The following is a 115,318-nucleotide window of genomic DNA, read 5'->3' as shown; positions in this document are numbered from 1 at the left end:
GTTCTTTTTATACAGTTAGAATAGAGAAACTGTATTAGTCCCAGCCTATCTTTTGCTACTTTAATAGCAAAATTATGGGTTCAACTAAGTTTCAAATTGATTTACAGATGAGATAAAAAGCAATATTGTTACTGCAGCAACCTGAAACATAAAGCCTATACCATCACCACCACCACCACCACCACCTTGTATTCTATGGCATATATTTATTCAAGCCCTATGAAAAGAAGTTGTAATAGCATCAAATGTCTTTTAGCAGAAAACACTGTATTTCCAACTAAGGCCAGAGAGTGGCAGAATGCTAACAGTAAAACAGTTTATCCAACTCTTAAAAACATTGATTCCTTTCTGTAATATATTCTGAATTCTACAGTGCTTTAAGTTCTGAAAAATAAATAAAAGATATGACTAATGAAGATTGCTTTAGTGATGATCAGAGCTATCTGCAGAAACTGAGCTGTTCAGTAGAAGTAACTTATTCCAGGTATTTTCAAGTACACCACTATTCACAAGATGTTCTTTCAAATAGTCTTGTACTCCATCTCTCTGTCTTTCAGCTCCAGCCAGAGTGGACTCAGATCTTCTCAGATGTGGAAGCCCTGTCTCTGTGTTCAGGTGAAATCCAGATTTAGAAAGTCAGGGCAGTAGAGGGTAGTTCCATGAAATCCTTAGTATTAGACCCTGAGATATCAATCTACTTGCCACAACTCTTATACAGTAAACATACAGAAAAAAAGCCCAAAGTTAAGTAAAGTTCAAGGAAAATATTTCAGTTTTATTTACAAAATAAAGATTGCCATCAATATGCTATATGGTACTATGGTCACAGCTGTAGATGTGCATGTGTATGTGTCTGTATTTATAAATTGCTGAACATTTTTATAAAACAGATTATTGTTAATAAGTTGTATATAAATAAAATTGTTAAAAGTTTTTTAAAAGTCATACTATGAAGAGTATATAATTAAAGCAAAAACATCAAGTATGCATATGTAGAAACATACTAAAATCAGAGGTAAGCTATTAATGATGAACAAGAGAACATTCTGCATGTGCATGTGTGCACACACACACATACACACTTAGCATCAGACTTGACAGAGTTCCATTTTGGTTTGTTTGCGAAAAATATTGCAGGACTTACCTTTCCTCCATGACAGATGAAAAGTACAATACCAGAGCTGTGTTATTAAAGTTATTAAACTGGAACAAAGTAAGTACACATCTGTGTTTCAGTATTACTGGGAGCTAAGTGCTTTTTAATATTGTGTGGTGCCATCTAACTTTCAGTTTCTGATACCAAATTCTGCCAATTAAACTTTTGTGTATAGGCTCTCCCAGAGGATTGATGGTAAATTATAACATATTTTGCACTGGAAAAGGAAGATATAAACCTCTAACATTGTCTATGGCATCATTAGATCTTAAAATAGTCTTTCTGTTATATTGATATCATTAATTTAATTATAATTTTAATATATTAATATGTAATATAATGTAATATATACTATATATACTATATAATAATAATAATAATAATAATAATAATAATAATAATAATAATAATAATAATAATAAATTATAAGCCAGTTTGGTCTAGGGACGCGGTGGCGCTGCGGGTTAAACCGCTGAGCTGCCAATCAGAAGGTCGGCGGTTCGAAACCGCGCAGCGGGGTGAGCTCCCGTTGCTAGTCCCAGCTCCTGCTCACCTAGCAGTTCGAAAACATGCAAATGTGAGTAGATCAATAGGTACCGCTTCGGCGGGAAGGTAACGGCGTTCCGTGTCCTCATGCTGGCCACATGACCCGGAAGTGTCTACGGACAACGCCGGCTCTAAGGCTTAGAAACGGAGATGAGCACCGCCCCCTAGAGTCGGACACGACTGGACTTTACGTCAAGGGAAACCTTTACCTTTACCTTGGTCTAGTGGTTAAGGCACCAGGCTAGAAACCAGGAGACTGTGAGTTCTAGTCCTGCCTTAGGCATGAAAGCCAGTCACTCTCTCTCAGCCCAACTCACCTCACAGGGTTGGTGTTGTGGGGAAAATAGGAGGAGGAAGGAGTATTTAGGTATGTTCCCCTCCATGAGTTATTTATAAAAATAATAAAGGCAGGATAATAAACAAACAAACTTGAGTCCTCTGGCTTCCCAATTTAAATTTACAAAAATCCCACAAGGTCTTGCATTAGAGTGATGAAATCTCACAAACTACACGCAGAAACTAAGCAAGAAAAACACTAAGCAATTTCATAACTGAAGGTGTCATGGCTCAGTTATTGACAAGGACCCATCAATGATCTATGTAAGACAAGATGAAATCCAAGTATCTCTTCCTGTCATGCGCTGCCTACCTCTGAATAACGTTCAGACGCTGGTTTGCAAATCAGGTTCTGGTTTATTTCAGGGCAGGTACAACGTTGGTAGAAAAAAGCTGAGAGTGACAGGAGCGCGCCGGTGCGGGGTTTAAATACCCCGCGCCGGTCAGCGCCCCCTCGCTCACGGTCACGTCACCCCCCTTTGTCCCATGCGTTGCCCTGCCGTTGGTTGAGGGTTTCCAGGATCGCCCATCCTCAGGTTTCCATTCTTCTGCTGATTGCTTTCAGCTGGGCGATCCCCGTTGTATTGCCGCTGATGGCTTGGGTGGCTCCGTGATTCGTTTAGCTATTGTTTGTTAGCCGTTAGTCGTTGTGGGTTGATGGCTACTTAACTTGTGCCCCTTCACTTATTTCCTTGTCATTGTCATGTGTGCCATTGCGCTGATGACTTTAGCTCAACGGCACTCATGACATACTGCCCCCTTTTCGAATAGTGTTCTCCCCCGGTTTTCTTGGTTTTCCCCGTGGAGCTGTCAAAACGCCACATTTTTTTTTTTTTTTTTTTTTCAAAGTTCCCGCCGGAGTAGTTGTCGCCCCTCCCTTTGCTCCTCCCTCTACCACGTGCCTTCCCAGGGTGTGTCCATGGTGCGCATGCTCGGGTTCTGACCTGGCGTGCGCATGCTCCAACCACACCCTGTTTGTTTGGCTCAGTTCGTCGAGGCGAGAGGCGTGGCTGGTCGGGTGCTGCTCAGCTCCAGGTAGGGCCCTTCTTTTCTTATTTAGAGTGCGTCGCCTTTGTTGTGTCTCCTGGGCGTTGCCCCCAGGTTGCCCTATTGACTTGCTTGCCACTCCCCCGCGGCCGGGGGGCGGGGGGAGGGTGCTGGCGATCGTTTGTCACCACCCCGTGGGCCCGGGGCGGGGGGAGTGAGTCCCGGGGGGGGGAAGGTCCACCCAAGTCGCGGGCTTGGGGGGGGCCCTTTCCCTTGGGGCACGGGAGGCGGGGGGGCCTGCGGGGGGGGGGTTGGTTTTGCTGACCTTGGTTGCGGTTTGTCGGGGTATGCCCGGTGAAATGCCTTGGTCAGGTCAGGCGCGTTAACGTTGTGCGCCGCCACCCATTCCGGGTGGGGGAAGTGTTTCCACCTGACCAGATAGTGTAGAGTTCCTCGTTGCTTGCGGGAGTCGAGGATGTCCCTGATCTCGAAGTGGTGTTGCCCGTCGATCATTAGCGGTGCGGGCTGTGGCGTGCTTGGGTGCCATCGGGAGGTGGTTGCCGGTTTTAGGAGGCTGGTATGGAACACCGGGTGGAGTCTCCGGAGGTTGTGTGGCAGGTCCAGGCGTATTGCTACCGGGTTCACTATTTGCGTGACTCGGAACGGCCCGATGTACTTAGGCCCCAGTTTTTTCGAGGGTTGGGTTGACTTTAGGAACTTGGTGGAGAGATAGGCCATATCCCCCGCCTGGAACGTCGGTTGTTGGCGCCGGTGCTTGTCGGCCTGCTCTTTGTAAGCAGCCTGTGCCTCCTTCAGCGCCGCCGTGATTACTGGCCATGCTTCCGCGATCTTCCGTCCCCAGTCGCTGGCGTCCACCTGGGGTTCCGGGGGTTGAGGTAGCTCCGGTATGGGGACGAAGTCGCGCCCCGAGACTACTTCGAACGGGGTTTTCCCCGTGCTCGTGTGGACGGCGTTGTTGTATGCGACTTCGGCGAACGGGAGCAGTTCAGCCCAGTCGTCTTGGTGGTAGTTCGTATATGATCGTATAAATTGCTCTAAGGTGGCATTAAGAACCTCAGTGGCTCCGTCCGTCTGCGGATGCCAAGCCGTAGATAGGGCCTGTTGGGTCCCCGTCAGCTTCAGGAAGGCCCGCCAGAATTTGGAGGTGAACTGTGTGCCCCTGTCGGTCACCACACGTGCGGGACATCCGTGTAGCCTGTACACGTGGATGAGGAAGAGTTTGGCTAGTTGTTGTGAGGATGGGACCGACGTGCAGGGGATGAAGTGGGCCTGCTTTGAGAAGTAGTCCTTCACCACCCAAATGGCCGTTTTCTTCTGGCTGGGTGGGAGGTCCACTATAAAATCCATAGAGATTTCCTCCCATGGGCGGGAGGGTTCTGCCACCCGTTGCAATAGCCCCGCGGGTTTGCCTGGTGCCCGTTTGGCCCTAGCGCACGTTGGGCAGGACGCCACGTAGGTTTTTACGTCTCGCCTGAGCGCGGGCCACCAGAATTGGCGCCGTGTTAGGTGTAGGGTCTTGAGGAACCCAAAGTGTCCCGCTTGCTTGGCGTCGTGTGACCTATGCAAGATCGCCTGGCGTTGCGAGTCCGGGACGTAGATTCTGCCTTCCCCCCATGCCAGGTCTTGCGCCATCGTTACCTTGTCGGGGTTTGCCAGGAACCAGGGGTCGGTTTTGAGGGCGGCGGCGAGGTCCGTGCGCATTCCCCCTGGTAGTTGCGGTTGGCTTCTTTCCGTCGCCGGTTGTCCCGCCGTCGGCTGCGCCGTAGCGTCGAGCTGCCTCCGTGCGCCGCTTCGGGTGGTCACGGCCATCCCCAGTTGCGAGGCGGATAGGACCGTCCCAATGGTGTCTGGGGCGGGCTCTTCGTCTTGGGGCAGCCGGGAGAGGGCGTCGGCCAGGAAGTTCTTCTTGCCCGGCATGAACTTCAGCTGGAAATCAAAGCGGCTGAAGAATTGGGCCCATCGGACCTGTTTTGGGCTAAGGCGTCTAGGCGTTCGTAGGGCCTCGAGGTTCCGGTGGTCCGTCCAGACCTCGAATGGTTGGGTGGCTCCCTCGAGTAGGTGACGCCATGTCTCTAGTGCCGATTTCACCGCGAAGGCTTCTTTCTCCCAGACGTGCCATCGCCTCTCTGTCTCGGAGAACTTCCTTGACAGGTAGGCGCATGGTTTCAGGAGCCCCGTGGAGTCTTTTTGTAGCAGGATGGCTCCCAGGGAGAAGTCTGAGGCATCGGCTTGGACCACGAACGGCCGTTCTGGGTCCGGGTGCGCGAGGATTGGCTCCGTCGTGAACAGCGCTTTCAGCTTGTCGAATGCGGTCTGGCACGCGGGAGTCCAATTCAGCACTGTGCCTGGGTTCTTGGCGCGTCGGGTGTCCCCCACCCCTTTGGTTTTGAGGAGGTCCGTTAAGGGGAGGGCTATCTCAGCGAACCCCCGGGCGAAGGACCTGTAGAAATTCGCGAATCCCAGGAAGCTCTGTAGTTGCCGTCTGTTGCGGGGCCGCTCCCAGTTTAGCACCGCTTCGACTTTTGCGGGGTCCATTTCGATGCCGTCCCCGGAGATTCGATACCCCAAATAGTCTAGGCGCTCTTTGTGAAACTCGCACTTTGTAGGCTTTGCATAGAGCTGCGCCCTTCTGAGCTTGTCGAGGACTTGCCTGACTAAGGTTACGTGTTCCTCGTGTGTTTTTGTGTAAATGAGGACGTCGTCGATGTAGACCAGGACCCCTTTAAACAGATGTTCATGCAGTACCTCATTGATGAGCTGCATGAACACCCCAGGGGCCCCCGCGAGTCCGAAGGGCAGTACCTTGTACTGGAAAGCGCCTAGGGGGCAGTTAAACGCCGTCTTCCATTCGTCCCCCTCCCTGATTCGGATGCGATAGTACGCCTCGCGAAGGTCCAATTTGGAAAAGACTTTGCCCGTGGACAGGTGGGCGAGCATGTCCTTCACCAGGGGTAAGGGGTATTTGTTGGACAGGGAAGCCGCGTTTAGGCCCCGGTAGTCGGTGCAGAGCCGTAGGGTCCCGTCTTTCTTCTCCCGGAATAAGACGGGGGCTCCGACCGGTGAGCATGCTGGCTCTATGAATCCCCTGTCTAGGTTTTTATCGATGAACTCCCGGAGGGTTGCCATCTCCTTCGGGGTCATCGAATAGATCTTTGGTCTAGGTAGGGGGACGTCGGGCAGTAGGTCGATCCGGCAATCCGTCTTGCGGTGGGGGGGTAGTTGGTCTGCCTCTGCCTCTCCGAAGACCTCGGAGAAGTCGGCGTATTGTTCTGGTAGGTCTGCTGTGGTAGCGGCGTTGTCTTGTGTGGTCGCCTCCGCTCGTCCTACCGTGGGGTTGCTTTTGCCAGCTGGTACTGGTGCTCGATACTCGCCGTCGCCGAATGTGAAGGTGCGGGTCGCCCAGTTGATCCGCGGGTTGTTTTTCGCGAGCCATGGCATCCCCAGGACTGCAATGGGCCGTCCGATGGGCGTGACTACGAACGATGTGCGCTCGGTGTGAGTGCCCATTTGCAGGGTGACCGGCTCGGTTTGTAGCGTGGCTGGTTTCCCTCCCGCTGTAGAGCCGTCCAGCTGGTGGAATGCCAGCGGCGTGGGGAGGGGGAAGCAGCGGAGGTCGAGTTTGGCGACTAGGTCGGGGTGGATGAGGTTTTTTGAGCACCCCGAGTCCACTAGTGCCGCGGCCGTGGTGGCTCCGTTGCCGGCAGAGAGTTGAATTGCTGCCAATATTACGGAGCTTTTGTCGTTTCGTTGAGGTGGTCCGCGTTGCTGTCCCACCGCCTGCCTCGCCACGCGTCTCAGAGCAAGCGGGGAGCATTTCCCGCCGGCTGGTCGGGGTCGGTATTGTCCTCTTCCCCCCAGTAAGCGTCCCAGCCCTCTTCCGGTGTCGCTGTGGCCACGGTCATTCGGGGGGCGGCCCCGGGTTGGGTGGTTTGGGGCTAATTTTCGGGGCGGGCTTGGGCGCGCTGGTCGGCGGTCGGTTGGCGAAGCAATCCGCCGTCTTGTGCCCTAATTTGCCACACCTCCCGCAGGGCTCCCGGTTGAACTTCTTCTTTGGGTATATGGGGCCGGCCATCCCCCCGTGTGGTGCGGGTACCTTTTTCCCGACATAGTTTGTGTCTTCCGTGGTTGTCATAAGGAAGGTGCGGTGCGCGTGTTCGGCTTTCCCCGCGAGGTGGATCCACCCGTGTAACGTTTCTGGGTCGTCGCGGTAGAGGGCCCATTGGAGAACGTCGCGGTTGAGCCCCCTTTTGAAGATTTCCAGCAGGGTGGTCTCAGACCAGTCGCAGACCTTTCCCGCGAGGGCTTTGAACTCCAGGGCGTAGTCAGGGACCGTGCGTGTGCCCTGTTTAAGTCTCTGGAGTGCGCTTTTCGCCCGTACTTTAGCTAGGGGGTCTTCGAAGTAGTTTTTCATCTCTTTGATGAAAGCAGGGAAGGTGGCGAGGGCGGGGGAGCTGGACTCGTACAGTTGGACGTACCAGTCCGCCGCCCTGTCTTGGAGTTTGATCGCCACGGCGGCGATCTTGTCGGCCTCGGAGTCATAGGAGTGTCCGTGCCTCCCCATGAACTCCCTAGCGTTGGTCACGAAAAACGAGAGTTTTGAGGGGGTCCCATCGAAGAAGATGGGGAAGTCCTTTGGGGCCCGGGCGTTTTGTGCGGCCCCGCCTCTCGCTTCCCGGGGTGTGGTGTCGGCCGCCTGTGCCGTCTGCTGGCTCTCCGCTGGCCCGTGTGGGTTCGGTGCTTCGCTCGGGGTGTGGGCTTGTGCGGGGACGTCGTTGGGTGGCGCGGGGGCCATAAGCGCCTGGAGCATGGTCCGGAGTTCCGTCAGCTGAGCCCGCATGGCCGCGAGTTCAGCTCGTGCCTCCTCGTCCACAGCCCGCGCCGCCGCTGGGGCCGGTTCCGTTGGCGCGTCCTCGGGGGTGGGTTGCCGGTGGGGTTCATCGTCCCTCCGCCGCGGGTCCGCTTCCTCCTCCGTCTGATGGGTGTCTCCGTCGTCCTCCTCCGTGTTGAGCACCGTGGGGCTGTCGCTCCACGCCCGTTGCTGGGGTGCGATGTGGGGCGCGGGGTCCTCCGCTGGTTTCGGAAGTCGTGCTGCTCCCTCCCGCGGTCGGGTTGCCTCCGTCGCCATCTCCCCTTGGGGTTGGAGCTGAGGCTCGGGTCGGGTGGGGTGGGCGTCCATGGCTCCGGGAGTCCGCGGTGCCTCTGGCCTCGGTCGGTCCTCCTCTGTCTCTTGCCGCGCGGCTCGCCCTCCTTGCCCGCGCCGTTCCGGCCTCATCTTGCTGGTCTTCTCGCCGTCTACTCCTCCCGCGGCTCGTTGTCGTCCGGTGGGGCTCGGCGAGGCTGAGTTTATGACTCTCAGCTTTATGTCATGCGCTGCCTACCTCTGAATAACGTTCAGACGCTGGTTTGCAAATCAGGTTCTGGTTTATTTCAGGGCAGGTACAACGTTGGTAGAAAAAAGCTGAGAGTGACAGGAGCGCGCCGGTGCGGGGTTTAAATACCCCGCGCCGGTCAGCGCCCCCTCGCTCACGGTCACGTCACCCCCCTTTGTCCCATGCGTTGCCCTGCCGTTGGTTGAGGGTTTCCAGGATCGCCCATCCTCAGGTTTCCATTCTTCTGCTGATTGCTTTCAGCTGGGCGATCCCCGTTGTATTGCCGCTGATGGCTTGGGTGGCTCCGTGATTCGTTTAGCTATTGTTTGTTAGCCGTTAGTCGTTGTGGGTTGATGGCTACTTAACTTGTGCCCCTTCACTTATTTCCTTGTCATTGTCATGTGTGCCATTGCGCTGATGACTTTAGCTCAACGGCACTCATGACACTTCCTTTATAATATAGTAATTTTATTAATTATTGAACATTACAATTAAAAAGATAAGAACCAATACAAACCAAAAAAAGAATAAAAAGAAAAAAGTGCAGAAAAGGAAACAAGGAAAAAAAATAAATTAAATCAATTTATATAGACACCCATCTCACAAACAAGCAAGTCTGGGTGGCGTACAACAAAGCTAAAAATAAATCCTTTAAAATGTATAAAAACCAAACTAAAAGAATAATAAACAAAGGTATGTTAAAATAATGGTATTTATTTACATAAATTAATATATATAAATTACATAAATAACAATTTTGGTAACTTATCACCTTCTCTTATAATGCAAAAAATAATCTTCCCGTATCTCCATCTGTTTTCTGTAAACAAACCTTTAAAGCCTTTAAAATCCTAATCAGCAAAAGTCCATTAAGGGTTAGCTTTATAACAACATATTTATTTTAGCTTTGATCAAATAAACCAACTTTGTATTCTTTCCTTTTACTTTTAACTATCTTAATCTTTTTATATTCCTTCCCTTTATCTTTAACAATCCTTTATCCCCTCATGTCCTAGAACTTTACTTCTCATTTTTTCTTTGTCCCTTCTCACAAAATTCTTCAAAACTTTAACAAATCTCTTTTGTAAATCCAATATAAGAAAGTTATCCAGGTTATTCTTTTGGTTTAGTAAGAGATCAACTGGCTTCATTTGTATATCCAGTGTAGCATTTCCTTCCCTATCATTCCCATAGGCCATCGTTTTTAGATCCACTTTCAAACCCAACTCAGTCCTATCCGGTAAAGCTTGCTCCTTTTCCATATTGTCTTCCAAAAACAGTCTATAATGTGGAAATGACAGACATTTTTAAAATTCACTTCTGGGTCCATTGTTCACAAATACCTTTCAATATGTCTAATGTTAAAGTTTTTTGCTCCATTCTGTATTAGTAAGTCAAATTTAGGTGCTCCCATCCTTTTAACTGTAATTTTTAATTCCTTCTGGTTCCCTCTAGTGTCCAACCTTCAAAATCCCATCTTATCATATATTTTTATTAAGTATTCAAAACAACAACATTTTCTCACAGAAAAGATTCTTATAATTGGTTTCAAAATCTTATTTCAAATCCATCTGGACCCTTAGTCGGTTTATAACTTTCCAAAATCAACGTTCTAATAACCCTTTTGCTGTTTATTCCAAAAAGAAAAATTTAAGTCCTTAAACGTGTATAAAACCTTTTTCGCTAAGGATTGAAAGGAACTCACCCAGTGTAGTAACCCTTGCCATTATGAAAGTTCTATTTAAGCTATTAAGCTAACAAGCAATTTCCAAAAGTGATTAAGAAAGGAAACGTGAGAACCCTGTGTCCTTTTTAAAGGTGCCAAACCACAGTTTGGGCTACAATGGTATTCCCTTGTCTCCCAGAGTCCACTGGAGACCGCTATTTTGTGGTCTCCTTGCACAGAGCAACTGTCTGGAGCACTTGTGAGTGATCCCAGTCCTTTCCTTGTCCAGAGAGACTGTGGTGGAATGCCTCCTTGAGGAGCAGGGAGAGAGCGCATTCCAGGCTGACAAATGTTCTTGCAGTTTGCTTTCCTTAGAGAAGGGGGAAGGGCCAAGGAAGAAAGTTAGACTCGCCCCGCCTTAGATTCACAAGAGCATTTTCCCCTTCAGCTCTGTCAAAGGATCTTTGGTATGGCAAGATTCTGTATATGGTAGAGAATAATAAAAAAACTATAGTCTGCATCTGACTCAGCATGGTTCTCTTCGCCATTTTCCCTGACAGAGGCTTTGCAAAGAGTCGGTTCTTTCATCAGTTCATTCTACCATGGTCAGCGGCTCTATGAGTCTTCAGTTTGCCATTCTGTTCCTGGAAGTCCCCAAGTATCTCTTCCAAGTGGGCAAGTCTGCAAAAGAATGTGAATGATTTTAGATTTGACCAGTTATTACTGCTGAACTACCTAGACTGAGTGGCTGTGTTGTTTGGTGCCCTGGGGTTGGGACATTACCATCATTGGTCTTGGATGGAGCAGCATTTCCCAATTCAAGACTGATGTGCAACTTGGGGGCCCTTCCGGACTCACAGCTCCTGTCTGAACAGGAGATGGCAGGTATGGCCAGAAGGGCCTTTGCATGGGTTCATCTTGCAAAGATGAACTAGTTGCACCCTTTCCTCAAATCAGAGGCCCTTCAGACAGTTACTCATGCCCTGGTCACCTCATGACTGGATTATTGCAAGGCACTTTACATGGGGCTTCCCTTGAAGACCACTCAGAAGCTACAGTTGTATAAAATGCAGCAGTGTAAGCAGTAATGGGCACTTTTCATGTTCATGTGTCACCACTGCTGTATGAATTGCATTGTTTGCCAGTTGCCTTCCCAGTGCAATTCAAGGGGCTGGTTGTTACCTATAAAACTGCATGGCATAGGACCTAGATATCTGAGGGGCCATCTGTCTCCAATTGTCTCTACCTGCATGGTACGTTCCAGTAGATCGGGATTGAGGAAGCATGTCTTCTCCGTCGTTGCCCATGCCATCTGGAACACCATTCCCCCAGAGATACAAACAGCACCCCTTCTCCTGGAGTTCCAGAAACCCCTTAAAATCTCGCTTTGGTCCAGGCCTGTATGTATTTGCGGAAGGGAGGGGGTTCTTGTGGTTTCTTCTTGTTCTTATGATTGTTTTAGTCTGAGCTGTGTGGTTTTGTTTTTGTTTGTAATTTCTTTTACTGTTTTTTTGGTTTTGTACGCTTCCCAGAATCCATTGGAATTAGACAGCTATAACTAATTGAAATTAATAATACCGAGTTAGAGTCTATGGTTGAATCATGTTTGAATTTTGTGAAGAAATAAATTTTTATTCATAAACTGTCATTTCCTTGAATGCAATGAAGATAGAGTTTGTTTTGTTGTCTTTGCCTCTGTGGGAGCTTGACAGCTTCTCCACTGCTGCTAAAAACCTGCGTGGATGTGCCTCTGTAGACATCAAGAGGCATGCTTGATTTGACAGCACCTTATCTTTACGAAAGCATTTAAAGAGATACAGTAAAGGTCTAGGAAAGGCTCCCAATACTTGCCATGACAGCATGGCAAAATAATTAGCACTGAGTTTGCTGCAAGATTGGCTCATGTATTTATAGTTGTTACACAGTATAGTATAGTCTTGTTGCTAATAAGGAACTGTGTTTTTCTTGTTGTGGGGAGCAGTTTTTGTATCTGTAAAGGAATATAGATTTTCTCAGACACACAGGCTGGGTTTACACATCATATTAAGCCATAATGTGATTTGGTTGTTAGCAGCCAAACTATTACATAATTTTTTAAAAAATGGTTGCAAATAATGGCTTCGTGGGATGTTTGATCCCACTCATTGCACTACAGGTACTCCTTGCTTAACGACCATTCATTCAGCGACCATTCAACTGCACTGAACAAACGGTAGTTACAACCAGCCCTTGATGGCTCTTTCAGTGCCCCCACTGTCTTGGCAAGTGGCCTGAATTTACAACCACAGCACGCGCTTCAATCCCCCCGACATGCCAATCTCCCCCCATCGCAGCCCCTTTGGCCGCCCTGCACTCTGCCACCTACCCCTGCTGATCCCCACTGACATTTGAAATCTTCTTTCTCCTGCTACTGGCCTGGGATCCAGGTACTGGGTGAGGGTGCAGTGCCAGGATGTGTGCAGCAAGTGTGGCAGGGTTGCAGAGCCTTGTCTGCCAAAGGGAGCTTGCTGGGCTTGGCTGGGGAGAAGGCAGTGGGGCGGAGCTAGCAGTTTGCACAGGGCAGGAGAAGTGTGAGATCCTCACCTAATGACCACAACTGGGACTACTGGAACTGCCACTGCTAAGCAGCGCAGTCACATGATGTTTCACCTAATCACTGCTTTGCTTAGTGATGGAAATTCCAGTCCCAATTAGGGTTGTTAAACAAGAACTATCTGTATACAGGTCATTTGCAGTCAACTTGCTGAACTTCAGATCCTTTGAAGTTTTGATCCTGGAGTGACAGAACAAGTCAGCTATTCTACTGGAAAAAATTCAGACTGTCAAAAAATATATAAAGGTGTAATAAATCCCAAATTATAAAATTAAAGTTATAATCCTATGGCATATAGCTGTAACATACAACAATGCAATTCCCAATAGAATTAATGTTGTTGCTTGTGTGACTGTATAATTGATATAAGATGGAACAGTTATAGCCAAAGCAGTCAAGGTGCGTATCAGCTATTAGATTATGATGCCAAATTTGAACTTCTCCAGTCCTCAGAAATGCGGGTGTCTGTATATCTGCATGTGCATTGGATCTGATGTGCTGGAAATGATAACACTATCCTCAGCTGGACCTAACTTTGACCTCTCTTTAGATATTACATTTTTTTAACTTAGACTGTACCCACAGTCACAAGGAATAGCCATTTGTCCTGTGAATCTGATTTTATGCTGCACAAATGTACAGTATGTTGGGACAGTGCTGAAGTTAAACTCATTAAAACAAAACAAAGGGAAACATAAGGATGTTGGATAAGAGAAACAGTGTTTAAGTATGAATGATCATGGTCATCGATCCTACAGGAGTTCTGCATTAATAAGCATTAATTCTCAGTATTCTACAAATCACTTCAGCTCATGCACTTGCTAGCAAGACACATTTCTGTTCATCTTAACTTTCTCTGGGATCTTCAGATATAATTACAGTGAATTAGTTTGTAGGTTTATGGATTGCTCTAATTTTTGTCTTCCATTCATGTTAGATAGTGAAAACAAATGTTTACTCTAAAGAGCTTTTTAGAAAAAAAAATCCATCCTTTCAACTTTACTTCAGATGAGATATTCCACCAAATGTCCTCCTTTGCTGTCATTTACACTCTCATGTTTATGCCTACAATGATATTTTTTTTAAAAATCTGTTCAATCGTGTCTGATTCTTGGAGACTGCCTGGACAAGCCCCTGCAGTTTTCTTGGCAAGGTTTTTCAGAAGCGGTTTGCCATTGCCTCCTTCCTTCCTAGGGAAGAAAGTGACTGGGTCAAGATCACCCAGCTGGCTTTGTGCCTAAGGTAGGACTAGAACTCATGGTCTCCTGGTTTCTAGCCTTAACCACTACACCAAACTGGCTCTATGGTGATAATGTACAATAGCACAAATTTTCTGCTACTTTAATAATTGTAACACATTTAATTTTTTTAAATTTATTTGTTAACATTATATCCTGCTTCTCCTCCAGGAGTTCAAGACCGTTTATATGGAGGCTCCTTTCATTTTATCTCCACAAAAACAATCCTGTGAGGTAGAAAGGTTTATTTGTTTAAATCAATTTACATAGCTGCCCATCTCACAAAGATGACTCTGGGTGGCTGACAACGATTAAAAAATACAATGTAAATACAATATAAAAATACATTTCACAACCAGGTAAAACACAAAGTGGCTGCCAACTACACCATATAGCAAGTTACTCTCAATTATTCTCCCAACTCGCATGCCTGGGAAAACAACCAGGTCTTTGAGGCTTTCTGAAAAGCAAGCAGAATCAGGCCAACCTAACCTCTGGAGGGATGGTGTCCAGAGGGCAGGCGCAGCTACAGAAAAGATGTGGGCTAAGAAAGAGTGAGGACCGCAAAGTCACCCAGTGAGACTCCACGGTTGAGGGTAGACTTGTCCCTAGTTAACTACCAAACATACATTAAATATATTTAGAGTTCTGAGATGTCCATCTATGGAACAGCTGGATTGTTGCTGAAAATATCAAAAACTCATGAGAAATGTACACTTTATTCCATGCCATTTTAAGATGGTAACTATTCAGATAAGAGTTGAAAAGACATATACTATATTTATCTCCAATAAATTGAATAATTATTATTTCTGCTTGATGACAGATGAGTCAAATTTGGAAAAATGATACTCCTCTGAAATAATTATAAACTAGTTGACCCACTTGCATAATTTCTAACAACATATTTAATAGAAATAGAACTGGAGTGTTTTTTTAAATTTATAAAAAGTTTTTATTTCTGGTGTTTAATCCTGTTTCTAACCACCAAAATCATTTCTTCCAGCCTGTTTTCTCTATCAAGTGGGAAAGGCTCAGGAACTGTATGGTTGTTGCTAACAGCGAGAAACTTGAGCATTAAAGCATTCTCAAAGTAGTATGAAAAATGTACAGTAGCATCACAGTACATTGAATAAATGTGGTGCTTTTGTCAAAAAAAAAAAAAATTCTTCCCATGTGGGAAGAATTACATGCCAGCATGTATCCTTGAATCTTGCATTTTTAAAAATTGCATTTCATAAAGATTAGGTGAATGGTATTCAGCTTTCTCAAAAACAGACTTACTTTCTAAGCAGAAAAAAAATACAATCAGGCTTTCTGTAGGACTTTCAGGGTACAGAAGCCTGATTTACAGAAATTAGGAGGTATGTGTTTGTATTACGCACACACCCGGAAGCCAGTGTGGCAGGGGTTAAGGTGTTGTAGTAGAACCAGGGAGACTCAGATTGAAGTACACCCTCAGCCATGGAAGTTCAGTGAGTGATTTTAGACCAGTCACTCTTCCACCCAACCTATCTCACAAGGTTGTTGCTCTGCTAAAACTGGAGGACAAAGGGCCATCTCCATGGCCTTAAGCTCCGGAGTAGCCTGACTTTCCTTAGCTCCCCGACCCAAGCAACGGCTACCACCTGTTGAAGTAAAGCAAAAATACTGAAGATTTTAAGAGTTACTGTGATTGTACATGAATTGTTACGAACATTCTAGGCACAAGCAAGGCAGGACTACTCATTAAAAAAAAATCTTCCTCTCTTGAAGCAGCGCATCTTTGAGATTTGGTGAACAAAACCAACAAAAACTAAATGGGGCAAGTGTAGTTATGGGTATTAGAAGCGCCTCTAGTTGCCTGGCACCCGAGGAAAGGTTTGCACGGAATCTCGGACAATTAAGCTGCTTTCTACAGCAAGAAGCCAGGAAGGTGGAACTCCAGCGAGCAAAGGAGGCGTCCATATTTAATGGCGAAAAATTGACAGGTCGAACGTTGTTTATTCAATAGCCCCATAAAGTCGAAATGGATTTTTGTCCCGGCAAGAGCACAGGGTGAACTGCGGCGTCAAGATACCACACAAACGGCAGACTCCAGCTCTTCCTCCTTCCCAAATCCCGGCTGCTACAGAGCGCTGCTTCCCTTCCTCCCCGGTATAGTACGGCACGAGTAAGTCCACCACGTGGTTGCCTTAACTCCTCCTGGAGAATCCAGGAGCCGAGAACCCAAGAACCGCTCCGGCTCCCCGCCCTTCCTTTCAGCGCCTGGAGGATTATGGCTCAAAGCGGACTGCTGACGCTCCAGCAGGCACAGGGAGGGACTTACCTGCTGCTGCTGAGAGCAACGCTTCTCCCGCCTGCCTCCTCTCTGTTTCCCCAAAGGCCGCTCAGAATTGCGCGTCGTGGAATCCACGTAAGCGACCCAATCGAGCGGGCTGCTTTTTCCTCTCGAAAGGAAAACTTTCAGCTCTCCAAACACGAGGGCATTATCACGCCAGCTGCGATCTCCATCGAGGGTGGGGTCTGGTGGCGGCGACACCACGGAAGGAAGTCTCCGCGGAAGAGCAGCGTTGCTTTAAACCGTCAGGTATCCCCTTTGATCTGTCCAGGGCTAATGGGTGGGAGCGAGCGCACTCGTCGCTCTGCACGACCACGTGGTTCCTGAGGGAAGATTCCCTCTTAGGCGAGAAGTGCATGCTCTGTAAGGGGCTGTCAGGTATATGGAGGGGAGGGGAGAAAGGAGCGTGGCAACCGTCCGATGGAGGAGGGCTCGTCACGCTACAAAGACGGCTGTGTCCCAACCGGGCGACAGTTCTCTGACCCGACTCAGCGGGCTGGGCCTAGAAAGAGCCGGACTTTCTTTCGCCTTTTTCTTTCATCCGAAAGGTGATGAACCAGCTGGAGTATTCAGTGTTTATTCAGAAGTGAAGGGCGTGGCAGTTGAAAAGCTTTCGAAATAGGTCAGATATATAAGAAGGGAAAGCTTTGACGCGCTGGATTTAAAATATTTGTGAGCTTTGTCTGGGCCTTCCGTGGTCCGAGCGTCCTCTCCCTCTACCCAAGTGCCATAAAGTATTTCTGAGACTTGTTGCTTAACCAGAAGTACTGCCCCCCGCCCCCCCTTTGTTAATTGTCGGCATACTTGGGGAGCAGAGGCGTGAACGCAACGCGTTACAATTGGGTTGGGTGTTGCCCCTTGCCTGCGTTTGGGACAGCATCGGCGACAGCTGATTCAAAGCGAAGTCTGCGCTGCTTTCCTTTCCTTCCTCTCAGCGTGCGCCTCATTCTCCCGAAACAAGTCCGGAAAACAATAAGCTTAATCCGCGCTCAGTTGGAGACGGATGGCGTTGTCTTGCTGGAAAAGAGGCGAACGCGGAAATTAGCTCCTCCTTAGTTATGGAGACAGCAACATGTTAAAGCTAGCCTGGTTTATACAAGTTGCTACTAATAATTAATGTACTGTAATTACTTTCAAATATATTAGGATTGACTTCCCATTGCTCTTGAAAAGCATTAGGATGGGCTGAGCTATTGCCGTTCCATCCATAGGAAGCTCAGTGGCATACACCCGTAACTGCTCGATTCATACCATTATTTAGGTCACCAGCTAATAATTCTAATGTCAGGTTGTTTATCTTTTTAACTAAAGAGAGAAAAGAATTTCCTCTTATACTGGTGCCTGCCTTTTTCTTATCAAGACTATATTTGGAATGACACTTAATTTTTTTTTAATCTGTGTATCATTCAAAAATACGTATTGGTAGACTTCACATTCTTGAAGCATGATATATTAAACTATGAACTAGCCAAAGCTATTTTAATATAGCAGTTGTGCAAATCTAGCCCATACAGCTAGCTTGTGGCATGTTGTGCAGGCCTGGAAGATTAAGCAAAATATATAAAACAATTTTGTGTGAATGTGTTGTATGCACATATTCAATATCTGATGCATTTTTTTCTAAATTCATAATACTTATTTAAAATGAATGAAAAGGATAATTATCTCTGATTCTGGAAAAAAATTATGTAACAGCCACCTCACATTTTGTTGGGTAAAATACATGCAAAGACATGAATTTTCTTCAATTACAGAAATACTATCTTTTGGTAGATAATAAGAGTACAAATAGTGGGAAAGTTGGTCCTGAAATACGTAATATTGGGCTCCTGAGATGGGCACAGTTTGCATCTTCTCCATCTGATTTTATAATTTTTAAGATACTTTTAATTACGTTTTCAGTTACTTTTACCTGCTTTGGAGCTTTTTGATGTAGGCTTTTGTTACTTGAATTTTTCTTTTTATTTTGTAAGGAAAAAAGTCTTTGCAAACCGCACATTTACTCCTGTTTCCTCTGACATGGTGCTTATTAGATAGCATTGTTACGTTTTTTTCTAAATGCAGTTAAAGAGTATAAATGCATATCTTTCATTTTGGTCGTAGGCCAGTATAAAATAATGTCCTTAAGAATTACAACCATTTCAGTAATAATGGTGAAATCTGTGAGATATAAAATACCTGAAAGCTAGCACACCAACACAGTACTATAATGTTAAAACAAAAGGCTTCTTGTTCTTTTGGCTAAGATCAAGTGTAATTAAAGAATATAAAAGTATTATGCCTGTCTGTTGGGGATCTTGGAGGAAATAGGAAAGGGATTATAAGATTTGTGGTTGTCACTATTCTAGCAAGCTGCTTCGTCATGCTTTGCTGCCTACCCTTCAGCCTACTTTGTAGTAGTGAAGTTCTGGATAGGAAGTATCTGTGTCCTGTGGATTCTGAGAGAATAAGTGTTGTTCCCTTCCACTTGTTGGTAGCATCAACGTTTAGCAAGTTCCTTGCTGAAAAAAATGGATGTATAATACACTGCCATATGATTTAGCATTTTGTACTGTCTTGTAACCCAAGCTGAAATCTCTTACACAGCAGTTAGTCACACTGAAATTGGCAGGACGCTTGAGTGAACATTCATGCTTTGTATTTTAAATTAATCTCTCTTGTGGCTGGGGTAACAGTGGGTGGGTGAAGCAGTTTTTAGGCTTCCTGTTTACTCCTCTGGGCATGTATTGTCTTGCATCATCTATTTATGCTAGCTTAGTTTTGTGGTAGGTAAGTACTGCCAAGTCTTGTTGGAGGAGCACATGAATGAAGCACACCCTTCTTCCCTTGTATTCCAGTTCTTGTCCAGCTTCTTTTATCTGTCATACTACAATAACCTTATTCAATATGGTGCTCACTAGATGGGCTTGCTCAAAACTTATCACTCTATGCCTGTAGACCAAGACTTCTGGAAGGCACAGAGCAAGTGAACAATGCCTTATGATATACCACACTGTGTAATATTATTATGATGCCACGACTGTCCTAACTGCCAGGAAGCACGCTGAGACAAGGAACTGGTCTCTAATGTTTTATTGCTTGTACATAACAGGAATCCTAACAAACTGAAGAAGCGTGGGAAAAACCCAGCTATATAAACCCCAAAGGTTAAGGCGGTCCCGATCTGTGTCTCTTTGAATGGCTACCTAATTCCTCAGTGCTACGCATGCGCTTAACAGTCTGGATGGGAGCCCCCTGCTCGCTATCCTTACTCATGACGACTTTGGCATTGTACTATTGCAACTTGGAACAGCAACAATATAAATGATTTATTGCAGTGCTGTCTTCTGTCAAGCAGCTATTATTAAAGGGTAGAATTTCACTGTTATCTATTGAAATTGAACACAAAGGTTGATACTTGAATACAGAAAAGATTTAAGATGAATACATTTAAAAGTTAGATTGTTAGGTATATTAACTAATATATTTAGCATACTTCCTTTATCCTAAACCTCTTACATTTAATGTTTGCGTTAAGTGCCTACTCTGCTATGTTGCTTGCCCTGTGGGACAGCCTCCACCCCTGAAGTTTCAATGGCCCTGGCCCTGTTGGAAAGCCTTAAAAACCTGACTCTTTCCATAGGCTTTAAAGGTAGGAGGTTAATGGAGCTTTGGTTGAGGAGTTGATTACTACATGGTGTCTTTTATTGTTCTTTTTACTGCTTTATATGTATGTATTTGGTTTTATGCCTTGTTAGCTTCCCAGAGTTACTTGATTAAGATGGTCAGCTATATAAATTTTCAGAATATATAAGTGCTAGATAGAAGTTACTTAAAACTCCAGGATAAATCAAGCACAGGTACAGTCTGCTTCTTGTCTTGATATGAAGCATAAATGTGGAGTTAAGACTGTTCAACATCTGTTCTACTTAAATTTCTTATAATTAGGTCAGACCTAATGGGAATATTACTTCATGTACTTACTGGGCCTAAACAACAGCATTTTATTATCCGTAGCTACGAAGCATTTAAGATACTTCATTGCTAGCAAACTTAATTGTGGTTTAGTTCTTAAAGGATTTCTGATATAACACTGGAGAGTTTTTAAAGTTATTTTTATAACAAAATAAAACTAATGGGGTTTCCTCTATGTACATGAGGTTTAACTCCTGAGATGTATATGCATGGTTCTGTCCGCCATGGAACATAAAGGTAACCTTAGGCATCATTAATTCTATAGTTTGGTCTGATATATGATCCTAGGCCATAATGTGGTTTGATTTTAGCACAACACAATGTGTATGAAACTGATGACTTCAACAAACCATAGCTGTCTTATTGGAAACCTAGCTACTATTAGCAGTATATATTGTTTCACACCCTCTTGACAGGTATATAAACATGGAGAAGTTTGCGAAGACAACCCCCCCACAAAAGTCACCTATGCTGGTTGGTAAGTAGGAATGTCAAGAGATTTGATAGTTGTCTTATGTGTCAGTGCTACAGTTGGATTCCTAGATACATGTGTTTTAATAGCCATTGGTATCTAGCAGACAGGAGACAGCTGGACGACTGCTAATTCTCTTTTCAAACAGATGTCAGTCCTTGAAGGTAGACCAGACTAGGTCAGTACTACTTATAGTGTAAAACTATAGTAATAGAATCTTGCAAGTCTGAATGTGCTTTTCCTCTCCTTCCCTTTTTCTTTGTGTGAACTAATTTGTCTGAGAAGATTACTCAAGTTACTTGGTTGGGCTCAGGCCCCTTTTGTACGATTGTTGCTTTGGTAGCAGCTCTTCCTCCCGTCCTTCAAGACCATTCCTCTTCCCTCTACAATAAGGAGATCTCCACAGTTTCTAGTTAGCCATATTAAGGGTCATTCAGTTCAACTATTATTTTTTAATATCGCATAAATTGTGGTAAGACATAATAAAAATGTTCCCTAAACTGAATTCATGGCTTAGATCTGGTTTCAATCTGAGTTCTGCCGTGAACTGTTTGGGTGGTTCTTCATAGCTAAGATTGCTCTGATTATCACTGATAATTTATAACATGAAAGAGAGAAGGAAGTAAAATCTTGATGATATTTCTAGTTATCACAGTGCCCTTTGATACTCTTGTTAACAGTATCTTGTTTGAGTGCTTTCTGGAACTTGGATCTTTTGGGAATTATTTTGCAGGGTCCTGTTCTATGTTTTGTCTAGTGTTTTTTTTTTTAATATCTATATGAAGCTGTTGGAAAGGATCATTCATATGTTTAGAGACAGTTGTTATCAATAAGCTGATAATACTTAGCTGTATTTTTCCTTTTCTATGAGTTTGAGATTTGGATGTCTCCAAGCTTCTAGACCAGTGTTTCTCAAATTGTTGTAGCAGCAGCATGGATGCTGCAAGGAACCTGTTTTGAGACCACTTTACTGATTGCCATTTGCCTTCCAAATTGAATTCAAGATGTTCACAATGGTAGATGGCTTAGGCCCAAGTTATTTACAGGACCACCTACCTCTATATTATGCACTCCCCACTTCAAGTCATCAGTGGGACATGCTTTTGCAGATCCCATTAAGGATGCACTTAACATCAATAACAAATTCTGTGTGTGTGTGTGTGTGTGTGTTTTTATGGCGGGGTCCATGATACAGAACAAATGATGCTGAAGTTGAAGCAATCCATCCATCTCCTTATTATAGTTTAGGAAGGAGCTAACAACATACTTACTCACTTAGGGCTTCTAATATTTTACTATTGCATTGTTAAGTTTTAGTATTTACAGTTCTTATTTTAATGCTATTTTATTAATGATTTTATTGTACTTTTGTAAGCTGCTGAGAGCCATGCAGGGAATTAGGGTAACACTCTAATATTCCAAATAAATGAAATGTTACACTAAAAAACTTGAAAATCCAAAAGAGATTTAAGAGGCAAGTATCTGTCAAATGTATAAGTCATTTTATACCAAGTATATTTTACCCAAGTAAACTTCATTGGACATATAGCCCTTCATATAGATTGCATTGCAAAACAAAATAAACAAAACCCCCAGTCCTGTGGAAAGTAGCAGGTTTAAGTTAGTTGGAGATGGTTGCATTATTCAATAGCGTTCCAGGATGTACCCAAGCTGCAAAGTTTACCTGTCATCACAACAGTTTCTGAAAGGCAGGAATAGATGTCATTGTCCTCTACTCATCCCCAGCCCACCACAGGTGCAACTCTGAGGTTTCCTGCTCTGTGTTTAATACAATGTTTTTGGACTTTGGGCAATTGATGCCTGATTTGCCTGCTGCTTTTTGATTGGCTACTCTGCCCAGTGGCAGGAATATCCTCTCACCTTGGTCAATAGTTGCTGCCCTGAAGAGCCATTGAAAAAAATCTACTGTGTCTTTCCAGTTTGGCTCACTAATCTCTCAGTGGTGTACTACTTAGAACATTTACCTGTTACCCAGAGAGTTACTGCTTTAAAACATGACAGAAACAGGGTTCTTTGATTACTATTTTTCTTTCTTGAGCTATCCATTTTTCCACTGGGCTTTTTTTTTTTAAATTAGTTCACACTTATACAACAAAGTAGTTGACTGGATTGACCCAGAGCATATATTGGCAAACAAGCGGGCTTCAGGATCAGACATTTTATCTATGGACATGCCCTTACACTTCAACACATGGCTGAAAAATACATATCTAAAACAGGTTCAATATTATATCCTACATTTATTGATTTTAGGTCCACATTTGATCTAGTTCCCAGAGCAAGGCTGTGGACTAAGCTTATGAATACAGGTAGTCCTTGACTTACTACTGCAATTGGGACCGGAATTTACATTGTCAACTGAATCCCATGGTCATTAGGCGAGGCAACTTCTTGCTGGCTTGCTACAACCAAAGTCAGTGGGAAGCCAGCAAGAAGTTGCAAGTCCCAGGCCTGCAGGCAGGTAAGTGGCTGTTGCCGGGTGGGGGAGGGTGCAAGAGAGTGTGTTGGGGGAAGGTCAGGGAGGATGCACGAGAGGTGCAGCATGGCACAGGGAGAGTGCACGAGGGTGTAAGAGGGTATGCAAGACGCACCATGTGGGTTGGGACTGCATGAGAGTTGCTGTGTGGGTTGCGGAGGGTTTAAGTTATTTCCTTATTGAGGACAACTACAAATCACTGTGGTTCAGGACAATCGCACAAAAAATTCAACATCTCACCTTCTCCAGGGAGGTGTTCCTGATGATGGGTTATGAGCATGCACTCAGCGCATTTAAGTAATGTATCAAAGACCTGGAAGCCCAACAGGACCGATCTGCTCTACCTAAGAACGTTTTTCTGAGAAGTCAGGCCCCTTTTTACAACCTGGGAAGATACTTACACCATATAACTTTCCAAATTCTGAAGAGCGCTAGCATGCTTCAAAACTCTCCCCAGCAGTTTTGGAGGGCCAATACAAAAAAGTCCCCTATAAGCTGAGATTGTGCCTCTGTGGACAAGGGGCCGTTGAAACTACAGGTCATGTCATGCTATTCTGTACCCTCCATAAGGACTCACCTTATAACTCCTTACCTGGTAAAACACTTTGGAAATTCTAATCTTTTTTATGTACAGCTCTAGTTATCAGATCAGTATGATTCAGTCTCCTTGAACATAACTAAATTTTGTTAAACTGCCTGTAAAATTAGGCAGACTTTGATTATCCACTGACAAACCCACCACCAATTGTAATATTTTATCTTGGTTTTTTTTTGTATTTTTATTTTTAATGTGTTTTGTTTGCAATTCTGGTCAGTGACCATAATAAAAATATTCACACTAGCAAACTTGTTAAAAATTGATAGTTCATAGAAATAAATAAATAAATAACAATACTAACAGTTTTCTGCCAGGCTTTGAACTCTGCACTCTAGGCAAATTTTATAACCACCATACTCTTGAGAGAGTCCTATGATATCTGCAACTGAGATTGTTGAGCCAAATCTGAGAAAATATAAGTAGATAACTTTATTTAAACCTGATTGTTGTTCCTGCATATTTGTGCAGTTTGATGCGTGCTCTTTCTCTCTCTCTCACACACATGTTTTTGTATGCTCATATTTTTATATGCTTATACATATATACAATGAAGGGTCATTGTAGCAGCATTGTTTTCGAAATACTGGGCAAGTCACTGCTGAAGCATCTCAATCTGGATGTTTTCTTAAGCTTGCTTAAAACCCAACCAGCATCAGCATGAGACAGGAGCAGCTTAAAGATGCAGTGCAGATATGTCCAGAGGTATGACTAGTAGGGAAGGCAGAATAGTAAGAAACCAGCTGAGATACAGCTTCCATCACGGTCAGTTGGATGTGCTCCTTGAGAGTAATGGGAATTATTGATTAATACATATGGAGAGCATCTGGATAGGAAAGGCTACTCTACCTAGTGTATATAATTTCTGATGACTGCGCCAAAAGCTGTGATACCAAATATTCATGGTTTTCTGGATGAAAATGTTGGTGATAGAACTAATTATAGAAATTGAGTTGCTTTTTATACGGATGCTAAATTAATAATTTGCAGTGATACTAAAATAAAGTATCACCAGCAAAAATGTTATTTCACAGAAGATAATAAAACATAGCTACAGAATCTGGACTGTGTTACTCTGCCATTTGCCCTCAAGCTACTTAACCTTTCACAGCTGGATTGCTACTTTTTCACCTCTGTGTTTGTGTTGTTTCCTCAGGCAGTTGTTGTTATTAACTCATTTGGCTTAAAGTCAGAAATCTTTAAATTAAAAGGGTCATGGTGGACCATTTAAAAAATTAATCTTGGATTTCTAACATTCTGAATTAAAATGACCATCTGATATTGGGTTTTTTGTGTGTTTTTTTTAATTATAAGACTCTCCCTGGTTTAGATTTAAAGGAAACATGAAGTTGGTCTGTGCTAAATTTCTGGAATTAGTATCAGAGATGGTAATAATCATAGTTCGTTGTGTCTATTCTACATATCTGTAGAAAAAAAGAATTTTTGTTCTTTGGGGACACTTTATAATGTGTGAAATTGCCTAAAGTCTTATGCTATAACCAGATTAGTAGGTTGCACTGGAAAGAATTAGCTATTTTCATTAGTTTTTATTATTTAAGGATGTGAATATAACTGCGAAAAAGAAGACAGATGTCATGAGTAAGGATGGCGAGCAGGGGGCTCCCATCCAGACTGTCAAGCGCATGCGTAGCACTGAGGAATTGTTCAGCCATTCAAAGAGACACAGATCGGGACCGCCTTAACCCTTGGGGGTTATATGTCTGGGTTTTTCCCACGCTTCTTCAGTTTGTTAGGATTCCTGTTAAGTACTAGCAATAAATATTAGAGACCAGTTCATTGTCTCAGTGTGTTTCCTGGTTGTTAGGACAACAGCTCAGTTTTTCATTAAAGTTACATGAAATTCAAAGTGCATTAAGCATTGTATTGTATTTCCTAATGAACAGTGGCTTATATTAAGCTAATTATAACATGTACAATCATTTATGATACCAGGGTGCAATATCATCAATAAACTTAAGACACTCAACTTTGTATCACCACTTCAGACTACAGTATAGGGGAGATGCTGTCAGTGAGCTGTTCCAGGGCTTGAAGGCTGTAAGGGTCTGGTTGAGAGATAAGAGATTAAATCTGAGCCCTAATAAGATGAGTTACTGTTTATATGCTGGGGTTCTCTGTCAACCTCATATCATCTCTGGATGGGCAGGTACTACCCTTGAAAGAGCAGACTTGCTGGGGCATCCTGTTGAACTCACAGCTCCTCCTCAAACAGCAGATGGAAGCCAAGGCCAGAGGGGCCTTTGCCTAGTTTCATCTGGTGCACCTTGTATGGGAAGGCCTAGTTATAGTGATTCATGCCCTCAGCATCACATGATTAGATTACCATAACCTGCTTTACATGACTTTCCTTTGAAGAATATTTGGAAATTACAACTGATCCGGAATGTGGCTCACTTACTTACCATCTCCTGACATTGGAAACATATAACACCAATTCTGTGGACCCTGCATTGATTGCCAGTAAATTCCTAGTACAATTCAAGGTGTTGGTATTGATCTATAAAGCCCTTCATGGCTTGGCTCTTGGATATCTATAGGACTGCCTTCTTTCAACTACATCAACCCTATTTATCAGATTGTTGTTTATTCGTTTAGTCGCTTCCAACTCTTCGTGACTTCATGGACCAGCCCATGCCAGAGCTTCCTGTCGGTCGTCAACACCCCCAGCTCCCCCAGGGATGAGTCCGTCACCTCTAGAATATCATCCATCCACCTTGCCCTTGGTCGGCCCCTCTTCCTTTTGCCATCCACTCTCCCTAGCATCAGCATCTTCTCCAGGGTGTCCTGTCTTCTCATTATGTGGCCAAAGTATTTCAGTTTTGCCTTAAATACCATTCCCTCAAGTGAGCAGTCTGGCTTTATTTCCTGGAGGATGGACTGGTTGGATCTTCTTGCAGTCCAAGGCACTCTCAGAATTTTCCTCCAACACCACAGTTCAAAAGCATCGATCTTCCTTCTCTCAGCCTTCCTTATGGTCCAGCTCTCGCAGCCATATGTTACTACGGGGAACACCATTGCTTTAACTATGTGGGCCTTTGTTGTCAGTGTGATGTCTCTGCTCTTAACTATTTTATCGAGATTTGTCATTGCTCTTCTCCCAAGGATTAAGCGTCTTCTGATTTCCTGACTGCAGTCAGCATCTGCAGTAATCTTTGCACCTAGGAATACAAAGTCTTTCACTGCTTCTACATTTTCTCCCTCTATTTGCCAGTTATCAATCAAGCTGGTTGCCATAATCTTGGTTTTTTTGAGGTTTAGCTGCAAACCAGCTTTTGCACTTTCTTCTTTCACCTTCATCATAAGGCTCCTCAGTTCCTCTTCACTTTCAGCCATCAAAGTGGTATCATCTGCATATCTGAGATTGTTAATGTTTCTTCCAGAGATTTTAACACCAGCCTTGGATTCCTCAGATAGTGTAAGGAATAAGTACTAGTCATTCCACACTTCCAAGTGGTGAGGGGAGCCGAGGCTGATGGTGTTCGTTCTCTATAGCAGTGTTGTGGGTTTGGAATGGCTTCTCAGTGGAGATCAGACTCACATTTCCCTTAGTAACCTTTAGAAAGCTATTAAAAGCTGAATTATTCTGGAGAGAATTATCATAATTTTGCTAACTTAATTTCTTGCACTACTTTCATTGTTTTGCTCTCTTTTTTATTGTCATTTATGTTGGTATTCTACATAGTTCAAATTATCATTTTGTTGTAATTGCAAGCTACTGAGAGTCAAGTGACTACATTGGGGTATAATTCCGATAGATAGATAGACAGACAGACAGACAGACAGACAGGAATGTATAATAGACTCAGGTTGGCATTAGTTTTGTTAAATATAGGTTTGGAAATAGCTTGCAAGATTTGACAGTGCAAATATTTTAGCTCCATTTTAAGTTTTCAAGGATCACAGTATTTTCAGATAGAACTATAATGCTGAAAGAGGCTGTAGCTTAGCAGTAAAGCACAAGCTTTGCATATAGATATTTATGTTTTTTTCCCCCTGAAACCCTGGAAAGCCATTGTGCTTGGGTTCATGCAACATATTAAACCACAATGTAGTTTACTTAGTGTAGGGTGTAGCTCATTTAGTTCTGCTTTTATTTATCTAGAATATTTTTCTGAATTAGTCTTGATATGTCATTTTCTTAAAACAACTAAAGATGATTAGATTTTTTAATTAAAAAATCTTTAGAAATAACTTCAATTACATTTTTTTTCTCTGGAACTCCTCCATACTAATTTGTGAAGACCTTCAGTGTAAATATAACCCAATAATGCATACCCTGGCCAGCAAATGTAGATATTATTTATTGAAACTTTCAAACTTCCTTTATACGCAAGACATTGTCCACTTTTTGAGCTGTTGAACACATTTGGAATGTTATGAGGCATTTGTAGAAGATGAAGCTGATGACCATTTGAGGCTAAAAATTCACTTTGAAACCCTGTAAAGAGAAAATCTTCAATTTTAGAACAGCTTGGGAAGCACCAAAGGTGGTGTTTTTGATGCTCTGGTGCTTATTGGGACTGTGTAGTTGACCCCAGTATAGGTTCTTCCTAGTACTACAGTGCACCTCTCTTCAAACCATTCAACCACTATAACTTCTGCAAGGATATTGTGGTTGCTGTGAAAACTATTTGTTGTCAGATACATGTGTGTGTCTTATAAACAGTACAGCCTTTCAAACTTGAAAAGAAGTCCTTTGTTTTTGTTCCAGCACATTGTGAAGCATTTGTCTCAAATGTTTTGTAAATTCTAGTTCATATCATATATGATGCTTTTAATGAAAGAAAGATCTTAAGATAGTGACATAGCATTATGTTACAGTTATAAGGCAGAAAATAGTACAAGCAATGTTATTTAACAGTTTTTATTTTCTCTTTTTCTACTTTAATTTAGATATATGGGTTAGCATGGATCAAAAAAAAGTACTTGAAACAGTCAAATGGGAAACAGATTTTTGACATTCTTTCTTGAAGCTGTGTGATACTTTGGTGTTTTCATTTAGCTGGATGTTAGTTTAGAGAGATACTTGCATAAGAAAATATAACATTGGGATAGTTTTCTAGCATAATTAATATTCTGTTGTGGCACTTAATTTGCTTTTTATAACTGGTTGCAAATTTTATTGATGAAATGTTATGCACAGTGGTAAAACTGTCAAAATAGTTCTCTGATTTGTAATTGTAAATGGTTTACAGACAGTGTCCTCAAAAAGGTTATGTTTCTCAGTTTTATTATAAATACACAGGTAATAAAAAAAATCATGTGTTAAGATATGTTTTTTATTGTGTATGATTTATGGCTGAAAAATAGAACTTAGTTAGGGCCTATCTGCACATTGGTCGATTTGCCTTGTAGAGAATTTGTGCATAATTCTCTTCTCTCATACTTACTGCCAGTTTGTTTGCAGAAAATGTATGCCATCTGGGAAGATGAACTAGATACCCTCCTGCTTTTTATATCTATGAGATGGCAACAATTATCTTCCCTAGTAATTCAAGTTGTTCTGGCTCCTGAAATCCATTAATGTCAAATTTGTTTGAAAGTACCCTTTTGCATTTTTGTATTCTTATTACCTTGCTTTTCCACGAAAATCTACATATTTGGAATTACGCACTTGATTAAAAATTAGACCTTTTTTAAAACAAGTCTGTTTTTGCACATGATCAGATAGGATATCATATTGTCTGAAAATTCTTTTCTTTCCACTCTGATTGTTAATTCAAGTTCTTTTACAAATTGAGTTGCATATGAAAATGTATTTCTAAGATATGAAACATGAATTGATATAATTAAGAGTGGCAGAGAATGAATTCTAAGATGACTGCAGTTTCTTGAAACAATTGATAAGAAAGAGCTTTTTGCACATTTCAGTGTGCATAGTAAGGTAGAATTGTTAGCAGAGGCCAGAGACAAGCAGTTAGAAATTTTGTGGGTGTGAGAAAAGTGGCCTTCACTTCTGCCTGTTGTAAACTTTAGAAAAGATATATGCAAGTGGATTCAGCTAGATTATTGCATGTATTCTGAGCATACAATATTGCTGTTACTACATACACTATATGCCTGTTATACTATTCCCTTTTGGGGCAAGGAATGCTACACATAGTACAGAAAAAGACTAAGAAGTAGTAAGCCAAATAAATTAAGAGTATGAGATAAGAAAAAGAAACATGGCTGAAACTATTCTTGCTGTTAGACCTGGGCCTTCTGCTACCATGATTTTTTTCATACATCAGTCAGTGGAGAAGACTTAGGTTTCTCAATTTCTGATCCCTTGCCTCTGGATTCAAATTCAAAATCCTTAAATTGATCTCCCAATTGAAATATGGTAAAGCAGCAGGAGGGGACTTGACTCCCCTGGAATTCTTGAAAATAAATCCCATTTGGTGGCCCTCTGGGCTAGTTCCCCTACTTACAACTATAAACTACTCCTTATTGCTACCTAAAGATTAGAGCTATTCCATCATGCTCTATTCCATCATATTCTATCATGCTTCATCATGCTTAAGAAAGGTGATAAAAGTAACTAGTAAATTATTGCCCAGTTAGTCTGATATGTATAATTAGCAACCTAACATCTTTGTTGTAAACTCAATGACCAAATGGTCCAGGAGAACATCATGGCCACAGAACAAGCAGGTTGTCTTGACTGTTGATCACTGTACCTGTCTTACACCATTTGGCTGAGAAATATTCAGGTTCTCGGCTTCTGGTGGGAATATGGCTGACGGAACAGCTGTCTGCGAGCTCCGCTGACAGAACTGACAGCAGAGGCTTTTCTTTTTGGGCACAGGCAGGTTCTTCCTGAAGCCCAAGAGCTGTTTCATGACAAAGAAAATGCCTGGAATCATCCCATTTGTTCTCTAGGACACCGTCTTGTAGCCAGAGAATTGCAAACAGCATTCACGACGATCCGGTAAGAGGCGGGGACATCATTTCCAAGCTCCGCTGCAGCCTTAAAGGGACACTAGGTTGAGCCACCCCCATTTCTAAACCACCCAATTTATATTTGTATTAAGCTTATGTACCCTAAGAGAGGCTTTCTACAAGAAGAAGCAAAATCTCTTCGTGCTAATCATTATTTCTGGATTAATTTCAAAATATTTTTAAAACTATGGCTTATTTCCCATTTAAACATTAAGGAGGACTGAGAATAAATAATCATCTCCCCACTATTATTTTTTTTATCTAATTTGAAGGATTTAACATTTTCCTGCAAGTTGAAGGTGCCATTTTGAGCCTTCAGTTTTCTGTTCAATTTCCTTGGGAGCCTTAGCTGCTGGATAACATACTTTCCTTTTCATCAATTACTTTCCCAAGCCTTTCATTAACCCATTAGCTCCTACCTAGGATACTCCTAGCTAAGTATCCAGGGGGCGCTAAAATCTACTGCCTGAAAAATGGAGGAGTTCAAGGAGATTTTCTCAGAGCTTCGTTCTGAGCTTCATTGTGATTTTAAACAGATTTTCCATGACACACTTCAACTTATTCTGCAAGATATTCGTGATATTGTAAAAAATATCAGTTTTAAAATCTGTCAGTGGGCTGAGAATGTTCTGGGGGAAGAAGAAGAGTTCATTACCAACAGCGAGATTGGACTCTTTGAAGAAATGTCAGGCAATGAATGCACCCTGGTGATGGGTTAAGACAGTTCGACTTGCAAGATACTGACTGGCTTGTTTTTCCATAGGGATTGTTTTGGGAATGAAATGGCTCTGTTCTGTGGAGGCTTTCTGCTGAGAAGTCTGACTTATTAAGGGGGGCAGTTGGGCTGTTCGATTTTTTAAAATGAAAAACGCCTTATGTGTAATATGGAGACAAATGTTCTGGTATATTTTCATGTGGGATAAAAATATGTTTTTTGGTTTGATTATTAAGGCTTATATGATTCCATTTTTCTTCAGTGATTTGACTGGATTTTTTTAAAGGTTTGTTTGATCTATAAGATTCATAAGGTATTTATAAAGCATAATAATAATTGGGTTTTTTAGGTTTAACAGGGCTAAGTTGTAGTATTATTAGTTATAAAAGTAGACAATTTATATGTTTTTATAATTTGATTTTTATTATAGTGGACAAATATATAGAATACTGGTAGGAAGGAAATAATTAAATAAATGTTTCTCAGGGGGAGGGAAGTTGATGTAGAGATTTATTATTTCTTTTTTTCTGTAAGGGGAAACAGCAATTGTATTAGTGATCTGTATATGTGCTAATGGAAGGATTTATAGAAATGATGTGATTTTGGTTTGATATAGCGTAAGGGATTGAATATGGAAATTGCTGTATATTCTTGTGGTTGAAAGTCAGAAGTCACTTTATGTGATCTCCAAAACTCTTTTTTCTTGCGTTTTGCATTTTTTAAGTTTTTTTCTTTTTTTAGTTTTTTCTTTTTGTTTTTCTTTTAGTTTTTTTCTTTCTTTGAAACTTAATAAAATTCTTACTGAAAAAAATAAAAAAAGAAATATTCAAGCTCCCCAAAAGGCTCTCAATTTGAGGGGAGTTTTCAATTCAGTTCCTCAGAAGAGAGTGTGGAGAAAGTTAATTGCTTCTTCCATTGACAATTGGAAGATTCTCAGGCTGATAATGCTGCTGCATGAGAGTACCTTTATGCAAATCAGATGTAAAAACAAAGGGAAATTATCTGCCCCCACTTCCGTCTCAAAAGGAGTTAATCAGACTTGCATTCTGGCTTTCCTACTATTCAACTTCTGTATTGATATTTTTAGTCCTCATTAAATCCCATCCCCAGCCCCTACCCATCAGTCCATATCTATTCTACTTTATGTAGATGATACCGCTGTTCTATCAATATTCCAAATTTGCAAAAGCCCAGGGAAGAAGAGTCCTTTTGTTTTAGGGAAAACCTAGAAATTGATTATTTTAAAACAAAAGTCCTAGTTTACACTAGTATGCATTTTAACCTTTCCTATGCTTGGAAACCAATTCTAAACCCGTTAAGCAAGACAAGGACTTTAAAAATGTAGGTATTCATTTGACCTCTTAGAGTCATCAGATAAGCAGGTTCTCATGAGGACACAAAAAGCCTACAACAAGATTATCAGATTTGCAAGCCAGAAAAGCAATAACTACATTTGCTATATTCAGAGCAAAAGTCTTAAGTTTGCGCCTATATGGTTTGCACCTCTGCATGTACAAGGGTACTTCTACCTGGAAGTAATTCAATTCAACTTGTTAAAGCCATTGTGCATGTCCCTCAATCAACTGTAAACATAGTCTTTCAGCTGGAACTTACCTGCATTTCTCTTGAGGACTCCCTGAAACTTTGCCAACTTGAATTCTAACTAAAGCAAACATTCTTCAGTGAATTCTTGGCCCATCTTACATTTTGGATAGTTATGCCAAATGCTTGGATTTGTCTTTGTCTTATTGTGGACTGTTCCCCCACCTGTATGATGTATGGATCCAGATAAACCTTTGGCAGAGCTCAAGTGGAAAGTCTTGGATCTTGACATCCAAAAAAGATAGATTAAAAAAAATATATAACTTTGCTATCATGATCTCATGAGTACTTTTTTCCCTCATACCTCATGCCCCACAAAGAAGGACTTTTACATTGGCATAATTTTATGCTCTGCCTTCGGTGGTTACTATAGGTAGCTTTTGTGACATTCCTTACCATGACTGCCTTTGCAAGTGCTCAGACAAGGTTGAATTTGTAGCACATGCATTATTAGACTGTTCCCTATATCACAGCTGGAGCTTTGATCTCACTGAATCACCTAGCACCTTTTCCCATCTATCATAGTTGGTGATTATGGATCTGCTGCTGCAAGATCAATGTCATGAAACATTTATGAAGATTGCAAAGTTCTTAGCAGTAACTATGGACATTAAATATCTCTAGGTTTGCTCTACAATCAGCAAAGACCATGTTTTTGCTTTTCCATCCACTCACTTTTCCATTTGTTGGCTGTCTGATCTATGTATAGAATATTCACACCCTCTCTAACGTTCTTTATTCTCTGCCAAGTTTACCTATATCATGTTGGCTTTTGCTATGCGCTAAACACTGTCACTTGTACTTTTTTTCTTTAATTACAGTATAATTTCACTTCTTTTGTTGTTGTTGCTTTTGACTATGGTTGTTAATTAATTAAACAAGTGGTGTTCAGTTCCTCCCTGCCCATCAAGGTTGAATTTGAGGTTTGTTTGTGATATGTTTTGCCCTATTAAAATAACCAGAAAATATTTGTTAAATATTTTTTTTAAAAAACCTGCAATTTGTAAATTTGTATTCTCTTTTCTGTGGGAATTGATATTATGGGTGAAAGTTGCAAAGCTTACTAAACTGGATTTATAACTCAAAAGTCCTGACCCTAAATTGTATACCAGCATATGGAAAAAAAATAGGTTTATTAGTTTGCTTCTAAATAAAATAAAAGGGCTAGTGGAAAAGTGAGGCAATCACTGTCAGCCCTACAAAGTAGACCAGATTAAGAAACAATACCAAATAGGTGGGGACTACTTTTATTTTAAGAGCTATAGTAACAGAATCTTGCAAGTCTGAATGTGCTTCTCCCTCCCTCATTTTATCTTCATGTAAACTAGGGTGGGACTTGTCTGAAACATTTTATTTTATCAAGCTATCTTCACTGGGCTCGAGACCGACTTATCTGACCATTGCCTTGGTAGGGGCTCATCCTTCTGCCCTTCAAGGCTATTCCCTATTCCCTCTGTAGTCACTGACAGGGTTGTATACCATGTATTTTTAACTACTTTTGTCTGAGGTTCTACTCTCTAAGCAGAGTTGTGGTATTTATTTTATGGTATGATTCAGATTTAATTATTCAACCCTAGCTATTCTTGCATTTCCTCTTAAGAACACTATAAGTTACTAATCTTTACTGAGATAAGTCAAAGAGCATTTCGTGGTGTTGACTAATTTTTAGTAATCTGCTGGTTGATACCTTGTGTTAACTATGGTTTGTAGACAAACCAAAATTGGTTTGGTTCACACATCACTCTTAAGTATGATCAGTAAATGTTAACTGTTTAGTGTTTTGTGTAAACCCTATATTAAAGGTTCTAAATACAGTTTTATTGATATTTCAAGGGAAGGATAAACTCTGATTTCACAGCATATCCAGCATGAATGCTGCTGTTTTGGGAGTATAGCCAAATTGAAATTTGGGAACTTGATTACAATTATGTATAAGAAAGGAAAGAAAAACATTGTTATAATCTTCCAAAGAGAAGTGAACAGTATTTTAAGTGAGCCATTCTAATTGGGTAGAAAATGTCAAAAAGCAGAAATCACTGCAAATTGATATGCTGTCACATGGGGGCATTTGGTTAATAGTTCCCAATTGTGGTAAAGAATGATACACTAAAAGTCCATAAATCATTTTAAAGTTTCATCAGCTGTATGTGCAGAAGTGCAGTACTGATAAATACAGGAGCAGTTTAGAAAAATTGTCATATGACTACGGGAGCAGATAGAAGTTTTGCAATGACCCTGAGGATTAGCTTAAAATACTACATTCTGGCTTTTCTTATGATATCTTTTTGGGGAAACTTGCCTTCTCCCTTTCCTTCCTGGCTTTAAGTTTTAAGATAGTCATCTTATTCTGACCTTTTATGGTTGTTTTTATTATGCATGCATAATTTAAGAGATATGACTGCTATGGAAATGTTTATTGATAGATGCTATACAAAATTAACAACTATAAATCCTATATTTTATTTCTAAGGATAACATTATTTTGTTCTAGGATTGCTCTTTCAGGCTTTCCCTGAACCATGAAAAAGATTTGTTGCAATTTGGATGCTACTGTTTATATTTTTAAGGCAGTATCTCAGTGATTGTATAAAATGATATAGATGACATCAAAAATTGGCATGGTTCATAGTTAAAAAATTATACACAGGATGATTCGGTATATGCTTCTTTACCCTGCTGGCACAGGGTTGCATATTTTGTTTTCCAAAAGCTAAGCAGTTCATGAGATTTAAACCATCTGTACACTAGATTAAATTGTCCAAGGCTTATGGGAATATTTGCAGATGTGCTATAAAAACTATAAACCAGAACGGATAATTCTGTACATAGGAAGGAGAAAAATGATCAGATTTACTAATCTTTATTATATAAAGAAATGTATCAGTAAAGTATTTATATGATAATTTTTGAGTGATAAATTCCCATTTTATCCTTCAGCTAGAATTCTTGCTTGATATCTGTATTATATTCTTCTTTATATAGCATGAAGGAGATCCGCACTTATAATTTATGACTTGAAAATTGGGTCAATAATTACTGGTGCTTACGGGTTACCATGGGCAAATAATATGCAGCAAATCTTTCTTGTTCTCCTTTTAATGGTCACAAAACAACTTTACCATAACAGTCCTTTCCTAACCATAATAACACCAAAATAATGAAGTATATATGGCTATGACATGAACTAATGTCCTTCCTTTCATAATTGCATCGTAACGGGAAGCATACCTTCTCTGTTGTGGTGCCTGTTTTGTGGAACAGCCTCTTCCCAAGATAAAGAATCCCTGATCCTGCTGGCCTTCTAGAAGGACGTGACCTGGCTTTTCCCCAGGACCTGGGGCCATGATGTTAATGGAGCTCTAGTGTGGGTGTGGATGTGCCTGGATACATCAGCATGGAGATTTAGGGTCTTGATCTAATTTCTCTTAATTGCTTGTACATTTGGATTTTTTTATATATTTGTTTGCTGCTCAGAGTCCCTCTGGTAGAGGGTGGCTATATATATTTCTTTAACAAATCAATAAAAATAAAAATCATTACACAAAAATGTAGGTGGATGGGACTTCTATCACAACGTGTATTTAGTCACTTATTCCTCTTGCCCTCCAGGGACAACTATGATTAGTGTGCAGCTAAAAGTATCTTTAGTCTGTATATGAACTCTGATATACAGATGAATATAGTATTTTATTATACAGATGTTCATTTTCAAACAAGGAAAAAAGAACAGCTCTTGCAAAAAGCTGAGCTATTCCAGTGTTTTTTCTCATACTGGATTCACTAACTAAAATTAGCAGATTCCTCCTGTATCACTTTCCAGTCAGTGATAAAGAAATTGGGATGAAACTTCTTAGGAAAGTTATTACTTGCTAGGATAGAATTTGTTTGTATTAAAAAAAACAAATATTTTTTCTGCTTGTTGGTTAAAAGTAAAATAGTTTATACAAAATGTCCTTTTAAATGTAAAGAAATGAACTAGAGTGATGCCTAAAGAAAATTCATGTTCAAGCAATATTGGTATATAGATCAATAGGCACCAAATTATGGGTAGCCTTTTGAGATCTGCAGCTTGATGAGAATAGATTTAACAGAAAGGGAAGTGAATAGGGTAAAAATGGTGGAATTGAAATCAGTATATTAACATGAAATTAGGTTATGTTGCTGTTCATGATTCATGTTAATTCTTTGTTGAAGCACACAGGTTCTTTCTCAACAGGAAAAAAAAGTCAAAAATTATCAGTGTTTAAAACTTGAGATTTATTTTGCATTACAAATCGAAGTATGGATTAAAAACAAATTCTTAATAGTAGCCAAATTGGCTGGTTTTACATGTAGTTGGATGGAAAGTATTATGTAAAATCTTATTTTCCAATGACCTATACTAAACTTCCTTCAGTAATAGAATCTCACTCCTGGAAAGATAAGGTATTTTCTAAGTTATGTGGAAAACAATGCAAACTATGTGACCCATTAAAAAATTACAACACAATACCTTTCACAGTCCACAAGATCTTGTACAAAAGCATGCTGAGGCATAACATTTCATTTTGATTAGAGAAACACTTGTCTTTTGTTAATTCAAATTGATTTGGATTCTGCTACCACTTTAACATCTGTTTGTAATGGTAGAATGTAAAGAACATGAAAGACATTATTTCTGGGAAAGTAACAGTCCAGATACTAATTCTAGAAAAGTTATATGTTATCGCCTTTGCAGTCAAGATAGCTAATTAAATAAGGGCTTTTCTTTTTCTGCGTTTCTCTGCATATAAATGATCTTTGTTTTGTTAGAGGACTTTGATATTAAATTTGCATGGCGATAGTATAAACAGCTGAGCAAAGATTAACAACTTTTGTGGCAAAGGTTGATGCCTTTGAGTCAAAATTCCTGTTGACTTCATGGGCAGGTCCACGTCCATGCAGTTTGCATGATAACATTGCAGAAACAACTTCCCCTTTATTTTTTATTTCCGGGTCTAGGGCTGACAGACAGTGACTGACCCAAATTACCCAGCTGGCTTCCATGCATAAGGACGGACTAGAATCCAAGTCTCCTTGCTCCTAGTCCAGCATGTTAACCAGTAGACGACACTACCTCTCTAAACAAACAGAACATAAGAATTAATAAAGAAATAGGAGGAACGTAGGAAGTTATTTTCAATTTTCCAAGTCGTAAAAAACTTCCCAAGCTTTGTTTTATATAACCTTTAATGGGTGGTGCAAGGTCTTGAAACATTAGGATCTAATGCATGTTCTAGAATAACAATTAGGGATCTTCCTTAAGGATAGAAGAAAAGTAGCTGGGAGAAGCTGGGTAAGGAAAGGTTTGCAGATTTGGGGAAAGGGATTTGGTTTCTTCAAGTGAAAAACTTGTATTTAGTTACTCTTATTTGGAATGCATATAGAATGATGGCTGGAAAACGAACTATGAATGTTGTATGAAAAGGTATTAGCAGATAAATTAATATCCCAAAAGAATTAATGGAAGGTGAATGTAATGAAAGAGAATGGGTATGCTGTTTGACACAAAATGAAAACAATTACATTATAGACTGCCATAGACTGTTAAGTTATAAAAATGGATGCTTGGTAGAACGATGAGAAAGAGGCTATGGACAAGGGAAAATGCATATAAGAAAATTATTGTTGAAAGAAAGAAGATGAGAGATAAGTTGTATAAAGTGTATAGGGAGAGAAAGGTAATAGCAAAAATGAAGGAGAAATTGCAATGAATAGTTAATTAAAAGAGGCGGAAAACATAATTTTGATGAAAATTTAAAAATGTTATGGAAATTGAGGAAGTTAAGTAAAGAAGAAACATCTAGCAAACTAAAGATAAATGTGTGAAATGATTTTGAATAAGCTAAAGTGAGTGTTTGCTGGAAGAGAGCTTAGACATTTGTATTGGGACATGTTAGAGTAGGGTTGGAACAGATGCTACAAGTAATATAAGGGACCCTAAGAAAAATTATGAAAAGGAAGAAATATATACTATGACAATGTTGAAAAAATGGCTGAGCTGCAAATGTAGGTGGTATAACTGGAGAATTGTTAAAATATAGGTGTGGTTTGCTTATAGAGCAGCTGTGCAACTTGTTTAACGAACACTGAATAAGGCATATGTGTAAGAGTTGTTCCTCAGAATTCAAGCAGTCATTATATAAATAACCCACAGCATAGACTCAGAAAGTCCCCAAACTAATGTGTGCATAGATGTTAGCTCTAAATGGAAAAAGATTTATTTATTGGAATTCTTATATCACTTTTACTCTCATTTGAATAAATCTTGCTAAAGAAAATTATTTAAGAGTCATGCTTGGGGAAAAAACCACGATCTACTAATGCTGGTAAAATTGATTTTCCTAGGCTTCAAACTACTTTTTTTTGAGGGGGGGAGGGAATGCATTGAAAGTATTCCAAGTCCATTTCTTATTCCAATTTTCCTGGTTAGCATAAGAACGGGAATGGAGAATGCCTGGTTACACAACGTTATAGTTTGCTTTGAAATATGTGTAACGTGCCAGTAAGCAAGCATGTCCTTATGTCTTAATGGGAATTTTGATTTCAGGAGTCCAGCCAGCCAACTAACTGACCCCTGTATCCAGTTCTGCTTTCCCATTTTTCTTTTCACATTCAACATTTAGGAGGTCATGTTGCAACTTCCATACCCGCTGGACTTCTTTTTTTTCAGTGCATGTTTTTAGCTTAACTGCAATGTGTATCTGCATAACTTGATTTCCTGAGGCTAAATTTCAGAATTGCTCTGTATGACATTTCTCCCCTGAATATGCTGTTAAAAAGAATGATCATAGGTTTTTAAAGGACTTGTTCTACTTTTGATGTGTGTTAGCAAAAATGCTGGGGGGCTTTGGTAATTTTTAGAACTATTGGGTAAGTGCAAAAGGGATTACAAGTTTTGAATATTTTAACATAGTTTATATTACTGTTTTTTCCATTCAAACTCTATATATATTGCTTAGAATTATCATTGCAACTTTGGTCCCCACTCTTTTTTTTTAATAAATAGCAGTCAATCTAGATGACATGTTTACCATTTTCATTGCAGAGGTTCTATTAATGAATGTGATCGTTTACACAGTGTCACTGTAGTATTGGCATGTTGAATAATTTAGAAGACTGTGGCAGGTAGATAGCTGTGTAGTGTCCTTGTTACTATGGCAATCTATTTGCTTAATGCAAATATAAGTCATTCTGACTATGTGGATCTCTAGACCCAGGAAACTTATCAGTAAGAATGCAGAATTCTGCCTGAAGCAGTTAGTTTTCCATGCCCGTATAGTGATTGGTTTGATCCTTATGGGCTGAATTTGTTTAATACCCACAAGGCACACAATTAGACTGTATGTGGCTTATTTTCCCTAACCTTTTGATGCTTCTATTAGTCCTTTTTCTGAAGTATTTTGTTAGATAGTTGACGGCATTTGAGATAGCATAAAATGTTGGAGATTTTTATAGCTATCATTTTTCTTTTTATTATAAAGGGCACTATTAACAGGCTTGTTAACTAATGGGCTCTGAAATGGATTGGGATTTTGTTACAAACTGCCTTCTGAGGACTCTGCAGTAATGGATACCTAAGATAGGCTGCTACTAGTCAAACTGAACCTGCTGACATTTATTTATTTAGGAAGGAAGGAAGGAAGGAAGGAAGGAATGACAGTTATATGGCCAGTCAACTCACTTGTGGTGACTACAGGCAGCTTACAGAGTGCCCTGCACTCTGCTGACTACCTCTGCGGCCCCCAGCTGACCTTCGCCGTCTCCTTCTTCGCACTACTGAGAGGCATGCCTGGCCGAGGCAGCTGCTGGCAGCAGATCCAGCAATGGGAGGAAGAAGATGGTGAAGGTCAGCTGGGAATGGCGGGGGGCAGCAGGAGTATGCAGAGGCAGAGTACAGGGCGGCCAAAAGGACAGAATGGGGGAAGATGGGTGGTGGGGAGATGAAGCTCACACTGTGGTCATAAATGTGAGCAGGCTGCCAAGCACCAGAATTTTGATCACATGACCATGGGGGCATTGCAATGGCCATAAGTTCGAGGACTAGCCGTAACTACCATTTGTTAGCACCATCGTAGCTTTGCATGATCACTGAAGAATAGTTGTTAAGTGAGGACTCCCTGTATTAGCATGTTGTGCAAACTCAATGTATCCATATTTCATAGAGTTAGTATTAAAGCATAATAAAGCTTCCAATGTATTATTGCAAAATAATAACGAATGTCCTCAAACTAAAGCTTTGAATATTTTCATAGTATATTTTGTATGTTCCTTATAAAATAAAAATTGCAAGTTCCCTTCTATGCATAATCTCAACACAGTTTTTGAAGTAAAAAGCTATTTGACCTATTATAATTGTATAAATTATTCTCAAAACAGTAATAATCTCAAAGTAGGCATGTTTCTAATGTACTGTTCGCTTGATACAGTTTAATGTTATGCTTTGGAATTTTCTTTCAGGCATTATAAATTGTGCTTATACTAAAGGACAGTATGATTTAATTTAACATTAAAACTGAGGCAATTGCATAGTTGAAGAAAATACACATGCAGATTTAACCAGTGTAATGATTATAAGTTTCACTCACTAGTTCTTAATGGGGTCATAAATACTGCAGAAAAGGTCCAGTAATGTGCTGTTACTGCCTTTTGGCATGGTAAACAAAATATTGCTTTAGCAAAAGTTATCCTTCATGTTTATTACCACAGTGTTTTTCAAACAGGTTAGAAAAGGCAAAGTTCCATTCTAAACTATGGGGAAATCTTCCCATTATTTCTGCTCTTGTCCATAACCTTAACAAAAAAAGAGAAAACTCTTCTCTCTCAAACCCTCTCTGCTGCCAGAGAATGCAAATGAGAAGCTTGGTGGCAGTCACAAATACTGGTTTGAATAACAAGCATTTACTGAATCCTGAATTTAGGATTTGCGGGAGGTTGGTCGACTTAAGTTGTAAATACTGCATTGGAAAAGAAGGGTTAAAGTAATATGAATAAATAAGCAGGTGCAGAAGAGAAAGAGATGCAGCCTCTGTTAGTTCATGTTCCAGAACCCAGAATTCAGGTTTCACAGAAGTTCCTTAAAATGTTTTGTCCATATTATCATAAAAGTGGTCTTCAGTTTTGATTTGGAAAAACAGTTTGCCAAAGCAATTTGATGACTGCAGATTACACTGTCGTTTTCACATTACTGCACAGCATTGCAAAATTGATCAAGGAGTATCATAACATTATCCAAACTACTTTTCATTCTTAGAAAGACCCCCCAAAAAAATAAATTAAGGCCATCATTCCTGAAGAGAACTAAACATCTTACGAGTAGGTAAAGACAGTACAAATAAGTATCCTCCTGGAGTCTATATTTAGCATAAGAATTGTGAAATGATTTGAGAAATAACAGATATGTGCATGGGGAACATTGTAGAGAAAGGAATAGGGGGTAGATGGGCGGTGATAAAATTTCACAAATAAATAAATATATCTGATACACCTTCATGTTAATCTCAGACTTGATGAATGACTTGTTATAAATAGGTTAATCTCCCAAGAATGGATTTTCCGGCAGAAACTAACATTTGTGCTTTCTTAATAGGCAGCCTCATATTAAATAATTATCTTTGAATTGCATTCAGATTGTGTTCTGAAGTCCTTCTTATATCATTTACGACAGCCTACTGCTCATATCTTCCATTTTTCAATGTGTATGCTCAGGCTCACTTCCTAGTACACCACAGAGATCATTGGTCTGTAACATGTTAAAGATGCTAGGGTGAAGCAGCATATTTTTGTGGTTTAGGGTTATATAACAAGGCAGTTTTGAATGTGTTACAGTGCAGTTAGAATTCTTTTGAAGGCAATGGAAATGAAAAAGTTTCTTTTAATAGTGTGCCTTTCTTTTACATTTTCTAACCAGCATGCCATTGTTGTAATATTGTAAGCATGATTTGCACAAATAAGTTCCAAAGAAATAATAGTTTACAAACCCTTTTACTTCAGCTGAATTTACATATAATACCAAGTCAGTTGTATGGTAAACCTTAGATAATGGTTCAGTTGTAATGGCTTAGTCATTAAAATATGGTTTGTACAATACTGAGCCATAAACCATGATTTAAAAATCATATACAACTGAGTTTATTCATGTGTAGCACGCTTGTAGTTCGATGAAAAGAGATAATTGACATGCTGTTTATAAAGTTTCCCTTGCTGTGGCCTAGATGGCCTATGACTTAGAGAAGATCCTATTTCTGCTTAAATGCTAGGTATAGAGGTGGTGTGCCCAGAGTTCCCAGGTACTTTGTGATTAGGTTGCACTTGTTCAATTCTTCTGAGTATTTTTGGTTCTGTGCAGAATTATTGGCAATAATTTGAATTCGTGTATCATGTCCAGTATATTGATTATGTGCTGTCAAGTTGATGCTGTCTGTGAGCAAACATAGATTTTTCTCCAGGACAGATCAAATATATATAAGTAGTCTGCATTGGGATCAATTGTACAACATTATATAATGTTGCTTACTTTATAATGTTGGATATTTTTATTAAAATTGTTGCTATTAAATGTAAATGGCTAGTTACAGAACATACAATGATTTTTCCATTTTATTTTGACTTTGTAGAGATAGGCATGATCTCTTCTGTGGTATGAAAAGAAAATTGTTCTGTAGAAGCATTACAGAAATAATAGTAAAAGATCATTGCAGGGTGTCATAAATTCCAAACACTGTCACTGTTAGATCATAATTATATCTTTAATGAATCTGTCAAACAAAGAAAAGGAAGAAAAAGTAAACTCCTTCTAAGATCTAGTTGTTATACAGATAACAGAAATAGGAAAGGGAAGATTACACCTTGGTAGCCCATACTTGTTATAATAATACAGTTCTATCTGGCAAATATATATTTATAATGCAGGATTCAAGTTGCTGTGTAACAAGAAACATACTGTTCCTTGGACTTTAGTGCTTGGGAATCTAGCTAGAGTGCCACTGTGTTCCCTGTACGGTGCCTGGATATTCAGACACAGCAATTACAAATGATCCTATGTTGTATACTACAAAGCAATTAGCACATGCTAGTAAATATTTACTGTTTATTTTTGATAAACATGCCAATCTATTTTCATCTCTCTCAATGTTAATACATACTTCCTTATAATAGGGCCAGGACTGAAGGAGTTTTTTTCACAATTCTAAGTTAGGAACTCTTATTTTCCCTTACCTTGCTACTCTGAAATTCCTGCATGTATTTAAGTATTTCCTTCATCTAACAAGTACCTAAGGGAAATTGAAAATGAGTTGCCTGCCGTATCATGTAGGTTTGAGCTGAATTGCTCTGATTCTTGGGGATTTTAATTATCAGATAATCCTTGAGTCTCATTTCCAAGGATTAATGGAACCAAAAACATGCATACATACATACAAACGATTATACTGTTGATGTATCTTATAAAGTAAGGTGGGGGGGCAGGAAGGAAACTGTTTTCTCTTGTGGAAAAGATAGAAAGGAAAATCACTTTTTTTCAGTTAACCATAGCAGTTAGGGTTGCTCAGTGATCTGTATTCAAAGGGCAAAATGTAATTTGGAGTACATATGGGTATGGATATAGCACCTGCTAGAAACACATTAAACCAAATGCTTACTTACCTGGGATCATGTCCCAACTGATTTATGGTTTTCTCACAAGTCCTACTTTCATACTATACACACAAATGGTTCAAATCACATTTTGCCCTTTGAATACAGATCTTTGCAAATATTAATAGCAATACCATAAAAACAGTAAAAACTAAGACCATTTTTTAAAATAAAAGGACAAGTACATAAAACCAATCCAAAACAACTTGAAAAGACCACATTCACAAGCCATTTTAATAATTGCTTATATTATCCATTCAGTTTGTTAACATTTATAGTGTAGTTTTCAGCAAAGAGGATTTTTGTGTTCCCTTGTACAGAGAACAGATGACTAATATTGCTGATAATATTCAGGACAATAAACATTTGTATGGGATACATTACTTTTGCTATCAGACTTTTGCAAACAAGATAATTTAACAGCTTAAAAAATCAGTTTTGGGGGGCTCATTCGTTTTTTCATGGGAGTGCATTTTTCCTCATTGCTGCTGTTAATATTTTTTAAAGGAATTCATGCAGTTTTTCATCCATCTCGGAGATGCTATTTTTTAAAGATCTGCTTGTTCCTGCTGCTGTTAAAAACTATTGCTGATTGATTTATGATTGATTTTACAATATTTATAGCCTGTTCCAGTCAACAAGGACTCTGGGCTGGGTACAACAAAGTCATAAAGGAGAAAGAAAGAAGTTTAGATTAGTGTGAGCATGTTTCATTAGTGTAGAAAAGTAATGGGTAGTGTGTAATCTGTTGTAAGGAAAGTTAAGAGAAACAAAGCTTGAATGCAGTGGGAACAGAAACGTGTTTGATAAAATAGGAAGCCATAGGGTCCAGGATGAATGAGTGTTGAAAGAATGGTGATTGAATACAAAAATAAATGGCCAGGATGTTGATGTGAAAAGAGACAGGTGAGAAATTTGAAGCATTAAAAGCAGTATATGGAGTAATATATGGAGCGCTGGAAGCAAGGATGGTTTGAAAAGTTAGGAAGTTATGGACAGATACTGTATAGTGAATGGTAGCTGTCTTTTCATCTCCCCATCACCCTTATTTCATGTTTTTAATTTCTTTGGCTTACTATTTTTTACTTGCTTCTGCACTTTGCATAATGTTGCTTTCAGAAAAGGAAAAGCATGTGTTTATATATGATCTCCTGTTCTGTTTGATTGATTTTGCAACAAACCTGCAACAAACCTATCCTACCATTCTGAAAGTAGGCAAGACCACCCTCTTGGCTGTTTGCACTCTATCCCCTGTTTTGTTCCATAGACATCCCCCAACAGGAAAATGTTACCAAAATTATGTGAAAAATGGCAAATTATGGCAGTGACATTTTTTTCACAAATAAACAGTAATAAACAGTGTTAAACGTCTGATATTCTTAATGTAAGGAGGATTAATGCAGATATATTACTGAAACCTTCAAATCCTTCCCTCCCAAAAAAGATAGGTGGAGGGGAACTGAATATTCTGGCTTTGCCTCTCTGGTGATGTCACTGCGTTACCCCTGCAACTATGGCCCATTTGGCCCTTAGAAGCTGAAATCTGGTTATAGAGAGAGTAATGCTCCACTTTAAAATGTACACCTTTGAAAACTGGAAAAGCCATACAAAAGCTCAGAATTTTAAGTTTTCATCAGATAGCAAATTAAACATTATATTTGGTGGCAATGTTTGGAGGGTATCTGGAGGCCATGTCCAAGGTTTATAGACCTACAGTTTATGTATAACAGAAACATGGAATTAGTTACAATAAGATTTTATTGTGTGTGACCACCGAATGATTGCTAATGCTTCTCTAAAAAGTTAATTTGTAAGGTTAGTAGAATGAGTGTGCATATTTACTTGGGTGTAGTGGAAAAAAACTGTTCTCCATAAGGTTAGATCAACATATTATGTCTTAGTTACCGTACTTGTCAAGCAGCATAGTAATTAAGATGGTCTAGTATCAAGGTGGCTTACCAAAGACTATATATGAAGCAAGGTTCATAATAGTTAAGATTTGAATAGCAAGGCATTCTTCCTTTTCCATTAATTTGACTGAGGACATAGGGTGGTTGCAAGAATGGCAACATTTCACAGCTGGAACAGCATCAGAGAAAATCCTCTCAAGTCTGAATCATTGCAGAGGCACAGCTTGTCAGCAGTCAAGTTTCCAGGCCATGGCAAGGTAATGTGTGTTAGATCTATCTTGTATCCACGATAGAATGGCCGTGGGAGAACTGAGGAGCTATGGATTTGGAGGAATATTGGAGGAGGGTGGATGAGCCCTGATAAACCAGGGAAGACATGACCCAGCCTAATAAGACTTAACATGACAGCTTCAGAAGGAACAGGCCTCAGTTAGAGCTGGTCTTCCTGCATAAAACCTGGGCTCCAGCCCTATCCCTCTCAAACAGGGTAGAACTTGATTCTCCAGAGCTGAGTTATATGCAATACTAAAGTGATTTATGGGGAGCAGAGGTCGTTCCAGAGTAAACTGGAAGAAAGGGGAACTAGTCAACTATTTCTAGATGTCCATTAAGCAAATCCTACTCTTTACCATTTTCTGCTTACTTGAGGTCCTCTTTATACTCACAGAAAAATGATATAAAAATGTGGGACATCCAAAAAGGTGTGAAGAGACAAAATGGAAAAAGGAAACTGATTACTTCCCCAGCAGTGTCTGATACAAGGAGAGTAAGAGGGGGCTGCTGTCTCTTGCTTGAAATCCTCAAAGAGCCATGAAGACATGTCTGAAGCCCATTTTAGTAGAGTTCAGGTCAAGGAAGAGCTCATATTTCAGATAATGACTGTCCATAGCGTGCAGTTCTACTTCAGAGGTTGTTTAATGTTGTCTTTTTTCCAGTATAAATAAATCAGCAAAGGCTCTTAATCTGGAGCTAAGCTCCAGCAACCCTATAGTAAGTGCCTGCAAGGTATCATAAGGTTATGCTGGGATGTTCCATATAGGCTCCAACTTAGGATGCTATTTCCAGACTTCTTCAAAGATACAAGCAAGAAGGAATGGGCAGAACCAACCAAAACTAGGCAGCCTCTGTACTGGCAAGAAGCTGTATTTTTTTAGACAAGATCATGCAATGGCTGGCTACATTTAGCATTGATGAGTCAGTATTAGTTTTGATTTCCCCTAAGCTATTATTCCAAGACTGGGAGGAGAGGTACTTACTGATCCTATGTGGCTTAGATTGGACACACTTGTGAAGCAGAAGTATTGGAGATCATCTGGGCTGCAGCTTTCTCCTCTGTCATTGTCAGAGCTCAGTGATGTGGACATCTGACCTTCTAGAAGTTCTGGCAGAAACCAAATATTATATGAAGAAGATATCAACAAACTATTCAGAGCAGCAGAAGCCATGGCAGACATGTCTATGGATTACTTACATATGTATCCAGATCTGTGGTTTCTGGACTATCACATGGTGCGGCCTGTTACTCAAACACTGGAAGGTGAAACACCAATCAAGAGCCAACCTCATGGTTATGCCTTTCACAGAGAAGAAGCTAATTGAGGAGTTGACTCCGTCCTTTTGAAAACAAAGATAAAAAGAAATCCTTCTCCTCAGCCCTGAAGAATGATAAGAGCTGATATGAGGGAAAACCATCTTTACCATTTGATTCCAAAGACCATACCCCAATTTTTTTGGAGGAAAAAAGAGAAAAAGCCACTGTAGTTACCAGACCTGCCAACACAGATAGCCCTAACCAGCAAGGTAGAAGAGGCAAGAACCCAGGAGAAAGCCCCTCACATCGATGCCACTGTCAGGTGGCAAAAATTTTGGTGCAACTGGGAGCACACATACAAAGCCAGATGTGTTTTGGAAACAGAGGAGGATATGTTTCTGTAACAAGAAAACCAAGTGACAAATTCCTATCATCAGGCCATATCCCAAAACAAAGAGAAGCAGCTCACGATGAAGGAAACAAGTTTCTTAAAGGTCACTAAGTTTCTCAGATTTGAATATCTATTTCAGATGGGCCTCAACCCCAGGGAGACAGCAGTGGGGATGTTCATAACCAAAGCCTACCAAGGTGAATCCAGAACAAAGAGTTTTTATAAAAAACCTACACAGCTAATGATATGGATGGAGAAATTATTAGCAGTATCAGCAGAGAACACAGAAAGAGCAGTGAGCATCACAGCCAACTGACTAAGATGCAAAGCTTGCCCCAGGAAAGAATGAATCATCTGGATATTCCTGAATGTCAGCAAGATGGGTAGTTCCTTTGGTCAAACTGTGACAGTGGACAGTTATATGAAGTACTTCTCCCAATTTTTGAACAACAGAGCAGAGGGGATTGATGACTTTCCGTAGTTGGAAGGACTGCTGTACAGTATGCTTTCTACCAATGCTAGTACTATCCAAACTGATAAGTGAAGATGCTAAGGGAACAGTTTACTTCAATTGTCCACTTCTGGCTCAGAAGATTCTAGTTCTTCAACTGAGTGGAGAAAACTGAGGTGCTCCTACGGTGTATCCCAAGGTGCCTTGACTGGCTACAACCTTGCAACCTTGCTGGAAATTGAATGGGAACATCTCTTGAGTCCCTTGCCTGTAAAAGGGTTTTCGTCATGCATTCAGTAAAGAACATAAGCTGCGCTTAGGTGGAGTCGGTATATGTGACGGAACAAAGGATTTCCTCCAAGTGACAGTAAGAAATGTTAATCCTTCTTAAGTCTTTTAATTAGAAAGTGTAGAGTTAACCCTTTCCTGTAGAGTCTGCCTTTGATTGTTGGAGAGATCCTTTACAGAGACATCCTTTCCAGCCAGCATTTATAATCACTAAAAAGGATTTTTTTTCTCTTTCCTTTCCTTCCCTGTCTTTCCCTTTGTACGTTTCCACCCAGTTTTCTTTCCTTCCTTTCTCAGTACAACTGTTGTACCTCTTCCCCTTACCTCCAACCTGTTTTGCTCCTCCATATTTATTCTTGTCCTGTGTGAGAAAGAATAGTAAGTACAAGCAGAGAGCAATTGGTGAGTGCTTGGACAAGTCCATCCAGTTTTCTTGGAAATGTTTCCAGAAGTGGTTTGTCATTGTTTTCTTCCCAGGGCTGGGAGAGAAGGACTACTGCAAAGTCAACCAACTGGCTTCATGCTTAAGACTGGACTAGAACTCACAGTCTCCCGTTTCTAGCCTAGTACCTAATTCAAATGATATTTATTTTTATCTTGTCCCTGATTAAAAATGTGACTTCTTCACCCACCATAAATATATGCACATGGCACACTTGTGTGCACACACACACAAATACACGAACACGTACAAGTGTGTCATGTACATACATTTATGGTGAGATAAAGAAAACTTCAGGATTGATTTCAGCTGCAGTCAGCAACCCTATTTTAAATGAGTTGTATAATGCATGTCTGGGGGTGAAAATGTGGGAATTGAACATACATCAAGGTACCAAGTTCTTGATGATTCTTTGAGAGAGTAGTACTTTATACTGCTGCTTGAATCTTCATTATATGAAAGAGATAATACTTTGTTTTTTGTTTATGTATATAAACAAAATAGTATTCAAGCATATAAATTTATAATAAACTAAATTGAATTCAGAATACCACTTCATTGAATCCAAGGTTTTGTTTGTCTAGAGTAGTTTTCTATCCCCTTCTCTCTTGCAGCTCTTCAAAAGGAAAACTGTCCTGAGTAGCAATAGCTTCTAGTGGCAAGTAGGAACCATTCGAACTTTAATGAATACAGCTTGTACAAATGTGGAAAGAAGGAAGGGTTGGGAAATATGCTTGTATAAATAGATTTATGCAAACCTTGACGCTAATATATTATGTCCGTAACATATTACATTTATCTGAACATACATGGATACTTCAATTACACACAAGAACTTCTTTCTGCTTTTATAACAACATTTCTCATCAGTACATAATGCTTTCATCCTGAGTAATTTAATATGCTGTAATTTCACACATTTTGTCACTACTGACAAGAAAAATCAAGTATTTCTAAATCAGTAGTTGTTTTGGCCAGAAATTCTTTTCATATTTGGATATATTTGATCTCATTATCTAAATAAACAATATTGTCTTACAGTGAAAAGAAGAGAGATTGTGTACCAAAGTTAACTTTTGTTCCATTTTATATTCTTCCAGTTAATAGATTCTTCAGAGGTTTATGAAAAGCACTTATCTCTTTGAATCAGGAACTCAAATCTACTACATCCATATGAAAGTATTTTTCATTTGAGAATGATTGATGACTTTTCCTGTAACATCTTCCCGACTGTAGTTCACTGCAAAGGGATTGTAGAGTTATATAGCATCCACAGTGTCAAGCATTGCACAATATATGAGAAAATACAGTCTTGTTTATAGAAGCAGAGCCATTATGGAAGGTTACAGTGTTCCAAGCATTTTTGAGATCCATTTATGTTTCTTGTTTTTGTCTTCATGTTATAGTCCATGTGCTTTATCTGGATTATTCTGAATTCTTTGCAGATCAGAGATGTCTACCCACATCTTATGCAGTGATTTGCTACACATGTTGCAAAGGAAATTTAATATGACCTAGTAGAGTTGACCGTTGAAGAGTTTATGATGTCCACAGGTGCAAGTGGGAAAAAATCCCATCAGGCTGTAAGCCTAGAAGGAGTTGACCCAGAAACCTGCATGATAGTGTTTAAAACCCACTGGGCACAGGTAATGGCGCTCAGAGAGCTTTTCTTCTTTTACTGATCTTTAATGTTGATTCATTGTCAGGAATCCATTTAAACCATTAGAAAATAGCTTGTATTGTCAGAGTACAAGCCAGTCCCATATTGTACAATATTAACTGACACCGAAATAAATCTTTATTGACTTGAAAAACTGTAAAATCTGCTACTTTATTTTTTTTAATCATTGTATATTAGGGATATAAAAATCAGTTGAATAAACTCAGGTTCTGATTAAGATTGCTAGGCTCTAGTGCAAGAAATAAAGCCCTTTATATATAATTCTTGCATTTTGAATCTTCCTGGAAGTTCAGTTCTTTGCCTGGTTATGCCGGTTAAATCCTATCAAAGCACTATTTATGCTGATAGGCTGCATTAACATATTTAGAACATGCAATTTATTATTTCTGAATTGTGTATGGTTTAATTTTAATCAGTTGTCTGCACTGATTGCAGAGGCCCACATACATTTGCCAAATGAGACCCTTCCAGTGTGGGTATTAGTATCAATGTAGTATTTTAACACCTTATATTTAAGCTACTGAACCTCTTTAAATGTGCTTGCCCGTAAGTGAGCTAAGAGGATATTGGGTATTTAAGTTCAGGTGACCAAGAACATTCTCAGTTGCTCAACTTTAATGGCTATATGTTGGTGTCATATGCTGAACCATGTGCTGTTGCTCTTAAGTAGCACAATTGGTTGGATTAGCCATTTTGGCAGAGATATTGCAAATAAGTAATGCATAAGCCATTTCCACTCATTAATCCATAGCTTCTCTGTTACGATCCATTTGGAATGTTCAGAATTATTATGAAGATATTTGTTCATAGATAGTTTTTTATATATTCAAGATTGTAAGAATGACTCCATATTTTAATGCCTATTGTATTATCAAATATGTGTTATTTCATTTTTCCATAGGTTGTGAAAATCTTAGAGAAGCATGACCCCTTAAAAAATATTCAAGCAAAATATGGGACAATTTCTCCAGATGAGGCCAGCACTGTTCAGAACTATGTAGAGCACATGCTCTTCCTTTTAATTGAAGAACAGGTAAAAGATGCAGCAATGGGACCTATCTTGGAGTCTGTGGTTACAGAGAATATCATGGAAAAGCTCTTTCTTTGGAGTCTCAGGAGGGAATTCACTGATGAGATGAAAATTGAGCAACTGAAAATGTATGAAATGCTTGTCACACAGTCTCATCAGCAGCTGCTGCATCACAAACCCATCCTAAAACCATTAATGATGTTGCTGAGTTCTTGCTCAGGAACTACCACACCAGCTGTTGAAGTTGAGCTGGTTTTTCTTCTCAACCAACTATGCTCAATCCTAGCCAAAGATCCATCCATTTTGGAACTTTTTTTCCATACCAGTGAGGACCAAGGAGCTGCAAACTTTCTAATTTTTTCTCTCTTGATTCCTTTTATCCATCGAGAAGGGACTGTTGGCCAACAGGCTCGTGATGCACTACTTTTTATAATGTCTCTTTCTTCAGAAAGTTGTGTGGTTGCTCATCACATAGTAGAAAATACTTTTTTTTGTCCGGTAAGTTTTTTCTAGCTATTCATTCTGCCTTCCAAAAATGGATTCCTTTCTTAATGAATGTTCAAGTTAAGATTTTGCATAAAGGAGAATTAAATTTACTTATGAATTGTAATTTTATTATCGCTATGTAGAAATTCTAAATGGTATAACTGGGGAAAACTGAACTTGTTCAGAAAGCCTGTCATTGAACTAGGAAGTTAATTTGTCTTAACTTAAACATTAAACTTAATATTGGATGTTCTAAGAATAATGCATATCAAAAGCTAAGCTTGTGTATTAAATTGTGTTATACTGAAATTTGATTTGTCAGCAGAAGATGAAAAGACCGGCCAATTAATTTATTGCATACCCAGTGCTTGTGATTTACTGAAGATAATATAAATATGTGATATTTATCTTACTATTATTTACTCTGGCAATTTGCAAATGTCTACTTAGAAGTATGCCCTTTGAGTTCAGTGGAACTTACTAGCAGGTATTATGGCCCCATTGAATGTCAAATATTTTGTCAGAACTGCCTTTTTTTCCCAGTTCTGCATCCAGAATTTTGGTTGAGTTTTCCTTTATAGGAGATTCATCTGAGTTTTTTCCTAGAAATACGAGACAGACAGCTTAATTGTACTGAATTCCCGGGGACCAAACACTAGTTACTTTCTGCATCTCAACTCATCACAACAATAACCGTGATGTTTCAGCGCAACTTTGCATTAACTTGTTGTATTTCTTCATACTAATTCCTGGCCAATTGCTGTAAATGTCTTCATTTTGTTTTCAGATTTAAGTAATTATTTATTTTGTATAACAAATATTATACAGATAAACATCTCTCAAAGCAATTAATATTAGTAAATAAATATGAGATATAAGCCCTTTTTGTAAGCTTACAAGTTTATAAGAAAGGACAATGAAGGAAGAGGGATGAAGGGAAAAGAAGTGGAGAAATAAGTTTGATAATGCCAGAACAAAACATTACATTGAAATATATCCAGTTCACTCTGGCAAGTTCTTGCAGGTAATCTAGATCTCCCTGGTAAGCTTACTTTGATAGAGGTAATACAATTCTGTGATGGCTTTTCACCTTTGATTTTGTGAGGATTGAGGTTGCTTCAGAGGAGGAGGAGGAAGAAGAGCCATTAGAAGAGCCATTACTGGAAAGAGTGGGGAAAGAGAAGGGCGTGAAAATCAAGGGAGGAGATGAGTTGCCCACTGGCAACAATCCAGGGTGGGATTTACCACTGCCTATGAGTGCTCGGGAATGAAGGGCTGAAAAATGCACCAGGGAAAAAGCAGCTGGATTGGGCTCTGCTGGGAAATGGCGCAGAAAAAATTGAACAAAAGGGAGAGAGCCAGCAGCACGGGTTGTCAGAGACAACCGCTCTACAAGAGTCCTGACTTTGCCCCCAGACTCAGCGCTTGACCTTTCCCTGGAGCCTTGCCTTGCATCCCTTACGGACCCTGCACCCGCCGCTACGCACCCTGCACCCGCTGATACGGAACCTGCACCCCACACACCTGACTCAGGTGCCACATCAGAACCTGCATCTGACCTGTTCCTTGCGGTTGCCTCTGCCTCTGTTCCAGCCGTCGGCCTGCTCCCTCCTGCTGCTGACCATCTTGCTGCTTCCGCCCCTGCTCCCACTGTTGACCTGCTCCTCGCTGCTGCTGTCACCAATCCTGTTACTGCCGCTGATCGACTCAGTCTCCCTGCCGCCACTCCAGCCACTGGTGTGCATTCCACCGCTGGTGACTCTGGAGTCCCTACTGCTGATTGCCACGCCACCGTTGCTGGCCTTGAATCTGCTGGCAAGTGAAGTTCTGCACCTGAGTCTGCTGGCTTCCATGCTGGTCCTAAAGCCTGCCTGGTATCCAGAAGTGGTTGTCAAGCCTGATCTGTAGTCAATGTGAATCTGGTCCTACCTTGCTTTATTTCCAAGTGGGTTTAACAAGCCTTATCTGTAACCAATGTGAATCTGGTCACACCTTGTCTTCTATCCAAAGTGGGGTTACCAAGCCTTGTCAGTAACTCATGTGAATCTGGTCACCATTGTCTTGTATTCAGAGTGAATCTGTCAAGCCTTGTTTGCAACCAGTGTAAACCTTGCAACACCAAGCCTTGCTAATGACCATGTGAATCTTGTCAGCCTGCCTTGTAACCAGAGTGATTGTTGTTAGTTCCTGCCTTGTATAAGGGTACTCATTAATTCAAGTCCTGTTGTGCTACTAGGGACCCTTAAGGTCCAGACACGTCTTGTTGGCAAGTTGTGAATCCTGGAACTCATTTGTTGAATCTGTTTCATCACTTGACATAAATAATCAATAAAATTATACCTTTCTGTGTCAAGCCTTGACCCAAACATGACAGATTTGTGACAAAAGTTCTGTGTGCTCTCCTTCACTTTTACAGGCTCAGAGTATTTACTAAAGATTTATTTCCAGTAGGGATGACAGTGACTGATATTCTTAGCATGAGGTAATGTTCTTCCTGAAGAACAAAGTGGATCTTACAGAACAAAGATGATAGATATTAGGCATGAATTATGTTCTCTGTTTTAATATTTTGGGGACTAACACAGAGTTGTACTCAAATTAGGACATTTGGAGTGGTCATCTCCCGTTTCCATGGATATTATTTCAGATAATATACAGTAAATAGGTCCAAATTCAGGATATATTATATATTATCTTGATGTCAGCACATCAACATGTCTTTTATCTTCCCATATATATTTCTCTGCGGAACAATAAAATCGAGTAAGCTGAAAATAATTTTCTTTAACAGATGTCATAATCGTAAACATTGGTGTAATGTTGACTTTTCATGTAATCATAGAATTAGAAGGGCCATTTAGACATTGATCCTAACCTCAAGCTAAGTGCAAAAATCCAAGTTCAACCATCACCGACAGATGGCTGCCTATTCTCTGCTTGAACCAATGGGAGACCACCACCTCTTCAGGAAATTGGTTTCACTGTCAGATTGTTCTTAGTGGTAGAAGTTTTCTTCTTGCAGCAACCAAATCTGCCTTCGTGTAACAAATTAATTATTTCATGTCTTGCCCTCTGAGATGATGGAGAACAGGTCTTCATTGCCTTCTGTGTTGCCTTCTTTTAGATATTTGAAGAGTACTATCCTAATCCCCCTCAGTCTTCTTAAAGTTAAGCATGCCCAATTCATTCAGGCATAGGACTTAGTTTCCAGTACCCCATACATATTTTCTTTCCTTTCTCTGACCCTGTTCCAGTATGTTATAATCAATTCAGAATAAAATGGAACCATTATCTGTCCCACCCCAATGTCATTTTCTTTAAAGATATTTCTAGCACAAAGAAGTCTTGTTGGCTTAATTTAAATGAATGCATATAAAAAGCACTTATTTTTTAAAAAAATGTATTTCCAAGGTAGATTTATTTATCAAATTTTATCACCACCCATCTACCTCGCAAGGAGGGACTCTGCTGGCAAATGAAGTTCCACGCCTGATACATTTGTTATATCCATGCTGTAATGTACACAGTTACATTTGCCAATTAATTTTTAGGAAGTCTTTTTACTCAGAAGATTAAAGCAAAGTTTGTTAACCTTCAAACAGTAGGAGCTGTTATTGACAAAATATATTCCCAGTTAGAATAATTGTCTTAGTATGTTGGAGTGAGACAAGCAATAAAGGCAGCAAACCCCAGGCTGTAATAAAAAGAACACAGTCCATTCCTGAAGGTTGTTCAGTTGTTAAATATCTGTAACATGTAGCCTTTGTAAGAATCAGCTTTCCTGTTTTGGGAACTTTGGTCTCCCTTAGAGAAAATTTAGAATGATGCCTTAGGTTTCTAGTTGATATCAAACATTTATTCAAGCAAAAATGCTAAAAGGAAAAAGGGTTTCTTACTGTTATTTCCCAATGGATGCAACAGAATAATCTCATTCTGATTAAAGTGAATTAATTCCATTTGAATATTATACTATATATAACATTTCTTCCCTTATGATTAAAATAAAATATAGAATGCAGCAAAGCATTCCTGACTGTATCCTTCAAATTGAATGTATGCTGTTCTCTTTAAGATAACATTGTTTTTTGGTCAGATTTATTTACAACATACATTCCATTTTAGAAGTTGAAGACCTTCTTCTCAAAACAGGCATACAATTTAAAAAAATTACATTGTTGATACTTGCAGACCAATAAAATAATTTGATTTTGAAGTGGTGGTTTATGTGAATCCAATTACTGTGATTTATACACCATGGTTTATGGCTTAGCATATTGTATGAACCCAGACAATTGTGATTCATTTAATAAACTGTGGTTAATCACACTAGACATAGCACAGTGTTTGAATTCTGTCAATAATGTTTCTATGGGAGTTACTTCTATTTGGCAAACATTTCATGCCCTGGCTATAATGTTCTCTGACTTCATAAATATGTTCTGCCTCTGGAAGCAGCTAGCAGTTATGAAGATCCATGCTCACATTATATAAGAAGCTTTGCTAGATATTATAATTAGGGTTTAGAGAGCTGACCTTGGAAATGTCATCCCACAAGGAAGTTTAAAACACTAAATCATCCTCCTACAAGCATAGGTTATAGCTGTGATTTGCATGCAAAATACCTCCCAAATCTATTTTGCTGCTGGCAAGGTTAAACAGTACTGGTGTCAATAGATGAATTGGGAATTGCCTCCAGTGGGTTGGGAGCAAAGCGTGGCCAGTATCAAAGGCAGTAGATTCAGGGTTTTAATTAAAGCAGATCAGTTTAATACACAGGGTCTGAACATAGTAGTACTTTAAGTAGTAAACAATAGCATTAAGTTATTTTGGTACACGTTGGCAGATTTTCCGAACAATACAGTAGTACCGTAGTTTCTTCTGTGCAAAATTGTTGTGCCCCACGTTATCATATTATTAAAATTATATTTTTTCACCATGGGTCTTTATCAGCTGTTTATTTTTGCTTTGTTTCTAAAATTGTGTGTGGATGGATAGATGGACGGATACCACTTTTTCTGTCTCTCTTTTACCTGCATAGATGTGTGTCTGTGTGTCTGTGTGTTTAATTAAACAGTAATTATTTTCACTTTTGCTGTCAAGATTGTTTAATTTAAATATGCATTTGGAAATCTTAGAACTCTGTATGGTATTTTATGAAGCTTTGCTTGCATTGGTGCAAAGTGTAAATCATTTCAGAGTAATTTAGTTCTAAACCTATAAATACGCATTTAAGAAGAATTTAATCTATGGCTTGTCTTTCATAGGTTTTATTTTTTTGGCTACTACAAAGATGTCATCTCTGTGATGTAGGCAGACCATTGTATGAGTGAATGCCATTTTTTGAGACCCATAGCCTATATTTAGAAATAGAGATGTAAAGATGCAAATTGTGGGAGAAAATGCCAAAATTTAGAAAAAAAGGGATTTTCAAATTCTACACTTTCCATATCTAAAACTTAACTGAAATGCTATGTATACGTAACCTTCCTGGATATTAAAGCTGAACACTGAGAAATATCAAATAAACATACATTTGTAAGTTTGTGCACTGCAGGGAGCACATCATAGTAACCTTGCATGTTTTCCCCATATGCCTAGATAGTAGAGATAAGTGTTTCCCTTTCCTATTTAAATGTTTAATGCAGTTAACAAAGCTATGGAAATGTGGCAACATGAAAGATACAGCTACCCAACACCACTGCTTGAAACAGAGCCTTACCACTTCTTCGTTTTCTTTAAAAAGCTACAAGTTGTTGGTTATATTTTGCAAATATTTCAATTGGGAAAGTTCTCTTTGCATTAATTTGTTTGGAAATACTTTTCATGTGGTAACATTAGGTGCATACAAATCTGCCCTTAGCCTAAATTCAGATGCTGTTCAACAGCATAACAGCAATTATTGGAAGGAAATAATTTAGATTCCTGAAATTAATCTGCAAACCAAAAGAACGTTTTTATCCTTATGATAAAATGATGCAGATGCTATTTAAAAAAAACACCTTTATATTTGTTTTCTTTCTCTTTCATCTTGCAGGTGCTAGCAACAGGCTTAAGTGGTCTATATTCATCTTTGCCTCCGAAGCTGGAAGATAAAGGAGAAGAATGGCACTGTCTCCTAAAAGATGATTGTTTTATTTCTCCAGCTCTTGTACAATTTATGAATTCTTTTGAATTCTGCAATGCAGTAATTCAGGTACTGGACCAGAGAAAAGTCCTACAAATTTAAGTATTTTAAAATCATAGTATACAATTTGTGGTTATTTAGGAAAAGGATTTGGATTGTTTATTTCATGTGTGTGATATCCCAAGTTTTTTAAATGAACAAATATTAACATAAGTTGCATTTTGTTAATATATAAGTGAAATACAAGTTTATTATTACAAGAATTAACAATTTACATGTATTTGTAGGGCAACTTTTATAAATGGCAAAATCAAATATTTAGTTTTGGGGAAAATACTGTGCTTCTTTGTGGTAGTTACTTTTTACTTTGTGATAACAGAATATACCTGACTAACTGAATAATTGGTAATTGTATTTGAATTGTTCAGTATTTAAAATTTGTCTGGTTTCCCATATTCTTTGTTCTGGAAACATTTTTAATTAGGGTTTTTTTTCCATTTTGATTCTTGTTCCTCACCAGTCTAATAATAATATTAGATTTTATAGTATTTTCATGCTGTACTCAGAAATTTATTCCATCTACATCTTTGATTTGTGCAGGCTTTATTAGTAGCAGCCAAACAGTACTGTTTCCAGAATACAATACTTTGTATGAGTGTTTTTTGCCAGTTACGTTTTTAAAAGGTGGTGTCCTAACAGCCAGCAACCACGCTGAGACAAGGAATAGATCTCTAGTGTTTTATTACTGCTACATAACAGAATCCTAACAAACTGAAGAAGCATGGGAAAAACCCAGACATATAAACCCCAAAGACTAAGGTGGGCCCGATCTGTGTCTCTTTGAATGGCCACCTAATTCCTCAGTACTACGCATGCGCTTTACAGCCTGGATGGGAGCCCCCTACTCGCCATCCTCACTCATGACATCACCCTCCCCTCCAGATTCACATTCCATTTCAGCCCCCTCCCTTCCAGAGGCTGGATAAGATTCGACGTCTCCTTCTAAGGTCCCATGGGAACTGGGCAATGATGGAAAGTCTTCAAAGGAAAACTCCTCCAAGGACGAATCAGTGCTGCTCTCCAGGTCTGATAACGCGTCTGGCCCAGGTGGCCACTGCTGGAAAATAGCTAGATAATTAGAAGAGTCGTCCCCCCTCCCCCCTGGGAAATGCACGCCTGATGTGGAGGGCTGTGGGGCCCCCCCTCCTCTGTAACTGGAGTCAAGGCTTCAGGCGGGGGTGGAAGGTGCAAACTTACAAATTCCTCTGCCTGCTCATCCAAGTGAGGAATCTCTGGTAGAGTGCGAGGCTTGGGTTTGTGAGGGAAAAGCTGATGGAATCGATGAACCAGTGCTGGAGCATGTACATCTCTGGCATTCTCCCACATGCGCTCTTCCTCAGGGTACCCTTTCCAGTGTATGAAATATTGGATGCCCCTTCCCCTCCTCCTAGAGTCCAGAATTTCCTCGACTTTGTATTCCTCCTCCCCCTCCACAATTACTGGAGGTGGGGGGGGCAGTTGCGATCGTAAGGCACTTGGGGGAGGGTCTTTGGCTAGCAATGATCTGTGAAACACTGAATGGACTTTCATGGATGCTGTAAACGATAAGCCACTGGATTTATCTGCTGTACCACAGTGAAAGGGCCCACAAACTTAGAGTCCAATTTCTTGGAGGGTCTGGTAGAGTTCAAAAACTTGGTAGAGAGCCACACTCTGTCTCCTACTGCAATCGCTGGCCCCTCTTGTCTGTGAGCATCTGCAGCTCTCTTGTAAGCACTCTTTCCCCTGTTCAGCTGCTCCTTTAACAACTCCTGTGCGGCTTGTTGCTCTTTAAGAAAATCAGCCGCAGCTGGAACAGCTCCCTGCTGGGAGGAGGTGGGCAACACCTGAGGGTTAACCCCGTAGAGTGCCTGGAAGGGGGACATCTTGGTCGAGGATTGCACAGAGTTGTTATAAGTAAATTCTGCCATGGGGAGCAGGGCTGGCCAATTGTCTTGCTGATAAGTGGTGTAACACCTGAGATACTGCTGTAACCATTGGTTAATTTTCTTGGCTTGCCCGTTACTAGCAGGATGATGCGCTGATGACAGGTGGATCTGGACCCCTAATGACGGAAAAGGCCCTCCAGAACCTGGAAGTGAACTATGGGCCTCTGTCACTCACCAAGTGATTCACCATGCCTCTATACCTAAAAACATGGTCCATGAACAACTGTGCTGTGGCTTGTGCAGATGGGAGGCCCTTGCAAGGAATAAAATGCGCCATTTTTGTGAAAAGGTCCACCACCACTAGTATGGAAGTCAGCCCCTGGACCGGGGGTAAATCAGTGATGAAATCCATGGAGATTGTATCCCAAAGCCTACTGGGGGTGGGTAGGGGTTGCAAGAGTCCTGTGGGCTTCCCTGGGAGAGGCTTGGCTCGTCTGCAGGTGTGACAAGAAGCAACATAACCCTTTATGTCTGCAGTCATCTTAGGCCACCAGTAGTCTCTCAGAGCTCTATGGAGAGTTTTGAAAACGCCTCCGTGGCCTGCTGTTTGATGGTCATGGCAAAGTCTCAGTACTTCTTCCCTCAATGAAGGGGGGATATATAATTGCCCACTATGCCAAAGGATTCCTGCCTCCACATTGAATGGGGGGGCAGTGTCTTGCGGGGCCCTCTGGAGATCATCCATCCTGGCCCTGGCATACAGGTCCTGTTGCTGCTGAGCTCTGACTCTTGTAAATAGGTCCTCTGCTTGTCTGCCTGCTGCTAAAATCTCTGTTTGGTTCCCCCTCATAGACTGATCAAAGTTGTGAGGTTGTAATATAGTAGCCTGTACCTCCTGGTGAGTGGCGGGGGTTGCCTGAAAGGATCGAGACAGGGCGTCTGCCAAGCAGTTTTGCGCCCCGGGCACATAAGAAATAACAAAATTGAAACGGGAGAAAAACTGACTCCATCCGATTTGGCGTGGGGTGAGGGATCTGGTGTTTTGTAGAAGCTGTAAATTCTTGTGATCGGTGCAAACTTTCACAGGAAAGGTTGCACCTTCTAGCCAGTGCCTCCACTCTTGGAATGCTGCTTTAATTGCCAGCAACTCCTTGTTAAAAACATCATAGTTTCTCTCTGCTGGTGAGAGCATGCATGAAAAAAAGGCACACGGAAGCAATGTATTCTCGGTTTTGTTTGTATATTGCAATAACACCGCCCCAATGGCAATATCGGAAGCATCTGAATGCATTATGAATTGCTTCGTGGGATCAGGGTGTCTTAACAGCGGCTGGAATGCAAAGCGTTGCTTAAATTCTTGGAAGGCTGCTTGCTCTCTCTCCCCCCAAATGAATTTTGATCCTTTCTTCAAAAGCTGTGTGAGGGGCTTAGCCCTGTCACTAAAGTTTTTTATGAACCGCCTGTAGAAATTGCAAAATCCTAGATATCTTTGTACTTCTTTAACATTTCGGGGAGGTGGCCAAGAGAGAATTGCCTGGACCTTAGAAGGATCCATGGATATGCCTTCTGTTGATACATTATAGCCCAGGAAATGTAATTCAGTTAAATCAAAGGCACACTTCTCTAGCTTGGCGAACAGCTTATTCTCTCTCAGTCTTTGTAAGACATTACGTACATGGGTTACATGAGTTGTAGCATCCTCAGAGAAAATATGTCATCTAGATAAATGACCAGATACTTATCTAGTAAATCAGAGAAAATTTGATTCATAAATCTGGAAAATATGGCTCCTGCATTAGACAAGCCAAAGGGCAAAACAAGGTACTCAAATTTACCAAACCTGGTGTCGCAGTCAGATATTCGTGCCCCTCTTTCATCCGGATCAGATTGTACGCATTCCTGAGATCCAACCTGATAAAACTGCGTGCTTTCTGTAAGCGATCCAGCAGATCAGAGATTAGAGGCAGTGGGTAAGTTTCTTTTTTTGTGAGTTTATTTAAAAAACTGAAATCGTGGACCACTCTCATGGGTGTCTCCTGGGTTGCAGGTGCCAATGGGTCAGGCTTCTTTGGTATGAAGAAGGTAGGAGCAGAGGCTGGGGAAGTAGATGGTCGGATGAACCCCTTTTGGAGATTAGAATCCAAGTAATCCTTTAAGGTGGCTAGTTCCTTGGGAGACATGAGATATTGTTTCCTTGCTGGAATCCTGGCTCCTGGTATCAACTCAATGGTGCAATCGCAGTCCCTACGGGGGGGTAGTGCTGTGGCCTCTTGTTCGCTGAAAACGTCTGCGAAATCTGCATACTTGGCTGGCAACTGGACCCCCCCTGCTTCCGTGACTGTGTTGGTTGCTGGAGAGAGGAGAGCGGCTTGAATCTTGTGCTGGCATTCCTTAGCTGGGAAGGAGATTGCTCCCGTAGTCCAGTTCAGCAATGGGTTGTGGATCCTTAGCCAAGGCGTGCCTAGGATTACCGGCACATTTAGCGATGCAGTAACATAAAGCTGGATCCACTCAGTGTGGTCTCCCGTTGTCAGTTGCACCGGTTCTGTGAACCTTCTAATCGGCCCTGCTTTGAGGGGCTGGCCGTCAATGGTCTCCACTTCTATGGGACATGGCAATTCTATGGTCGGGATGTTGAAGTCTTGTACGGTCCACACATCAATAAAATTGGTTGAAGCTCCGGAATCCACGATGGCCTCTAGCTTGACCTGGTGCTCTGGGTTGACGTGCATTATGACTGGTAAGTAGTAAAAGGATTGCCTGGAATCCTCGGAATGAGCCCTCCTTAATAGATTGTTGGTCTCCCTGCTGAGCTCTGTGGAGGGAGACCAATGGAGTTTCCCTGGTTGGAAGCAGAGGCAGAGATGGCTCTCGTTTCAGCTGCTTGCCCTGGGGGTCTTACTGAAGTTGCTTGGCTTCTCTCTGGGCAAGCTCTCACCATGTGCCCCTGGGCTCCGCAGTAAAAACAGAGGGCTCTCTCTCTCCTTCTCTGTGTCTCAGCCTCGGAAATAAGCCGCCTGCTCGCCCAGATCTGCATCAGCTCCTCTGGTCCTGAGTGAGTGGATGCCACGGAGAGAGCTGGAAATCCTGCAAGTGCTCTGAGGGCCCTGTTTCTCCCCGGCTGCATCTGTCTGAGCTCTTCTAGCCTGGCATCTATGACCACAGACAACTGATATAAGGCTTCTAGGTTAGCTGGTGTTCCATGGCGCACTAATTCATTCTTAATTTCTTCATCCAGCCCCTGTTTGAATTGGTCTTTTAATGCACTCTCATTCCAGTCCAGATCTCCTGCTAACAACTTGAAATCAGCAATGTAGATTCCCACCCTCTTGTTACTTTGCTTGAGCTTCCAAATTTCCCGGCTGGCAGTGACCTCTCTGATCGGGTCGTCAAAGTGTGCTCGGAAACTTGCCAAAAAGTTCTGGTAGTCGTTGAGAATCGGGTCATTGTTCTCCACCATGGGAATAGCCCATTTGGCTGCTGGTCCCTTTAGCAGACTTAGGGTGAAGGTGACTCTGGTTCTGTCTGTGGGAAACTCTGCCAGTCTGCTGTCGAAAAACATAGTGCACTGTGTGAGAAAGGTTCTCAACTGTCCTGCTTCTCCTCCAAACTTCTCTGGTAGACTGCCCTGGGATCTCAAGACTACTGACGGAGCTGCTGCTGCTGCTGCTGGCACCGGTTGTGGGTTAATCGGAGCTGGTTGTTGTAACTGCTGTAGCATGGCAGCTTGTAATGTGTTGACCTGTAGATCTACCTGTTGTTTGTGTTGTTGCAGGGCTGCTGCCAATTGTTGGATGGCAAGCCGAATTTCTTGGTTTTCTGAAGACATTTCCAAATGTCTCCCCCTTAAATTCTTTGTTCCTCCCTCTTTCGATGGGAGTAGGAGTTTGTTAGGATTGATGTCCTAACAGCCAGGAACCACTCTGAGACAAGGAATAGATCTCTAGTGTTTTATTACTGCTACATAACAGAATCCTAACAAACTGAAGAAGCGTGGGAAAAACCCAGACATATAACCCCCAAAGACTAAGGCGGTCCTGATCTGTGTCTCTTTGAATGGCTGAACAATTCATCAGTGCTACGCATGCGCTTTACAGCCTGGATGGGAGCCCCCTGCTCGCCATTCTCACTCATGACAGGTGGTGTATTTATTTTGTATAGATGTTGTTGTTTATTCGTTTAGTCGCTTCCGACTCTTCGTGACTTCATGGACCAGCCCACGCCAGAGCTTCCTGTCGGTCGTCAACACCCCCAGCTCCCCCAGGGACAAGTCCATCACCTGTAGAATATCATCCATCCATCTTGCCCTTGGTCAGCCCCTCTTCCTTTTGCCTTCCACTCTCCCTAGCATCAGCATCTTCTCCAGGGTATCCTGTCTTCTCATTATGTGGCCAAAGTATTTCAGTTTTGCCTTTAATATCATTCCCTCAAGTGAGCAGTCTGGCTTTATTTCCTGGAGGATGGACTGGTTTGAACTTCTTGCAGTCCAAGGCACTCCCAGAATTTTCCTCCAACACCACAGTTCAAAAGCATCGATCTTCCTTCTCTCAGCCTTCCTTATGGTCCAGCTCTCGCAGCCATATGTTACTATGGGGAACACCATTGATTTAACTATGTGGACCTTTATTGTCAGTGTGATGTCTCTGCTCTTAACTATTTTATTGAGATTTGTCATTGCTCTTCTCCCAAGGATTAAGTGTCTTCTAATTTCCTGACTGCAGTCAGCATCCGCAATAATCTTCGCACCTAGAAATACAAAGTCTTTCACTGCTTCTACATTTTCTCCCTCTATTTGCCAGTTATCAATCAAGCTGATTGCCATAATCTTGGTTTTTTTGAGGTTTAGCTGCAAGCCAGCTTTTGCACTTTCTTCTTTCACCTTCATCATAAGGCTCCTCAGTTCCTCTTCGCTTTCAGCCATCATTTGTATAGATACACATTCTAAATATAGAACAATTTCTCAATGTGAGGGCAGTTTTTCTGAAGCATTGGCTATACTTTCCTTTAAGTGGTGCACTATTAAAAATAGGTAGGTCCATTCATTCACATTTCAATTGTAAAACATGTTGTTACTACTTTCAAGTCATGTATTAAATGCTGTTTGCTGTTTAAAAAATATAATTAGGTAAAAAGTGTTGTGGGTCTCTGGAGATCATATCCAAGATTGTATGTCAACATGTTGACACTAAGGCTTAAAGTTGTATACTTCTGGCTTACCTAGGCCAGCACTCGTGTGAAATGGCCAAAGCAGAATAAATAAAATGATGCTCTCCAGGTCATGGTTCTGGTAATTGGTATTTGAAGGCATAGTGCGGTAGACAATACTGGTAAACTACAGACATAATGACTAGCAGTAATTAATAACTGTTTCATGAACTGTTTCATGAAGCATGGAGCACCAGAAGCCTTCATAGCTTGGCCCAAATTGTAGCTCTTGATGGCACAGCACAAGAAAGTACTAAATGACTAGGGATTAATTTATTCAACTTTAAACTTAATACAGTTAAATTCATTTCTTATTTGACCTCCGATGACTTCTGAAGAAGTCTCTTCCTTGGTTTAGAAAAGTTCTACATTCTTGCTTTAAACTTCCCAGTTATTATCTTGTGGCAGTAAATTCCATTGTTTATGTTTGGTGAGAAAAAAAATGGATCTTTTATTGTTAGAATTCATTAGATCTTCTGGGTTCTAATATTATGGAAGAACGTGTTTTCCTATTTATTTTATTCATAGCACACACAGTTTTATACATCTCTGTTCCATCTTATCTACCTTTTTCATAGCTAAAATGTGTTGATTTTTTAAAACAATTTTGATATTCAAAGTTGATTTACTTTTTAACTTTTGTGATGAATTCAGAGATACAGAAAAATATAATATTTATTACATAGCGTATACAGTTCATTATCAGTAAAATACTAAATCCAGGCTTCCAGTGGGGGACATGGCCAACTGAACAGCTGTGTCTGCAAGCTCCGCAGACATAACTGACAAAGCGACAGTTTTTTGGTCGCAGGCAGCCTTTTTCCTGAAGCCCGGAGCATTTTCACAGATAAAATGCTTGGAATCTGCCACCTGCCATCTTGAAATCTCCCATCTGCCCTCCAGAATGGCAGATGGCTCTGCCATTGAATTGCAGCCAGAGAATTGCAAACAGCATCTGCGTCAATCTGGTAAGAGCCACCAGGAGGCTAGGACATCACCATTTCCAAACCGCACTGTAGCCTTAAAGGGATACTAGGTCGAGCCACCCCATTTCTAAATCAACCAATTTATATATATATTTAAAGTTATGTACCCTAAGAGAGACTTTCTACAGCAAGGAGAAGCAATCTCTCTTGGTGCTTGTCAATTTTGGGGGGATTAATTTTCAAAAATCTTTTTAAGCTTTGGCTTGTTTTCCCATTTGGATATTGACGAAGATTGAGAATAAATAATTGCCTCCCTGTTAATATTTTTGTATTAAATTTGAAGGATTTAATATTTTCCTACACGTTGAATCTGCTGTTTTGAATCTTCAGTTTTCTGTTCATTTTCCTTGGAGCTGCTTGTTAGCACCTTTCTTTTATGTCAACTTTCAGAGATTCTCCATTAACTCATTATCATCCTACTCTCGCTAGTACAAGTATCTAGGGGGCACTATAATCTACTGCCTGAAACATGGAGGATTTCAAGGAGACTTTCTCAGAGTTCCGTTATGAGCTTCGCTGTGAGTTTACACAGATGTTTCATGATACTTGTCAAGCTGTTTTGCAAGATATTAGGGACAATGCAGAAAATCTGAGCTTTAAAATGTGTCATCTCACTGACGACGTCGTGGAAGAAGATAAAGATTTTACCAAAGATAGAATTGTTTCCACTGACAGTGAGATTGAACCTTTTGTTGAAATGCCAGGCAACAAATACATTTTGATAGTGAAAAGGTTAAAGAGTCAGTCTGACTTGCAAATTACAAATAGGGTTTTTTTTTGATGGAATGTTACGGGAAAGAAACAGGTCTGATCTGTGGGAGGTTTTTTGCTGAGAAGTCTGAGTTTTTAAGGGGGGCAGTTTGGGCTGTTTGATTTCTGTATGAAAAATGCCCTGTGTGTAATACGGAGATATGTAAATGTTTTGGTATATTTTGAGGTGGCGTAAAAAATTAAGAATTTTTTTTTTTTGGATTGATATTAAGGCTTGTACAATTCCATTTTTCTTTAATGATTTGGATTTAGATTTACTGGATTGCCTTTAAGGTTTGTTTGCTTTTTAAGATTTATAAGTTATAATAATAATTGCTTGGTTTTAGGTTTAATAGGGTTAAGATTGTTGAATTTAAATGTTTTTATAGTTAGATTTCTGTTATGGACAGAAATATGTAGAATAGTGGTAGGAAGGAAATAATTAAATAAATGTTGTTTTGGGGGAAAGTTGATTTGGAGGTTTATGTGTTTCTTTTTATTTTAATATAAGGGGAAGGAGCAATTGTGTTTAGTGATATTTATAATGTGCTAATGGAATGATTTATAGAAATAATGGGACCTTGGTTTGATATAGAGTAAGGGATTGATTATGGAAATTGCTGCATATCCTTGTTGTTGAAAATTGGAAGTTACCTCTGTATGTAATCTTCAAAATTCTTTATTCTTGTGTTTCACACTTTTTTAGTTTTTTTCTTTTTGTAGTTTTTTACTTTTTTGTAGTTTTTATCTTTGTTTCAAACTTAAAATTCTTATTAAAAAAAGTAAAATATTAAATTCAGTATTAGGAGGTAACGAAATAATTTATAGTGATTTTCTTGACATTAACCAATTAAGATTTAGTATTTTAAGGTAGCTTTGTGTGTATGTTTGTCAGCATTGGACTTCTATCTTAATAGTGAGTGTTTTAATTAACAGTATATGCAAAAATGTTTGAATTGAAATTGTTTTGATGGAAATTTAAAAAACGATGCTTTTAGATATATGTGAAGAATGATAAACGAGTCTGTAGTAGAGTAAGTGGAATTAAAGATAAAAGTAATGAAATGATAGGGAATAAACTGAAGTGAGGCATGTTTGGAGGAATATTTTAAAGATCTGTATGGGAATGATAGTGATAAGTTTAAAGACCTGCTAAGACAGTAGTATTCAAGGGAAAAAAATAAAAGGAAGTAATAAATGTAAAAATGTTGAAAAATGTTAACTTTGCAAGTTCAGATGGTATAACTAGAGAAATTTTAAAATATGGATATGGTTTACTCATCAAATTCAGCTTGTTTATTGTGTATGTTAAAATTGCACAGTGGGAAAGTAAATGCTTATTTATTATTTCAGATATTCTCTTTTCTTTCTCTTTCCATTTTTAGGTGGCACATTCTTTGATTCGTAACCAGCTTGTGAACTACATTTATAATGGATTTTTGGTTCCAGTTATGGCCCCAGCTCTCCATAAGGTTAGTGATAAATCATCAATTATAGTCAGTGAATCATAAGGCTAGATTAATATAAATTCAATATTTGGGCTTCGAATTTGGTAGTGAGTACAAAAGCAGAAAGTGACTTTTCTTCAGTAGAACAAAGTATTCTTTTAAACTTTGATGTATGAGATGTCAAATAGATAATATTCCAAATTGTAAGCTGGCATGTTTTTAATGTGGATGCTTTTAATATATCTTTGGCAACAATGCAGATATACTGTGTTATAGCAGGAATGTATAATTTTATTGTGCAAGAGTCTTGAGTAAATCCTTTGTAAACTTTTTGTAAAACTTTAATAAAATGAAAAATCGCTTTGATAACTAGAATAATTAGATTTGAAAGTGTATGGTTTGACTTTAATCTGATTTCTTGGCAAAGTTATTTGTTAATTATCTTCTTATCTTTTTTCTCAACTTATTTTGAATCTGTTGCCTAAATGAACATGTTGGTCTCCAGGTGCAACGCATAAACTTAAGCTATACAGGAAATTTAAACTAGAACCTGACACATACCTCCAAAGTAAATTGGTATTTCAATAATGTATTCTTCTATTATTGTAGTATGAACACATTAGCTATTAAATGATGCAGTATTATGAAACTCTCATCAACCTGTGAAAATATTTCAGTATAACTTGCTATTTATAAAATTAATAGAATTCTTAATTTTGCCAAAATGTCCTACTTACCTAATAATTCTCAAGAAGTCCTGTGACATTCACCTAGTAATTACCTTTTTAAGTTCATTTTTTCAGCTTATCTCCCATTGTAATTCTAAGCCTATTGGACTTCCAAAAGAAACCCAAATGGAATGCATGCTTGTGTATTTGTCTCCTAATACTGCCTCCTAAAAATTCTTCGAAATGCATGCAGTCCAAACTTAATTTGTATCCACACATATCTAAATAAGTTCATTGCATCCTAAGCAGAAATGGAATTTAAATATTAGAACTACTTCTTTAGGCTTTTGCTCCTTAATCAGAAAATGGATAATTTATATGAGCAATATTTCCAGAAATGTTTTTGGGACATTTTTTTAAAAAAAAATTATAATGTATGAAGAAAGAGGAAATTTAAGTTCCAATATGCAGAAGATCTACTTTGTGATTATTTCATTCCTGGAAAGTCAAATTATGAGTGAAATGGCCAAGAAGTAAGAACATATCAGTGTTTTCTACAGATAAAACTTTCTGGATTCAGAATATTAGAAGACTTTCAACTTCCCTCTATAAAATATATTAACATCTTCAAAATGTCTTAATCTGGAGTAGAGGTGTACAACACAGCTGAGATTAGTGGTCTGCATAATAATGGTATTGATGCACTGATGTCAGTAGAGAGGATTTTAGGTGTTTTTAAAGTAGCTAGTAATAAGAGATTTTAATAAAAAGTGATATGATTGCAATCTCACATTTTTTTCATGTAAAAGATAGTACAATTCTCACGAAGACCCAAATTATAGTGCAGAGTTGTTAACTTCTAATAATTTATTAAATTAAATAAAAAGTGGTCTCGGTTTATTCTTTCCACATTCAGGATTATTTTGAACGCATGCCAGCTGTTATCAGTGTCATTTGTTTTATCTTTAAATACATTAGCTAGAGAAGGTGAGTGTCCGCCATCTAGTGGACTTCAAGAAGAGCCAAAACAAAGCTCTGAACCCCAATGTTAAGATTATAGTTTACGAAAGTAAGAATGTACATCTTCCTTTTTTGTTTAGCCCTTCTCCTCCAAATACTCATTAAACTCCATGTTGTCCTGGTCAGATCCCATTTAGAGTCCTGTGACAAGTTGGACGCAAAAACAGAAATATCAGACAAAAATAAAATTTTGATTACCACAGTTTAAAAAGGACAGTGACAATAGGAAGGAGTTTAAAGGACAGCTCCCAAATCAGTAAAGGATCATGACCGGGAGTTGTTGTTAAAGGATTTGTGTGTGTTAAGCCTACAAAAGGGATGACTAAAGCAGTCTTTCAATATTGGAAGGATTGACATAGAAGATGGAGTGGACTTATTTATAGTCCTAGGATCAGAATCAGGATTGAGCTAGACATTGATAGAAACTTGAGAGAATGTGTAGGTTGTCAGCCAGTGAAACAGGCTGCCATATGATGTGGTGAGACTTCCTTTGTTAGGGGTCTCAAACAGAACCCAAATAGTCATCTTTCAGAGATGCTCTGTGAAATCCTGCACTGAGCCTGGAGTTGACCTAAATGACTTCTGTGGCCCATTCCAACTGTATGATTTTATGAAACAGTTGACATTTGCATGACAACTTTTTTTCCACGATAGATCACTTCTCCCTAGCCTTGATAAGAAGGCTTTTTTCCCCACATGCTACAAAACTCTTTTGGATTGTAAAGGCATTTCTAATCAATAATTCAAGCTGAGTCAGTGTTGCTTCTGGCTTGCAATCTTACATATGCAGATTTTTAAAGATTTTACTCATTTCTGTCTTTTGGTCTGTCACCTCAATTAACTTAAACAGAAGAATAGTTTAACATTGTTCTAATTTGAATAGAATTGTATACCTCAGAAAGTGGTGATATAAAAAATGACCATTAATTATAGAAGCCTGTTTCCTAACTGTTAGATAATAGTTGCTGAGAACTTCTTTCTGATACAGTGAAACCTCAGTTTAATAAGCCATTCAGAGGACAAAGTGTCCATTGTCCCCAGATACCTGTTAAGTATGAAATTACATCCTTTGTGTCAGTTTTCACCATTGTGTAGATGTCCGTTTTTATCTGTAGCCATTATTATGCAAACTATATAAATTGATACAAATGCCAGTATTGGTGCATTTACATCATTCCCCAGATTATGTAAATCATTACGTATAAAGTATATTTATTTATGTAAGTGCTTTAAGTGTTTTTTAGTTTGGAGTAGTGGACTTATTCACTATGTTGTTGGGTGGAATATCTGGTTGGAACTTAAACTGAAATTTCATGGTTTTGATTTTAGTGAAAGAGATGGAGTTTTTTAAGTTCCTTTTTCAAAGCATATATACCATTTTAATGTATGTAATTTTATACAACAATTAGCTATTAAACTATAATTATCATACGTCCTCGGGGAACATCTAAGATAATGTTTATTATATGTTTTCTTGCAAGACTGGATGGTAGAACATAGAAATAATACTGATTCATTTTATATGAGTAATACTCGTTATTTTAAGAATCTTAGGTATTTGACAGTTATTTTTAAAAGCTGAAGAATGATCTACAAAAGTGTCATTGGCTTTCATTTTTTGTATATTATTTCCACATTTTTATTTCTTGACTCTTTTCCTCATGATAATCAGGGCCTGTAGTGAAATAATCCTTGTAGCGAAATAGATTTTTTCAGATTTTCTTCCTATTTCAATTATTGGCCTGTAATATATAACATACAGTCTTCAGTAGTATTTGATTTAAGAGCTTCATACAAATAATCCCAACTATGCAAGTACAGAATATTCCAAAGTGAATATTGTTATATTTATTTAATACAACTTCACTGGCAAAGATAACAGTTTATTCTATAAGCTAAATTTAAATGCATATCCAAGCACTGTGCTTATGCAAGTGATTTTGCAAGAATGAATTAAAAGTATTTTTTTCTGCTAAGTACATACTGTGCTATACCTCAGCAGTTGCTCTACTGCTAGAATGTTTATTGCATAACTATTTACTCTGTAAGCAAGGCACTGAACTTCTGCAAGTAATCTTATAAAGTGAGTTAAAATAATATATTTCCTGCAGAGAACATACCGTGCTGTACTTCAGTTATTGCTCCTTTGATAGAATCTTTAAACTTCTTTCTCTTGGTGGATCCACATGTAAAGAAGCTTTAAACAGAACTTTGATCAAAGTGTTATAATTTCTATAATAGGCAACGCACAACAGGAATATTTGCATACGACCATAGCTCCTTTGAATCTGAGGATTTGAGTTCCTGAAAAAAAACATGTATGCACCAACAGACCTATACACTAGCTACCATTTCTGTATATTGATGTGCTTGCCAGTTCTTTTCCTAATGTTCATACTATTGGCCCATGTTGTGCTATAGCACTACCTTGGTCAGCACCCTTCCCAAACTGTTAACCAGCACAATTTGCACTTCAGTTTGCCTATGGACTTACTCAAAAGTCGCTGGATTTCTCCTGTCTGTCAGCACTTAATATAGTTTCATTGAATATAGTAAGCTGTTGCATTGTATAGGCAGGCATACTTTTTATATGAAGATATTTTGCCTTGCTTCAAACTAGCTATCACTCTGATGTGGATATAAAAGCCAAATCCCTGCTTGTTAATTATATAAAATTAGGAATAGAAATCTCTAGTCTTTTTATAAATCATCATCATATAGTAAAACTTTATACTATGTTACCAACTCACTGTAATTCCACTGTTGTTGTTAGAATTTATTATTTTGCAGGCAAGGAAGAAAAGGATAAAGAGGGTACCCTTATTTGACATAAACAGTTACTTACAAACAGTTAAAACAAATATAAAACAGCAAAAGAACAAAACAAAACCATAATCATAATCATAATCATATAGACAGACCTTCTCCAAGATGATCCACATCCTGGCCCTTCAGGTCATTCAAAAGTATACCTATCTCTGTAATTGATTCCAGGAACCTTGCAGCTGGTTATCTTCTTCTTTTTCTTTCATTCCATTTTTCCAAGCATTATGGACTTCTCAAAGGAACAGGGTCTTTGCATAATGAGTCCAAAATGCAATAATTCATTTGTGCCTCAAGTAAGAACCAAAGAATGCATTTGGTCATTTGTGCCTCAAGTAAGAACTTTAGGTTGATTTGTTCTGTGATCATTTGTTTATTTTCTTAGCTGTCTGTGGTATTCTTGGGAGTTTTTTCCAACATCAAAAGTGCTAATCTCCAGTCTGCTGTTTCCAGGACTGTTGATAGTTGATCCTAAAAGACAGAAACTATCCACCACATCAGTTGCTGTACCTGTTGCCATCGTTTTGGTCTTCCTTATATTTGATTTTAATCTTTTTTTTTCACTGTGCTTTTTTTCTTTCATTACAAGAGCTTGCACATAATTTTGTGTTTTCAGCTGTCACCTGAAGTTATACTAAGATCTGTATCATATGCTTTAACTTCAGATGTCAAAGAATGAAAAATCAAGAAATAATTTAGCCAAAAGTGATTTCTGCCTGCGAAAGAATTCCTATTGGGAAGGATTAATAGAGCACCAAATACCCACTAAATTAAATACAGACATATAATCTAGCAAAATATTACCAAACTGGAAGTATAAAAAAGGTTTCAGAGTTTGATTTGGATCACCCCAAATACTGTAAGGTCCACTAACTTTGCATACAAATGAAAACAGTTTACCTTTATCTTTATATATCTATCTTCCTATCTTTTAAAACATAGATGAAAGCTGTCTGTTTTAAAACTTAGCTGAAAGCTGTCTGTGCTTAGCTAGAAACTGCTGTCCAAATTAAAATGTCGGTGTCAAAGGGCATTTTAATTTGATATTACTCCATTGAAAACAAGAAAAAAATCATATTCCATATCTATCCATGTCATGACTAGATATATCCAAAAGATCAGTTCCCCAAATAAAAATAAAATACAATAAAAGCTCTAAACCCTTTTGGCAGTAGTCAAATTTTATAATACATTCCTGCTATCCCCAACAGACGAAAACACTGAATTAGCATGACCAAAGATGTCAGCCTCTAACCACCATAAACAGACTCATGTTGCTAATTCTCCAAGCATTCTAGAAACAGAATGGCCCAAAAGTCTGGGTTTGTGTATGTGGAAAGAGTAACCATGTATTGGACAGAATAATTAAAGGTGCCATTAGCCTATTGTTTCTTGTGTTTTTGTGCATTGTATGTACTTCATGATGGTAAAAGTGAAATGTGATCTTAATCAGAATAGGAAAAGGAAGGACCAATACCATCATGGCTAGAAAAAACAGAAGTCAAAGTGAGGCCATTTCTAGGAATGCAAATCAAGGATTATACACAGTTTATATATTTGCTTTAAATAAACTAAGTGTGCTGTTTAACTGACTGAAGCCATTTTATAAAGAACAAGCACTCATTGTTTACATCCCTCTCCTGCCATTGGCATTTATAGCGGGAAACGGTCACGCAGACTGTGAGCTGTTTGGCTGTATCCTTCCCTTTCAAATATGTATACATGCTATTGGCAGAATCCAAGTTACACTGGAAAAGCCTCTGTTCTAGAATCGGGCCGTTAAATCTTTTGAAGTGTATGGATCCCAGCAGAGCAATCATGTTTTTGTAAATGGAACATAGAATTCAGCAGGTTTAGCAAACTACAGAATACATGAGCTGATCTTTTCTTTGTCAGTCCATCTGACCATAGCATCTTCCCACTTGAAATTGCTTACACTGAGAAGGGTTATCAGAGGGTTATCAGATTTTTCTCCTAACTTGAAACAAGAATAGCACTTAAACCGGAAAAATAATTACAGCATGGTATTAAAGTTCGTAGTATAGAGTATTTTTGACCCACTAGATGGCTGCATGTAGTTGATTCTGGCTGATTTAAAAAAGCTAAGCAGAATTGGACCTTGTTAGTACTTGGATGAGAGACCACTGAGAAATAGCAGGGCTGTAGGCTAGCCTAGGAAGTAAAAAACAAACAAACCTGGAAAAAGGCATTGACAAACCACTCCTGTACTATTGTAAAATAAACTCCATGGGTGTGTCTATTAAGCCACCCAATATTAAGTTCCCCTTGAAGGAGAATGTGCTTTTTGTGTCTTTGACATTCTAAAAGATGCTGCAGTATTGCAGAGCTGTGTAAAAAAGGGAATACAACATTTTGCATGGTATGAATAGTGTATACTGGTAATTATATGATATTTGGTCTGTAAATCGCAATATGTAGCATGTTAAAGGACATGATGATACCGGCCAAAACAAATGCATGCTGTCAATTAGTTTTAAGAAAGAATAGTTCCAAATGGCTGCCTGGAAAAATTTTGCAGACTTAAAAAAATACTTTTCACAGTTTTATGCAAATGTCACCCGTTGAACATCTTTCCAGATTTCTTAGCTTTTAAAGGGCAGCTTGAAGCATTTTTCCCCTTTAAGGAAAAAAATGCCTCACAAAAGATGGCTAATACTACTTTTCATATAAGCATATCATTTGTATCTTTAGCCAAGATACAATTTTGCGTGTGACAAAAATTAGCCTCCAAATTTATTTTAGTTTACTTCACTGACTGTACTTCACTTAGCTGAGAAGCCACTTCAGTCAAAACCAGCTGAGCAGTGTACACCTTCCACCTCCTGATGCCTCCTGATAATGAATTTTAACATGTTGCAGAATACAAACACAAACATCTACCACATGAGACTGAAACATATTTCTATGAGTATGAATACACATTTCCCTCTGAACAAGTATTTTTTGAGACTAGGTACTCTTTGTGTCTAAATTGCTAATAAACTTTTAAACTATGGCTAACTGTTTTCTGTTAATAGGCATATAGGGTAGCATCCAAATTGTAGAATAAAGTGATGTGATTCAGTTATTGTACAACTGCATTGCACTGGTGGATCCTTGTTTTCCTTAGCCAAAGGAAGAAATTAATGTATTTGTGTATTTCTAATTTGAAACCTGTAAGTTTGTGGGTTTGTTCCAGTTGTTAAATAATAGCTGGCTATAGAGGAGCAAGAAAAGTAAAACAGATTTTGATAAATCCCAATATTTATTGTGGCAGACTTTTCAAATAGTAAATATCAGTTTGTTGGAGATACGGAAAACCTACATAATATTCTGTGGACCAAGTTGATCTGACCATTCCAGCAATCAACTGGTGGTTTTCCAGAATAGCCACATTGGCATGGTTTGGAAGAGTATGTTTCAGAGTTCTTCAGAACATACTGTTCCTGAGATAGTTGGCTTCTCTGTCATCTGGCTTTGTCTAATGAATAGCAGTTCCAAAACAGAATTTATGAAGAATCTGACACTTATTTGGGTCATGGGTTAGTTACTTGCATTCTTGATTTTCTAGCAAGGTGATGATGCCTTTGCATTTTCATTAAGTCATAAAAATAAATAAGCACCCATTTGCTCCAAATGTAAAAAACTGTATATATGTATACTATTGTTAGGTTGTTATGAATGTATTGCTTGTTATTGCTGTTATTGCTGTTTTTGTATTTGTAATTTGCTATGTTTATTTTATATTGTTTATGTGATTTGTTTTACATTTTACTTTTTAAAATATTTGTTGAGAGTCCAGGATATTCTAAAAATTAAACAAAATATGGCTTTTGGTATCATTTATAATAATTACTAATTTTTAGGTGACAGTGGAAGAAGTGATGGCAACAACTGCATACCTGGATCTCTTTTTGCGGAGCGTTTCTGAGCCAGCCTTACTCAAGATTTTTCTCCGTTTCATCCTTCTGCACCGTCATGAGAATGTGCACATTTTGGACACTCTTGCAAGCCGGATAAATACTCCATTTCAGGTGAACAGGGGGGGTTCTCCTCCTCCTCCTCCTCATTATTGTTATTACTGGAATTGTTTTAGGTATGTGTGAGATTTATCTTATAACATTTATAAAAGAAATTTTTGAAAAACCCAAATCAAGTCCATGCCTTCAGGATGGTAATATAATGCTACACGAGAAGAAAAAAGGAAAGCAAAAGGAAAAATAAGAAAATTGAAGTCTTACCACCTCCATAATGAGTGTAACTGATTCCATATAGACAGAATTTGCTGTTAATGTTATAATTAACTGGCCATTCAATGAAATTGAGTAAGTAACCTATATTTTCTGTTGCCATCAGCTAACTGTTCTATCAGTGTCCACCCTGATACAGGTTTAACAGTCTTGTTGCCCACTATATATTCTGGCTTCCACTAGTCCCTAATATTGTTTTTATAGCTAACTATTACTGTATTATGATTGGGAAGCAGACTTGTTTTAACAGAACCAAAAGTGTGGATAAATAACTCCCGTGTATACAATTTGTGTTCATCCTTGCATCCTGGTTCCTTTTTAGAACTTTCAGTGGCTTATGCAAAGCTCCCAACAGTCTTTCATAGCAATATTAATCATTACACACACTCACACACACCACATCTCAATTTCAGGCCATAGTATTCTTTGTGTCTGAATGTGTATTTATTGTGAAAGAACTGAAAAATATAACAAGATACCTTGTTCAGTTACTTAATTCAGTTTTCACTTGGTGAAATGAATTCTGTTAGTTAAGAAAATGGAGTTGTTCATACTGTTTTCTCCTTCGTTTCTGATTCTTTACTTACTCAATAAAGTGGCAGCGCATTCACAGCTGCAGAAATCTTCTAGATTAGTGTTCCTCAACCTCAGCAACTTTAAGATGTGTGGACTTCAACTCCCAGAATTCTGCAGCCATACATCTTAAAGCTGCTGAGGTTGAGGAACACTGACCTAGATGGCTGCCATTTGGCAGCAGTAATTTTTTTTCCCCTAGATAACCTGAGTGTTGCATAGTATTAGGGCACAACTAACTGTTTTCTTCAGAATGGTCCTGAATTTTATTTGAGCAAATAAAATTATGGCACCCAGGAGACAAGTACACATCTTCAATAAATCTGAATTCTGTATTCCAGTGGATGCATGAGTCAGACCATTATTGAGACAAGTGTCAGATTCTTACAGAGAAAGCTGTTCAGAGCTTTAAAATCTTTTAACACTGATTCCACATTTTTCATAGGATGCCTAAGCATAGAGATTTGTATCTATTTGTAAAGTTTTTAAGACATTCAGTTTCTGTTTATTTTATTTTTTATTTAGTTTCATGTCCAATTATTTCACTTACATCAAATCCTCAAGTTGGGGTCCTTTCACTGAAAATAACAACAGAAATACAATAAAGTTTAGTTGTATAATTAAAATCATCAAACAATTACTTTAAACAACAATAAAGCCACAATTGGCAGTAAAATCAGTCTTTCAGCGGTATAAAACTGATTTATTTTCTTGTCACTTCATTGGACCATGTTTTTGGTTCTTCTGTATCTATTAAATAAACAGCAGAATATAGGGGATTGTAGAAAACATTAATGATACTGGATTTTTTTAATCGTTTGAAATTACCTACTATATATAAATGTCTCTTTTCACTATCCCAGTTTAGAGAAATAGAATGAAGTGGTGCACTTTCATGAAGCTAAAACTTGTTTAGTATAAAGTTGTTCGATACAGTGTCATTAGTAATAATAACATCCACATGACCAGCTTGATGTCTTCATTAGGATTAGCAGTGTAGGGTATTTCTTAGATGTTAAATGGTTGCCAAGAGCCACTTTTGAATAATTGTGGTATGTTATTTATGTAACAGAAATAGTTAATATAGTAGCAGATTCCAGTTGCATAGGACTCTGAAGCAGTAAATAGAAACAATTGCTTCAGTCTGCGTTCCCGACCCTCCCCTTGCCTGGCACTTTGTTTTGGGCCAAATAAATAGGATTAAGGGGGGAGTTTGTGCACATGCATATTCTGCTATAATTCCAGTTCCAAAGCAGATTTACTCTGAAACTCCCAGTTTCAACAGTTAAATTGCCAGTGTTGGCTCTGCTGAATTGTATTGGTTTGATAAATAGAGAAGTTGGGTGTTATGAAGAATTGTTCATCTGTGAACAAATTGGGAACATGCCATAATGCACCAGTAACGTTAATCAGTTCTTTGTTGTATAACTTAACAGGGCTGATTTCTATAAACAGTTATTAGCATAGATACCTAGGTTTAAGCCTATGCCTCACCACAGAAGCTCAGTCAGTGACTTTGGACCAGTCATTCTCTCTTGGCCTAACCTTACCTCATCAGGTGACTGTCAGGAAAAATTAGAGGGAATCTAGCCCAGAATTCTGGGTGTGACTAAGGTGGCCTATATAAGTTTTATTAAATAAAATAAATATATGCTGACTTGAGCTCTTGAAGGAAAGGCAGGATATGATTCCAACTAATACATTATTATGAAAGTTTAACATTGTTGTTATGCAGGGTGTACCAAAAGTCAGATCCCATAGACATTTTAGTATATAAATTACATTAGATATTGAATTGGTTGCCATTTTCTTTTAAACACCTTTTTACTCATTGGACGCATGACCTTTGAACATTCCTAAGTACAGTAATGTTTTCTCTGAAAAATATATTAATAAAATATATCGTGATTGACCTATGGGGCTTGATTTTTGGTATACCTTGTATATAACGATATCAAGGAAGGTTTTATAATAGTTGGTAGGATAAAGTACAGGTGAGCATGTCTATAAAATATTTTTCTTTTGTTCCTTTCTCTCATTTCAATGAACAGTAGACTAACAATAGATTATATACAAATTAAAATTATTTTAAAGAGTGCAAAACTTATTCCAGTCTGAGGCCAACACTTCACTTCTGAGTGGCATGATGGGTGACTCCATTCCCAAAAGTATTGGTGGAGCCAGAACAAAACCTACAATTTATTTGATTGCATTTGTATGTAATTAAAATTAAATATAATTAACATGTTATGTATGTAATAAAGTCTCTGGAAGCTGCATCCAAAACTCTTCTGGGACTGCTTGTGGCCCAGTGGCTTCATATTGGTGCACCTCTACATCTTCAGCTGATGACAGCATTGAAACCAAAACCAGTATCTCCTTTTATGTAAAGAAAAAACAAAGTTTCCCCTTTACATAGTGTCATTCTGTCCTGCTAAATCAGTAGTCTTTCAAGGTGAATTTTCATTTAATGTCACTCTGTGCTCTAATGTGGACCTTTTTCAATGTCTACAACATTCCTTTTCATATCTCCAAGAAGTGTTTTCTTGTATCATTTTTTTTGGACAAAACACAGTTTCTGTATATGAAAGGACTACAGAGAGAAATCAGACATTTTGTGTAATTTTCTGATTAGAAAACGAAGTCTAATCTAGTGAACCCTGAACTATTGACTCTAGCTGTAAGAATTTAGAATACTGTCACAATTTAGACATAATATTTTTGCTAGGCCTAACTATGACCCAATAACTAAATATGACAATCTTCTTGCTCAACATGCTTTGTATGGTCAAATTTGTCCTTATATTTGTACTGTTTACTTTGTTTACAAGTGTTCATATCTGGTTGGTAATAAATAATAGAGCTATTACAGTGTTTGATGTCGGTTAGGTTGTTGGGACATTGCTGCTTTTGCAGGCCAAACCTAATTGGACCAATTTATCACTTGTTTATTTATGTAACATTATCTCTATTGTCCCAATCATACAATTCTGCATGGCTTAAATTGAATATAATTATTCATTATATTTTGACTTTGAGCACAATCTTATCCCTTTCAGAACAGAGCTGAGATGAGCAGAATACTTTATTCATAATGTTTCTGTAGTATTTTATACCTATATTTTATTTAGCTCTTTTCTGTGCCTGTAGCTTCACAGAAGTGCCTACTTATATCTAGACAATTCGTTTATACCCTTTCCATAAAAATCCTTAGAATAATTATAACATTCCACAATTGTTCTTGGGTTCAATGTCAGAAGAGATTGGCTGCTCCTGAATAAGCATATTGTCAGATACAGAAATTTGTACTGAGAAAATATTCTGCTTCTCTCAGATTCTCATTTTAGGACTATCTTCTTTTTTCTGATCAATATATTGAAAGCAATGGGGATTGATCATAATTAGCATAAGGTAGAATTAAACTTCCTGACAATATGACAAGCTTTGGGTAGAAATAATGTAAACAATGAATGATGTCATCCATGTGAAATATCACCCAGAATGCAAGAAGACACAATAGCTTTCTTCTTAGCATAGACTCTTACCATGCAGGTTTTGATGACAAAAATGAATCTGCACATTAAAACAACATTCTTCAGTGAGTATTATATACGTTCACCAGAATATTTAACAGCCTCTAAAATTACAGCAGATATTTATTTATTAAATTTATATATTATAAATTTATATATTTCAACACCACTTTCCAGATGTAAGCCAAAGGGAACTACAGTACTTAAAATTAGTCTTCCCTACTATATCGTAGTTTTTCATGTCAGAAACTGCAATAACAGTGATCTTTTGTAACAAATAAGTTTAAAGGTATTCTCTGAAGGCACAAAAATATCTGTTTTCATTTTAAGATCCATTTTTAAACATGGCAAAATCCTCATGCAAATGTTTGAGAATATTGTACTTAATTATAGTTTAATTCTCTTTTGAATCATAAATGTTTTCTTTCTCTTGCTACTTAAAACATTTCTGCCATATCCCAGGATGTATATCTCTGTTTATCTTTGGTTTATACTTTTAGGCATGCTAACTAAATTCTTCCAGAGATATGTAACAAAAGTAAAACATTTATCTAATTTCTCTCAAATGTACCAGAATTCAGTTTGTGTGCTATTCACGGGTATGGAAAATTATTTTTTTACCTTTGGGAAGCATGAAAAATTATACATTCATATTGTGCTTATCATTTCCCAGGTTTGTGTGGTATCCTTGGCATTGTTCAAAACACTTATCAGTTTGCATTGTGAAGATGTGATGCTGCAGCTAGTTTTAAGGTAAAATCAAGCTTTCCTTTCTGATATTACAATGCAAATTCCTCAGTGAGGATTAGTATCCTGGGGTTACTTCATACATATTTTTAATGGTGAATTACCATGGGTATAGAGGCAAAATTCAACACATAGAGAAAAAAGGGGAGATTTATTTAAAAACACAACCACTTAACTGGATGAAAGGGGCTTACCAGAAATTTAACAGTGGTGAAAATGAAAATTTCTTTTTATCAACTATGCAGGGGGCAGGGAAGGATTGCTAGAAATTAAGTGACAAGGTTGGAAAGTTACGTTTTCCTAAATTCACATAGGCCTTGTTTACATGACACAAATGACCCAACAATTCCCTTTTCTGGTCAGTTAATTAACTCACCTTTGTATGTACAGTAGGCTTTACATGATCTTAGATGATTCATGTTTTAGTCCTTCCATCTCCCAAAAGAAAAATGAAGTATCTCCTACTTCCCTTCTTCATGCATTTTTCCCCCTCCAGAGTTGGCAAGCTTTTTCAGTTGGAGACACTACCTTTGGAAATCTGGAGTGATTAATGGAAGGAACACATTTTAGAAGAGGCTGGGAATCTGTGCTTCTCCCAACACTGTTTGCTTTCCACCCCATCTCCTGCTCAGGAAATACCTAAGCAGTACAAGAAGGTGCTCCTTCATCATCAGTCTGATTGTTTATATAAGCTGATAAAACAAAGCATTCTGCTTTTGTCAGCACAACTGGGTTCTGCAGTGATTATCTAAACAGACACAATGTATCTCGCTTTCCAGACCACATAGTAGGTGGCATAACATTTTCCTCTTTGTAATTTTTAGCCGTTTCCTGAACAGCAGATGGAGGAATAGGAGACACTGTGGATAGTGTTAATACTCTTTTCATTGTAGCCTTGTCATGACCTTGTTCTGGAACCAAGTGAGATGTGATGTACCTGTTGCATTGAAAACCACTCCCTTCCAGGGTTCTGCCAATGCAGGATTCTTTTGCCGCTCACCTTTCTAGCTGAGAGAAGCAACAGTCATGGAAAATTTTCTGGAACCCTTGTCCAAAGTTTGTCTTGAACTGTTGCTTCACTTGACTCTTTGTTAATACCTCTAGAAGTCACAATATTCTGATACTTTTAGAAACAAAAATGCAGTCTTCTATTTTTTGCAGATTGCAGGCATAGCATCTTCTCAGCAGCCTAATCCTCAGCCATAATGTAAAAAATGTTTTCTTGTGTGTGTAGTAATTTGAATATCAAATAAGTTTTCCTTGACACACACACACACACACTCTCTCTCTCTCTCTCTCTCTCTCTCTCTCCTATTTTATTTGATAATAGGGTCTTCTTGTTCTAGGTACCTGATACCCTGCAATCACATCATGTTCAGCCAGAGATGGGCTGTGAGAGAACGAGATTGGTATTCTGTATCTGCTGCTAAACTTCTTGCCTTGACTCCTGTGTGTTGTACAAGTGGTATTACTCTGACTTTTGAAAAGCAACAAAAAGATTATATTCTCTGGAAAAAAAATAATTATGGGGCAGGTAAATATTTATCTGTTTTCTGACAGACAGATGGGCCTTAAAATTCAAGTTGAATTTGACTTTTTCCTCACAAAATATTCAGAGCCATCATATTGAGAAATGTTTTAGAAAATTATTTTAGTCTATAAAGGCATTTGATAGTTATCTATTTATTTTCTATCCTACCTTTATTATTTTTATAAATAACTCAAGGTAGCCAACATACCTAATCAGAATTTTTCTAAAATGTAAGTTGTCTGGGCAATCAATCCTAATTATTCTTCTTTACTTTTTTTTGGTTTTACATGATTCACAAATCTTGAATGTAATCATGATTTCAAGTCTGGTTTGTCTTGTGCCTAATATTGGGTTAGTATTGCCCAAAGCATGCCCTGTCATTAGGTACTTAATGGGAAAAGGACAATACATAGCTTATTTTAGTCAAGGAGAAGACAAGATATTTGTGGGCATTTTTTGCCTTTGATTGGCCTTTACACCTAAGGAATGGGAGAGAACCATTTCCTGCTCCATACCAAGTAACAAAATAACTTGTCAGTCCCAGATTCTATCTAACATGAGGTGAAAATACTTTCTTACCACATTTGTCTAAACATTGACTCTATGCCATACAACACTAATAATTACTTTACAGAAATAGAAGCTAGTCCAAGAATTGATAACATTAAGCATGCCAACAAATGGGTGAGAAGCTGTGTCATATTTGAAAGTCCTGATCCAGTTCTCTGTACTCACATTAATTTTTTATTTACTTATGTATTTTTACCATTTATGTATTTTTACAATTTATGTACTGCCTCAATCCATGTGGAGTCTGGGCATTGCACAAGAACCCCAAATCACATTAAAACATATAATATTAATAAATATGGTTGCCTGTAATTACACTATAGGCCAATGGTCCATTGAAATAAAATGATTTTCAGGTTCTGAAACAAAGAATCACTTTTTATGTGACACTTGGGTTCATCCTGGAGAAAGTATACCTGTGTGGTTGCTAAGACTCAGTTGATTCAATGGCAAATAATCAACATTTGGGCTGAATCATGTCAAATTGTGCTGCTGCATATAAATGTGTGTTATTTTTGAGGTACTGCATAGATTATAGAATACATATTTTATTATATCCATAGAACAATGACTAGAATGAAAATGGCTTCTAACACTGTCCAATAAATTCTTACTTAAGAGCCTGTACTAGACTACACAGTAGATAATATTGTACTAATTCTTGTGCTTCTGCATGTGTAACTGGCTTGTTCAAACTCTGATATTCACAGAAACCTCCTTGAAATTTAATTTTTTTTATGTCACAAAGCGCTCTAATGTATACTGTAAACTGGAACTTCCATGAGAAAATATTTTATTACGGTCACAGACCAGAATTACAAATAAAATACAAATTTACACAAATGCAGATAAAAATGCATTAAAATAATAGAAAACTAAATATGATAATATTAATGGTGGGATCATCAGTGGGCAAAGTCTGCCTAATTTTACAGGCAGTATAACAAAATTTAGCTACTTTCAGAGAAACTGAATCATACTGATCAGATAGCAACAACTGTACATAAAAAAGATCAGAATTTCCTGGGTATTTTATCAAATAGGGAGCTATAAAATGGGTCCGTGAGTCCTTATAGAAGGTACAGTATAGCAGGACATGAGCTGTAGTTTCCATGAGAAAAAAAATGCCTATAGGCAAGAGAACCCTTTTTGATTTTATTATGGTATTTGCCCAGAAAACACCTACATAAAATTGTTGTGGCATATTATTTCAAGAATTGCTAAACTGTCTACAGTTTTTAAAAAGAAATTAAAAGGAAGGCACTAAACTGTATTCCGCTTAGTAAATGTATCTTTTATTCATGACCAGATAATATTCATCATATCCAAATCACTTTACTGAGACAAATGATTTAAAAGGATTATATATCTATGCTCCAGCCACAATCAACTGGCAAGGACAAAAAAAGTTACTTACATATTTATAACAAGTAAATATAAGTATTTCATTTACCAGGATAACAATATTACCAAGGTGGCTTTTTATTGTTAACCATTGACAGGTATAAATAAAAGTACAATAAATATGATTTTAGAAACCTATGCTGCAATAAATATGATTTTAGAAACTTACAGTATAAATCCTTTCCCTTGATGCATGGGAAGGGAAGAGGCCGCCCAAGCAGACTTTTGTAATAATAATTACCTACCTTCCTCATTCTCTTCTCTTTTTCTTCAGGGATTGTTGGTGGTAATAGCTGAGGGTGGGAGGGAGGAGCACACTCTTAAGAGAGCTATTTCATTTTGCAGTATATACAGAAAAAAAGCAACCATAAAAATGCCACAACATTACCTGTTCTTTTTCCATGGAGGCACCATAGTTCCAGTGCTCTGTCACATACTTCTGATAACATTAGGGAAATGGTTTCCATTCAGCTTAACTTGCCTGTCTGGGGTTATTGTGACAGTTAAACAAAGATAAAAATATATGGGTCCTCAAGTTGAGAAACGGCACCTGAATAGAGTGAATTAAATCCCTTTTTCTGACTCAACAGAAGTGCAGCCATTTCCCTTGGAGGAAAAATGTCATCCAATGCAAACCAATAAAACTTAAGCCAGTTGCTTGAAGCTTTCATATTTATTCTACAAGGGCATCATAAATATCTCAGGACAACTTGGTCATAGGTCAGCTGAAATAATTTACTGTATGTTTGTTGGAAATTGCCTTTCTAGTGACCAGTGACATGATCTTTAACTTCTCATTGTTTTGTGTTTATGGCTGACAATTCAGTCAGACAAAGGAAGCATCACAATGTTAGTGGAGAGAAAAAAGAAACACTTTTATATGATGAAAAACATTTCACCAAACTTGTTTAATGTCAACAGTGAACTAAATGTTCTGGAGCAATCCAGAACAATGGAAGTCATTCTGTATCACAGAAGTATATTAGGTATTGCCAATATGCAAAACTTAATACGTTTTTTCTTACGTTTGTTAAATTTCATTTGTTCTCTACAAAACAAAGATGGTTATTCTTGTTAGTCTTTCTTAGTGGTACTTATTGAGACATTACATTTCAGTAAGATAAAGGCAGGAACTGTCCTAACAGTCAGGAAACCACGCTGAGACAAGGAATAGGTCTCTAGTGCTTTATTACTGCTACATTAGGCAGAAAATCCTAACAAACTGAAGAAGCGTGGGAAAAACCCAGACAGATAAACCCCATAGGTTAAGGCGGGTCTGATCTGTGTCTCTCTGAATGGCTGCTTAACTCCTCAGTACTACGCGTGCATTTTCCCCCCTGGATAGAGGCCCCTCCTGCTCACCATCAGTACTCATGACAGGAACAGTTTGTTCAACCCATAATAAGAATAGGAACTGAAAAGATCACTTTAGAGGCATAAAAATTGACCTGTACTTGGGCAGTGCTGCAGCGAGGATCTCTCTCTTCTGTATTGTATCATGTGAAATCCCGGAAGCTTATATAACCTTTTCCAAACTAGTCACCTTCCAGAAGGTTGGATTTTAACACCAAAATTCCACAATCAGATGGCCATTGCCAAGAATTCTTAAACTGAAATCCATCTGGAGAGGTCCAGGTGAGGCCTATACATATATAGATAATATGCCTTAGAAAATAGAATTGGGTTCTTTGTCTTTCTCAGAAGAAATGGCAGATGCCTCATTTTTGCCAGGAATAGGATGTGTTTTTGTAGCAGAAATACAGATCAGGATTTTATATTATTACACCAGAAGGATCTTGGTGTGCAGTTTACCTGCTGCTGTTGCACACTATTGGAGTAGTTTGTTGAAAACCAGATTTTGTAAGGTGATACACAAAAGTTACATTTGCAAGTATAAGTAAAAAGCAAGAAATATAATGCCATAGTGCAAAGCAAATAGGAAGAAGCTAGGTAAACTTAGGGAGAGAGAGCATGGTAGCTACTATTCCCTGTTTGAGCTAATTCAAATGCTTAGCATTAAATCTGCATCTTGTTTAATGGTACTATATATTGATGTGATGTACAAGTGTGATACCCTGTAAACAGATGATTAACAGTGATCCCTAAATAAAGGTTTGTATTTCCCCTCAGTCCCCTATAACTTTTTGCTACTGCATTGCAGATTCTGCTGAAGAGCCCTCCAGGATAAGCACTGCAGATTCCACATGTATTGTGAAATATGGGAAAACTGTTGATATCAGCTACCTGCAGTACCTTTGGGATGCTCAAACTCTCATACTGCACTGTATGAAAGATTGTGAAGTTTGGTCTGCTCCATATGATGGGGAAAATCCCAATCCATATACCATTATCCAAACTCCAGTTGAAGAAGATGGTAAAAACCTAGATCAGCCTATTTTCCAACTGCAGTGCAGAACACCTAGTAAGCACATTTCTTCTCAGGTGGCACCACTGAGAGAAAAGACACAGTTGGAACTGGAATGGGATGATAGCTATGATACTGGGATCTCTCCTGGATCTGATACAGGGTCTCCCCAGCATGATGATGATTTTAATACCCAACCTCCTGCAGAACCACCAAAGCACATTCAAGAAATGAAGAAAAATGCTATCATGTTGATCAAAGGATCATATATAGAGGAATCAGACTTTCAGGATGATGTCATGGTGTATAGGCTATGTGCTGAAAAGGATGCACAAGAAGCAGACAGCTTAAAGGAGACATCTTTAATATCAGAATCTAAAGATACAGATAATCCAGATGCTATCTCTACCAATGGTCCTCTTAAAAGTCACAGAACAGATTTAAATATGGAGGAGCAGAATATGAAAAACTTAAATCTGATCCAACAAGCAAAAGATGAAACCCAAGGCAACATTGATGAAACAACTCTGCAACCTGATTTGGGACAGACATTGTCTTCCCCAGAAGGAGATCATAAAGCTAACATGAAGTTGTTGAGTCCAGATAGTGAAGATTTTATTTCCGAATGTAATAACATCATTAAAGAATTGGACTCAAATTCTACAGGCTTTATAGAACTGAAACTGCTTATTCCTGATTCAGTATATCCTGTTGAAGAGGAAGAAGACTTTGAAAACTTTTCAGCAGATACTCCATCAGCAGAAAGTATGCCCTCACCCTTTGGATCAAAAGATGCCTGGCCCAGCAATCCTGCAAGATTCCAGAGTATCCCATTTACAGGTAGAATTTTCTAATTTATTCACCTGATCATGCTCTTCAAAATAAAACTGTTCTAGATAGGAATAAAAAGTGTTGCCTTATTATTTTGTATGCTTACATTTTTATTGTGTTCTTTGTTTAAAATAGTCTCGGCTATTTTAATAAGCTTGAATTTATATTTCCTGTATAGTTTTTGTTGTTGTTTATTCGTTTAGTCGCTTCCAACTCTTCTTGACTTCATGGACCAGCCCACGCCAGAGCTTCCTGTCGGTCGTCAACACCCCCAGCTCCCCCAGGGACGAATCCATCACCTGTAGAATATCATCCATCCATCTTGCCCTTGGTCGGCCCCTCTTCCTTTTGCCTTCCACTCTCCCTAGCATCATCATCTTCTCCAGGGTGTCCTGTCTTCTCATTATGTGGCCAAAGTATTCCTGTGTAGAAAATCCCTAATAGTGACATCATTTCAGGTTGTAGTCCTACATATTTTAAAAGAAAGACAAAATTAGCTATTAATGTATATGTTTTTAAGGAGAAATTGCTACAGAGAGAGATGGAGAGATTAACTTAACTGATCTTAATTTAACAATCACTCCCCAAAGAATTAAATGGAAATTGAAAGTGGCTTGCTTTTGCTTTCAATTTTGAGCACTAGATGGCAGCTCTGTTGCCATGGTGTGCATTTGCCCCACTCTACCTCCACAGTGGTTATGCTTTATGAATGTGAATATTCATAATAATTGCACTGTGATACTTCTTCTATCTGCTTTCAGGTGATACAAATCTATTGTATCATAATGCAGCAATGCGCTTTGTAGCACCATAAGATTAACTATTTTTGAATAGCTTTTATAGCTCTTGGAAAATACCTTGGTCTAAATGCCTCAAGTCCTGGAGTTAGATCTGTGATGGAAAACTCACCCAATGAAACCAACAACTGGAGAGGATTCCAGACAATCCATTTGTTCCAAAGTTAGCAGGACACTGGACTCTTGCACCCAAATGAGTCAAGAGTTACAGTGTTACTTCAGTCTTATATAGAATGTTGATTAAAGATAGCTTGAGCATACATATGCATTAGTAAAAAAAAAACACCTTATAATTACTTTATAACTAATAAGAATGCAAAGTAATGGAAAGAGGGACATGGATATTATTCATGGTGTGAGAACATTACTGACGCATTCCTTGAGGGGAAAGTAGTAATTTTGATACATGACTTACGCCAAGGCCCTAATTTTTAATCTAACAACTTGTACTATATGTTGTTATAAGAACAGAAAGATAAAGGAACACATCTGAATGCACTCTTGAATTTTTTTTTTCAAGGCATGAATTTTATAACCAGTTAGTCACCAACAGGCATAGATTGGCACTTTTTTAAAAGAATTTTTTTTTAAACATTCTTGAGAGATGTTACATAAGAGATACAATAAGTGAATTATATATAATATTATATTACTATAAGCAAACATATACTTTTGTTTTTGATTCCCATAACTAATTCAACCTGAATTTGTATCCCAACTTTCACAGATTCTATTAATCTTCACCCATTAGAAAAAACAGAAAGCAAACAGTAATTTTAATTTTAATAATGGTAGTAATGGGTTGAAAGTTTCAGCTTCTAATTCAGTTATGACAATAGTGTGGAAAGATTTCTTTGTATTGTATGTCAAATTATCTCTCTTTGATGTGTTCCAACAGATTCTGCAGGTTCTGTATTCCATTCATCCTCCTTTTTATGCAGTATATGGAAAGTCATTTTCTTATGTCTTTATTCATGTATAAAAGTATGAATAAAAATAAAATTGTCTGCCAGTTTTATGGCAGAACACAGTGGAGAGGATTCATTGTTTTTTCCACAGGATTATAGTGTGGAACTTGTCTGTCAAGGAATAAGAAGCAAGTATGGAACTGGGTGGGCACTAATGCTTTATGTGTGTTGACAACAATGACTTCTGGTGCTTCTAATTGTTTATAAAGTAATGTTCATTGCTCACTCACCTATCAACAAGGATACAGTTAGCATTACAATAATGGGAATATAATGTGGTCTATGTTTATTGCTGACTGGAAGCCTGAATAAAAATTGTATAAAAAATAATGGAAATATAATGTGGCAAATGTAACTTTTATTATGAATAGGATTCAAACAAGTTTTAGGACTTAACCTGTATGGCGAGTTTTGTATAACATCATTATTTTTTATCTAACTACTCTTTACTGCTTCTCTTACAAAACTTATAAACCTCTTTTTATCATGAGTGCTGGATATTAGTTTAATAAGAGACTCATTTGTATGTATCATGGTTAATGTCTTCAGAGGCACCCATTCTGTGTAATGAGAGTATGTTTTGAACTACAGGTAGTCCTCAACTTAGGACCATTTGTTCAGTGACTGTTCAAAGTTCCAGCAGCACTGAACAAATGGTGGTTACAACCAGTCCTCAGAGTTCTGGCCATCCCAGCTCCCCCACAGTTACATGATCGCAACCTGGGCACTTGGCACACAGCTCCCACTTACAGCCGGTTGCAGCGCCCCATGATCACCATTTGTGACCTTCCTTGCTGGCTTCCCCAGAAAGTCAGTTGGGAAACCAGCAGGAAAGGTTGCAAGTCACTGGGCTAAGTCTCCCCCACCCGTTCACCCTCCCACAGCCCCTCTGTGCTTGTGCTGAGCATGTGCCCCTACACACCCTCCCTAAGCCTCACCGTGCCAACCTCATGTGCCCTCCCTGAGTCTTGCCACACCTCCCTTGCAACTTTGCACACTTTTGTGCACCCTCCCCCACCCAGCAGCAGTCGCCTGCCAGCCTGCCAGCAGGGAGTTGTCTCGCCTAATGACCGTGGGATTTGGTTAACAATGGCAACTGGGATTGCAGGGATTTCTGTCGTAAGTCAAGGACTGTCTGTATGACTATATGAACATTCCAATAATTTAGTGTTCAATATCCATTAAACTCTTGGTTCCATTAGTAATGATGGCCATGATCACACCTTAGCAATCTTGATTTCTACATTTTGTATTGGATTTCTTCCTGGATTTTTACTGTTTATATTAAAAATCTAACCAAACTAATCCTAACATTATGCTATAGCAGCATGTTAAGTTTAAATGTGGTATTAACATACCTAGCTGTGATCTGTGTTCAATACCCTTCTATACATTTCAATAGTTATAAATCTGTATAAAAGATATAGTAAATGCCTGTCTGTCTGCCTGCCTCTCTGTCAATCTATCAGCTTCATATAGTACACTAACACATAATATATGTTTCCTGGTTTTGGTTTAACACAATGTATTGTACTTTGTAACCATGGGTGAGAAACTTACTAGTCTCCATCTATGCTATGGAAGCAGGAAATGATTACCTTAACAGAACAGCAGAAACATTGCTGTAGAAGCTGATCTGCAGTATAGATATTCCATCTGGTCGATACTGTATCCAGAGATAAGAGGGAGGCTGGGTTGGACGCTGTAAAGTACATTGCGCTATGACTTATAATTTCATGTGAACATATCACAAATCGTGATTAAAATAAACCATGGTTAGCATAATGTGTGAACCTATGCCTGTATCTGTGCAAACAGTGAATAGTTTTATATTTTTGCCCTTAAAAATAAGTGTCTCTTTTGGAAGTTTGTAATGTTTACCTGAAGTCAAGAGATAAACATTACTTTTATGTTCTTGTCCATCTCAGATTTTAAAATGGCTTAGATAAAGACAGTATACCTAGTATTATTCTGTATCATAATATAATACATACATAATTATGTGTATACATTTATTGGTTTTAGTCATGAGTTTTATGACTAGTATTTACTAAAGAACAAATATTATGTATAATGTTAACTAATTAATGTTAAATATCCTTGAACATTAATCTTTGATTTGACAATTACACTGAAAAAAGGATTCATTTTTCTCCTTTCTTGCCACCTGCATATTGGTTTTGTTTGTTTATGTGATCTTATAGTTTCAGCGGATATGTGTAGTAGCAGAAGTTGGAATGCTGCATTGTTGCTATTATCTGAGCATGGTTTTGGGGTTGCAGATTTTTTGTTACCTTACTAGGTAACATCATTAATACATGAATTAGATGAACCAAGGTTGGTTGGTTTATTGATTGGTAGGAACTATATATCTTTTGGTCTTGCCTGCTTTGCATGTGCTTGGGTGAATGACCTTATTGGCAGATATTGTTTTACAAGTGATTGATGCCTTCTTGTTTGCAGATGTTTTATTTGACTGATTGCTTCCTCTGTGATTGGTAGTGCTGATGGCTGTGTAATGGAATTGTTTGCTAGGAGGGTATTGTACCATTTCTGTGATTGTTGAATTGTAATTGAGTTTATGTTATTAGGTATGAAAAATACAAGAGCATTCTTAGAAAGCATGTGTAATGGTTGCCTAATCCCAAATACTCAGTCTCACAAGCTCGGGCTTAAAGATAACTGATTTATTAAAGGAATAGTATGCAAATACAGAGAAAGCTGAGAATGAGCAAAAGCGCGCCAAATACAAACTTAAAAGCATTGCCTGTAAGCAAGTTCCGCCCCCATCCCTCGTCAGTGCGCACCCCCTCCCAGGTGCTAGGAACCGTTAGACGCGCCTGGGAAAGTAACCTTGAGCAGGAGCGCAAACCCAAACACATTCCAAGCCCTCAAAACAACAGAGGGCGGAGGAATGGAAAAAACCTGGATGGGTGAAGGAACACGGAACAGAAGATGACATGTGAAACGTTACAATGTTAACAGAACACTGAAATGGGTAACATGACATATCGCCCCCTCCCCAAAAGAATGCTATGGAGCAGGTTTGTCAGGATAGGCAGAGTGAAATTGGGCTACTAGACGAGGGGAGAGTACGTCTGTAGCAGCGACCCATTCAGGATGAGGGAAATGTTTCCAACGAACGAGGTACTGCAAAGTGGAGCCCTGGCGGCGAGAGTCCAAGATGGATGTCACCTCGAAATGTTGCTGGTTATCAATCATGAGCGGAGGTGGTGGAACGGGTTGGGGATGCCAGCGGTCCGACGGCAGGTAGGGCTTGAGTAAACTACAATGGAAAACAGGATGTAAACGTTTGAGGTTGTGAGGCAAAGCAAGTTTAAAAGTAACAGGGTTAATTTGTGCCACAATTGGAAAAGGACCCACGAACTTAGGGCCAAGTTTTTGGAAGGTTGTGGGGACTTGAGAAATTTGGTTGATAAGTAGACTTTATCCCCGACAGTAAAAGATGGTTCAGGGGAACGCTTTGCGTCGGCATGGCGTTTGTAAGTAGCCTGGGCATGGAGGAGAGCTTGTTGAATGTTAAGCCATGAGTGTTTGAGAGAGTCAGCCCAGTCAGTGAGGGAAGCTGGTAGAGGTTGTGGATGGGGAAGTTCAGGAATAGGAACGAAATCGCGCCCAAAAACTGTTTTAAAAGGAACTTGACCAGTGCTTTGATGAACGGCATTGTTATAGGCGACTTCTGCAAAAGGGAGTAAGTCGACCCAATTGTCTTGTTGGTAATTAACAAAAGCTCTGAGATATTGTTCCAGTGTAGAGTTAACCGCCTCTGTAGATCCATCCGTTTCCGGATGCCACGCGGTGGAGAGGGAGTGCTTGGTGCCCAGAAGTTTCAAAAATGCCCGCCAGAACTGTGACGTAAATTGTGTGCCTCTGTCACTCACCAAACGGGCGGGGATACCGTGGAGGCGGTACACGTGGACGAGGAAGAGGCGGGCCAGCTGTTGTGCGGTGGGGATAGAAGCGCATGGGATGAAATGAGCTTGCTTCGAGAAAAAATCTTTGACCACCCAAATGACTGTTTTGCGTTGACTAGGGGGTAGATCAATGATAAAGTCCATGGATATGTCCTGCCAGGGGACAGATGGGGTGGCGACGGGTTGAAGGAGACCCTGAGGTTTGCCCGTTTTGCGCTTTGTTGCACAAACAGGGCACGCGGTGACATAAGCTTTAAGGTCTTTAAGCAAGGTTGGCCACCAGAATTGTCGGCGAACAAGGTGAAGAGTTTTTAAATAGCCAAAATGTCCAGCCAGCTTGTCATCGTGGCAGCGCTGGAGTATCGTTTTTCGCAACGCATCGGGTACATAGAGACGATCATTGTGCCAGGCAAGATCGTCGGTGAAAGTTAGAGTGTCTCAATTAGTTTGTAACCAAGTATCTGTTTTAAGGTGGAGAAGCAACTGTTGTTGCAAATCTGTTGGAATTGACAAGCATGGCAAGTGGCTGGGAGGCGGAGCGGCTAGAGATTGCGTTTGCTGCGCTCGCGTCTGACTGCGCGTCACCGCTGCCAGACTTAATTGTTTTTCGGTCCAGACAGTTCCTTGGACCGTTGGCCCTGGGCCAGCATCTTGGGGTCGGCGGGAGAGCGCATCAGCCAAAAAGTTTTTCTTGCCTGGTATGAATTTGAGGGTGAAGTCAAAGCGGCTGAAAAACTCAGCCCAGCGAAGTTTGGGGCTAAGTTTGCGACTGGTGCTTAGGGCTTCCAGGTTTTTATGGTCAGTCCAGACTTCAAAAGGGTTGGAAGTCCCTTCTAATAAGTGTCGCCATGTTTCTAAAGCCGTTTTTACAGCAAAAGCCTCCTTTTCCCAAACATGCCATCGCCTCTCAGTGTCAGTGAATTTGCGTGAGAGGTAAACACAGGGTTTTAAGGTACCAGAGTTGTCTGATTGAAGCAAGAGTGCTCCGATTGAGAAATCAGAGGCATCCACTTGTACAACGAATGGTTTGGAGGGATCTGGATGCTGTAAAATTGGCTCTGTGGTGAAGATTTGTTTGAGCGCTTCAAACGCCTGTTGACAGGTTGGAGTCCATTTTAGGAGCGCTCCTGGGTTTTTTGAACGGCGGGTATCGCCCTGCGCTTTAGTTTTTAAAAGTTCAGTAAGGGGAAGGGCAATTTCCGCAAAATTTTGGGCAAATGCCTGATAGAAATTCGCGAATCCAAGGAAACTTTGTAATTGCCTCCTGGTACGTGGAGGCTCCCACGCTACAATTGCTTCAACTTTTGCAGGGTCCATTTCAATGCCCTTAGCAGAAATTCTGTATCCAAGATAATCAATTTGTGATTGATGGAAGGCACATTTAGACAGTTTAGCATATAGCTGGCCTTTTTTCAATTTTGCCAGTACCTGACGCACCAAGTGGATATGTTCTGACATGGTTTCAGTATAAATCAATACATCATCCAAATATACCAGTACCCCCTTAAATAGGTGGTCATGCAAGACCTCATTGATTAGTTGCATAAAAACCCCAGGTGCTCCCGACAAACCAAAGGGTAAGACTTTGTATTGGAAAGCCCCGAGAGGACAGTTAAACGCTGTTTTCCACTCATCCCCTTCCCTTATGCGAATACGAAAATAGGCCTCTCTCAAATCCAGTTTTGAGAAGATTTTGCCTCTGGCCAGATGTGATAACATATCTTTGATCAGGGGCAAAGGATATTTATTTAATATTGAGACCGCATTGAGACCGCGAAAATCGGTACAAAGCCTTAATGACCCATCCTTTTTTGGCCTGAATAGGACGGGCTCCTACCGGGGAGTTAGCAGGCTCAATGAAACCCCTAGCTAGGTTTTTGTCAATGAACTGCCTTAGCGCAGTGAGCTCTTTGGGAGACATGGGGTATATTTTTGGGTGAGGCAATTTTACATTTGGTAAGAATTCAATGGCACAGTCCGTTTTTTGGTGGGGTGGCAAGCGATCTGCTTCCTTTTCCCCAAATACCTCAGCAAGATCCTGATACTGACTGGGCAGTCCCTCAAGAGGTTGAAGCGTTTGTACAGTGGTATACGCTACCCCTCCACCCTCCATGTCTTCAAGTAGATCTTTTTCAGGTACTTTGTAAAATCCATCCGCAAAAGTCACAGTTCTATGTAGCCAGTTGATAAAAGGATTTTGTTGCACAAACCAGGGCATACCTAAGATAACCAGAGGACCCCCCACTGGAGCTACAACAAATGGCAGTTTTTCCTGATGGGAGCCCATCTGCAAGGCGACCAGTCCCGTGGAATGATTGACTGCTTTCCCTCCCACCATAGTTCCATCCAATTGGGTGAAGATCATAGGTCTTGGCAAAGGAAACGTGGGCAGTTCCAGAGCCGCTACGACATCAGAGTGCATAAGGGAACGGGAGCAGCCCGAGTCTAGCATAGCCCAAACTTCCACAGTTTGGGTTTTTGATCCCAGTTTAACTTTAACAGTCAGTGTAGGGAAGTTTCCACTCACAGAATCGTGGTTACGCCCGGTTTCTTCCACCTGCCCTAGGGCGCCCTTCAGGGCAGGTGGTAGGCTTTTCCCGCCGGCTGTTCAAATTGCAATTATTCTTCCTCTTCCCCGAAGGGTAGTTCTGGTGGGTCCAGTTCTGCGACGGCAGCTTTCAGTTTCCGCGGCAGAGCAGGCGACTTCACTGCAGGTTTCGTCTGCCATTCTTCTGGACGGCGTCTGGGGCACGAAGTGGCGCGATGCCCTTCTTTTCCACATCTCAGGCATTGACCTTTGGAGAATCGTCGTTCCCTTTCCTCTTCCCAGGCTTTTGGTTTAGGGCGGCTGGCAAGTCCAGTTGTGCGCGCTCCTCTGGCAAGTCGGGATTGTCTAAGCTCTTTAGTATGGGCATAGGTTTGCAGGGCATTTTCTGTGCTGCCCGCCAATTGAATCCACCCGTATAGCGTCTTAGGATCGTCTCTTCTTAGTGCCCAACGAAGGATTCTGGTTCTAGCCCCTGCTTAAACATTTCAATTAAAGTTGGCTCAGACCAGTCTTCCACCTTCCCTGATAAAGCTTTAAATTCCAGCGCATAATTGGCAACTGAGAGGGACCCTTGGTAGAGTTTTCTCAGGGCGTTTTTGGCTGTCTCTTGGGCTAGAGGGTCTTCGAAATGCTGTTTAAGTGCCCACATAAAGTCATCGAAGTCCTCTAACTCTGTTGCCTCGGTCTGGCACAGTTGCACATACCAATCAGCTGCCCTCCCTCTCAGTTTGTTGGCAATAAAATTGATTTTGCCGTGTTCTGAACGAAAATTTCGGCCCCAATCATCCATATAATGCTTAGCGTTAGTGATGAAAAAGGAGAGGGTAGTGGGATCCCCATCGAACTTCACTCCAAACGGTGGGAAGTTTCTTACCGGCTCAGCTGGCTGTGGCGGCTCTGTGAATGTCAGTGTGCGCCGAGCCCCCATGGGTGGCCGATCCCTGGGAGGTCTTGCCTCTCGCCCCCCCACCTGACGGGATGATCGAGTCTTGCTTCTTCCCCTGGGTGGTAGGGTGCTATGCCTTGGGTACTGGGACGGCTCTTCCTCCCAGTCTTCCTGGATTGGCTCTGCACCCCTGGGGAGATCCTTAAGGATTGTCACTATTAGATTCATTTTGTCCTCAATTGCTTTCATACGAGCAGGAGTGACCGGCTCTTCCAGGGGTTGGTTGGTTACCACCACCCTCGGTGACAAGGGGATTTCGGGCTCCCAGGATAGTTGTGGAGACCCCCTCCCCGTTGTTCTCTCCATTACGGTTTTGTGTTCACTCCTGAGGCTCTCCTGCATGGATATCAGCAACTCATCTAATTGGGCATCCCGCATCTCCCAACGTGCCGCTCTTTGCGCTCTCGAGGTTAGAGCTGGCCGGATCCTTGCCGACTCCTGCTCTTCCTCGCTTCCATCACTTGCGTGAAGCTGATGTTCGGTCATCGCTAGCGTTCCCTCTTATCCAACGATTGGATGGGGCTAGCGGAAGATGGTTGAAATGATTCTCAGCTTTATGTAATGGTTGCCTAATCCCAAATACTCAGTCTCACAAGCTCGGGCTTAAAGATAACTGATTTATTAAAGGAATAGTATGCAAATACAGAGAAAGCTGAGAATGAGCAAAAGCGCGCCAAATACAAACTTAAAAGCATTGCCTGTAAGCAAGTTCCGCCCCCATCCCTCGTCAGTGCGCACCCCCTCCCAGGTGCTAGGAACCATTAGACGCGCCTGGGAAAGTAACCTTGAGCAGGAGCGCAAACCCAAACATACATTCCAAGCCCTCAAAACAACGGAGGGCGGAGGAATGGAAAAAACCTGGATGGGCGAAGGAACACGGAACAGAAGATGACATGTGAAACGTTACAATGTTAACAGAACACTGAAATGGGTAACATGACAGCATGGCAGTCTGACCAAACAGTGAATAATAGATATACAGACTTCAACCTATTTATGGATCTATCTCAAAATATAGCCAAAGATCCAGCAGTAGTTTATGAGCAACACACAACATTTTCCCCATATCAAACAGCAATCAACCAATACTGAGATAAACTAGACTAATTTTCTTATGGACTTAATAACGAAAACCCAACTAAATTCAACAATCATAGGAGAAGATTATAGCCTCCCAGTGAGCCATCCTATCAAAAAGGGTAGATTTGACTTACCAGTCAAAATCTACCAACAAGACATCAGTCAGTTGAAAAACAACATCCACTTGCAGCACCACCTCATCCAAGCACAGGCAACGCAGGCAAGAGAGAAGCATGTATAATCCCTGCCAATCTCACTTCTTCAAACTTTCTCCACTGATAATGTTATCTAGTACAGTAATGAAACATCTGCAACCCAAAACCAAGCTTGGAGAATTCCAGCAATGCAATATGCCAACCCTGAGTGACAATTGTAAAGTATGGTAAGCGATAGGAAAATAAAAGGAGAGTGGGATTACTTCCTTGCCCCTTCCCATTCTCTGAAAAATACCAGAATTTACTTTAGCACTTTGGAAACTGTATTTCCCAGGGGCAACTCTTACCTTCATGGGAAGAGAACAGGGAAAGAGACCTTGGTTTGGAGACTTGCTAATCCAGAATGCCACTGATACTCCAGTCTTGAGAAATAGAATGGGAGTGTGTGTGTGTGTGTGTGTGTATGTGTGTGTGTGTGTGTGTGTGTGTAAATCAGTAAAAGTGGCATTTGGGATCTTGAGGAAAAGAAAGGGGAAAGTAAAACAGTGCTTGCTCTCTCTCTTTGTAAACATTCCTTTCCTTTTTGGTTTTTGAAAAGCTCTGCTTATTTCTAAATCATTCTGTTGTACTTGGGACAGGGAGCACATACTGTTCGATATATGTTCCCTGTCACTTTGCCCTGGCATATATGTACTCCATAGCAAGATTATAATAGCATTAAATGTACCAATAGTAATGCCATCAGTTCCTATCCTCTGTGTTGACAACAGAAGTGCTGGATACCTGATACCTGTGGTTCTTAATACAATGTTTTAATATCAGAGTTTCTGTGACAGCATGCCACAGCCCAGGGCTGTATGTTCTCCTGTCATGTATTCACCCAAACGAACACATTGGGTAAAAATGTTTTCTCTTGGAAAATGGGGGTGATCTGCTGCTGTGCTGGCATAGGAGAGGAGAGGACTGGAGATACAAGACTTTTGGGAAAAGCAAAGACAAATGGCTGGCAAACCTCCCAAATGGATTCTAGACAGCATTGGCTGCTGAAGGATTATTAAGCCCAGGGCAAGATGCTTGAAGTGGAGTTGAGTGGGAATTCCAGGGAAGACCCGGTGAAGGAAGAAGGGCCGATAAGGGATGGTCCTAGTCATTGCAGGTGGCTTCTGTGGGAAGTGGAATAAGGGAGAGATCACATCCTGCCAGGACAATGCTGACCACCACTAATTAATCCCTTTCTTAACACTAAGTAGGAATCTAGAAATAGCAATGCATACATTTAGTTAACACACTGGGCTGCACACATATCCAGAGGAAAGGTAATTCATTTTAAAAATCCTTGGCCAGATGCTAATAAATCAAGCTTCTTTTTCTTGCATTTCTGCTCCTTATCAGAAGAGAGGCAAGGAAATGGAAGAATGGAATACAACCTAATTAACTGTTGCTTACCTGCTGTAATTACTGCTTGAATTTCTATACCTGCAAAAAAAACTAGTAACTGGCCTTACGTTGCTAATTTAAATAAAATCACAAAATGTGTTGATGCTATGAGTTCGATCAGATCTCATGAACCCCTTACTTTTTCCTTCTCCTTTCTTATGATTTAAAGATCTGTTTTGTTTTGCTTTGCTTTTTAAACCTGCAGGACCGTTTATCAGTGTGGTGCTGTCAAAACTGGAAAACATGTTGGAAAACTCCTTGCATTTAAATTTGCTGCTTATTGGAATAATTACTCATCTGGCCAGCTACCCACAACCTCTTCTTCGTTCCTTTCTGCTCAATACAAATATGGTATTTCAGCCTAGTGTGCGGTCTCTGTACCAGGTACTGCTTTATTACTTAAGAAGAAATCTCGTGAAGCTCACTTTAAAGTGCAGCAATTATCTTTTTTTTTTTTTTTAAAAAATAGTTTTTGATTCAGTTGCTGCAGAGTGATGTCCTGATGTTGATTCATTAATAATATTGTTGTTCAAATCATGGGAATATAAAATATCACAGTAAGGAAAGTTACTGAGAACGAAGTACACAATTCAGTACTGATTTAGTAAATGCCTGAAATGACAATATGAAGGTATATAACTCTTAGTTTTTTTGGCAGGTGCTGGCATCTATAAAGAACAAAATTGAGCAGTTTGCTTCCATTGAAAAAGATTTCCCTGCTCTCCTTATACAAGCACAAAAGTACCTGCTTTTACGAGTAGATGCATTGGATATTCCTTTAGAATCATTAAATAAAGGTAATATATTACCATTCCTGATAGATTGAACATATTTTATTTTTTCCTGGTTTTAATGAGAATCAAATAAATGAAAAGTAAACTATATTTTATACTATGCCGGGTTATTCTAGATAATTGTTGGGATTAATTTTGCAAATCGACATACCCACTACTTTCTTTAGATAAGGATAGTTGGCATCTCTTCACCTATCTGGAGTTGGGTTCATCTTGACTGAAGGTGGCAGGTAAATGAGACAGCTAGAACATGTGAAAGCTTGAACTATCAGCATATCTCAAGGGTGGACAAACAGAGGATAAATCTTTTTTTCCTGACTTCCAGAATACTTTCTAACTGCTTAAAAATGGTGGCATAGTTTTCCAACATTGCTGAGCAGGGACTACATAAAACCTGTAGCATAAACCCTAAAATAGGCTTAACATAATTGAATATTCACTGCAATATCGATATATCCCAAAGAAAACTAGAGAGCAAAGCAACCCTAACTCCTTGTCCTCATGGATGACAAGGCCCCTGAAACTTTGTGTGTGCAAAATAAATGTGCTACTTAGCTGCAGCCTTATCTTTCCTGATATCCTACTTACCTTATCAAGAAGGTAAGACCATTATACAGTTCTAATTTTATTTATGACAAGAAGCTCTGCTACAGACTACCTTAAAACAGTACTCTGTGAACACTTTCTTATTGAGGATATTTGAAAATGGCACAGCTTTTTAAAATAATTCCCAAATATAGGTGTAACCTTTTTTTCCCTAGCTAGCAAAAGGGCAATTCATAATATGTGGATATAGGTTGCTTTATTTTTAGCATGGCTGTGTGGTGGAGAGAGTGGTTCCAAACATTCCCTTAGGAATTCTAATAGTAAAAGGTTCTGCAGTTTATGCATTGTTGTCAGAGATGAGCAAATCTAACATCTCATGAATGCACTTTGTCAAGTGGAATGGACTGTGGTAAAAATAAGTCTAGCTGTAAACACTTTAGGGCAGAGAGCTTAGGTTATTTCATATGAGACAAGATTCTTCTACTGCAGCTGCCTTTTGATTATATTGTTACCAATTCTAATGTGTTGGCCAGAGTCAACTTTTATTGCAACAATGAGTGGGCTAATAAAACCATGTCTTTAGGGAGCAGATAAGCATCATTTTCTGCAGTCCCCCTTTGACCTGGGTTGCTTGCATAAAATTACTGGATAGCTATGTAAATAACACTAGTTTGAATATTTGCTCAAGAGCTGTTTAACAGAAAATTCAGGAGGAAAAATTCTCTATATATGCTAGTGGCTTATTTCCTTCAGGATCTCTTATACCAAATTCCTCAAACTGCTTTTTAAACTTTGGCCTTTAAGGACTTTGTCACATCATTATTTATTTGACAAATGAGCAGTTGCTAATTTGTTGTTGAAAGTGAGATGCCCTATGTAAAGTTAGCAGTCATTTTACATGATTATCTAATTTTCTAATTAAATAATCATGTAAAATGATTAAAGCAGAGATGTCCTGATCCTCTTGCTAACCACCCCTTAATGCACTGGGAAGGGTGGTGATGCTGCTGCTCCTTTTCATGTTTTGTACTTGGAATATATGGCAAACTGTCATCCTTCTCCTCAGGCTCTGAAAAACCCATTATACCTACATGGACGTCTCTAATTTTATTCCAACAAACCCATGCAGTTGTTTGCAGTTGCACTAGATCAACTGATTACTATGCCTGCTCTCCTAGGGACAAAATGTAAATACACCAGTGGCATGGAATGAGCTTAAAAGAGGAAGGCCTATAAGCACAGATGGGAAAGTAGTAAAGGGGATACAATTAACTTCCTATTTATATGAGTGGAAGTGTCAGTTTTGTATGTATATGTGCTCTGTCTTTGCAAAGGGGAGTAGGTCAGAAGGCTTCTACTCCGTCTTTCAAACATCTTCCTCCTCCTCTTCTATATAGAACATGGCCTCAGTGGTGCCTCATTGCTCCTGACCCTACTTCCTACCCAACCCAAATTATTCTGAAAAGTCAGGTTCCAAGTTGTAAAATGCTGCCTGAACTATATAACTCAGCTAGAATTTTAATTTAGAAGATGACAAAAAGTGGAAATGATTCAGTTTTATAAGGTTAAAGAAGGCTAGAAGAGTTAATTAAAAGTTTATCTTCTTCCCATCTTTGCTAATGTTTGGCTGATTGTAGGCTAAGAATAAACAACTGGAATAGCGTTTTGTGCAGGATGAAATTACTTTCATAAGAACTAATAATATATTACTTTTAATCGAATTCATGAAAAGACAGGGTGGGTAAAGGGAATTTCCTTGTTCAGAGGTACTAATATATTTACTGGATGACCTGAAAAAGGGCTAAGATACAGTTTATATGTTCCATGGGAATAATGCTGAGGAGCCTTTTAGAGAAACAGCATGCTTGCATTTTTGGGACTGGAGTTTATGTGTTCTGATTTCAGAATTAACTTCTTAACCCCCGAAGCCTTGATTAGCATTCTGCTAGAATCTTGTGTCAGAGGATTGTTCTTCAATAGCTGCTGTAGATAGGGATTTCCATTAGTGGCTGAGTTCAGGGATAAGGGGACTTTTCAGAATCTGATGAGAACAGTAACCATAGTGACTAATTGCTTAACAGTAGAACTGGTAAAAAGGTTTCTTTTTTCCAGAATAGCCCACCTTTTCTTCCTCTTGGTTTCATTTTAAGCATGAGTGTTATAAGAATCAGTTGAGATCTACATTCCTTCCCTCCTAATTTTCCTTTCAGTATTTCTTCATTTCTGATTGCTATCCTAATATCTTCTGGTATCTTTCATAGCCATTGTCTACTTCATAATGCATTATTAGTGAATCATGGGTACACGCATTAAGTAGCCAGCTGTTAGGAGATGTGGCAGTTGTCCCATGGAGTTTGAATTAAAAATCCAACACTTCAAACTAGGATCCAAAGAATTCTTAGATTGATTTCAGTAGGCTGAATTAGCCAGAAGATTTTGACATATTATTAAGAAAATCAAAACTATTTTATAAGACTTCTAAAGGCTTCTGTCAGAGAAAATACATGCCTAATGCTTTTTCTTTGAATTGTGGCCACTCTTTTATGTGTCCCCCAAGGCATGAGCCAAATGTCTGCTTTGATATTTTTAGCCCTGCTTCATCTATCTCCAAAATATTTAACACATGCAGTATGAATAACATCCAACATACAATGAATATTTATTCATGAGACAGTTTGGATTTTTTTTTCCTTTTAAAATATTCAAGATATTTTAAATGGAAAAATGTTTTTAATTCCAGCTACATATATGTACCTTTTCTTTATTTTAGCTTTGATCATTTGTCTTCCCTACAGCTTGCTTTCAACTGGCAAGCTGAATCTAACTTTGCTGCTCCCACTCCCATTTTGTAGCAGCTTTTTAGGAATCTTTGACTAACACCTGATCGTTACAGCTCACAATGCCAATAATCAAATGATAATGCCTGTAGCCAGGTGTTATCAACAAAAATCATACCAATGAGGAGAGATGGAGTAGAAATAGTCTACATACAAGACTGTTTGAACTGAGCATAAGGTTATCATGAGATGCTCAATTTTTCCCAGGAAAACGAACATTTTCTTCCCCAAACAATATATTTCATATATAAATATAAAAGATTTATGTTTCACTTTCATGTCATTAATTTAGTTTACAGGACACAGGAGCAGAAGTACAAGCAATGCATCTGTTAGAACACTGAAAAGTTCTCACTATATAGCCCTAAATAGTATCCTGAATAGCTTTTGCACAGTATTGACACTGCCACATTGCTTTCTGTTATAAAGCTTGAATGTTGTGATGTGCTACACTTAAGAGTTAGTTGAGAGCCCCATTCATCAAAGCAATAGTTTTCCTATTAGTAAAATAAGAACGTTGGTAATCTGTTTTCTGAGGCTGGTCGAGAAAATAAAATAAGGAACTCAAAACACATTTAAACATATTATAGAAATAATCCAAAAAAATTTATTAGAGCTCCTGAAGTTGCATGTATATTTAAAGTTATTGCAAAATTTTACTTTTTTATTTTTAATTTTTCAGACAATGGACAGCAGAAGAGTGTCACAGGAAAAGTTAAGAACCTCTCAGAGGCATCCCAAGCCCTCCTCCAGACATACTTGGGAAATAAAGCAAAAAAAGGCACTGTTCTTCCCAAAGCTCCCTTGCACATTCCAAATGCCATCCTTGCGGCTGCTCTCTTTCCAGAGTTTCTCAAGGAGCTAGCAGCTCTTGCACAGGAACATTCAATTCTGTCTTACAGAGTATTGGGTGATCTTGAGGATTACTATCCATTCTAAAACGTTTCAAAATATTTTTTCCAGTTTCCTTTTAAATGCAGAAGTACTTATAAAACAAAATTGAACTTCATATCCCTGGTACTACTTGATTCAGGAGAAATTGTTACATTTTTAGGTTGTGCCTCATTTTCATAACAAATTGATTAGTAATGAAACCTGTACTTTATTTACATCCTTGATCTGGCTAACTTTCAGGTTTTCTCTTTTAGACTTTGCTTTTGACCCTTTGGGTTAAAAAGATAGTTACATAAACAAGTAAAAAGGTTTTATCTCTCTTTCTCGGAAAAGGTTCATTAAGGAAATAATTGCAAGACCAGCATGACAATCCAATAAGACTCTAGATAACTGTTGAAAAGGGGAGTTAGCAATCTTCTAAATTCTATTTTACCAGTGATTAGACTTGTGAATCCAAATGGATTTATCCTAAGCCTATGATTTGCTGAAAGCAGGTGCAGGTGCTGAATGCATACCATATTGCCTTATGTTGTGGACAAGTCTGGTACTCTCAGCTGTTGACTCTTTTGAAATTTAGATTAAATGAGTAAGTGGATGTTGAGTGCAGACTGCAGAGTATTTTCTTGTCATTCTCTGAAAATACTAGATTGCTGCTAAAATACTCAAGCCTTATTTTAATAAAATTTGCACAGGGCAAAATATTTCTATGCAAGCCTTACCTTTTTTGTAGAAAATGTTTGTATACTTTTGTTGATAAGCTAAAAAACCAATGTTTTGGTAGTCTTAAAAATTTAATTATTTCTGAAATTTCTGACTGTATGTATTGTAAGTCATTTAAAAAAAAAGAAAATGGTAAGTCTCCAGACTATTTTTGTCCAAATTTGATTTGGTTCAAGAAAACCTTTGTGGTACATTCATACATTGGTAAGTCATTTTAATGTACACTGATCTGTTGCAAGGTTGCACTTTAGAGAAGTGGCTTTAATATATTGCTCTACTAGAATTAGAAAAAAGTGTTTTCTGGGATACATACACTGCAACCTGTTACAATTGGTGTTCAATTGCTTAAGAACATTTTCTTTTTTGAGTAATGAGGCTCATTAGAAGAGTCCAGACATGATGAATTGGTGTATTATAGCTGCATTCCAGTTTGTGCTAGTAAGAGTAATTGTCCTTCCAGTGCTGAAGCTAAGTTTGAACAATGAGTGGCCCAACATTTGAAAGCCTTCATTTTCTTTTTCATTAGTGAAAAGGAGAAACTATTTTAGAAGAAGTGAAAAAATGGGCATAAAGATCAAGCTTGAAAACAATTCTTGTCACTTCTGTTTTTAAATTATATTTACTTCCTATGATAAGAGTTAAGATAGCATCTGTACACACAAAGTAAAGGAGGAAGTGCCTGTGTATTTTAAGTTCATCAAAATATTGCAGGTTATAAGCATCTTATAAGCATCTTCTTCTGCCCCAAGTTCCATATTTGTTCATACCATACCTCAGTTCTTCACCCTTCTTTTGGTAAGCAGAACATGGCAAAATCTTGGACATTTTACATTTTTCCCTAGATTTGAATTTGTTCCCAAAAGCAGTTCTTTTGAGTAGAACTACTCTAGACTAAGGAAAGAACTTAATTAATTGGCATTGTACCATCCACTCCAGATTGAAAAAAATGATAAGTGACTGGCTGGTTATTTTCTGACAGGTAAATATTTTATCTTTCTTCCATCTGTCTTCAACCCTAGTCAAATCCTAGGATCATCCAACCACATGTTCTCTTCAATACCCTTCTTCCTAGGATGTGCCCTTGACCATTTTGGTAACTCTTGTCATAGTTTCATCTAGGATTCCATAAATTATAATTAGTAGTAAGTAATTATTTTATATTGTCTGCAACCCACCGTCATTTGTTGAGGTGGGTGGCCATACAAATTGATTAAATAAATAAAACTGCTCAGACCCCTTTGGGTTGATCAGCTAACCTTTCTCTGAATAGAAGTCAACAGTCCATTATTCCATTTTCAATAGCAACCAAAGCTGCCTGATCCATGTTATTCAGTGTAAAACCTCTAGCTGTCAGCCAGTTCCTTCATACTCAACTTTTTCCCAAAATAGTATGTGATCTTAACATGTCATCCTGGAAGCTTTTAAACAGTTCTTCCTCTGTGCTAACTACATAGCTGTTCCAACTTCTCCTATGAGAAACTAAAGGCTTATTCTTATACCATACCAGCAAGCAAAGGTGAGGTGGGGGGCAAACCATTTATTTGAGTTAGTTTCTGTCCTCCCAACATCCACTCCAAAGTTCATAAAGATATGTGACTAGCCAGCACCAAAGCTATAGTAGAACTTCTTTGTATTTACAGTATTCCCAATTTATTTCAGGACAGAGAAACTGACAGTATGCTTTGGAAGAGAAGTTGACCTAGAATTTAAGGCAAATTGCCTGAGAGTATGTCTGTGTGTGCATACACAAATCTTTCTGAGGAGCCAGAGTCAAGCACATGTCAGGAGTGTGCTTGGATAAGAGATTAGCAGTTAGATGAAAAGCAAGGTGTGAGGAAGATAGTGTAAAGAATGCAAGGCAACAAAACAGGAAGTTGAGTATGGGATGTGTGTTTGCATGCTGAGTTTGCTGAGAGATGAGGAAGCCTTAAAGCAAAGTCTAGCAGTCTGTCGTCAGAGAGCATAATGAAGTCTTGGAATGTCAAAGAGAAAGCTCAAGACATGGTCAGAGCTGAGCCTGGGAGTATAGCAGGAGTCAGAGAGACAGAACCAAATGCCAAAGCTACTTCCAACAACTAAGAACTGGCAGGGTTGTTTAAATCCCCTCCCAGTTGAGCAGGCACAGCTGCAATTCCTTTAACACAGCTGGCCCTGATGATGAGCAGTCAGCCAACATGGTTTTGTTAGAGGCTTGTTGCCTACTTGTTAGTTGTTTACTCTTGCAGAGTATAGAGTATCACACTACTGTATAGTCTGGGTAGTCTGCCCTGCTGTCTGATGCCCACATTGATTAGAGAAACCTCTGTGCTGGCAGAGTAAGCACCTGGCACCATAGCATCTGGGGAAATAGAGGGCTACTCAGCACATCCTGAAACACACAGACACAAGTCCTCTGCAATGCCCAGCTTTTCTACCTTCTCAGTAAGGTTGATACCTCCAGGTATAACAAATTCTGTAGATTCTGGTGATGGGGAAGGGGTACTCCTATGGGAACGGAAAGAAAAGGGTCAAAGGGATAAGGGAAGTCTAAATTAATGTGAAGAAAGGAGACAGCCTCCCTTCCTTGGTCCTCAAGGTCTGTTAAACATGAATGCTGCATTTTTCTTGTGAAGCACTAGAAGCAGCTTATACTTGTGAAACCAGTGTATATTGATTGTATCTCCTTTTGAATGGTAGTAAGCTGCTACAGTAGTTGCCCTGAAATATACTTGTAATAACCATTTCCCAAGAAAAGAAGTTTTTTCCACTGGCACTTTTCATAGGCCTTAAAATGGCAGGGTGGAGAGTGAAATTGATTAATGGTTACATAGTGTGCTTAGGACATGCTAATTTCACCATGTTACTTCGAGCTCAAACCATCATTTGTGTCATAGGGCAACCCTGATTTAGTGAACATTTTCCATGCCACATTCACTGTGGTTCTCTTGTGACCTTTATGTCAATTAGGTGCCATTGAGTTGTATGTGGTACTCTAATGACTGCATGGAGAAACCCTCACCATCTTGATTTGTATGGGGGCTGCCTTGAGGGGTTTTTTTGGGGGGGGGTGTTAAGCCTCTGTAAACAAAGAAGAGACAACAGCATTTTGTATTTTCCTTTTAATATATGGAGCTACCATCATGAGTTAATACAGAAACCTTTAACTGTAGAAAACAGTGAAATTACAAAGATTGGAAAGTAAGTATTACTGTCACAAAAATGCTGTGAGCAGGCAATACACCCATGTGAATATAAGACCTAAGAAAACTATTCTGGGCTGCATTTCACACATCAAAAGCCCACAAATCTTTCAGATGGCTCTGAAATCGAGTGCTGCAGTGTTCTGCTGTAATTACCCAAGCCATGATTATAGCACTAATTCAAGCTGTAGTGTTGTAATTATTCTGATATAAATGCCATCTCAGGGAAAGGGAAAATTGCATCTTGGTTAATGTGGCTTTGGATTGCTTGCATAAGTAAGCTATTTGGGATAATTCAGTGATAGGTACTGTACCAAAAAGGCATTTAAGAAATAAACAATCCCTGAAATACTTTTTCAGTAGTATTGCTTTAACAGCATTCCCTAACAATCATTTTAAATAAATCATTTTACTGACTAAATTCCAACCTATCAAGTTGCAGCCCAGGGTACTTCTTGCAATTCTTCCTGGGTCTGGGTATTGATTTCCATCCGTTTGAATTGTATATAGAAATTTTCACATCTAGATTGTGTTTCTTTATGAAGATGAACACCATATACTTCCAGGTAAGTTTTTATTGGTGGTGGTGGTGGTGTTTATTCGTTCAGTCGCTTCTGACTCTTCGTGACTTCATGGACCAGCCCACACCAGAGCTTCCTGTTGGTCGTCAACACCCCCAGCTCCCCCAGGGACAAGTCCATCACCTCTAGAATATCATCCATCCATCTTGCCCTTGGTCGGCCCCTCTTCCTTTTGCCCTCCACTCTCCCTAGCATCAGCATCTTCTCCAGAGTGTCCTGTCTTCTCATTATGTGGCCAAAGTATTTCAGTTTGGCCTTTAATACCATTCCCTCAAGTGAGCAGTCTGGCTTTATTTCCTGGAGGATGGACTGGTTTGATCTTCTTGCAGTCCAAGGCACTCTCAGAATTTTCCTCCAACACCACAGTTCCAAAGCATTGATCTTCCTTCGCTCAGCCTTCCTTATGGTCCAGCTCTCACAGCCATATGTTACTATGGGGAACACCATTGCTTTAACTATGCGGACCTTTGTTGTCAGTGTGAGGTCTCTGCTCTTGACTATTTTTATTGAGATTTGTCATTGCTCTTCTCCCAAGGATTAAGCGTCTTCTGATTTCCTGACTGCAGTCAGCATCTGCAGTAATCTTCGCACCTAGAAATACAAAGTCTTTCACTGCTTCTACATTTTCTCCCTCTATTTGCCAGTTATCAATCAAGCTGGTTGCCATAATCTTGGCTTTTTTTGAGGTTTAGCTGCAAGCCAGCTTTTGCACTTCCTTCTTTCACCTTCATCATAAGGCTCCTCAGTTCCTCTTTGCTTTCAGCCATCAAAGTGGTATCATCTGTATATCTGAGACTGTTAATGTTTCTTCCAGCGATTTTAACCCCAGTCTTGGATTCTTCAAGCCCAGCATGTTGCATGATGTGTTCTGCGTACAAGTTGAATAGGTAGGGTGAGAGTATACAGCCCTGCCGTACTCCTATCCCAATCTTAAACCAGTCCGTTGTTCCGTGGTCTGTTCTTACTGTTGTTACTTGGTTGTTATACAGATTCTTTAGGAGGCATATAAGATGACTTGGTATCCCCATACCGCTAAGAACTTGCCACAATTTGTTATGGTCCACACAGTCAAAGGCTTTAGAATAGTCAATAAAACAGAAATAGATGTTTTTTTGAAACTCCCTGGCTTTTTCCATTATCCAGCAGATACTGGCAATTTGGTCCCTAGTTCCTCTGCCTTTTCTAAACCCAGCTTGTGCATCTGGCAATTCTCGCTCCATGAATTGCTGAAGTATACCTTGCAGGATCTTGAGCATTACCTTACTGGCATGTGAAATGAGTGCCACTGTTCGATAGTATGAACATTCTTTAGTGTTTCCCTTTTTTGGTATGGGGATATAAGTTGATTTTTTCCAATCTGATGGCCATTCCTGTGTTTTCCAAATTTGCTGGCATATAGCACGCATTACCTTGACAGCATCATCTTGCAAGATTTTGAACAGTTCAGCTGGGATGCTGTCATCTCCTGCTCCCTTGTTGTTAGCAATGCTTCTTAAGGCCCATTCAACCTCACTCTTCAGGATGTCTGGCTCTAGTTCCCTGACCACACCATCAAAGCTATCCCCGATATTATCCTTCCTATATAGGTCTTCCGTATATTCTTGCCACCTTTTCTTGATCTCTTCTTCTTCTGTTAGGTCCTTGCCATCTTTGTTTTTGATCATACCCATTTTGTCCAGGAATTTACCTCCAATGTTTCTAATTTTCTGGAAGAGGTCTCTTGTCCTTCCTATTCTATTGTCGTCTTCCTCTTCCACACATTGCTTGTTTAAAAATAATTCCTTATCTCTTCTGACTAACCTCTGGAATTTTGCATTTAATTGGGCATATCTCCCCCTATCACTGTTGCCTTTTGCTTTCCTTCTTTCTTGGGCTACTTCTAGTGTCTCAGCAGACAGCCACTTTGCCTTCTTGGTTTTCTCTTTCTTTGGGATGTATTTTGTTGCCGCCTCCTGAACAATGTTGCGAACTTCTGTCCATAGTTCTTCCAGGACCCTATCTACTAAGTCCAGTCCCTTAAATCTATTCTTCACCTCCACTGCATATTCCTTAGGTATATTAGTGAGCTCATATCTAGCTGATCTGTGGGTCTTCCCTAATCTCTTAGTCTGATCCTAAATTGTGCAAGAAGAAGTTCGTGATCTGAACTACAGTCAGCTCCAGGTCTTGTTTTTACCGACTGTATAGATGTCCGCCACCTTTGGCTGCAAAGGATGTAGTCAATCTGATTTCGGTGTTGTCCATCTGGTGAAGTCCATGTATAAAGCCGTCTCTTAGGTTGTTGGAAGAGAGTGTTTGTTATGCAGAGTGAGTTGTCTTGGCAAAATTCTATCTATCAAAATTCAATTCGAACTGAGATCATTCTATCGTTTTTTGGATTGTATCCAAGCACTGCTTTAGCCATTTTACTATTAATTATGAAGGCTACTCCATTTCTTCTGGGGTCCTCTTGTCCACAGTAGTAGATCTGGTGGTCATTTGATGTGAAGTGGCCCATTCCAGTCCATTTCAGTTCACTGATGCCCAAAATGTCTATCTTTAATCTTGACATCTCACCAATAACCACATCCAATTTGCCCTGGCTCATAGATCTTACATTCCAGGTTCCAATGGTGTGTTGATCCTTAGAACATCGGATTCGCCGTTCACCACCAGCACCGTCGGCTGCTAGCCGTCCTTTCGGCTTTGAGCTAGCTGAGTCATCACGTCTGGGGCTAGTTGAACTCATCCTCTGTTCCTCCCCAGTAGCATTTTGACCATCTTCCGACCTGCGGGGTCTTATCTTCCGAGGTATACTGACATATCTCTGGTTGTACTGATCCATTTAGTTTTCACGGCAAGAATACTGGGGTGCATTGCCATTACCTTCTCCAGGGAGCGCATTTAGTCTGACCTCTCTGTCATGACCTTCCCATCTCAGGTGGCCCTTCACGGTTTAGCTCATGGCATCATTGAGGTGCTTAAGCTCCAGCACCATGGCAAGGTGGGCAAACGATCCTTTGCTGAAGGATTTATTGGTGACTGTGGCCAATATACAATTATTTTTTATATTATATTATACAGTTCATAAAACTACCACAATGTTTTTGCAGAAGGTATTGGCCAAAAGCAGTACTATAGAAAAATGAGTTCATTATGGCTGGGTTCAGAAGTTATGTAACATGGTGCTTGGATTTTTTTTAAGCTAGTCACAGAACATCTGTTTTCACATTACATAACATAGAACTTGGGATATTTTAAATGTAATAACATGTATTTAAAAATGGCACCCCTCAGGTTATACATAAAGGTGCTGTTCCTAAAATGATCATTATACTGGGTTTAAATGGAAATTGTGCTTTGTTTCAAACTGCAAACAAACATCCACATTCCGTAAGTTCTAAGGAACTGTTTTGGATGCATCACCATTTAAATTAAGCAGAACTTAAAAGGTGTAAAGTTTTGGGTTATCCCACCTGGAGGGATCCTGAGTTATCTTATAGTACAAATTGGGCAGGGCAGGTGTGCATTACTCTCTCCTGCCTCTCTGCATGGCTTTTCCTTACTGCAGTGATCTTAGGGGCTCCCAAGGGCCCACCTGCGCCATCTCTCCCTGCCTCCTGGCAGCCACTGCAGCTGTTGTCCACATGGCAGAAGGTAGGAGAGGGCCTGGGTCATCCATGAAGACACAACAGCCATGCAAAGGGCCAGCATCTTTCTTTTCACCCTTCACCATTTGCATACATCATCACTAGCATCATAGGCACAAACCATCATCAAGGAAGCCCCTCAACCTTGGCTTTTCCCCATTTACCCTGTTTCAGAAAGCAAACAAAAACCTACTTCTGCCTCGAACAATCACATTTTGGTCTAAATGTGTAACAAAACAGCCCAGTTTCATTCCAAAACATGCATATTTGGCTTTCAGCAGACTACTTGAATCCAGTTGTTCTGTGCATGGGACATTTTGCATATCCCTTTTGATTACTAACTTGCAAAAACAGTACAGTTCATGTAAATGGGCTGTATGCATATTTGGCCTACAATAGAACACTGTATTAAGGGAATAAAACTAAATGATATATCACAGGAAGACAATTTCCAACCAAGTTTATACCAACTTCATTCAGTACACCTCTCTGTATCTTCCATCCTGGAAACTACTCATACTTTCACCATATCCATACACCAATTATTATATTGCTTTGTGCTCTTTAAACTGTTCACTTACCTTTTTTTAGAACCGTGACAAGGTCCTAAATTAACCCAATAGCATTATCCCTTTAAAAAAA

General features: G+C 39.3%; 1 protein-coding gene across 2 annotated transcripts; it reads left to right on the top strand.

Annotated features, from left to right (window-relative positions):
• The first annotated feature begins 16,264 nt into the window (after window positions 1-16,264).
• Window positions 16,265-107,268, top strand: FHIP1A (FHF complex subunit HOOK interacting protein 1A). 2 transcript variants are annotated; one of them, XM_063309992.1, is made up of 12 exons: window positions 16,265-16,481; window positions 51,123-51,323; window positions 52,260-52,886; window positions 58,909-59,067; window positions 69,253-69,339; window positions 77,693-77,860; window positions 82,856-82,935; window positions 84,276-84,463; window positions 88,596-89,639; window positions 101,702-101,880; window positions 102,155-102,293; window positions 106,356-107,268. In XM_063309992.1, exons 2-12 carry the CDS (start codon window positions 51,219-51,221, stop codon window positions 106,610-106,612), a joined length of 3,033 nt encoding a protein of 1,010 aa, XP_063166062.1. In that variant the 5' UTR covers window positions 16,265-16,481; window positions 51,123-51,218; the 3' UTR covers window positions 106,613-107,268. The 2 variants fall into 2 exon arrangements, with proteins under 2 accessions (XP_063166062.1, XP_063166063.1); XM_063309993.1 differs by lacking the exon at window positions 51,123-51,323.
• The last annotated feature ends 8,050 nt before the right edge of the window (window positions 107,269-115,318 follow it).

The sequence above is a fragment of the Candoia aspera genome, chromosome 8 (genome assembly GCF_035149785.1).
Source record: "Candoia aspera isolate rCanAsp1 chromosome 8, rCanAsp1.hap2, whole genome shotgun sequence".
In the NCBI taxonomy this organism is placed as follows: Eukaryota; Metazoa; Chordata; class Lepidosauria; order Squamata; family Boidae; genus Candoia; species Candoia aspera.
The sequence above is the reverse complement of the archived record's forward strand: the minus strand, read 5'-3'. Positions and strand labels throughout refer to the sequence as shown.

Excerpts from the sequence above, each read along its gene's own strand:
- FHIP1A (XM_063309992.1), top strand. The coding sequence starts at position 51,219 with ATGATGTCCACAGGTGCAAGTGGGAAAAAATCCCATCAGGCTGTAAGC. Across the intron at positions 52,887-58,908 it reads AAAATACTTTTTTTTGTCCG|GTGCTAGCAACAGGCTTAAG; the intron begins GTAAGTTTTTTC and ends TTCATCTTGCAG. Across the intron at positions 69,340-77,692 it reads TGGCCCCAGCTCTCCATAAG|GTGACAGTGGAAGAAGTGAT; the intron begins GTTAGTGATAAA and ends ACTAATTTTTAG.